This window comes from Monodon monoceros, unplaced genomic scaffold (genome assembly GCF_005190385.1).
Source record: "Monodon monoceros isolate NGI ecotype Baffin Bay Population unplaced genomic scaffold, NGI_Narwhal_1 Super_Scaffold_13, whole genome shotgun sequence".
Lineage (NCBI taxonomy): Eukaryota > Metazoa > Chordata > Mammalia > Artiodactyla > Monodontidae > Monodon > Monodon monoceros.
In genome coordinates, this window is record NW_021703769.1 from 14,487,758 (window position 1) to 14,617,922 (window position 130,165).

The window sequence follows — 130,165 nt, forward strand, 5'->3', positions numbered from 1 at the left end:
CTGCAGTCCCTGGACATCTCTTGTCTTTATAATCACAGCTCCTCTTCCCAGGCACCCAAGTTTAGCACTACTTGCTTCCAGGCCAGCCTCAGCACAGCTGTCAAAGTTGTGCTCTTAAGCTGTCAGCCTGAGCCTGGCCTCAGCTTTGGCTCCTGGGGCTTCCTGTAGGGCTGCAGGCCCAGATTCCATCCCTCTGCCCTCTGGGAGGCAGCTGGTACCATGGAAGGAACAGGAGTTTGGTGCCAGGTAGTCCAGGGTTCTAATCCAGCCGTGCCCCTTCATTTCTGCATGACCTTGGGTGAGTTTCATCACCTCCCTGCACTCCTATTTCATCACCTCTGAGATGGGGGTAATGATCAGTGCTTTGCAGGCTCCTGTGAGGATGAAATGCAATAAAGTGTGTACAGCATCTGGTACACAGTAGGTGCTCAATAAATGTTAGATTCCTTTGCTCCAGACCTATGTCCCCTGCTATTTATGTCCCTTCCTCACAGGCCCAGAAGTCCTAACCTTCCCTTCCAAGATGGTCCCTCAACCTGTGTAAGATGTCTCCGAGCCAGGCTTGGGCTGGTGTAGAAGCCACATCCTTTGTGTTTCCTGGGGCAGAGGGGACCGGCATACAGGCACTGGCTCACAGGCAGAATAACATTACCATATGCAACTCAGCCATTGTTCAGTGGCCCATCAGAGACTGATTGAGCACTTACTACGTGCCAGGAACTGTTCTTGGTAATGGGGCAACAGTGGTAAACAAAACAAGATCCCTGTTTGATGTATATCATTGAGAACTTACCTATTCAATGTTCAGCCCTGGGGCTAAGCACCATCCGTGATGCTACTAGGCCCACTTCCTGAGTACTCACACTGTTTCCCATTCATGGTTTCATTTATTCCTCACAGATTCCATCTGAAGTATTAATATCATCTCTAATTTATAGGTGAGGAAACAGACGTGGAGAGTTAAGTAACACAAAGAGGGGCTGGGGGCTGACTACAGACAGTCTGATCCCAGAGCCTGAGCTTCACTGCACTGCCATAGAGTCTCCCTCTTACCCTCAAAGTTTCTATTGTTCCCATTTTACAGATGAGGGAACTGAGACTCAGAGGGAATGAAGGCTGTCCAAGGCCACACAACATATAAATGTAGGTGCTGGGATATTTGGAGCCAAGGTTTGGCCTGACTCCAGACCCCACGTCACCCCTACCAAGAGCTGACTCATTCTACAACCATTTTCTTCCCAGCAGAGAAACAAATCAGACTCAGGTCTGGCCTTGAGAGGCTCAATCTATTGAGGAAGCCAGTGGGTAACTGGCAGCCTCGCACTGTGGTATATGTTATGACAGTGACACATATAGTATACTAGGGGAACTCACACTAGGGAGATAGTAACTACTGGGAAGGAGTCCTGGAAGGCTTCCTGGAGGAGGTGATGCTTAAGGTAGACGTGAAAAGGTGAAGAGCCTAGAAGAATCATATGGAGTTGTGGAGAGGGGGGTTGCCTGACAACACATACATGACATGGCCTCCTCCTAGGTATGGGACTATTGAGGCCAATTTTTCTGTTTAATCCCAAATCCATTCTCTGCCCTTCTCCTCCACTTCCTATGGCAAACCATGTTTCCTGGGCTCCCTTGCCAACTAACTTCTGGCTCCGTCCAGCCAGTGGGAAGCTTTGGTGAGAGATCAGAGAGTAAGAAGAAGGGAAAAGCTGAGGTATTTCTCCCCACCTCTCTCAGTCTTGGGGAGGGCAGGGGGAGGGAGCTGTGGTTTCAGTAGCTACAGTGTCTCCTCTGGGTGGCCCCAGTTCCTGGTCTAGGTAGTACCATCTCCCCTCTTTATAGTGCTAGCCCTCCAGGAGGACATGCCTTTCCTGAGTTGCTAATCTCAGGTTTGCTTGCCTCAATTTCCCTTAGTCACTCTTTCAGCTCTTCCAACAACTTTGTTTCTAATTCTCTAAATTAGATTTCCTCTTTAGAATCATCTGGCCTTCCTCTTGTTTTCCTGGCCAGACCGCTGATACTGTCTCTGTTTCCTTGTCTATAAAATGGAGGTTTAGGACTTCCCTGGTGGTCCAGGGGCTAAGATTCCGTGCTCCCCATGCAGGGGGCCTGGGTTTGATCCCTGGTCTGGGAACTAGATCCCATACACCGCAACTAAGAGCCCACATGCTGCAACTAAGACCTGGCACAGCCAAAAAACTAAATAAATAAGTATTTTTTTTAAAAAAGGAGATTCATCCAGTCATTCAACAAATAGGTATCTAGTAGGTTCCTTGTGACTGCAAAACTGTGCTAAGTGTTGGGAATATCACAGGAAAGAAAACAGATTAAAAGACATGAAAATCCAGGCTTTGCCTACCCCTCACGTCTCTGTAATGATCAGATGAGATGTTTGCATAAATGTCACCTGGGTCTCAGGAATTGCCAGCATTAGGCAAACACTATTTGGACTAGAGCCTGTTTTCTGAATCTAAGTGTTCTGGTCCTAGGGCCTTTACCCACTTCCCCTTTCTCCCTCCAATCCTGACAGAGAAAGATTTAGGACGAATAAAACAAAGACTTAATTTACACCATGGGGAGTCAACTTAAGGCACTCATTATCCCGAGTGGTGGTACAGTGTTAAGCTATAAATAGGTCTTTTAAGATCAGGTTTAGCTAAACCCATAGATGGCAGTGACATGGAAAGAGAAGGTAGAGACGCGCCCCAGAGCACCCACCTGCTGACTGCCTGCTCCGAGCCCTGCTGCCCTCCTGGGGCACCTAGCACAGTGGAGGGAGCACTGGACTGGGCCGGGAGTCAGGAAACGAGGGTTTCAATCCCAGCTCTACCGACCGTCAAGCGCATGACCTTGGACTAGTCATTTCACTGCTCCTGAGCCTCCGTTTCCTCATCTGTAACCTGGGACTATTGAGAGTACCCAGGATCTCTGGTTGTTGGGATGAATACAGTTTAAAAATGCATATGAAGCACCTGGTACTTGGTAAGTGCTCAGTAAACATTTGCTAGTATGATTATTATTTGCTGCAGGAGATCTGGCCTAGAATCCCAGCCCTTTCCGTTAGAACCAGAAAACTTGCTGTGTGCTTTTGAGCAAGTCATTTTCTCTCTCTGGGCTTCAGTTTCTTCATCTGTAAAACGGGAAAAAATAGTAACCAAACTGCCTGGCTCAGGAAAAGAGAGTTAAAGGATAAACTAAGAACCAGGTAGGGAATTCCCTGGTGGTCCAGTGGTTAGGACTCCATGCTTCCACTGCAGGGGGCATGGGTTCAATCCCTGGTCGGGGATCTAAGATCTTGCAGGCTATGTGGTGAGGCCAAAAAAACCCCAAAAAACAAACAAACGAAAAACCACAAAAAACCCCAAATATATGTATATATATATATAAACCAGGTAGTACTATTATTATAACTACGCAAGAAACAGTACAGAAATAGTACAGCAATCAAAAAGTGCGGAGGGGGCTTCCCTGGTGGCACAGTGGTTGAGAGTCCGCCTGCCGATGCAGGGGACACGGGTTCGTGCCCCGGTCCGGGAAGATCCCACATGCCGCGGAGCAGCTGGGCCTGTGAGCCATGGCCTCTGAGCCTGCGCATCCGGAGCCTGTGCTCTGCAACGGGAGAGGCCACAACAGCGAGGGGCCCGCGTACCGCAAAAAAAAAAAAAAAGGGCGGAGGTTATGGGAGTTCCCTGGTGGTCCAGTAGATAGGACTCAGCACTTTCACTCCTGGGCCCCAGGTTGGATCCCCTGACTGGGGAACTGAGATCCCAAAAGCTGCTCGGTGCTGCAAAAAAAAAAAAAAAGTGCAGAGGTTAGAGCCAGATTGCCTGATTTTCAATCCCAGCTCCACCCTTACTTAGATCCGGTTACTATCCTATGCCTGCTTCCTCATATTTAAAATGGAAATAACAATGGCAACTACCTCATAGAGTAGCTGTGAGGATAAAATAATGTAGGTAGAGTGCTTGGTACAGTCACAGGCACAGAATATCTTTTTTTTGAATTTTTGAATTTTACTTATTTTTTATACAGCAGGTTTTATTAGTTATCCATTTTATACATATTAGTGTATACATGTCAATCCCCATCTCCCAATTCATCCCACCACCACCCTCCCCGCCACTTTCCCCCCTTGGTGTCCATAGGTTTGTTCTCTACATCTGTGTCTCTATTTCTGGCACAGAATATCTTAAGTATTATGATTCCTAGGCATACTTCACATGGTACCTAAATTGCTTGAGGCTTTAGAATCAGAGAGACCTGCCTCCATATGCCAGCTCTATTCTTTAGGCTGTGTGACCTTGGACAAGTCACTTCCCCTCTCTGAGTTTCAGCTTCCTCCTCTCTACATTGGAACCCCTGATACTGTAACAACCCCTGATTCCTTAAGCAACCCCTTTGCTTTCCCTGATGCAGCAAAGCACATGTGCAGTGCCTGGCATGTGGTACATGTGGTAGGTGCTCATGGAAAATGCCTTCCCTCTTCTTTTCCTCTTGGCTCCTCTCCTCAGCATTTTTCTCAATGCTCTACTTGAATGTCCTTCTGACCCAGAGCCCCTTCACTGCTTCTAGAAATCTCCCCATCAAAGCTGAGGCCAGAACTACACACGGCATGTTCTGGTGGGAAGAACCCTTGATTGGCAGTCAGAAAACCAGGTTGGCTTCCTTCTCTTTGTAATGGAAGAATTCTGATATATTGTTTCAAGGAGTCATGACCTCGGGCCATGAGCTTTCCCTCTCTGGTCTTGAGCTCCATGACGAGGCTATTACCTTCTGTATCACGATATTTTGCAATCCTGTGATTTGGTGGCAAAGGCCAAGGTTCAGATTAAGCCTTATTTGGGCTGGGGATGGGATTGGGTGGTGTGCAGCTACTCCTGAGTACCCTGACATCCTTGAGGGAGGTGACTTGTTTGGAGGCAGGCTACATCCTACTCCCATGGAATGGGGGGGTTGGAGGTGGCTCTGTAGGGCTGAGGAATCAAGTTTACGCTGGAAAACTGCCTGGTGGGTACAAAACCAACCTGCTGTCATGCCCTTGTTTACCCAGCTTTCCAGGGCTGCTCGGCGGCCTGGTCCTGCTGAATGGGGGTGAGGGGGAACGAAGGGGCATAGCCAATCCAGAGACCTCATGCTCTATTCCCCCTAAAAACCTGCTCCTAGGAAAGGAGCAGGGAAACCCCCTCATACTCAGGTACAACAAATCATAACAGCTCAAAGCACCCTATCTTTTAAAATAAGTTTTCTTTGCAGGATTTTTTTTTGATTCTCCCCGCCCTCCCCACCCCACCCCGCCCCCCGCCAAATTTGTATTTTTCAATCGACGAAAACAACTTATGCAACACAGAGACTTCAGGACAAACCGGGGCGCCAGGTTCCTGCGCAAAATGCTAAAAAGGCTTAGGCTGAGGGTGTTGCCAAAAGTGGCATTTCGGGCATCAGAAGGACGGTCATACCTTTCTGAAAGACTGCAGACCTTTAAATACATCTGCACTGGGCAGAGGAAGGCTATGGAGAATGCCTTGACTTCCCAGCTCTATTTTGTAACAAATACGTGTACAGAGCTCAGTAAGGGCCCTGCACTGACTCTTCTCCATTTCCCTAACTCCAGCCATCGGGGCTTGCATTCCAAGTCCTTTTACTTGATGTGACGTTGGACCAGCCACTTCCCATCTCGGGGTCTCAGTTTCCCCATCAGTAAAACAAGGACTATATGCTCCCCTCTTCCCAGGACACGTCAAACCTAATCGGGAAGGATTTGATTGGGTTCGATGAGAGCGTAAAATAATCGGTTGAAAGCCAGGCGAAAAGACCGATAACATTTACTCCTCTCCCAACAAGCCAAAACATCCCAGTTTCACGCTTTTCTGAGCTGTTCCGGGAAGGGCGTGGTCAGGCCACTGGGAGCCACGCCCCCGGACGTGGGGCCAGCCTTAGCCGCGCCCAACCCTGCGGCCCAGGGAAGGGACCCAGCAGTGACGTCACGTAGCCACTCCTATGTATTCCTCCGCCGGAGAGAAAGTAGCTCCCAACCCATAGAGGACTCCGTCACCCATACTAGGAGACATGTAAAATCCTATATTCTCTGAGAACTCTATTATGGTTTTGAGACCTCGGGGCCACCTTCCAGCACACTGGAAGCCTGTCTTTCTCCGGGCCGGCGTAGGAAGTAGTCCCGGCCTACGGAAGGTCGATGGGTCCCTCCGCAGCGGGGGAAAGAGGATGGCGACTTCGTCGATGCCGGAGTCGGAGAGGAACGCAGCTACGAAAGCGTCAGGTGAGCGTCGGGTGGAGTCAGGTCGCCCCACTGCACCCTGCCGTGAAGTGGGGCCACACTGCGGGGATACCCAGTGGAGAGGTCCCGGGCCGGCGGGGCTGTCCGAACAGGGCCCCGGGGTCCCAGGCCCTTTAGTCGCTCTCGCACTTGCCTGAGCGGAAACCCGGAGCCGCCACAAGATGGCGTCGGGCCTGGAGCGCAGGCAGCGCCGGGGACAGCCCCGAGTCTCCAGGCCCCGGGACCGTCGCTGTCAGCCCCCTCCGCACGGGAACCAGGGGAGGGGGGAGCGAGCCGCTGACCCGGGGGGCTTGCGGGCTGTACCACCGACTCTGCACCCGGGGGGACTCGGGGGACCGAAGGGCTGAGCCACTGAGCCCGGCCGGGGCCTGTAGAGTGAACCACTCTGCGGGAATCATGGAGGGGAGGAGCAAAGGGTCAAGATTACCCGCCACTGACCACCCTCCGGGGATGGGGGAAGGACCCGAGACTGGGAGGCAAGGCTTCCTGGTCCTGTTTTCTCGAAGCTCCCCTCGCAATACACTAGAAAGCCCCGCCCCGTCGGCGACTCAGTGTTTGCATCTGCGAAATGGGCATATGGGCGCAGCTGCGTGCGCCGCGGGGACCCGAGATGAAGCCCACCTGTTCCAGCCCCCGTCACCTCTTCTCGCAGAGTAAAGGCCCCGGACCCTGGGCCCCCCTATCAGGCCGCCCCCCGAGCCGATGGAGGAGAACGAGGTGGAGAGCAGTAGCGACACGGCCCCTGGTCCTGGCCGGCCCGAGGAGCCCTCTGAGAGCGGCTTGGGTGTGGGCACCTCAGAAGCCGTGTCGGCTGACAGCAGCGACGCCGCGGCCGCTCCGGGGCCAGCCGAGGCCGACGACTCTGGCGTGGGGCAGAGTTCGGACCGCGGCACCAGCTCTCTGGTATGGACATTGCTTGCCGGCGTGGGTGGTGGCAGGGACCGCAGGCAGCAGTGCCTGGCGACCAAGGGGAAGAAGCCAGCAAGGCTTGCTTATAGCTAATATTTGATTATGGTTTACTGTGAGCCGGGCACCATGCCAGGCCCTTAGCGTGGATTTTCTCATTTAAGTCTCATACCTTGTAAGGCACATACCACTCTTTTCCATATCTCAGAGGAGCAAACTGAGACACAGCGCCAGGATTCAAATCTAGGCTGTGGGCTGACCCACTGCACTACCCACTGTCCTCACTCTTTGGGATGCAGGTGACCTGGTTCAAGTCTTGGCTGTACCACTGATTCACTGGGACACCTCTTTGAACCTCGGTCGTCAATCTAAAACGGAGCAGAAATACCTACTCCTGAGGGTGCTCTGTTGTGAGCAACCATCAGACATTTTCTTGGAAACGCTTTATAAAATAGTCTCCTGGCTCTGCCGCCTCCTGGCTCTGTGATCTTAGATAAGCTACCCAAACTTTTAGCCGTCAGTTATCTCATCTATAGAATGGGAATAATAAATATACTTGCCTCAATAGGTTTTTCTCTTTTTTTTTTTTGAGAACTAAATGAATTAATATATGCAAAGCAATTAACACAGGGCTCAGCACATGGTAAGCAGCCAATAAGTATCAGCCATTACCGTTGTCATTGTCTGCAAGATAGTGATCATTTTCAGGACATCACATTATAGAGGTGCACAACAGTAGCCCCCACTTTGGGGTCCAGGGGTTTTATTAATTCAGCAGAGGTGGACTTAGCATGTGCCCAGCTTGTGCTGGACCCAGGGGATACAGCAGGAGACGAGAGATGTGGTCCTGGCTCTTATGGAGTCTGACCTGGGAGACGTAACATTGCAGAGTGAACCATAATGTGATGGCGGGACACAGGCGACTATAGCACTGAGGATGGAGAGGTCCTAACTTGGCTTTGTGGGTCAGGGTCATCTTTCCAGGAGAGGTACCAGGTGAATGGCAGTGAGAAGGCTGAGTAGGAGTTAGCCACGGTGTGATGCTAGGAAGCGTTTCAGGCAGAGGGAACAGCTTATTTGAAAGCCTGACGAGAATAGCCTCACCTGGCTGTTGTGTGAGGTGTGGGAAACGTGGGGCCTTGTACCTGGCCAGAGCCAGGGACCCTGGCGCTTGTTCTTGGGGGAGCTCTGTGACTAGAGGGTTTCTCTCACTGGTCCTCAATGGGGGTGAGGGTGTGGGTGGCTCCACCTACCACATCCTTGGGCCAGGGTGGGGGCAGCCTGCCCTGCCCCATCCCTGGCTCCTAAACTCCCCCTTTGCCTGTTTCCCGTCCCCCAGGAGGAGGTATCCGAGAGCAGCTCCAGCACAGACCCCCTGCCCCATGGCTACCTCCCTGATTCATCTTCTGTTTCCCATGGGCCAGTGGCAGGGGTGACAGGCGGCCCCCCAGCCCTGGTGCACTCCAGCGCACTCCCAGACCCCAACATGCTGGTGTCCGACTGCACGGCTTCTTCCTCAGACCTGGGCTCAGCTATTGACAAGATCATCGAGTCCACCATCGGGCCCGACCTCATCCAGAGTGAGTCAGGTCACAGGGGGCAAGAGTTGCCCCATAAGGGTTTCCCTGCAGAAGCAGCTGTGCAGACTCAGGCAGATAACCTTACCACTCTGAGTTTGTAACATGGAAACAGTAACCCCGTCTCATAGTGGTAAACGATGTGGGGATTTTTTTTTTTTTCCGGTACGCGGGCCTCTCACTGCTGTGGCCTCTCCCCTTGCGGAGCACAGGCTCCGGACGTGCAGGCTCAGCGGCCATGGCTCACGGGCCGAGCCGCTCCGCGGCATGTGGGATCTTCCCGCACCGGGGCAGGAACCCGGATCCCCTGCATCGGCAGGCAGACTGTCAACCACTGCGCCACCAGGGAAGCCCCGATGTGGGGATTTAATGAGATAGTACAGTATAGTTCCTGCCATATGATAAGCACTCAATAAATATAGAAACAGTGATACCTAACTTTGTACTGGAGTCTCTTCTAAATACTTAACCTGCAGTAGTTCATCAATCCTCTTGGTAACCCCAAAAGGTAGATGCTGTTATTCTCACAGTCTGGATGAGAAAGCCAAGGCACAGAGGACGTAAACTAATGTACCCGCTGTCTTCAGCAAGTGTTGGGGCGTGAGCTCAGACAGTGACTCCAGAGCGGGTGCTCATGATTTACCAAACTACTTTCTATTATAATGATCTGTGTAAGGGTTGTAGCACCTGGAAAAGCCCTGGGATGGCCTGAAAAGCCAGTCCTCCTTTAATGGTTAAAGGTGGGCAGCTGTGGACTGGCTGCTGGGCCAGCGTGTCACACACAGCAGACCTCTCAACAGCCCTGCCCTGGGCGGGAAGTGGGCAATGGGGCAGCGGACTCAGTCTCACGGGTGAGTCAGAATGAGTGTGGGCAGTGACAATTGTCATTATCAGCTGTGCATCCCCTCCTCACACCTCTGCGCAGGCTGCATCACCGTGACCAGTGCTGAGGGGAGTGGGTCCGAGACCACACGGTACCTAATCCTGCAGGGACCAGACGATGGTAAGACTCCAGGCGCCAGACCCAGGGAACCCTGCCGTGGGCGGGGGAGTAGGACAGGGAGGCTCTGCCGTAGACTCACTGTGTGATCTTGGCAGCTTCTCCACTGCCTTGGGCCTCTCAGTTCCTCCACTGTTACTCTGGTGAGGAGTGGGGTTCTTGGATCCCTGGGCCTGCCTGGGAGGGGCAGCTGTAGCTCGTGGCCAGCCTCCCCCTCCACTTCCTCCCCTCTGATTCCCTCACCTTCCCAGGGGCCCCCATGGCATCACCGATGTCCAGTTCCACCCTGGCCCACAGCCTGGCAGCCATCGAAGCTCTAGCCGATGGCCCCACGTCCACATCCACGTGCCTGGAGCCACCTGAGGAGGTACAGGGTGGACCCAGCTCCCCAGCGCAGCCATGCCTGGGTTCTGGCGCCGAGGAGCCAGACCTGCAGAGCCTGGAGGCCATGATGGAGGTGGTGGTGGTGCAGCAGTTCAAGTGCAAGATGTGCCAGTACCGGAGCAGCGCCAAGGCCACACTGTTGCGCCACATGCGGGAGCGGCACTTCTGCCCAGGTGCGTTGACGGTGGCCTGCCTGGCCGCCTCCACAGGTGGGGCTGGGCTGCCAAGAGTCACATGCAGCAAGCTTGTTGTACCGCTAGCAGCCGCCGCCACCGGGAAAAAGGGACGTCTGCGGAAGTGGGGTGCCTCCGCCAGGACCCAGGAGGAAGAGGGCCCAGAGGAGGAAGACGATGATGACATCATAGACGCCGGCGCCATCGATGACCTGGAAGGTAGGCTACCGTGGCTCTCAGTCCTGTCACCCACACCCACATCTGCAAATACGGAGCTCCCCCTGGCCTGTAGGGAGGGCCAGGGAAGAGGAACTGGCGCACACGCAGCCACGAGCGCCTCCAGCATAAGATAGAGGAGTTGGAGCTCTGGGACCAGGAGCTTTGTGCGCAGCTGTACGGGCCATGCGCTGAAAAATAGTACTGTGTCCAAGAGGGTCACATTCACATTTGTCTAGCAGAAACAGAAGCCATGTGTGTTTTTTGTTGTCATATTAAAAGTAAAATGAAAAAGATGAATTTAAGTTCAGTCATATATTTTATTTACCCATTATGTCTAAAGTATTATTTCAATATGCAATGATTATAAAAAGTTATTAGTAAGCTTTACGTTCTTTTTCTCATACTAATTTTCGGAAATCTGTTGTGTGTTTTATACTTATGTCTCCAGTTAGTCTAGGCGTATTCCAAGTGCTCAGTATGGCTCAGCCACGTATGGCTATTGAGGGAGCTACTGGCTCCCTCAATGGATAGCATAGTCGTACTTTGTAGACTGGAGTGACTAGGCAGCTGTTTTCTAACAATGGCCGTAAAGTGTATTGAGGAAGGAGTGCTTTTTTCTGATTCACATAAAGGTGCCATCTGAGCTAGTGGTAGGTGTTAGGAAAGGTACAGAGAAAGGACTGCAGAGGCCAGAGAGTGGCACTCACAGTTAGCCAGGGGGACATCAGGAGGGCTTCCCGGAGGAGGCATCACTGGTGGGTTTGAAGGGAGGAACAGGCAGGGAGGGATAGGGAAGTGGGCCTCTTTCCAGGGAAGCTGGCAAGGGGTCAGGACTGAAAGGTCAAGGCTGATGCCCCCCTTCTTTTGCTGTCCCCACAGAGGACAGCGACTATAACCCTGCTGAGGATGAGCCCCGGGGCCGGCAGCTACGGCCCCAGCGCCCCACTCCCAGTATACCGAGACCCCGCAGGAGACCTGGCCGGCCCCGGAAGCTGCCTCGCCTGGAGACCTCGGATCTCCTGGATGGTGAGACTTACTTGTGGGCGGGGCTGTGCGGTGGGGCCCAGGGGTGGCCTCGTTCCCCGCTTGCTTCCATGGAGCCCTTGCAGACATGCTTGCAGAGCAGCATGTCTCAATCCCACCGGGGTGACCTGCAGGCCTCCTCGTAAAGGGGAAAGCTCTCCCATACCAAGCTTGAGAGTTAGGATATGGCAGCTTTCTGAAACGGCTTTTCGGTGGTAAGCTGTCACAGCACAGAAGTTTGAGTACTGAACTAATAAGTTAAGTTTTAAGAATTATTACTAAAATGAGAATAAGTCTGAGGTCTGAGACTATGTTGGAGGAGCACGGGCTTGGAGCATTACAAGCCGGGGACAGGAAAGACCCGCCGTGGGCATGAATGCCGGCTCTGCCACCTACCAGCTGTGTGACCTGGAGCATGTTACTTTGCCTCTTGAATCTCCCATTCTCTTATTATGAACGGAGGTGATAGCACCCGCCTCTTAGGGTTGTTTTTTAAGGCTTAAATAGGGAAAAAATACATCGTAGCTGTTTTTGTACATGCAGTTGTGGGTGTTGTATTTTTTAGTCTTATTTTTTCAAATAACTTTTTACTGAGGTATATGTGTTGAAAAGCACATGTATGCTAAGTGAATCAGCTTAGTGAATTCACAGCTCAGTGAATTTTCACAAGGTGAACACACCTGAATAACCTGGCACCCCATTAAGAAACAAAATGGCATATAATTTTGAATTTTTAAAACATTACATTGAAATGCTGTTAGTGTTTTTGAATAGGTAACGCATTCGGATGTTCAGACGTCAGAGGCTTTGCGAGTGTGTGCGGTGATGTCTCTTCCCTTCCTCCCGTCTGCCCTCCAACTACACAGCCTCTGTTGGGAAAACCAGTGTTTAAGTGTTGCTGTTGCTCCCCAGTCTTTAGAACGTTCCCATGAGGTCACTAGAGCAACAATTATATCCATTTGATAGATGGGGAAAATGAGACTCAGAGAGGGGAGTGGCTTTGCCTGAGAGCACACAGCAAGTCGATGACAGCTTAGCCTACCCGCAGGTCTCCTGGCCGCGAGGTCCCAGCTCTCCCAGTGCTGCTCCAGACTGTCCCATTTAAGTCGTGCTGTGCTAACAGCCCGTCAGCTGCAGGAGGAGCCATATGTCCACGCTGCCCTCTAACCACGGGCTGCCTGCGTCTGTCCCGTGACCTGACGGGCCTATCAGTGGTCTGTGACGGTGTGTGGCGGGGAGGATATTTTGGCTGGCCTCTGGCACAGCTGTCCACATCTGTCCTGGTGTGTCCATGGCAGGTGTGGAAGGAGAGCCTCTGGTCAGCTCCCAGACTGGACAGAGCCCTCTGGAGCCACAAGACCCCGAGGCACCCAGCTCCTCAGGCCCGGGACGCTTGGTGGCCCTGGGCAAGGCCAACCGGCCCCCTGTGGAACCCGGCATGAGCCAGTCAGATGTGGAGAACGCAGCACCGTCCTGCCAGGACGAGCCCGCCGCCCCGCCCCGCCGCCGTGGGCGACCCTCCAGGCGCTTCCTCGGCAAGAAATACCGCAAGTACGGCGGCGAGCAGAGATGAGGGCTGGGGGCAGGGGGAAGTGGCCAGACCCCTGGCCCAGCCAGACCTCTCCCCAACACCCTCCTGGCAGGTACTATTACAAGTCGCCCAAACCCCTCCTGCGGCCCTTCTTGTGCCGCATCTGCGGTTCCCGCTTCCTGTCCCACGAGGACCTGCGCTTCCACGTCAGCTCCCACGAGGCTGGCAACCCCCAGCTCTTCAAGTGCCTGCAGTGCAGCTACCGCTCCCGCCGCTGGTCCTCGCTCAAGGTGTGGCCGCGGGAGGGCAGGGGGAGAAGGGACGCTGGATGGGAGAAGGCCCCAGGGGGAGTGGAGATCACCTGCACCCGCGGTCACCCTCCTGCCCCGTGTCAGGGTGTGCGTCTGGGCCGAGGGCGCACTGTGGTAGGCCTTACGCTGCATGGTGGCGTCACATCGTCTTAGACTTGCCTCACTACCACCACACCGGGCAGATGGCAGTGCAACTGCTTTAATCGAATTCAGTGTGTTAGAAAGTCTCCCAGCTGGTGGCGGTAATGTGTCTCAAGAAAGGGGTTCCTTTTTCTCATCTCACGTAGCCCAACAAGGTCATAGGTGTTGAGAGCCCCATTTTACTGACGCAGGAAACTGCAGCTTGGCTTGGCCAAAGTGAGGCAGAGCTGCCCACGGGTGGAGGTCGGGGGTAGCTTGAGCACAGATGGCCAGAGCCCCTGTGCTTTGTGCGCACGGTGCTTCCTCCCTCAGACCCGGACCTAGAAGTTGTTCTCTGGACCCCTGCGGTAGGGGTGGGGAGTGGGGGTTGTTCCAGGGTGCAGTGGGGAGGGGGCGCCTCTACGGCTGTAGGCACAGGGCGGGTAGGCAGGAAGGAAGGCTACACCCCAGCCCCCTGTCCTGCCTCTCTCCCAGGAGCACATGTTCAACCACGTGGGCAGTAAGCCCTACAAGTGTGACGAATGCAGCTACACCAGTGTTTACCGGAAGGATGTCATCCGGCACGCGGCCGTGCATAGCCGGGACCGGTCAGTGGGGGTGGGGAAGTGAAGGCCCAGGGTAAGCACGGGTCCCCCTTGCTGAGCCCCTGCTCGGGGCCAGCCCCCTTTGCAGCACAGCGCAGATGGGGAAGGCAGGGCGACTCTTCCCAGATCACTTGGCTCAGAACAGGGCAGTGTCAGGGTCTAGAGGTCCCTTATTTGGTCTCTTTCCTGCTTCGAGCTTTGTAAATTGGGGACAGTCACTGCTGAGGTGATTAAAGGAAATCGTGTACCTAAAGGGTCTCAGAAAATGATCTGAAGGTCTTCCAGGCTCCACGTCCATACTCCATCTCTCACGGCACTGATAGGGCAGATGTAGGACAAGTGGGTGGAAAAGCAAAGATCCTCAAGGGCCTAGTGATTGTTCACTGAAGTATCACAGCGCGGCTTGCAGGATCTTAGTTCCCCGACCAGAAGTTGAACCCCGGGCCTCAGCAGTGGAAGCGCTGAGTGCTAACCACTGGACAGCCAGGGAATTCCCGCTTTTAGGTGTTTCTTTAAAAAAAAAATAAAAAGGGAGGGGGAGTTCTATGTCCACATAAGATTAGGGACACCAGGTCGAAAACCTGGTTCAACAGCTCTTTTCCCTGCAGAGCTTCTCAGAGCCTTTAAAATGCAAATGCATTTTGTGACAGAGAGAGAGAGAGAGAGAGAGAGACAGAGAGAGAAGAGACAGAGAGAGAGAGAGAGACAGAGAGTGAGAGAGAGAGACAGAGACAGAGACAGACAGAGAATGCACTGTTCCTAAAGTTAGTTGACTGCAAAACTTTTCCCCAGCGAACTCCCATTGGGGGAATATTGTTCGAAGAGAGAGGGGCTTGGGTTGGGGCTGAGGACAGGGCTGAGGATGGGTCTGGTCAGCGGGGGAGGGTCTGGGGTGGGCTTGGGGACAAGATGGTCTGACTCCTGTGCCTTTCTCCCCCAGGAAGAAGAGGCCAGACCCGGTGAGTCTGGGGCCTCAGGCCGGGAAGGGAGCCTGCTTGAGGGTGGCTGGGGGGTTGGTGAGGGAGGAGGCATGGTCTCACCCTCTCTCCTCCCCTTTTCTCTCCACCCGGCCCCTTCTGTCCCTTCCCAGACCCCGAAGCTGAGCTCCTTCCCCTGCCCTGTGTGTGGCCGTGTCTACCCCATGCAGAAGAGACTCACGCAGCACATGAAGACTCACAGCACCGAGAAGCCCCACATGTGTGACAAGGTGGGTGGGGCTGGGGGCAGGGGGCCTGCCTGGGGGCTCCCTGGTCTGACCTACCTCTCCACCCCCCACAGTGTGGAAAGTCTTTTAAGAAGCGCTACACCTTCAAGATGCACCTGCTCACGCATATCCAGGTCGTCGCCAACCGCAGGTACATCCCCGAGGAGGCCCCTGGGGCTGCGGTGCCCCACCGTGCCCTGTCGCTGAGCTCTCCCCTCTCCGACCACCTCCAGGTTCAAGTGCGAGTTCTGCGAGTTCGTTTGTGAGGACAAGAAGGCGCTGCTGAACCACCAGCTTTCCCATGTCAGCGACAAGCCCTTCAAGTGCAGCTTTTGCCCCTACCGCACCTTCCGAGAGGACTTCCTGCTGTCCCACGTGGCTGTCAAGCACACAGGTCAGGCCAGCCACCCCCCAACACGCCGTAGCACCCTGTCAGAGGCTCAGCTCTGTCCTCTTCATCCCCCTCGGCAGCCCCAGCCCTTCTACTGCAGGGAATCCCCCCTGGGTCTGTCACTCTAACCTCAGCTGAGTTTCCAACGCAGCCAGCTCTTCTCTGTGTGGCCCAGGGCCAGTTGCTGGCGCTCTCTGAACCTTTGTTAGTTGTGAAAGGAGAGAATCAGAAGTACCAACCATGGGGTTGTTATAAACGTGAGTTCCATTTGTTCCCTGAGCCCTGTCTGTTCTGGGCACTGGGGCTTGAGAGAGGTCTTACATAGGCCCTGCCCTCGACAGAAGAAACTGCTAAAGCACCATCACATCTTGGCCCACAGAAGATGGACAGCAAAAGTTGGTTCTTTCTCCTCCTTGGTTCCTAGCCCTCTGTCACACTAGGGAAGAAGAGAGAAAGAGAGCTGGGGGGACACTTCGGGAGATGAGTCATAAGAGAAGTATGTGGTCACCTGACCTTGAAAATAGGCACTCGGAGGAAGTCTGTGAGCGCAGAGGGAGACCTGGCTCGTTTCTGCCCTGGCACACCAAATTGCACAGAGCACGGGTTTCCCTGAGCTTGGGAACACATCGCAGGGAGTGAATCAGTTGGAGACGTTCTTGGGGTCACAGAAGGCTTCCTAGAGGGGGTGGGCAAGCCCAAGCATCCCTACACATGTGCCTGCAGGGGCCAAGCCCTTTGCCTGTGAGTACTGCCACTTCAGCACGCGACACAAGAAGAACCTCCGCTTGCACGTACGGTGCCGACATGCAAGCAGCTTTGAGGAGTGGGGGCGGCGCCACCCCGAGGAGCCCCCTTCCCGCCGTCGCCCCTTCTTCTCTCTGCAACAGATTGAGGAGCTGAAGCAGCAGCATAGCGCAGCCCCTGGACCTCCGCCCAGCTCCCCAGGACCTCCTGAGGTAATGAGCTCAGCAGACGGGGTTAGGAGCGTTGGCCGCAATGCCGGTGTGATGCTGCCTCTCCCAGCCCTGGCATCCTCACTGGCACACTGAGTACAGCGAAATGATCCCTGCCTCTCTGGATTGTGGTGAAGAGCAGCTGAGGTCACAGATAGGTCACCCTAATCTCAGAGTAGGGGTGGCTTTCCAGTGCTAGTAATAGAGCGTGGAAACATCAGTATCTTGACTATGGTGATAGTTTATTATTCTCTTCATGTAAAAGAAGGTCAGCAACCCAGGGCTCATGTGGCAGCTCCTTGATCAGTCATCAGGAACCAAGCTCTCTCGATACTTTTTCCCAGCCGTCCTAGGCATGTGACTCCCATTTCTGTGATTGACTTATGGTCCCATATAGCTGCAGGAGCTCCAGCCTTCCTAGCCACATCCCAGGCAAGGAGCAGGAGGAAGGGATAGGGGAAGAGCAAAAATGATGCCCGCCATCTATCCGTCTTACCTTCCTCGTGAACTTTTACCAGAAGCTCCTGCTTAACTACAGGGCCACACTTTACCCAGCCGCAAGGGAGGCTGAGAAATATAGTCTTGTAGCTGAGTATGTTGCCTGCCCCCTCCCCTCCCCTCCCCAAAAGATGGACCACCACAATGTGCTGGTAGAACACAGAGGCTCTGGAGTCAGATAGTCCTGTGTTCAAGTCCCAGTTCTGCTACTTACTAGCTGTGGGATCCTTAACCTTAGTCAGTTCATCTGTTGCATGGAGCTGGTAAATATCTTGAAAATATCTTGAAGAGGGTGAAGATGAAACAAGCCAATAGCTGTAAAGTGTCTGGCACATAGGAGGTGCTTGGTGAATGCATTTGAATCTGAGCTGCCCCCTGTCACACTTGGCCATATTCCCACCCCGCAGATCCCCCCAGAGGCAGCACCTCTCCAGTCACCCGAGACACCCCCGCTGCTCTGTTCTGACACCCTGGGTGGTGCCACCATCATCTACCAGCAAGGTGAGTTCTGAGGGATGGTGGGAGCAGGGGCAGGGCTCGTGCCAGTGGGGGCCGGAAGCTGGGGAAGAGGGCGTTGGGTGCCAGTTTTCCAGCCATTTCTAAGGCTCAGGTCCCACCCACCCAGGAGCTGAGGAGTCGACGGCCATGGCCACACAGACAGCCTTGGACCTGTTGCTGAACATGAGCACTCGGCGGGAGCTGGGCAGCGCCGCCCTGCAGGTGAGCTCCTCCCCGGCCCGGCTTTACCCGTGGTGCCAGGTCTGCGCTGGACGCTGGGAGCGGACGCTAGTGATGGAGCAGATGTGCCCTGCCCTCAGGGAGCTCCCAGTCAGTGGGAGACAGATCCACTGAAACCCAGTGGGCAGACGCAGAGGAGGGGGACCGCTGTGCCAGGGGGGCCCCGGGAGGGCAGAGGCTCTCCCACTCCTCTGTCCGGAGTCACCAGCGGTCTCCGCCATGCTGAGCGGTAAGCACCGCCCGTGCCCATGAGTCTGAACTAGCTTCCCATCTAGCCTAGCACCCTCATTCCATGCCACCTCTCACATGCTCCATGCACCTTAAGCCTAGCACATCTTCCCCCAGGTTCATCATCTTTACTTGTCCCTCCCCTTCCCCCGTGCCTCTCCAGGATTCTCTAAGGCGGAGAGAGGTTTGTTAGCACCTCCCATCTCCCAGCCTCTTGAAAAGATGGAGACTGTGTGTTTGAGATGATGAATTCCAACAGCTTGGAACAGTGACATGCTGCTGGGGGACAGAGCTCTGTGGAGGGGAGCCTGCTGTTGGACCTGGAATCTTCAGAGGGTTTAGTTTGTGGCATCTGGGGGTGTGTAGAAGTTTTACATTTTTAGATAGTTCAACGTATCAGGCTTTTATAGTTTTTGCCTGTGGTATCATCCTTAGGCCTCTTCACCTCAAGATTATATGAACATTCGTTTGTATTTTCTTCTTAGGGTTTCATTTTTTACACTTAAATTTTTACTCCACCTGGAATTCACTTTTGTTATGTGCAGAAAGGTAGGGGACTAAGTTTATTTTTTTCCCAGAAGTTGTCCAGTGCAATAAATCGAATCCTCTCGTTTTCCCCAGTGGTTCAAAGCATCCCCTTTATCGTGCACTGGATTTCCCCAGGTACAGGAGTCTGTTTCTAGACAAGTTCTGTTCTATTGCTCTGTTTGCCGTTCTCATGCCAGTATCATCCATTTTGGTTGGTTTGTTTTTCTGATTACAAAAACATACGCTTGTGAAACCCAAAATGAGCGTTAAGAATTGTTCTCTTCAGAAGGTGAAAGTCCTTAAGGTTCCTCCCCTCCCCTCCGATTCCACTGTTAACAGGTTAATAAGCGTTTCTGCAGTTTTGTCCACGTGCTCACTAACGCAGAGACCTCCTGATCCTTAAAAAATGAGATCACGCCGTCCGCGCTCACAGGCAGCCTAGCTTTTCTTCCCTCCGCGGCGTGTGAGGCACGGCCTGGCCACACACGCGTCCACTCCTTCCTGACGTCTCCACGTCATTCCATCCTAGGGATGTTCTGAAGCTTATTTCGTCAGTCCTTTACGCCTGGGTGGCTTCCTTGTCATTAACTCAAGGCAGTGCTTCAGTGCACATACATTTTTGGGTGCTCATAAACATGTTTTTTAGCTGGGGGAAAAAAAAGCCTCCTAGAAGTATATAGAATCAGTGGGTCCCAAGGCGTGACGCCTCACAAAAGCTATGTCAGTTACATGACCACCACTAGAGTGTGCTTCCTCACAGCCTCGCCAGCGCTGGGCGTCAGTCTTTATAAATCTCTTCCATGTGATGGAAGTATATGTCAGGGTCTTAGTTTATAATTTTGTGATCACAAAAGGGATCGAGTTTCTTTCCTTATGTTCATAGACCATTTTATTTCTTCTCTGATGTATGTTTGTGCCCTGTATCTATTTTTCCATTAAATTATTAGTCTCTTTTGTATAACTTTGCAAGGGCTGTTTGTATGTGTGGGAACTCCACTTTTTATCTCTTACGTGAATTATTAAATACCATCTCCCCCCCACGCCCCCAGCTTCTTTGTTTTCTGATCTCATTTTATGGTTTGTTTTTCTGTAGGTTTTAACATATTCTGTCATGATTAGGAAACTCTTCCCACCCCAAGGATTATAGGAATATCCATATTTTCTTTTAATATGTCTCGAGTTTTATTTGTTACATTTCAATCTTGAAAACATTTGAAGCAGGCTTTGGAGTAGGATGTGAGGTAGCCTCTGACTATTGCATTTTTTTCTTAAACGGTCTGCTACTTGTTCCTCTACCTCAGGATTTCTTATCCTTGGCACTTTGGGCCAGATAATTCCTTGCTGAGGGGGCTGTCCTGCTCGTCCGGGATGTTTGGCAGCATCTCTGGCTTCTGCCCCCTAGGTGCCAACCAACTGTGGCAACCAAAAATGTCTCCAGACGTTGCCCAGTGCCCTTGGGGGGTGGTAACGCTCTAGCCTGTTCTCGTTAAGTCTCTTTCCAGTTGCCAGGAACGCACAGTTGGGCTCGTGTGAATACGTGGTGGTGGCACTGGGTCCCGCCAGACCGTGGGTGAGCTTTGAGGCCCTGAGATAGAAAAGGGCCTTGAACGCCAGCTCCTTTGCCACAGACCCCGCTCGTAATGCCCACTTGTGCCGTTGCAGGTGGCCGTGGTGAAGTCAGAGGACGTGGAAGCAGGGTTCGCATCCTCTGGTGGGAAGCCCTCCCCAGCAGGTGCCACTCCCCAAGTGGTAGCCCTCCACATGGCAGAGCCAGGGGGCAGCGTGGCCGCCGAGAGCCAGCTAGGCACCCCGGACCTACAGCAGATCACCCTGGCGCCTGGGCCATTTGGCGGGGCTGGCTACAGCGTCATCACGGCACCCACCATGGAAGAGGGCACGTCGGCTCCTGGCACACCTTACAGGTGAGATCTGCTGCCTGCGAGACCTCCCCCCCAGCCGTTTATAGGTGTGCTGGGGGGAGTCAGATGAGGACCCCGCCCACCCAAGCCTAGTTGGCAGGAGGTAAAACTCCTAATACACGTAAAACAATTGGGCTGTAGGGGTGTCGTGTCCCTTCAGGAGGTCAAGAGCCGCTGAAGATGTGCCGGGCACGTGACATTCGTGAACTCACCTAAACCATTCCCACGAGATGCATGTTTCCCTCTCTTTACAAATGAGGAGGGAGGCGAAGTAACTCGCCTAAGGGCAGACAGGCTGTAGATCTGACCCTGGTCTCTGTGGTTCCAAAGCCCACGTCCTCCTTGTACGGGACGGTCCCTGAGGTCGTTTTAGGAACGAGCTCAGGCTCCTTAGCGACGTTGGAGGCCCTGCAGCTGCACTTGGCTTTCTCTACACTGAGCACGTTTGGGGCAGAAATGTTTATGTTTCGCATGTTCGCTGAACCCCTGGGCAGTCTGAGGAAGCCCTGAATTCAAGTACCGGCTTGTTCAGCTGGGATGGGAGCCAGAACCCCTGGGCCGGCACCTGGGCAGCCCAGTCTCTCAGCATCTGCCCATTACCCTTGGCCCGTGGGTCCTTGCGGCCCTGCCTCCCCACTCGCCCTCTCCTCCTGCCCCACCTGGTCAGACTTGGGCTTGACCCCTGGAGCCCTCCACCTCGCCACCCCCCAGCATGCCCATCGAGGGGGCAGGGATGACCGCTCCTGAGAAGGACGATCTCTGGACACTTGGTCGCCATTTACGCAGAGGCAGGGGAGGTTCGGCTGGTAAAGGGAGGAGCCAGGGGTCAACCTGCGGTGGCAGTCACTCCTCAGTTGATGCCTTTCTTGGGGAAGGGGACTCCTGTGGCCCTCCATCCTCTCCTGGAACACTGCCTTATCCCCCCTCCTCTGCCCGCAGCGAGGAGCCCCCCGGGGAGGCAGCCCAGGCCGTGGTTGTGAGTGACACCTTGAAAGAAGCTGGCACCCACTTCATCATGGCCGCCGACGGGACCCAGCTGCACCACATCGAGGTGAGGCTGGGGGTAGCCACCTCTACTCTTCCCATTTCTTCCTCCCTCCCGCCGAGCCTCACGCTCCCCTGCCTGTCCACAGCTGACTGCAGATGGCTCCATCTCCTTCCCAAGTCCAGACGCCCTGGCCTCTGGAGCCAAGTGGCCCTTGCTGCAGTGCGGGGGGCTGCCCAGAGACGGCCCTGAGCCCCCGTCTCCAGCCAGGACGCGCCGAGTCGGGGACCCCCAGGGCTCTGCCTCCCCACCTCCTGCTGCCAGCAAAGCCCTGGGCCTGGTAGTGCCCCCCTCGCCACCATCTGCAGCCACTGCGTCGTCAAAGAAGTTTTCCTGCAAGATCTGCGCTGAGGCCTTCCCCGGCCGAGCTGAGATGGAAAGTCACAAACGGGCCCACGCTGGGCCTAGTGCCTTCAAGTGCCCCGACTGCCCCTTCAGCGCTCGCCAGTGGCCCGAGGTCCGGGTAGGTGCCCCCGTCCCTCTGCTGGCACCCCCCCAGGCCAGGTCCTCCGCTCCCTGCTGGGGTCAGAGATGACTCAGCAAGGCCCCAGCTCTCAGGGGGCTCAGTCTGGCGGGGAGGCACACCAGGTGGTGACTAACACCCGACAGTGTCCCCGGTGTGAACTAATGCGCACAGCGGAGCACAGATGGGGAACGAGTCACGTGGACTTGGGGTGCTGGGGGGATGTCCCAGAGGTGATGGCTGAGCTGGGCCTGCAGGAGCAGAGGGGCGGTGGCGTGAGGCAGCTGGGGAGATTCGAGTCGTCCAGAACACTGAGGGCACAGTGTCCCAGGGAGGTGCGGGGGTCGGTGTGGAGCAGGCCAGGTTCCGGGGACTCCGTCTGTTCACCCGAAAATCATCTCAGATCCGAGCGCGTGCTGAATCCTCACAGTGGCTCAGTGAGGGGAGCGGGGCCCAGAACCCAGAGTGTCAGAGCTGGGGGCGACCTTCAGAGGCCCCTTTTTGAGCCTGTACGTTTCACAGGGGTGAACTGAGTGTCAACAGACACAGGGCTTTCCGAGCGGCCTCACGATGGAGCTCGTGGCTCTTCAACACCCAGCAGTGCCAGACCTTGGTCTGGCTTGTACTTCTCACCCAGCTCCTCCCACATCTACCGCGCCTGAGGTCAGGGTCCCCGGCTCCCCTGTCCGTGGGGAGCCATCTGTCCTCACCCAGCCGGTGCCCCGACTCCGCCCCATCTGCAGGCCCACATGACGCAGCACTCAAGCCTGCGGCCCCACCAGTGCAATCAGTGCAGCTTCGCTTCCAAGAACAAGAAGGATCTGCGGCGCCACATGCTGACCCACACCAACGAGAAGCCCTTCGAGTGCCACCTCTGCGGGCAGCGGTGAGGCTGGGCGCAGGCGGGCAGGGGCTGCCGGGCACGCGTGGTGGGGCCGCCCCTGAGCCGCCTTCCTTCGCCCTCAGCTTCAACCGGAACGGGCACCTCAAGTTCCACATCCAGCGGCTGCACAGTCCCGATGGGAGGAAAGCGGCAACCCCGACCACGCGGGCCCCGGCCCAGACCCCCAAGACCCCCACCCAGACCATCATCCTGAACAGTGATGACGAGACGCTGGCCACGCTGCACAGTGAGTGGCGCCTGGGGCCCCGGGGTGGACAAAGGACTTGAGCCGCTGCCCCAGAAGGCACCCTTGGGCCAGGGCGGGGCCAGGGCGTCTCAGGTTCCCCTGGAGCCCCTGAAAGAGCGTCCACCCCTCTCTGCCCAGCTGCACTCCAGTCCAGTCACGGGGTCCTGGGCCCGGAGCGGCTACAGCAGGCACTGGGCCAGGAACACATCATCGTGGCCCAGGAACAGACAGTGACCAATCAGGTGAGAGCCTGGGCTGGGGGCCCTGCTGGCAGGTCATGGGCAGGGGTGAGGGCACACAGAAATCTGAAGCTAGAGCTGACCTGGCCCTGACAGGAGGAAGCCACCTACATCCAAGAGATCACTACAGCAGATGGCCAGATGGTCCAGCACCTGGTGACATCTGATAACCAGGTGAGCTGCTGCTGCCACCTCAGCGCTGAGTGCCTGCCCTCCTCCCCCCAATCTCCAGGCCCCATTCCCAGGAAGAGGTTGGGGGAACAGTACTTTCCAAACTCCTCCTCCAGCTGCCATTGCTGACAGGGTGTCCCTGACCCCCCTGCTCTGCCTTCCTCGCTGAGCTCCCAAGGAGCGTGGCCCCAGCACCTGCCTCTTCTCCCCCCTTCCTCAGGTACAGTACATCATCTCCCAGGACGGAGTCCAGCACCTGCTCCCCCAGGAATATGTCGTGGTCCCGGAGGGCCATCACATCCAGGTAGGCCAGGCCTGGGACGCGGGTGAGGAGTGAGAAGAGGGGTGTACACCCTCCTTTGAGAGTAACTGGATTGGCTTCCTCTCTCCAGGTCCAGGAGGGCCAGATCACACACATCCAGTATGAACAAGGGGCGCCGTTCCTTCAGGAGTCCCAGGTAGGGCCCTTGGGGACCAGGTGGAGCCAGGGCCACGGGCAGGGGTCCTGGTGAGGCTACATCTCATTGCCTCTCTCCTCCAGATCCAGTATGTGCCGGTGTCCCCAGGCCAGCAGCTTGTCACACAGGCCCAGCTCGAGGCTGCAGCACGCTCAGCTGTCACAGGTACGGGGCTGGACCCTGAGGGTCTTGGGGGCCTGGGGCCCAGGCCTAGTTCCTGGGCCTCAGGCTCACCATCCTTTCCCCTCCCCTGGCAGCGGTGGCCGATGCTGCCATGGCCCAAGCCCAAGGCCTATTCGGCACGGAGGAGGCAGTGCCTGAACACATCCAACAGCTGCAACATCAGGGCATCGAGTACGACGTCATCACCCTGACCGATGACTGAGCCCCAGGGGCCCAACAAAGACCATGGATATTGGGGCCAGCCCTGCTCGGGGTGGGGGGCCCACTGGGACTCCCTCGCTGCTCCACCTAGGATCTCCAGATACTGAGCAGCCAGCATCCTGTCACTCCTGGGGAGCCAGACCTGTGCTGCTGGGGTTAGGGGACAGCCGTGGGCCCCAGCCAGGACATGCTGCGGGCCCCAGCCTGCAGGCAGGCTTTGGGAGAGAAATTTATTTTTGTTTGGATGGACCCACTGGCCCCTCAGTCTCAATAAAGGGACCAGAGTCCAGCCTTGGCCAGCTCACTTTGTCCATGTGCTGCTACAGCCAGAACAAGGCAAGGATTTAGGAAGGAGGAGGAGCCCACCACAGCCCACAAGGGTGGAAACGAGGTGGAAGCTGCCCAGCCCCGCAGTGCATCATCTTGGCCTGCCTCTGTAAGTACAGTGGCCCACTAGGGCAGACCCTCGGGGCAAAGGCCCGATACTGGGAGAGATGGCTAAGCTGGTGAAAGCCCCACTGAGCACCTTCAGACCCTGCCTCCTCCCCGGCCTCGGGGGAGCACTGGCTCCTTGCCTAGAGGTCCTCAGAGCACAGCCAGGTGCCTGCAGAGGCCACACGCCCCAACCAGGTGCCTCTGACCTGCTCTTCCTCCTGACCCTTGACTGGAAAACATAGCTGGCTGCCCACTCACTGGGCTGGCTCCAGGGCCAGCAGGCATCTAGGTTTCTGCCTCGACACAGCTACCTGCCCTCTGCTCCCCAGAGGGATCAGTGAAGCTGATACCAGCTGTGGGAGTTTGGGGCTTGCAGATTATTGATGCAGGGAGGGCTCTGGACCCTTCAGACCTCCTGGACATAGGTGGAGGCCACCAGGGACCCAGGTGTGGGGACCACAGGATGAGAAGTTAGTAAGATACCGGAGCCCTCGGTTGGGTGTGCAGGCCCAGGGCTCATGAGAAGGTGAGCCTGGATGTAGCGGGCTGTGGTCCCAGAAGTTGCTCCAGGTTCCTCAGCCTTCTCTGCCCTCAAGACCCTCACACATTCTTGAGGGAGGGAGGTGGTTCTGTATTTCCTTTTACAAATGAAACAAGGTGGCAACACGACGGGGGCCGGGAAGGAAGGGAAGGCATGGGGCCTATTTACAGGGGACTTGGAGTGAGTCTGAGGTGGGAGGTTGGGGGGATGCGGGCAGGGAGGGGAAGCCCTGGCAGAGCTGTAATCTTCCTATGTCATTGGCAGTCTGGGTCCTGCTGCCACCCCAGAAGGAGGGTCCTGGGATCCACTCAGCCCTAAGAGGCCTGAGCGCCAGCAGTCCAGACCAGCACCCTGGGGCTCCTCCTCCCCGCAGGATGTGTTAAGTGGAGTGAGGCTCCCGGCTGGGGCCCTGCTCGCGGCCTGAGTCCCTGTCCTTGGCCTCCGAGGAGGACGACGAGGAGCCGACAGAGCCATGGCTGCGGCCCAGCTGCCGGTAGGCGGCGCTCAACTCCTGCAGCCGCTCGGGCGTTGGCCCCCACTTGGCAAATCCCGGGTCGTTCTGTAGGAAGAGCACGGCCGTGCTGTGGACGGCCTTGTAGTGCATTTCCTCCCTGCGGGCAGAGGCAGCGGCTCAGGGAGGGGCCCGGCCCGGCCTGGTCAGCCCTGCCCGGCAGCCCAGCCCCCCTGCCCCACCCGCCCAGCACCCACTTCTTGCAGACATGCTGGGAGCCGCTGCGGTACTCGTGCTCGAAGGCGGGCAGGACCAGCTGGTGGCGCTTGAAGCGGCTCTGCTCCATGTGGGTGAGCGCTGGGGTCGGGGGTTCCCGCCACTCGGGGATGAACACGATGAAGGACAGGGGCTCTGGCGAGCTCTCGAGCAGTTTCTGTGGGAGGGGCCCACGGTGGCCATCAGGGCCTGGCCCTCCAGCAGCCGGCCATCTTGCTCGCCGCCCCCCACCCGTGGCGACACACCCACCTCAAAGTGAGAGACCATGGCGTCCATGAGCTCCTCGCAGAAGGGAGGGTTGGCCTCGAAGGAACCGCTCAGCGGGGAGAAGTCCAGGCAGGGCCTGGGGACAGAGGTGAGCATTTCAGGTCCCACCAGGACCCAGTCCCTCCACCAAAAACAGGCGCTGCCCCCATGTGTAGGCAGCCACGTTGGAGAGATGGCTCTGGGCAGGCCAGAGGCCAAGAGTCACCCTTAATTCTGGGACAAGGTGTGGCCATCTCTGTTGAATGGATGAGGACACAGAGGCTCAGGCTTGGTGGCCCAAGTTCACTGAACTGGTTAGTGGAGGAGCTGGAGCCCCAGTCCAGTTCTGATCCCAGTGCCACCACAGCACGAGCCACACCCAGGAATCCCCTGCTGCTGAGCTTGCCCTCTTGCCAGCCGGGCGGCAGCTGCCCCTCTCATCCATCCGCACCCCCAGGCCCCCGCCACACCTCTCGCTCCTCTCAGTGCCCGGAACCAGGCGCTGCTGCTCCACACCTGGGCTAATTCTCTTGAGAGCCACAGGCTGGGTGAGGGCGTGGCACAGGCTCCCCACACACTGAGCCACATGTCCAAGGTCACACAGATGGGGGGTGGGGGCAGGGCAGGGATTCCACCCCAGACTGCCCAGCTCCAAAGCCCTCAAGCCTCGGGGAGCGGCTGACCCAGGTGGGCTCTGTGCTCTGGAGGATGGCTGCCTGGGCAAGCGGGAACCCACCGGGCCCGGACCCTCACCCGCGGGAGCCGAAGTAGCCGTCCGTGTCGGGGAAGGCGGAGCAGTACTGGCGAAAGTAGCAGTTGAGGGGTGAGGCGAAGCACTCGAAGCTGACGCCGAAAAGCCGGTGGAGGGCCTCGAAGACGTGCACAGGCAGCGACCCCTGCAGGCCTGTCCCCTCGTAGAGGCCCACGCCGAACATCATCTGCAGGGCAGCGGCGCTCAGCCTCTGGGGCGCCGCCTCCCCCCGCTCCAGAGCGGCCCCGCTCCAGCTGCCCCAGGCCCGTACCTGGTACCGGCGGAGAAGACACCAGACTCGGGGCAGGAACCTCTCAAAGGCAGAATCGTCGATGCAGCTGTAGCGGTAAAGGAGCCACTGTAGGACAGAAAGCAGGGGGCTTCAGCAGCAGCCCTTCCCTCCCTCGTCACTGCCTCCCGCAGAGGACTCCAGGTCCAGAAAGACCAGCCCTTCGCATCCCCCTCCGGGGGCACCTGCCTCCCCCACCCCCCAGCTCTTACCAGCTTGCTGAAGTAGTTGCGGCTGACCTTGACCATCTCGCCCTTATACCGGATGCAGACCACGTTATTCTCCACGTGCATTTCCACGCTGGGCATGGGAGGTGCAGACACGGCCAGCCGTACTGGGTAGCAGTACACCAGGCGGGGCTCCACTTCGGGGGCCTCCACCTCCTCTGTGGGCAGGAGAAGAGTGAGGGGCCGCCAGCTCTCACCCTGGACAGCCTCAGTGCCTACCGAGGGCCAGGCGCTTCACACGCGCATCCCAGTAACCAAGGGCGGTAAGTCTCACCCTGTGGAGGAGCAAACTGCAGCTCAGACAGTTCGGTAACGAAGGAAACAGCTAGGCAACTGGCAGGCGCGAGAACCAGTGGCCCACGTCAACACGCTCCGTACTGGCTCGGGCCCCTGGGCCACCACGCCTCGGGGCCTGGTAGCCAAGCTGTGGGTTTGCTGCCAGGCAGAAGTATGAGACCTGCACTGCCTTCGTCATCATAGTCACAATACCTTATTTAGGAATCTTTTGGGGCCCAGCACTTTAGTTCCCACGGAATCCTCACACGTTCCTGTGGCCGGTGTCACACCTCAGCGAGGCTTGCAGAGAACGGATGTGAAAGCAGGTCCACCTAACTACTTATCCCTGGCCTGTCTCGCTCTCCCTCCTCCGGCTCTCCCTTTCTCATCCCTTCTCCTGCTTCCTAGAGGAGTGCTAAAACCCCAGAGCCGAAGGCCACAGCGGGTCTCGCCCCAAGCACTGCCGGGAGAAACAGGCTTCCCCAAACCAGTTGGCGGCCTTGAGGCTCAGCCTCACTTGTCCCTTTGTCAGGGCCCGGGATACTGAGTTGGTGGCGTCACAGCTGGCTCCTTGCCACCTGGCGCCTTACCTGGGATGTTGTTTTCCTTGAGAATGGCAAGGTGCTTCTCTCGGATCCGTTTGACGTACTCCAGAGAGATGTGGTAGATCTTACTGCAGATACCCTCCACGGAGTCCTTGGCTGCGGCCGAGACGTGGGGGCCACACTGCCTCCGTAGATGCTCCAGGCGATCCTGGAGGAGACACTCCTGATCAGGGCTCTGGTGGGCTGGCTGGGGAGGGCTGTTAGATTCCAACAGTCCTCGTTCTGAAACAGGCTCTGTTACTTACTAGCTGTGTCACTTGGACAAATCCCTCAGCATCTGTGAATCTTATTCCTCAGCTGCTAAGGGAACACAAAATACTTACCTGACAGGGCAGTTTGAATATTAAATGCGATCATTCCCATTAAGGGCTTGGCAAGCCCCCGACATAACAGTAAGTGTCCGATAAATGCCAGCACTTATTGTTGGGGTTACACTGGGCCAAATCCCTTGATACTTGCTGGGGAAACAGACAAACCAGGCACAATCCCTGCTTATAAGGCATTTGCAGTCTACAGGGAGAAAGACTATTGTAAAGCAGGGGCTCTGTGGTCACCGCAGATTTGCAATTTGAGCTTTTAGCAATCTGTAATTACGCTGAATTGCACGTGTCAGAGTGATGGGTGAAAGGGAGTCACTCTCTGCGTGTCAAGTACACAGTTATTATCGTGAAGTGCGAAACCTTGTCTCTTGTGAAAAATGGTCCTGAAAAGAAAGCCCATTGCTAGTGCTGGTGGAGAGTTAAAGAAGTGATGGGTTTGGGCCAGAAAACAGAATTGTTTTGGACACATTAAAGTGGGCGATTGAATCTGGTGGTAGCTCTTAACTGAAATAGGGCCACACACACCCAAGAAAAGGCCGTTTGTCGATCTGTTTCCAAAAATCTAAAGCGAGGCGTTGAACATTCATTAAGTTGAAAAGGCAGCTACTTATGGTGTGTGGCCGAGCACAGGATTCTATTAAGAACGCGAACGGAAATGTTCTTTGGGAGAAAGCCAGGAGCCTAGAGGAACATCTTCAGACGTGAGTTTGGGGACTGATGACTGTCAAAGGTCCACGGTACTACTGTACAGAAGGCTGCCGTGGGGCCCGCCCAGCCTCGGCAGGCAGAGTGGGCTTCTCGGAGACAGCGGCCACAGAGCCTTTCCACCACTGGCCTTCCGGCTGGGGCCACTCACCATATAGTCCTCCTTGGAGGCGGAGTGGTCCTTCCGCAGCCAGCTGAAGGTATCCTCCACGTTCCACTTGACCACCTTCCTGCTGTCGGGAGATGCACTCCTGCCAGTTGAGGGTACATAAAGGGGCCGGCTGTTAAGCGTCTGCTCCACCCTCCCTCCTCCTCCCATCCTACTTCCACTGGCATTTGGGCATCAACACCCAGGCTGACATCATGACCCTTGTTCTGCCTTTGGGAGCTGGCCCCACTCCTGCCCCCAAGCGCAAGGACAGGGCCCTGAGAGTGGGCCAAATGGCCTGTGCCCTCCTCCCCCACTCTGCTCAGAGCCCCCTTGTGCCAGGGTCACGAGACAGAGCCAAACCTGGACTCGATGAGCCGCCTGGCAGCCTCTGCGTATTTGAAGAGCAGACGCTTGGCTTCCTCCCGGAACTTGATTCGGGATAACCTGGGTTAGAGAGTAGGCAGAGTTAGAGTCCTTCTATACCGGCCTGGGCACACAAACCAAGTTGCCGGGGTCGGCCCCAGCTGCGGGGCTGTACCTGATGGGAATGTCATTCATGATTTCGCGAAACATGGAAGGTGACACGACCGGTTCACAGTTGCTCGGCAACAGAGGATCAGAACCTTTGTCCACGACCTTGCGCTCCAACATCCAGCGGTTGAAGGATTCCCGGGGGGGCTCGATGCCTGTGGGACGGGAGAGCTGATGAAGGTCTGGATTGAGTCAGCGGGCTCCACGCCAGCCGGCACAGGAGGCATGGCATGGGCACTGGAGGTACAGCAGTAAACAAGACAGCCCCCGTTCTGTCAGGAGCTTAGTCCTAGGCAACATTTCCCAGAGTATTCTGAGAATTGCTAGTTTTATAAAGGGTGTTACAAAGGGTAACAAAGAGGGGAGGGATGGATTCTATATTTCAGCCAAGTTAAGCAGGCTTACCTGCTACTTAATAAAAGCTACAGTTTATTACGCACTTACTCCTTGTAACGCTGTGAGGTATAGGTGCGCGGGTTTTTATGCCCTTTTACAGATACGTGACAAGGCTTCGAACAGTGCCTGGCAAACAGTGAGCACTGGAAGTGTTAATGATTGGTTTTGTTGTTTGGGCATTACTGATCCCAGCCACCCTTTAATAAAGTAGGCACTGTTACTGTCACTATCTTACAGATGAGGAAACTCAAGGGCAGAGAAGTTAATCGATAAACCCGAGGTCACAGAGCCAGTGGTTAGTGGAGCCGGGACCCCTCCACAGCACACGCTCAACCACTGGGCTCCACTGTGCCATTCCCCGAGCCCCACTGGCCAAGCCCTAGCTCTTGCTAACGGTGGATGGAAGCAAAGGAGGCTGGGGCCCAGGAAGCAGTTACCCTCTCGCTGCTGGCACAGCTCCCGGTAGTGCTGCCGAAGCTTCAGGATGAGCTGGGAACGGAGAAGCTCCACCTCGGGATGCGGAGGCAGCACCTCTGATGGCCCCCGGTGCTTGATGACAGCGTTGGTCTGAATGTCGAGATCCCAGTACACCCTTGGGGCACAGACGGGAGCAATGAGGAAAGGGATGCCCTGCCTGCCACCCCACAGTCCCAGGCAGGCCGACCATCAGTGATCGGCACTCCCAAGCCAATCAGCAGGGACTCACTCAGTGGGTCGGAGGAGAGCTGCCTGCTGTTTATCTTCAGGGGATGTCCCCCAAATCTTCAGGGTTGGGGTTCCTGGGACGCTGGGGGAGCTGGGCACTGACGGGCCCGTGGGTGTCATGGGGATGTCAATCTGGAGCAAGAGTCAAAGGCGTCAGCTCAGGAGAGCTGGCCCACGCGCCGACGCCGTGTGCACCTGGTGAGCTGCGCCCCGGGCCCCCTCCTGACCAGTCTGCTGACGCTCAGCGCTCAGAGGGGACCTGACTGGGCTGCCACAGCCCAGCCAGCTCCTGAGTCCACACACACTCACCTTGGGCTTCTTCACGCCATTGCCGCTGGGCTGCTCTTCCGAGAGCTGCCGCTTTCGAGGCTTGTTCTCAGCCGGGGGGGTTTCCACCAAGCTTGAGTCTTGGGGCAGGGGGGTCGCATTCAGCCCCAAAGGGTCCGACTGGTGGAGGGAGACCAGCAGAGTTGCAACCAGGGCCAGCGGCTTAGGAGTCCCAGTACTGCGGAGGCCTGACGCCTCCCGCGCCCCCGCTCCCACTCCTTGGAGAAGAGCAGAGGGGCTGGGATGCGGGAGGGACGCTCGGCTCCACTCCTGCCTACTCCTTGCGACTGTGCACCCCGGGGGAGTGCTTCCCCTTCCTAATTCCCTCACCTTCAGAACAGCCAAGCTGAGACCGACCTCGCCACTGAAAAGGTGATTAAAGGACCAGTTTAACATGACATCTGGCATGGAATCAGTGCCCAGTACATGTTAGCTGCTTTTCCTTAAGAACCAGAATGGGGGACTCCACTGGCAGTCCGGTGGTTAGGACTCCGAGCTTTCACTGCTGAGGGCGCAGGTTCAACAACTGGTGGGGGAACTAAAGATTCCGCAAGCCGCTCAGAGCGGCCAGAAAAAAGAAAAAAGAACTAGAATGAAAATTAGGAATAAAGGGAAAACTCAAAGAGACTCTGGGAAGTCTTTTGGAGACACCGAGGGTATGTGTGTGATGGTGGGCAGCAGGGCCTAAGCCTGAAGTCCCTCAGGTGCGAGTCCTGCTCTGCCTCTTACTGGCTTGAGGTCTTGGGCCAGTCACTTCCCCTCTCTGAGCCTGTGTCTTCATCTGCGACATGGGGGTGGATCGTGCCAAGAAAGGCTGCCCCAGCTGACGGCAATCCAAAAGCCCACAGTCCCGCCAGACAGCCCGTGCCCCCACTTCCCCATCACGTGGACATTCCAGTTCCCAGACAGTGCTCCTCCCCGCACCTGACTTCACTCAGCCTACCTTCTCACCTTAAACGCTGGTTCACAGAGAAGCCTTCCCCGTCCCCTTCCCTTCCCCAGACCCGCTAAGAATCCGCTAAGAATCCCGGCTGTATCTGACACAATTCTTCACGCAGGTGCTACACTGTAACCCTCCTGGCCCCTCCAGTAGACTGTGTCCCCGGAGCATGCAGAGGCAGGACCAGGTCTACCTTGTTAACAACCACATCACAGGCACAGTGCCCAACATGCAGTGCGAGTTCAGCATCGTGCACTACAATCATCTTTCTGGGTGTCAGACAGTCTCTCCTACTGAAGTATAGGTTCCAGACACAAGCAGGATTGTGTCTGTCTTGCTTGGCATTGTGTCCCCAGGTCCTGACACAGGGCTAGGTACGTAATAGCTGCTCTGGGTACATTTGGGGAAGGCCCAGATGCCAGAAGCCGCCAAGACCCATGCCCGAGGCCGGCACTCACAATCACGTCGTGCTGGCCCAGCACGGGCATCTCCCACAGGGACTGGTTGGTGAATCGGTTGAAGTAGTAGGGACGGTTCTCCCTTCTGCTCCAGCACTTCTCCCAGCCAGCGTGCACCAGCTCCTCTGCAAGCAAGCACGGAGCCCAGCCAGGGTCAAGACTGCTCCCAGGCACCCTTCCTACCCCACCACCCAACCACTGCCCCTCGCCAGTACCTGGGAGGTCCTGCACCAGGCGGACGGGCTTTGGAGAACAGGGCTGGCTCTGATTGGAGGTGCCTGGGGAGTGACTCAACAAGGATGCTTCCTCCCGGGGGCTGCCGTGATTCTCATTGGCCATCTCAGCACCCACACCGGACCTGCCACACAGAGGACCGAAGGGTGTCAAGGCCAGCAGGGCATGGAGGTCAGTTCCACCCCCCGCACTGCACCCCAATTACAATCCACAAGGGCCCCAGTGACCACCTGCACATGTGGAGAAACCAATCCAGTCCCTTCCTGGACGGCCAGCCTTGTGCCACAGGAGCCCTCAGCTCTAAGTTGCAGTTCCCTCAACTGTAAATGGGTGCACTCCCGTTGCTCTTTTGGCCTGGAATACTCTTTCCCCGCTTCTCTGCCTGGCTTGCCACTAGGTCCACATCCTCCAGGGACCCTTCCTCGATCCTCCCTTCCCCAGGCTAGGTGATCAGAGTCCTAGGATTGTAGGATTGTAGCACTCAAATAGTCTGGTCCATTAACTTGGTTTGTCTCCCCATTAGACTGTCAGAACTCCCAGGCCTCAGTACTGGGTACAGTTCAGCTCTCTCCAGTGCTCAGCATGGTACCTGGACCCAGCAGGAGCTGTATTCATTCTGCCAATGTTTACAAAGCACCAACAGTGGCAGACAAGACAGAACAGAGTCTGCCCTTGAGAAGCTGTTACCATAGGAAGAAATAGTAACTGCTCCTCTTTCCTTTTCCTATCCAGTAAAATCTAACTGGAACACAGCACAGCCCAGGAAGGGGCATGGCATCTAATTAGATGCTTGGTCTACACTACAGAGCAGGAAGAACCAGTGGGACTGAGAAGGAATACCGAGTTTAGTCCTTCATAATCCCCAGGTGAAAATATACTTAAACACCAGGAAGAAGGTCAGCTCCTTCTGATTTGTATTCCTAACTACCCCACCCAAAGCACACCCAGCACAAGCCTCAATGGCCAAAGTGGTTCCCAACCTGGCTGTCAGACTCCTAGGGGTCAACTGAGGTCAGCCTGGTGCTCCTAAAGTTGTTTTCAATGTCACAACACCCAAAAGAAATCAAACATTTACCCACAAAAAGACCACAAAGGCACATTTAAACACTGGTTATCTTTGCTACTGAAACTTTATCAACTGACTGTTGTCACATTGATTATCTCATGACAATCAGAAGCTCTGACGGTTGTTGGCGACATCATAGCGATCACTGGCTTGTTGATTTTATTGTACACCCAGTCACAGACATCTTTGTTAATTTGGAAAGGGGAAAATGAACGGTTACTTCGTCTGTACAGTTTGGCAGATAAAAATGCAGGGAACAAGAGAACACACATACAACAAAAGGGGGCCAGGATAAAAAGGTTTGGAACCACTGACCAAGGGGAGATGCCTTGGTCCTCTGGGGAAGAGGAATTCCCGGTGCCTCGGGGCGGACCCACAGGTCTCAAGGCTGAACAAGGTCCCTCTTTCTCTCACCCTCTGGGGTCTGCAACGCTAGCATGAGAGGGCTTTCTTCTCCAGCCAGATGGACCCCCTGGTCCCACAGAGGCAGTGGGGAGGCCTGCAGGAAAGCGTGCAGTGCAGGCGTGTGGGCTGGTCAGCAGTGGAGTGGACGGGAGCCCAGGGGATTCCTTGCATCAGCAACTGCAGAGCAAAGGGAAGAAAAGAGCGTCACAGACCTGTGAAATGCTGCAGAACAGGGACAACAACAAGAGGGGCAATGACACAGGGCACGGCGGAAGCCCCCAGGACAGGGCGGGACACTCTGTGGGAGATCTGGGGATTCAGGGGATGAAAACGGTACTTCTCAAGCTTCCCAACCAACAGGTTCACACTCACACACTTGCAGCCTGCACCGTCCCACGGGACCCTGAGTTGAAAAGGGCCCTGAGACTGGTTTAATGCTCTGCTGTCACGGTCTTCACATCTTTAATAAACTTTTAACAAGGGGCCTGTGTTCTCATTTGTACATTTGATGTCACAAATTATGTAGCTGGTCTGGCCAACCACAGTACCCCTAAGACGAAAGTGAACAACATACGTATCACAGGTTGGGAGTGGGCACGGTCCCAAGCCACCCACAGTGAGGGAAAAACACATTTCTTTGAATCAGGTCTTTAATTTTAAAAATAATAATAATCCATGCCAATGCATTATATAACACAGCGTGTTCACCTTCACTGAAATATTTTCCCCAAGAAATACTGTGTGATACTGATGCACCAGGAAGGTGAACTATGCAGAGGAGGGACAAGCAGTACAGCTTAGTGAGGCCAAATGGGGACTCCGCAGTGTTTCCAAAACCAGCTGTGCATCAGAACCACCAGGGAACTTGTTAAAAAAAACCCTCAGATTCCTGTCGCTCACTCCACATCGTAGAGATGGGGAGGGGAGATACACAAGAATCTGTATCTTTTAAACACAGCTCAAGAGTGGGATTGGGAGACTGGGTGACTAATCTCACTTTACACCACTTCAAATCTTTACCAACTTTTCCATGATTAAAAAGTTTTTTAATTTCCCAGGTGATGTGGATGCAGCAGGTCGGTGCTGCATCAACCCTGGCTTTGCACAGACCCCGGTTCCAGAAGCTTCTGCCACTTTCCGAATTAGAACCAGAATCACTCAACCTCTACGGTCTCGATGCGTAGAGCTTAGCACACTGTACTAAGTGCAAGTTATCTCTGCAAGTAAGAGAAAACTGCTATTACTAAGGAAAAGTTTTTATTTATCCTGTGGCTTCCCGGCCCCCACGCATACCGCAGCTCGACAAGGGCCCAACAGCTTAAGGATAAACAAGCGTATCTGCGGAACCAGAGGAACACACCAGAAGGAAGAGAGAGTCCGACTCCAGGATTGGAGGAAGACGGGGCGGGATCATTTCAGTAACGCACCAATCAGAATACTCCGGCCCAATAGGGAGCAGTCAAAGGGCTTCCAAAGTGCGCAGGCGCGGGGGGGCGCGCGATGGAGGGGAGGGCCCAACCTCCGCCGCGTGCGCACCTTCCCCCTACCCGCCAGCGGGGGCGGGCTGTTTGGCGCGCGCGCGCCAGCCCATCTCCCGGGCTCCGCCCCCCGCCCCGCCGCGCGCTCCCGCCCCCGGGCTGAGGCGACTCAGAGTCGGAGACCGACACAAAGGCGGTGGCGGCGGCAGCGGCGGAGGGGCTCTAAAGACCGGTCCGCCCGCGCTCCCCGGACCCAACTCCCTCATCCAGGTCACCGGCCCGGCCGCCCACCAGTGGGCCTAAGATGGCGGCGGCGGCAGAGACGGGGCAAGCGGTAGCCTCGAGCGGAAAGCGCCGGAGGGGCCACCGCCGCCTGGCTTCGGACCCCGGACCCTGGCGCGGCTCGCGGCGGGACTATGGCTTCCTGGGGCTCTTACCTGCCCGCAGCGGACTCGAGGGGACGCGGCTACACGTTCTGCTCGACCGCCCGTTTTGCCGCCTCCGCCTCGCCCTCCCCAACGCCGCTGCCGCCATCTTGTGTCCCGGGCCGGGACTCCGCGCTGCGCATGCGCTGGTACCGCCTCTGAGGGACCTCGCCGCTGCCGTGCCGCCATCTTGAGTGTGGCAGGACAGGCCGACTCTTTAGACTTCGCTTGCTGTGGGCCCCCTCCCCTTCCTGCCGTCCTTCCCTGCTGTTCATGCGGGTCTAAGGAGCGGGAGGCAGCTTTGCGGGCCCTGGGGTGTGGACTGAGGCAGGAATGAACCCACGAGCACGCTCCCTGCCTCAGTTTCCCCCGCAAGCACACCCGCTGGGGCCCCAGGACCTGGGTGGGCGGTGCGCTAGCAGTCGGGCTGAGTGTGCGCACCAGGGGGCGCGGAGCGGGCTTGAAACCTGCGGGGGCTAGGCTCAGACGCCCACCTGGGGGAGGAGTCCTGGTGACGTCATCTCTGGACGTACAGAGGACCTGGGTCTTGCCTGCGGCGCGGCTCCGCCACTTCCGGGCAGTCGCTTGTCGTCTTTGGACCATTGTCCCGAATGTTTTCCAGCCATTTCTTATATGCAGGCTGCATGCACATCGAACTTTCTCCCCTAATGAGGCTGCATAAGTTCTAAGAGCCCCTGAGTAGAAGAAACTCAAAATAGCCCTGAGAGACATATAATAAAGATGGCTTTTGGCAAAGTTGGGAAATTATAACTAAATGCATCAGAGGGCTTTCCAACACTGATATCAGTGGTTGCTAGTTGCAGTGCAAAACCTGAGACCTCAGGCCGGCCACAAAAGTTAACCCAGCAGGAGAATGGCAGTCGCCAGGTCCCTGGCTGCCTGCAGGATTCTTTGGTAGAGGTGAGCAGGCGACTCACTAGCTCCGCCTCCCTCTGGCCTCCCCAGTAAGCCGACCTCCCAGCGATAGCTTAGGAAGACAGGCTTGCCACCTGCTGTTCGACTTGCTCTTCCCACGTAGAGCCTGAGGCTGCAGATACCCCAGCTGGGCCTCCGCTCCTGTCCGTGGTGCCTGGTCCCAGCAGCTTGGTGGGGTTGGGGGAGTGCCAGCAAACCCGATGCAGTAGTGTGAACAGTAATTAAGAACTAGGGTTCCCATCAGTCTGACTGGGTTCAAACTCCTCCTCCACCCGAGATGTAGATGTGTGGCCTTGAAGGAGTTGCTTAACCTCTTTACGCTTTAGTTTCCTCTAATGGAGGATAAGGCTGCCTACCTCATCAAGGTTTGGTGAGAATTAACTGGGATGCTGCCTGTGGAAGTACACAGCATAGCAACTGACACTAACAGATGTTAGCTCTTATCACCTCACGGGGTTTGAGGCTTGCTCCATGTAGATCTGAGACCTCTGGAAATAAACCAGCTCCTTGTAGGCACAGCAGGTGCAGCGATCCTGCCCTCACAGTGCATACAGTTCACCTGAGAGGCTTGACAGGCAATCAGATGCAGGGTCCCCACCTCAGACAGGGGAACCACATGTCCTGCTTTGCCTGGGACAGTCTTGATTTATGTCTGTTGTCCTGGCATAATTATTAAAATGGCTTCCTTTCTCAAAAGGGCCCTGGTTTGGACAATAAATTATATGGTCACTCTAGACTTACAGAATGCCCAGTTTTACAAGCTCACTAGCTAGTTCTTATTAACACTGGAGTGTAAAAATCATATAGTGATGGTTACATGTTCGTGCCTTCATGTTTTCAAAGTATTTTTTCATTCCTTGTTCAGATTCTCTTATCAAAGCATCAAACTTCCCGAGTGCCTATCCTATCTGTCCTCTCTGAACCCTGAGAGTAGAAAAGATTAGATCAAATCTACACATGAGGAAACTGAAGCTGGGGGAGGGGGCAGGGGTGAAATGATTGTCCAGGTTCACAGCCATGAAGTAAGAGAACTGGGATTTTAAGCTCAGGGTTCTTAACGCCAAAACCTAAGGCTGATTCCTTAAAACCACACTGCTTCTCTCTCTTGTGGAGAAGGGAATCTGTACTCGGGGCAGGTGACTTGTCTGAGCTCACATAGTGGTCCTGGACATTTCCACTTCAACGTCTTGTAGGTTTCTCTACCTCAGAGCATTAAACACTGCTCTTCACTTTCTTTGCGTCCCCAAACTTGTTCTTCCCGTTATATCCTCATCCCTTCTCTCTATCATTTCTACTACTTAGACCAAGCTCTACTACGTAGAGCAAGCATTATTTTAAAAATCTTTTTCTTGTGAAGAATAGCACACATAGGGACTTCCCTGGTGGTCCAGTCGTTAAGACTCCACGCTTCTCTCAATGCAGGGGGCCTGGGGTTCAATCCCTGGTCAGGGAACTAGATCCCTCATGCCGCAACTAAGAGCTGGTACAGCCAAATAAATAAATAAATATTTTTAAAAAATAGTACACATGTAGGAAGGCACACAAAACAGAAAGGTAGGTGATTTGTCACAGAGTGAATGTGGTAAATGTCACTCAGGTCAAGATATTGCGAAGCACAGGGTAATCACTGTTCCCACTACTTTTGCGATAATCACTTCCATGCTTTTATAGTTTTACCGCCTAAGCATGCATCCCTAAAGACTATCCCTTCATTTCACCTGTTCCTCAAACTTTATATAAATGGAATTATATGTGTTTCCCTTCTTTTGCTCAACATTGCACTTGTAAGGCCCATCTAAGTTGTTGCATGTAGCCATAGTTAATTTTCATTGCTGTATCCTGTCTTCCAATGTATATTTCTCTACTCCACTGTTGGGGGATATTGGAAGCCCCCACCCTATACCTCTTTTCTGAATTACTACTGGTTTGGAGATCAGTCCCCAAACTGGTCTTCTGATCCTCCAGCCCTGCTTCTCTCGTGGTCCATAATCCACCATGCAGTCACGGGGATCTCTTTAAGTCTGGTCATACTGCAAATCTGACCAAGTCACCCTGGCCTTAAAACCCTTGAATGTCTCCCCACTGACTGCACAATAAAGTCCCAAACCCTTACCTTGGCTTCCAAGACTATAGTTATGAGAGCTACTATGGCAGGGCGTTTGCTAGGGGCTGCACCAAGCACTTTACATACATTCATGTTATTCACAGTCCGGACCTTCAAACCATCTCTCTTTCATTTGGTCCCAGTGATCCTTATAATTTCCCTAAATGTGCCGCATTCTCACTTGACCCTGGGCCTTTGCACATGCTGTTTGCTCTCACTTTTCCTCCCCCTTTGCCTAATTCAGCCTTCATCTTAACTGAGATGTTGCCTCCACCAGGCAGCCTTCCCTGAACTTGCCTGAACCCAGGCTAGGCTAGGTCAGGTCTCCTCTTCCGTATTCCCCTAATGGCCTGTGCTCAGTGTTTGTCCATTTTCTCCGTCCACGAGGCTGTGGACTGCTTAAGGGCGGGGACAGGGCTTGTCACCCCTGCAGTCCCCAGACCCAGCGCTGTGCCCAAGCCTCTGTAAATATTTGTTGACCACAGACAGACCACACTGGGTTGAAGTCTTAGTGACTTTTTCAGGTATCCCCATCTCTATTCCAGGCTCTGGTTTCTGTGGTGGGAACACCAAGGCAGCACCCTTTGGGACACCAAGAAAAACATGAGTTGCACAATGTGGCAGAGTCCCTGCCAGCAGCCTGGGGTCGTGTACTCCCAAGATGGGTTTGAGCAGGCTTTCAAGCAGTCCATCAACTTTTCTGTAGAAGCCTCACTAGACAGCAGATCTGGGTTAGGAGAGATGGTAAGCAGAGCTCCTCCAGACATAGCCAGTCCTGGACGTGAAACCGAGCAGGACCCTGTGGGGCTCCTGAGCATAGAAGCTTTTCAAACAGTTGCTAATTAGGAAAGAGAGGGGATACAGAGGCAAGGGAGGAGCAGTCAAGAAACAATAGTGATCAGACTTCCCTGGTGGTGCTGTGGTTAAGAATCTGCCTGCCAATGCAGGGGACACAAGTTCGAGCCCTGGTCTGGGAAGATCCCACATGCCGCAGAGCAACTAAGCCCGTGTGCCACAACTACTGAAGCCCGCACGCCTAGAGCCCGTGCACCACAACGAAGAGTAGCCCCCACTCGCCGCAACTAGAGAAAGCCCGCGCGCAGCAACAAAGACCCAACACAGCCAAAAATAAATAAATAAATAAATTTATAAAAACATAAAAGATTTTACATGTTTTTAAAAAAAAATTTTTTTTTAATTAAAAAAAGAAAGAAACAATAGTGCAGCCTTGGGGCAGGGTCCTTGTTCCACCTCAAGGGATACACATAATATTTTTGAGGTCTTTACAAAACTAAACCCCCAACAAATGGAACATGTTAGCATTCTTCATTCCAGTTTAAAGGAACCAGAGAAGTTCATTAGGAGGAGACCACCTGAGGCCGGATTAAAGGAGCGCAGGCCCTGCACGCACCCTGACCCTTATCAGCAACCTCGCCTTTGAACTATTGCTATAAAAAACTCCTCACCAAATCCTCCCAGGTTGGGACACACGCGGGCCTCTCACTGTTGTGGCCTCTCCCGTTGCGGAGCACAGGCTCTGGTCGCACAGGCTCAGTGGCCATGGCTCACAGGCCCAGCCGCTCCACGGCATGTGGGATCTTCCTGGACCAGGGCACAAACCCGCGTCCCCTGCATCGGCAGGCAGACTCTCAACCACTGTGCCACCAGGGAAGCCCGGGACACACAGTTTTGAGGGGCATGAGCCCACTGTTTCCCCATTTGCCTGGCAGAGCAATAAAGCTATTCTTTTCTACTTCACCCCAAACTCTGTCTCCGAGATTCAACTGGGCACTGGTGCACAGAGGCCGAGTTTCTGGCATCAGCGGGAGCCTGTTATCAGGGCCTCTGAGGACCCTGGCCTCAAATCAGGACAAAGCCATCTCCATGTTAAAACGGAAACATAAACATACAGGCTCGGGGTGCCACATACCTTCACCTCCCTGTTCTTTCCCACTACGGCAAGAAGCTGCTGAGAGAGAGCCATACATTTTAAGCCCTGAGGTCCTGGCAGTTGGGGAAGGGAGGCTCCAACATGACCCTGTTCCAGGTTGCTTTCCTCCCCACCAAGGCCAAGCCTGAGCTGCCCCGAGACCCTGTTCTGCAGTTGAAGTATCACTAAGGCAGTTTCCAAGGCGAATGGGCCTGGCCCTAGGAAAGCTTTGGAAGCAGGCTGCCACCCAAACTGTGGTTTCCACAGGGAGTGTCTCTCTGGCCATTCTGGGACCAGATGAGAGAAGCCAGTTAAGCCAAGAATAGATGAGGGCAATGGGGCGCCTCCTCTGGTCTCCACGGCCCAGAGAGTGTCTGATGTGGCGTGAGGCCCCCTTCCATTTCTTCACTGCCCGATATGTGTTGAGGCCTGCCCCAGAACCTTGAGACAGGCTCTTCATCTTCAGGGAGCCCGCGGAGGAGTGGGGAGGCAGACCCATAGATACACCGTCTGCTACAGGGAGATAAAGGCTCTACTGGGACGACCAGGGGAGTAGGTGTGCAAAGGAGAAGGCTTCAGAAGAGATAACAGTGAGGTGAATTTTGCTGGAAGAATAGGATTTTCCAGGTGGGCAAGGAAGGGGGAAGGGTATGGCCAAGGCCTGGAGGTGTGAAAACGTGTGTTATGTTTGCAGAACTAGTCGGTCTGAGCGCTGCCTGGGAACCCAAATCCAGTCCCTGTTCTGGGTTAGGGCCCAGCATCCCCAGGTGGTGTTTCAGTCATCTCAGGATGGGGTGGGGGCACCAGTGGTGATCTCCTCCACCCTCCCACCCACTCCCTCCGATGCCCATTTTTCTACTTCGGGCAGCCTGGCCAAGAGCCAGGATGTTTACACCCATACGAGCTGAGTCTGCAGGATTAAATCCCAGACTTCTCCAAAAAAGAAGCCAGGGTGTTAGCTGGCAACTTCCTGAAAGTCTGAGCTCAGAGGAAACAGTGACCTAGAGAGGGAGGAGGACACCAACGGATCCTGGGCCCCAGCTGAGGGGTTTCTAGAACACTTGGCTTCTAACCCAGAGATCTCAACCCTTTATTTGGGTATAATTTAAATACCATGAGATTTATTTGTTTCAAATAGCAATTCGGTGGTTTTTGGTAAATCTACACAGTTGTGCAACCATCACAACTCAGAACATCTCCTGCTAAAAGATCTCTTGTTCCTGTTTGCAGTCAACCCCTCTTTCCACGCCCCAGTCCCAGGTAACCACTAAACTGCTCTCTGCCTCCATAGATTTGACTTTTTCTGGACCTTTCATATCAATGGAATCATACAGGGACTTCCCTGGTGGTCCAGTGGTTGGGACTCCGCGCTTCCACTGCAGGCGACCCGGGTTCCCTGCTCAGGGAACTAAGATCCCGCATCCCGCATAGCTGTGCGGCATGGCAAAAAAAAAAAAAAATCATACAAACTGTAGCTTTTATGTCTTGGTTCTTTCACTTTGCAGAACATTTTTGAGATTCATCCAGGTTTTAGCATTTATCAGTAGCTCATTCTTTTTTGTTTCTGAACAGTATTCCCTTGTACAGATAGACCATATTTTGTTTATCTGTTCACCTGCTGATGGACATTTGGATTGTTGCCACTTTTTGGCTATTATGAATTGTGCTTCTGTGAACATTCATGTACAGGTGTTGTGTGAACATATGTTTTCCTTTCTGTTGAGTGAACGCCTAGAAGTGGAATTGTTGTATATATAGTACGTTTATGTTTAACTTTCTTTTAAATTTTTTTTTTTTTTTTTTTTTGTGGTATGCGGGCCTCTCACTGTCGTGGCCTCTCCCGTTGCGGAGCACAGGCTCTGGATGCGCAGGCTCAGCGGCCATGGCTCACGGGCCCAGCCGCTCTGCGGCATGTGGGATCCTCCCGGACCGGGGCACGAACCCGTGTCCCCTGCATCGGCAGGCGGACTCTCAACCACTGCGCCACCAGGGAAGCCCATTTATGTTTAACTTTCTAAGAAACTGCCAGATGTTTTCCAAAGCAGATGCACCATTTTATATCCCCAGCAGCAAAGTATGAGGGCTCTGATGTCTCCATGTCCTCGCCAATACTTATTATTGTCAGTCTTTTATATTATATCATGCTGAGGAACTATCTTTTAAAATTTATTATTACTATTATTTTTTCTTTTGGCCACGCCACGCGGCTTGCGGGATCTTAGTTCCCCGACCAGGGATCGAACCCATGTCCCCTGCAGTGAAAGCGAGGAGTCCTAACCACTCTCCGCCAGGGAAGTCCCTGCTGAGGAACTTCTTGAAAACACCCACGGGGACTTCCCTGGTGGCGCTGTGGTTAAGAATCCACCTGCCAATGCAGGGGACACGGGTTGGAGCCCTGCTCCGGGAAGATCCCACATGCCGTGGAGCAACTAAGCCCATGCGCCACAACCACCGAGCCCGTGTGCCACAACTACTGAAGCCTGGACGCCTAGAGCCCGTGCTCCGCAACAAGAGAAGCCATCACAATGAGAAGCCCGCGCACTGCAACGAAGGGTAGCCCCCGCTAGCCACAACTAGAGAAAGCCCGCCCAGCAACGAAGACCCAACGCAGCCATAAATAAATAATTTAAAACAAAATCCACCTCTTTAATAAAAAACAAAAAAACACCCATGGATGCCCTGGCTCCATCCCAGACCAGTTAAATCAGAATCTTGTGGGTTGCGGCCCAGGCATATGTATTCAAAACATAACAAAACGAAGCAGAAACCTCCCTACTTGAAAAGCTACTAATGTGCAGATGGGTTGAGAACCAGTGATCTAATTTTCGGCCTGAAGTTCTGTCCGACTTCACCGAGAGGGAGCTCAAGCTGGCCAGCGGCCTCTCCCACACCAAGAAATATAGGGGCTTGGGGATGAGAAACAAGAAACCTCTCAAGAAGGCACGTGCAGTCCCAGAGCAGATGGGTTGTTGGAATGTGAGGTGAAGGGGCCTGGGAGCGGGTTGGGTCCAGGGGTCCTGATTTCTGCGCAGCCAGATGAGATCCTAACGGGTCACCTCCCACGACTTTAGGGATTGTTCAGGCCTCTCAAGAGATTAGGAAAGTATGACATTTCTGGCTGCAGACCAGCTCCAGATAACCCCGGGGAAATACAAGGAGGTTGGTGGTGCCAGCAGGAAGCACAGGGAGCTTAGAGGCTCGGGGGGATTAGGCCAGGGCCACACAGTTGGTGATAAAATCTCCTCCTTTTGGAGGGTCTGCAGGTGATAATAACCACCCACCTTCCAGGTACCAGACCCTGGGCACTAGGGATGCAGCTATGGATAAGTGTCAGGCTCCCACCCCCATGCAGCTGACAGTCTCCTGGAAGAAACAGACGATAAAGAATTAAACAGAAGGACAGGTAATGATGCGGAGGGGGCCTCTCAGTGGGGGTGGCATTTGAGTAGCGATCTGAGTCAGTGAAGGAAGCTAGTCACGCAAAGGTCTGTGTGCAAAGATGTTTCTGGTAGAGGGAAGAGTCTGTGGAAAGCTTGAGACTGAGTGGATTCGGTGTGTTCCAGACGGTGGTAAAAGGTGGAGTTGGAGAGGAAGGTAGGCAAGAGCTAGATCACCTAGGGATTTTTGGGGGGTCATGGCCAGAGTCCGAGTTTTATTTTGCATGCGATGGGGAGAGAATGGAGGAGGGGTTTGAGCAGGGTAGTAACGCGCTACGGATTTCTACTTTTTTTAATTAATTAATTAATTATTTTTTGGCTGCACTGGTCTTCGTTGCTGCGCACGGCTTTATCTAGCTGCAGCGAGCGGGGGCTACTCTTCGCTGTGGTGCATGAGCTTCTCATTGCGGTGGCTTCTCTTGTTGCGGAGCACCGGCTCTAGGCACGCGGGCTTCAGTAGTTGTGGCACGCGGGCTCAGTAGTTGTGGCTCACGGGCTCTAGAGCGCAGGCTCAGTAGTTGTGGTGCACGGGCTTAGTTGCTCTGCGGCATGTGGGATCTTCCTGGACCAGGGCTCGAACCCGTGTCCCCTGCATTGGCAGGCGGACTCTTAACCACTAAGCCACCAGGGGAGCCCCGACTTCTACTTTTTAAAGATCACTTTGGTTGGTGCAGGGAAACTAGACCTATAGGAGCAATAGTGAGGTGGGGAGATGAGGCGAGTTGTCCAGAGAAAAGAGGAAAACAGCTTGGACTGGTGTTGGTGCAAATGGAGAGATGTGTTTAGATGTGGGACACCTTTTGAAGTTAGAGACACCAGCATTTGCTGACATGGGGTAGGAGGGGAAAAAAAGGAGGCAAGGATGACGCCTGTTTTTTTTTTGTTTTTTTGTTTTGGCTGCGCCCTGACCAGGGATAGAACCCAGGCTCCTGGCAGTGGAAGTGTGGAATCCTAACCACTGGACCATTGAATTCCCAATGCCTACATTTCTGACTTGAGCATCTTGGTGAAGGATGGTGTCATGCCCTGAGATGGAGAACGCTGGGAGAGGAGCAGAATTAGGACGAGAGGTGGGGAGGCTAAAATAGAGATCTAGCTCGGTGGAAGAGGAGGGAGGCTGGGGGGTGGGGGGACTGCAATGTCCTCATGATTCAAAGCTGGGGAGTTGGCCATCCTTGTTACATCAAAGCCTGTGTATGTTGGGCCCCTGAGACTGTAGTATTAGAGCATCTTGGAAAAATTCAAGGTGCTGTAATGTTCAAGATGCTTCTTGCAACCTTTAGGAAGTCCCTGCAAAAACAGAGACAAGCTTAGGCCAAAGAGGTGGCCCATCCTTATGATCAAAAGGACAAGTCACCACATCTTTTTGTCCCCTCCCTTCAGGTACTTCGAAATTTTATTACTGGCTTATGAACTCCAAACATCTAGATAGCACTGCTGTGGATCCTCCAGCATGTCCTCAAATCGCCGAGAGGGTGGGAAGCCCATGCCGAGTGACTAATGCGAGCCGGGGCACGAGGCTTAGAGGACCATGGAGAGAGAGGCCCCCATGACTCAGAGTCAGTTCACAGGCTGCAAGAAGCATAGAAACTGAAAGGAAGGTGCAGCATGAAGAAAACAAAGAAGAAATCAGAGAGAATAAGTGAGCTGCCCGAGGTCAACATCAGAGCTGAGCTGGAAAGGTACTGGGGATGGGGTGCAAAGGACCCAGGAGCTGGGGAAGCAGCACCCCACAAAAAGCGTTAGAATTCTTGAGTTTCAAACCTGGAAGGGCCTTCGAGGCCCAAATGGCCAGCTCCTTCCCCCGAAAAAGGAGGAAATGGGAAATAAAAGGAGAAACCAAAAGACCAGGTCTCCAAGTTTTAGAAGTCACAGAAAGGCAGTCAACAGCTCCACCCTGGCTGAACCCAGAAAGCCCTGGTCCATTATTTCTCTCTGTCCATTTGGTAAATGTCTGGTTTCCATGGGGGCAGTTCTGTCCAGCTGCGTTCTGGAAACAGGTGGCTTGCAGAGACGTAATCAGGGTCTCCTGATCTGACATCTGCTCCCCCCACAATGCACCCCTCCCCTCATTCCAACTGGGCCCCCATCACACGTTCCCAGGCACACCACGCTGAGCAGCGCGCGCACACAGGCTGCGGGGCTCGTGGGCTCAGGTAGAGTGAGAGGGAGGGGGATCATTTCCTGAGGGGTAGCTTGGGTGGGCCTTGGGGGTGGGGAAATGGTCAGGAGAGATGGGCTGACGCAGCTTCTCCAAGCCATGCAAGTGTCCAAAGAAAACACAGCTGGAGAAAGGGAGAGGGAGCGGGGAGCTGGGCTATCCGAGTGTTGACTTCTTGGGTAGAAATCCAACTTGGTAACCTGTGGTCAGTAGAGCCTGTGTTTATTTACTGGGACCAGTTATTTCCTCCTGCTGTACCTCAGTATCTCAATCTGCAAAACAGGGACAATACTAGCTACCTCAAGGGGTGGCTGTGAGGATTAAATGGGATCATTCAAAAAGAAAGACGATAGGGCTTCCCTGGTGGCGCAGTGGTTGAGAGTCCGCCTGCCGACGCAGGGGACACAGGTGGGTTCGTGCCCCGGTCCGGGAAGATCCCACATGCCGCGGAGCGGCTGGGCCCGTGAGCCATGGCCGCTGGGCCTGCGCGTCCGGAGCCTGTGCTCCGCAACGGGAGAGGCCACAACAGTGAGAGGCCCGCGTACCGCAAAAAAAAAAAGAAAGACGATAGACTGAAGTGGTGAAGAGCGTGGGCTCTGGAGCCAGACTGACTTGAGCTAATTACTTCACCTCTCTGGACTTCAGTTTCCACATCTGTAAAGTGGGGATGATGACATACCTATTTTGCAGGATGTTTTGAGGTTTCGGTGAGTTCTTATTTGCAAAGCACTTTTTGTTTGTCAAACAACTGCTTGATACTAATAACCAGAGACATTTATTGAGCCCTTTGGTGTGCCAAGTACTAGATTCAGCACTTTATACTTTGTGACATTAAAATCTCACTGCCACCCGGGGAGGGACGCAGGTATTAGATCATCCCATTACAGATGTGGAAACTGAGGCTCATAGAGAGACTTACTTTTTAATTTATTCTAGAACAGGGATAGGTAAACTATACTCTTCCTTATAGTATTGTTTATGGCTTCTTTCATGCTAGAGTAGTGGAGTGGAGCTGTGACAGAGATTAAAGGGCCTGCAAAGCCTAAAATATGTACTATCTCGCCCTTTACAGGAAAAGCTTGCTGACCTCTGCTTTAGAAAATGGCAGAAGCAGGATTTGAACCAGGTCTGCCTGGATCCAAAGTACTTAACAGCTTTGCTATTCTGGTTTTTTGCACTATCACTGTGCTGGGTGCAAAATAAAGGCTAGAAAATCATTTCTTTCCTGTCACTTTGAGGGCTGAGAAGGCTTCTCTTATCTTCTCATATCCAGGAGTGAAAGTGGAAAGGGATTTGGGGATTCTGATCACTCCATCTTTCAGGCCAAGCGGTGAGGACTCAGGGAAGGCTGCCAAAACTCCGCGTGGGGCTGCACGTCTGACAGCGTCACTCTGAAGTGTGAGGTCGGGGGCACAAATTGTGGGAGAGAGGGGAAATCCGTGTGACAGAGAGGGGCAGGCTGAGTAGGCAAGTCCCTGAAATCAAGATCAGAGACTGTACCTTCTCGTCTGCCAGCCCAGGTCAAGGCTATGTTTAGAGTCAGTCTGACTGAAACTCACAGAGGCAGGAGCTGGTAAAGAATCCCGGGGATGGTGTAGGTATCACCTGCTCCCCGGAGATACTCAAGGGCTCCAAAACCAGTTCAGCTACACAGCAAATATATACTCAGTACCTGATCTGTACCAGGCACTGTTTTAGCACTGAAATAAGTGGTGAACAAGATCCCAGCTCTCACGGAGACAGACAATAAACCAATATTAAATAGGAATAAGATCTATAAAGAAAATTAACCAGGCTGATGTGATTGAGAGTTAACTCCTAGGTAGGCAGGGAAGGCCTCTCTGAAGAAGGGCCATTTAAGCTGAGACCAAAATGACAAGGAGCCAAGCCATGAGAAGATCAGAGGGAAAAGCATTCTAGGCAGAGGGAACAGCAACTACAAAGGACCTGAGCAAAGAATTTCACTTGCATGTTCAAGGAACCAAAAAGTCAGTGTGGGGGCTCCCTGGTGGCACACTGGTTGAGAGTCCGCCTGCCGATGCAGGGGATGCGGGTTCGTGCCCCGGTCCGGGAGGATCCCACATGCCGCAGAGCGGCTGGGCCTGTGAGCCATGGCCGCTGAGCCTGCGCGTCCGGAGCCTGTGCTCCGCAGCCGCAACAGTGAGAGGCCTGCGTACCGGAAAAAAAAAAAAAAGTCAGTGTGGCTGGAGCAGAAGGAAAAAGCTGAGAGTGGTGGGAAAGGAGACAGGAAAAGGTCCTTTCATGTGTCTAGAAATCAGGGCATGGAGGCAGTTTATTTCAAGTGTGGTGGAAAGCCACTGAATGATGGCTAAATGATGCTAATAATTGTAGTGACTTTTTGAGCCCTTAATAAATGCCAGGTGCTTACTAAGCCCTTTACATGCATTAACTCATTTAATCCTCACAAGCCACCCTAAGAAGGAGGTACTTTGATTGTCCTCATTTTATAGATGAGGAAACAAAGGCCCATGGAGGTTAAACCACTGGCCCAGTGTCACACTGCTACATTTAAAGTTCACTGGGGCTGCTCTGGGGACAGTAAAGTACAGGGGCCAAGACCCTGTAAGAGATAACAATGATACAAAGACAGCTTGCATTCCAGTTAAGAAAACGAGAGGAAAGAAAAACTAACATTCGCCAGGTTTTCTGCTTCAGCCAGACTCCGGGAAGAGTGAGGGTTACTAGAGTTCAAAGGCGTATAGGCACTTCCTCTTCTGGATATCCTTAGCACTTTCTCTGTTCCCCTCCTACACCCTTTCTGCCTTGTTTGCTTGTGATCTGTGCCCCTAATCACAATAGCTAAGCTAGCATTTATTGGTTAATGGCGTTAATGGTGTGCCGTTATCATGCCCGGCACATGCACTATGCCTGTTTAATTTATTCTTGCAATAATCTAATTGTATCCATTTGAGGATGTGGAAATTGAGGCTTACAGCTGCTAAAGTAAGGGGTCCAAGGTCATACATCTAAAAACTGACAGTCTAGGATTTGAACCCTTCGAACACAGTCAAAGCACTTAACTACTGGGCTGTAAACACTCACTTCTGACCTCCCACCCTGCCATGAACAGTCTCTGAGCTCCCCAGTAGTAGCCAAGGATTGTCTTTACCTCTAGTTTCCTGCTAAAGAGGGTTCATAATAATGCCAACCTCACAGGTTGTTAAGAAGATTAAACAGGGCTTCCCTGGTGGCGCAGTGGTTAAGAATCCACCTGCCAGTGCAGGGGACAGGGGTTCGAGCCCTGGCCCGGGAAAATCCCACGCGCCGCAGAGCAACTAAGCCCAGGCACCACAACTACTGAGCCCGTGTGCCACAACTACTGAAGCCCGCGCACCTAGAGCCCGTGCTCTGCAACAAGAGAAGCCATGACAATGAGGACTCTGCGCACCACAACGAAGAGTAGCCCCCGCTCACCGCGACTAGAGAAAGCCCGTGCCCAGCAACAAAGACCCAACGCAGTCAAAAATAAATACAAACAAAAAAATAAATAAATAAAAGAAGATAAAACAAGTTAATCTAGATCTCGGGTGACCAACCATCCTGGTTTCCCTGGGACTGAGGGGGCTCCCTGGAAGGGAGACTTTCTGTTTCAAAATCTGGGTAAGTTCTGGGCAAATTAGGAGGAATTGGTCATCATGCCTGGATTCGTGCTTTGTGCTAAATATATGTTCAACAGACATTAATCATCGTTTCTCCTTTCCACTTTCATGCATTTGATAACAAAGAGGTAGCAAGCACCCACTCTGTGCCCATCCTAGGAGCTGGGAACACCGATAGGCAGTACATGTGCAGAGAACCTAGCTCCAAAGTCTCACCAAAAATCCACAGTCCCTGGGGAAATGCCAAACCTCTCTCCAGGTGATTCCCGCAGCTTGTGTGCTGTCTTCCTGGGCTGGCAGTATTTGGATGAACCCCAGTGGGAGAGGTCCCTGGGCCCTTAAGGTCCGCAGGCAGTGACACAGAGACAGTGGGCGTGGGGTGGCCATGGGGCTTCCCATAGTGAAACCTGGCAAAGAGAGGTACTGAGATGATTCTGGGTGGAAGGGAAGGAAAAAAACGTGCCTTGGGCATTGACTCTGTGGCTTGCCCTGGGCCCAAGAGGTAGTTCCTATTGTCACACACATTTTGCTGGATGAGGAAACTGAGGCTCAGGAACCCAAGTGAAATGACTTGTTCGAGATCATGCAGGAGAAGATGGGTAACCGGAATTTGAACCAAGGTCCCAGCAAAGCAGGGATTACTGGGGTTGGGCGGGCTGACTTCTGCACTTCCCTCCCTCCTGCCGGGCTTGGGTCCCCCACTTGTCTTGACAACGGCCAGGCTTGTCACGGGGCTCCGTACAGCCCTCTCCACCCTCCCGGCTGCCAGCGTCCCGCCCCATTCCCTCCCAACCCCTGAGGGAGGAGGGGAGAGTGGGAGAGAGGAGGGGGGTCGGGGAGGCCCGTCTTTATAAAGGCGGCTGGAACAGCGCTGCCCGCCAGACCCCGCCGCCTGGATCCCCTGCTTTACCCGCCGCCCCACGTGACCGCGCCGACCACCAGCTCCACCTTTGAGTGAGTTGGGGCGCGTCCCCATCCACCTCCAGACCCTCGCCCGGCCGCGTGGTCTACTGAGCCCGGGGTGGGGAAGAGAGCCCCTGAAGGAGGGCGCTGAAACGGGGGGCACCAGGCAGAAGCCCGACGACAGGTATTTAGGACCTGGAGGAGCCGGGAGACCCGGGAGCCGGAGGTCGGGCCGGCAGCTTTCTCCCTTGGCTCCTCCGGCTCGGGGCCTAGGAGACCGCAAGCCACCCCCGAGGAATGCGCGTGCAGCCGTTCCCATGGTAACGTGCAAGCCGCGCCCGCCCGCCGCAGAGGAAGAGGGAGGTTGTTGGGAGAGGGAGGGAGGTTGTTGGTCCCCGGGAGGTCCAAACTCGTCATGCGGTGGTTGCAAAAGCGAGCCGAGGAGGTCCCCTTCCTCTCCCCCGTGCCCCAAATCCTCTGGGAGCCAGAGCGCACGTCGCATGAGCCTCAGTTTCCGCGTCTGTCAAATGGAGGCAATGTAATTGGTTCCAAGTTCCCCGAAGAGCTATCTCAAGCTTAACGATCCCGGCCAGCCCCCTCTTTTGGTTGGCCATCCGAGGAGTGGGTTTTAGAGGCCCGGATGACTCCCGCGATCCCACCCCACCCCCAGGCTCGCTCGCCATGGCCCTCTTCGGGGCCCTGTTTCTAGCGCTGCTGGCTGGCGCTCAGGCTGAGCTCCCCGGCTGCAAGATCCGCATCACCTCCAAGGCGCTCGAGCTAGGTAAGAGTGGGGGCGGGCCGGGGCGGCTGTGGGTGGAGTCGCACCGGCAGGGCGTGCAGGAGCTAAGGGTCTCACTGCTGCTTCAGTGAAGCAGGAGGGTTTGCGCTTCCTGGAGCAAGAGCTGGAGACCATCACCATTCCGGACCTGCGGGGCCGAGAGGGCCACTTCTACTACAATATTTCTGAGTAAGTGGGGGCCGAGGGGGCGGGGTCTTGGTAGGGGGCGGGGCTTAGGAAATACCTACGGAGTCTCGAAGACGGGATGCCTGAGCGTAATGTGGGCGTGGCCAAATCGAGGAGGCTGGACTTAAGACACAGAATGAGGCCCGAAAAGATAAAGGCCTAGACTGCCTACAGAGGCGGGACCAAGGAGGTCGGGACCGAGAAAAGTGAAGCCTAACCTGTGGAACTGAGGCTGGCCAAAGAGCTCCAGAGAGGCGGAGTCAAGAAAATTGCCGGTGGATGAGAGTGGGATGTAGGCCACCCGGGTGGAGCTAATGGGAGAGGCCAGAGGAACCAGAGATAAAGGCCTGTGGTTTAGGATAATGGGGACAGGGTCTAGCAATCCCAGGGTGGGGAAGGGAAGGAAGGCTTCTGAAAGAGGGGGTGAAGCTCACATTTAACACCTGGGTCATGAGAAGTTAGTCTCTGACCCACCCAAGTCCAAGTTTTCGCCACCCAAGCACAGGTTGGGTACGTGAGGGGCAATGGAAGAATTCATTCTACCCACGCCAGCTTCCCCAGGCCTGGACTGGAAGAGGAGGGAATGAATTTGCTGTGGTTGGGTGGGGTCCCCTTTTCTTTGTCCTGAATTTGACCCTGAGGTCTCCTCCCACAGGGTGAAGGTCATGGAGCTGCAGCTGACGTCCTCTGAGCTCCATTTCCAGCCAGAGCAGGAGCTCATGCTACAGATCAACAATGGCTCCTTGGGGCTGCGCTTCCGGAGACAGCTCCTCTACTGGTTCTTGTGAGGACCTGGCACCCTCAGGGCAGTGGAGGGCGGATCAGGAGGACTGGGGGTGCTGTGGAGCTGTGGGCAATCCTTTAGCCTTTTTTTTTTTTTTTCCTTGCTGCGTTGGGTCTTCGTTGCTGCGCGCGGGCTTTCTCTAGTTGCGGCGAGCGGGGTTGACTCTGTTGCGGTGCGCGGGCTTCTCACTGCGGTGGCTTCTCTCGTTGTGGAGCACGGGCTCTAGAGCGCAGGCTCAGTAGTTGTGGCGCAAGGGCTTAGCTGCTCCGCAGCATGTGGGACCTTCCCAGACCAGGGATCAAACCCGTGTCCCCTGCATTGACAGGCGGATTCTTGACCACTGCGCCACCAGGGAAGTCCCCCTTAGCCTTTCTGAGCCTCAGTTTCCTCATCTGTACAATAGGGACAATCTTACCCAATTCATAGAATGTCCGGTATACTGTGCAGAAGTAAATAAAGTCTTATTAAGAGCAGTCATGATGTAGGGGGGTGGGGAGGAGGGCAGTGAAGACTTGGTTAAGCTCTAAGCCAGAGTGAACATTAACCCCCCCCACCCCACCCCCACCCCCACCCCCACCGCAGCTACGATGGGGGATATATCAACGCCTCTGCCGAGGGTGTGTCCATCCACACCACTTTGCAGCTCTCCCGGGATCCCACTGGCCGGATCAAAGTGTCCAACGTCTCCTGCCAGGCCTCTGTCTCCAGAATGCATGCAGCCTTTGGGGGAACCTTCAAGTAAGCCCCGTCCCCAACCCCAGTGCACGCCATTTGAGACCCACAGCCCATCTGCTTAGTGCAATGCACAATGTGCAGGCTTGGGAGTCAGACTAACTGGGTCTAAATCTCAGCGCCACCACTTCCTGGCTGTGTGACCTTGGGCAAGTCGCTGAAGCTCTGTAAGATGGGGATGGTAATAGGACCTACTTTATGAGATGTGAGGACTGTTTATCTTAATCTATATAAAAATATTTAAAACAGTACCTGACATATAGTATGGGCTAGCCACTTAGATAAGAACCATTGAGAGGACCAGCGTACACAGTGGTGTACTTGGGTGGGTGTGTACTTGCTTCTCAATAATTGGTAGCTCTTACTACTAATAACAAAAATAATAACATAGTTCCAGGTTTGGGGCTGAGAAGGGGAATTTGTGCTGGTTCTGGAAGAGGGTGGGGGAGAGAAAATGGTGGATTTATTATCTGGTGTTGGTCAATTTGGTCAATTTTTTATTTATTCAACGAAGTGTAGGCCAGGCCCTGAGGATTTAAAAAGGAGCACAGAGCCTGACTGGAGGGACAAAACATTTGTCGTTGGGGCCTTGAGAGAGGGACCAAGAAAGTACTCTGGAGAAGGGAGGTTCAGAGGAGGGTAATCCAGGAGGACTGCCTGGAAGAGGAAGCATCTGCACCCAGACGGGGAAATACAGGACAGGAGCATTGAGGGTGTAAGGGAGGACATGAGTAAGCATATGGAGCTGAGGATGCTCAGAGGAGATTTGAGGAACTCTGGGTAGATTCATTTGGCTGGTGGGGGACAGGGTGGGAGAGGAGGTCTTGAGAATCAGCCTGGAGAAGGGGATTTGAGCCCAAGTCATGGAAAACCTCCACTAAAGAGGTGGTAATTTAAGTCAAAGTAGGGGTATTTCCCCCACCCCTCACCATCTCTGGATGCTGTGATTTCTCCCAGACCTGGGTTGGGGGTGGGGCAGGGTCTGGATTCACCTGGCCTCTCCTCTCCTCACAGGAAGGTGTATGAATTCCTCTCCATGTTCATCACCTCAGGGATGCGCTTCCTCCTCAACCAGCAGGTGTGGGCAGTGGCGAGTGGGGGGCAGGTGGTGTTGGGGGACAGCGGGGGTGGGCGTGCCCTCTCTTTCGAAGACCCTGACTCTGGCCCCCACCTCCCAGATCTGCCCCGTGCTCTACCATGCAGGAACCGTGCTTCTCAACTCCCTGCTGGACACCGTGCCTGGTGAGTTGGTGCGGGTGGGACCGAGAGCTCTGGGCCTGGCCTTGGATCTGGAGTGGGGCTGGGGAGGAGGCTGAGTGCACAGCTATCAGGTAGCACCTGAGTAGGCCCCTTCCAAGCCCTGTGATGGAACAGCCCTGGGTTCAAATGTGGCCTCTGCCTTCCTGCGTGACCCAAGGTAAGTACTCACTTCTCTCACTTGGTTTCCTTGCCTGGCTGAGGACCACTCCCCTGGGTTGCTGAGGGTTGACTGAGGGCATGGCTGTCAAGATCCTTAATATGTGCTTGCTGTTGGGGCCTCATTTGTGTTCATCACCGGGCACTTAATAGGAGCTCAATTAACATGAATTCTCTTTTCCTAAGCTATGAGATCATCACGCCACATACAAGGGGCACAGGACAGGAAGGAGAAGGCAGGGGAAACCAATGAGAGAAGGGAATCCCTTGCCATCTTGTTTAGTGACTTGATGAAACCTATGTACTGATAGTAGTAGTAGTAGTAATAACAACAACAACAATAATAAGGACTTCCCTGGCGGTTGAGTGGTTAGGACTCGGCGGTTTCACGGCTGTGGCCCTGGGTTTAATCCCTGGTCGGGGAACTAAGATCCCGAAAGCCACCCAGTGTGGCCGCCCCCCCGCAAAAAAAAAAACCCGAAGAAACAAAACCACCACAAAATTCCCACAATAATAACAGCTAACATTGTTGAGCACTTCCTGCACACCAGGCACTAAATGCTTTCCACGTAAAACTAATTTGATCCTCATAACAACCCTATGAGGGGAGTATTAGGATCACCATTCTATGAACGAGCAACTGAGGCCCAGAGAGCTTAAGCACCCTGCCCAGCATCATACAGCTTTGCGGGACTCAAGCCCCTCCCCACAGTGCGCAGCGCTGTGGACGAGCTCGTTGGCATTGACTACTCCCTCGTGAAGGATCCCGTGGCCTCCGCCAGCAGTCTGGACATGGAATTCCGGGTGAGCTGTCTGGCTGGTGTGTGTAACCAGACCCCCTCCTTCTCCCCTACATTGCTGGTTTTAGTTCCCTAAAGCACAGCTCTGATGCGGCCCCTCCATTGCTGGGGATGCGGTGGCTTCCCACTGGCTACAGAATCAGGTTCAACTCCTGAGTCTGGCACTCAGCCTTGTTCATCTTGTCTGGCCCCGACTTTCTCACTTCATCCTGTTCCTCTGCAGCTACTAGTTCCAAAAAATGCCCTTCGCTTCCTACCTCAGGGCCTTTGCTCATGCTGTCTTCCCCCATCTTCCCTGAAGGAATTGAACATTCAGCTCTAACGCACACAATCTCATTTCATCCTCTCACAACCCTGTAAATCAGGTAGTGACGTTATACTCATTTTAGGGATGTGGAGACTTGCTCAGGGAGGCGATGGCACCTGTCCAAGGCCACTCAACTAGTATGTGGCCATTACCATTGCCCCTCCCAGTGGAGTGTAGTGGAGTTTCAGAGCACAGACTCTGGAGCCTAGAATGCCTGAAGGTCAGCTCCCAGCTCTGCCACTTACTAGCTGTGTGATCTTAAGCCAGTGGCTTAACCTTTCTATGCCTGTTTCCTAATACGTAAATGGAAATAATACAGTAGGAAAAGATAATCTCGGGACTTCCCTGGCAGTCCAGTGGTTAGGACTCCACGCTTCCACTGCAGGGGGCACAGGTTCGATCCCTGCTCAGGGAATTAAGATCCCACAGGCCGCGTGGCAAGGCCAAACAATTAAGAAAAAAAAAAGAGAAGATAATCTCATGGGATGTTATGTGGATTAAAGGAGTTGGTCTAGGTAAGGGGCACAGAAGAACTACTGTGTACGTGTAGGCAGCAGCTGCCATCATTACTACCATCTAGTCTCAAGGCCCACTCAAGCACTACCTCCTCCTTGAACCCTTTGCTGAGCCTCCCTTCTCCAGTCTGATGGGATTGCTCCCTTGAAGCACTCCTGCTACCCTCCTTTCCATGCTTTTTAAGAAAAGTACCTGTTGAGTCCCCCAAGGACAGCAACCGGGTCCAACCCCCCACCATCCCCACAGGGCCTGGAGACATCTGGGTGCTGGGCTAGTCTGCCTTGGCCCTGACCCTGATCCTCCAACCCCAGGGGGCCTTCTTTCCCCTGGCCGAGGGCAACTGGAGCCTGCGCAATCGGGCGGTGGAGCCCCAGCTGCCCGAGGAAGAGCGGATGGTATACGTGGCCTTCTCTGAGTTCTTCTTCGACTCTGCCATGGAGAGCTACTTCCAGGCAGGGGCCCTGAAGCTGTCGCTGGTGGGGGCCAAGGTATGCCAGGGTCTGTCTGTGGGATGGGCAAGAGGGGGCCTGTGATGGAACTTCTGCCTTATCCCCAATTCCCCGGTCCAGGTGCCCCATGATCTGGACATGCTGCTGAGAGCCACCTACTTTGGGAACATCGTCCTGCTGGTGAGTGTCAGCAGGAGGTAGGAACCTGGCCAGGAGGGTGGGCACGCCATCCGCACACCGTGATGGGACCAGTGAGGCAAGTAGAGCCCCCAGTGGCAGCTGTGGAGTAGACAGAAGGCCTGGCCTCCTGCCTGTGGGCACATCTGCTCACTTGGCCAAGCCTGTTTCCAGGTCTGTGAAGGGGGCTTGCTGCCCCCGCTCCGTCTCCTTCATGAAGCCATGATGAGGGTGGGCCGAGAGCCCAAGCTCGGCCAGTGTAGGGGCTTTCACAGCGACTGATGTATTATCCTTTTTGCTTATCTTCCCTTGTTTAATGGGGAGTTAAAATTTTTAAAGAAATAGTTCAGTGATCATTAAAGGACCTGTCCTTGGTTCTACCTTGTAAATGATGGAGCTGAGATTTGAACCCAGATAGGAATCTGTGTGATTCCAAGTCACCCTGCCTCTCTCCTCTATACTATGCAACCTCCCAGGGTTGTCATGAAGATTAAATGAATTAATACATTTGGAGCAATTACAACAACAGAGGAAGTGCTCAGTCAACACCATCTGCTCTGAATGCTATCCTTGTCATCATCATGATCGTGGCCCAGTGTTGTTAAGAGCATGGACTCTATTGCCAGACTGCCTGGGTCTGAGTCCCAGTTCTGCAACTAAATAACAACTTGGACAAGTTGCTTAACCTCTCTGTGCCTCAATTTCCCCATCTCAAAAATGGGTGTAATTTAATACCTGCTTCACACAGTTATTGTGAGGTTTAAATGAGCTAATACATGTGAAGTGTTTGGTGAAAAGTAAGCACTTGGTCACTACACTGCCTGTAGAAGAAATAGCTCAGCAGTTTCAAGAAAAGAGATATGGCATGGAGCTTGAGATTTTTTTTTTGGCCACGCTGTGCGGCTTGCGGGATCCTAGTTCCCCGACCAGGGATTGAACCTGGGGCCACGGCAGTGAAAGCGCCGAGTCCTAACCACTGGACTACCAGGGAATTCCCTGGGATATTTAACGCAAAGAGACTGTCCCGGAGGAGTCTGGATTGGAGATGGGTCCTGAATACTGAGAACTCAGGAAAGCAGAAAGAGAAGGAAGGAGGCATTCCTAGAATGAAACATTCCCTTGTCTGAGCAAAGGCAGAGGCTGGACACAGTTCTGGAGGGTTCCAGAAGCCAGACCAGTCTTCCCATTTGTGTCTCTGGGCTCCCAGACGGTACAGCCACCCCCTCCTCCCCGGGGACTCAACAGGGAGGAGGACTTGACCCATCTGGAACTTGACCTGTCCTCCCTGCTCTGTCCCCAGAGCCCGGCAGTGATCGACTCTCCACTGAAGCTGGAGCTGCGGGTCACGGCGCCACCACGCTGTACCATCAAGCCCTCGGGCACCACCATCTCTGTCACTGCCAGTGTCACAATCGCCCTGGTCCCACCCGACCAGCCCGAGGTCAAGCTGTCCAGCATGACCATGGTACGGACACCAGCGTTGGGGCTGTGAGGGATCGGGGAGGAGGACTGCGGACACCCTTTGGGGCCGTAACACCACCCTCCCTACCTTCCTACACAGGATGCCCGTCTCAGTGCCAAGATGGCACTCCAGGGGAAGGTGCTGCGCACACAGCTGGACCTGCGCAGGTGGGCGAGCCTGTAACCTCTCTGAGCCTCAGTGTCTTCAGGATAATCACACCTGCCCAAAAATACTGGGGAGCTAAAATGCAGTCATACCTATAAGCCACTGGAGAGCTGGGGTCTTGTTAACGCATAAAAACTGTTTCATTTTAGTGTCGTTTCTCTGCATTCTCACCACCCAGAGCAGGTATTATGAGAGATGACCAAGCTGGCCCAGCAAGGTTAAATGACACACCTACAGTCACACAGCAAAGTGCATGAAAACATGGATTTTGCACATCTTAGCTTTGTGATCTTAAAACAAGTCACTTTATCTTTCTGAGCTTCATTTTCTTCATGCATTAAATATAGAAAATAGTAGCACCTACTTTCCAAGGACGTGCCGTCTAATGTAGCAGACACTAGGCACATGTGGCTACTTACATTTAATTACAATTAAATAGTTCCTCGGTTGTTCATTTCTATAACCACATGTAGCTAATGGTTACTGTGTGGACAGTGCAGATACAGAACATTTTACAGAAAGTTCTATTGGACAGCGTTGTTCTGGGGAGTTAAATGAGATAACGCAGGGTAGAGGTTAAGAGTCTAGATTCTGGAGACAGGTTCTGCAGTTTGCCAGCTATGTGACCTTATGCAAATTACTTAATCTCTCTGGGCCTCATTTGCCTCCTCTATAAAGTGCAAATTGTAATAATGCCTGTTTCTTAGGGTTGTTATGAGGTGGCATTTTAAGATAGTTTAATAATATTTAACTTTTTAACATGCACAGTATCTGGCAGGGAGTAAGCACTGAAAGTTTTGCTAAATAAATGTAAACAACACATGTAAAGCCATCAGCATAAGTCTAGCTTATAGGAGGTACTCCACAAATAAAAGGTAGCAGACTTGAAATTAAACAAACAAACCAAAAAAACTGGAAAAAAAAGTAGCAGACTTGGAGAAAAGGCGACTCAAAGAGGGAGAAATGACTCACCCAAGGATACACACCTGGAAATTGGTAGAACCCCCTGGAAAGGTTTGTAGGTGTAACATGTAAGGCTGAAACTCAGGGGCTTTGGGTGGGTAGAGGCCTGAGTGGCCTGGAGAAGGTGGAGCTTCCAAGGGCTCGTGCCCACTGGACCCTTCTTTTTTCCCCACAGGTTCCGAATCTACTCAAACCAGTCTGCATTAGAGTCGCTGGCAGTGAGCTGGGAATTGAGGGGGGGGGGCAGGGCTGGGATTGAGGTGGGCAGCGAAGGCGAGCCCACCCTCTACAGGCTGCCCTAACTTCCTCCCTCCTCCCTCCCAGCTGATCCCACTGCAGGCCCCTCTGAAGACCATGTTGCAGATTGGGGTGATGCCCATGCTTAATGGTAGGGCTGGGGGAAGTGAGGAGGGAGGGGGAAAGGACAGGGGAGCCAGGTGGGCCCAGATTGAGCTGGCTGTTCCCATCCACAGAGCGGACCTGGCGTGGGGTGCAGATCCCACTCCCCGAGGGTATTGATTTTGTGCGCGAGGTGGTGACAAACCACGCGGTGAGTAGGGGTGCGATGGGGAAGGAGGGCAGAGCCTTCCCCTTCCTCTACAGCTCTCGTGTGCCCTCCGTGACCTGATCCTAGCTTCTCCCTTATCAACTGCCTCTTCTTATTTTAATCTTACATCAGATTTGTCCAGCCCTTTGCACTGGCTGTGTCCTCACCTTGGAACACTCTTCCCTGATTCTACCCTCAGTGCCTACTAATCTTTCAGGTCTTAGCTAAGAGCTCATCTCCTCCAGGAAGCCCTCCTTGACCTCCACAGGTTGTGCTCCTGCAGCCTGTTTCAGCACCCTTCATAGGGAGTTATAAGAACCGCTCTGCTCCTCCACCTCTCCCACTAGATTGAGGCCAGGGACTCTTGTCTCCGTCTCTAAACCCTGCTCTCGGTAATGGAATGAAGAGACTCCCTTCTCTGCCTCCCTGCACAGGGTTTCCTCACCATCGGGGCTGACCTCCACTTTGCCAAAGGGCTGCGAGAGGTGATTGAGAAGAACCGGCCTGCCAACACCGGGGACCCCCGAGCACCCAGTGCCCCGCCACCCTCCATGACAGCTGTCTGAGTCCTCAACCCCGACCCTGGCAGCTGCATTCAGGACTCCACCGTCTCTCATCCCCTCCCTCACCCCATCACAGCCTCTAGTGTCCTCTAACCCCCAGTGCCACAGAGAAGATGGGGTTTTAAGCTGTACCCAATTTAATTCCATAATCACAGTCAATCCATCAATTACAGTCCGTCCACCCTCCCCGTGGGCTGTCCTGAGCTCTGTTGTGTTCCTGGGATGCGATCAGTGCATTGAGGGCATTCTTTAAGCAGGGAGGGGACCAGGCCTCACCCCAGTGAGTTATAAAGTGCAAACTCCCCCCAGACTGTATATGTGAGGCGCTGGGGCCAGGTCTGGGATGCACAGGGCTGCGGAGGCGGGTGGGGTCAGTTCTGGAGGCAGGGATCTGCCCCACAGGGGCATTTTGTATAAAGGAGGACCTCCCTTCTGGCAGGAGAGGCTGGGAAGGGCTGGATCAGGCAGTGGGGGGCTGCTCCCATGGTCATCAGTATGGCTGCTTATTCAGGAAGCGGGAGAACATGGTGAGGGCAGCCTGGGGCTTGTCAGTGGGGACCATGTGTCCGGCACCCTGAAGGGCAAAGCTTCGTGAGATTCCTTCCTTGTACAACCCCTGCCCTTGGGTGCTTCCTTCATCCTACTGGACCCCTCTAGCTAGTGACCTTCCTGCTCCCCCAATCCATCTGTTTTTCCCATCTTCCCCCGAAAACTTGCCCTTCCATGGGCCAGATGGTAACCCAGCATAAAAGGAGGTCAGAAGGAAAGGACAGGTGGGTCCTGCCCCATCCCCCCAGCCACCCTAGTCCTCACCAGGCCCAGGCCCTACCTTGATGGTAAGAAAGGCGATGTGGGAGAACTCCTTCACGAAGCCAGCGATCTGCTCTCCACTGTCCCCGTAGTCCACCAACCAGGGCCGGCGCTGTACCTCCATCTGCCCCACCAGGAAAGACTTAGCAGCCTGTAGCTGCCCCGTCATCTCTGCTCACAGCCACCAGCAAGACCTCAGGGGCCGGGAACTCCTCCAGGTTTGCCCCCTCTGTCTGCCAGAGCCACGCTGCACTACCCCTGTACCGGCCCAACCCCAGGGCTGGGACCCCGGGCTCACCTTCTGGTTGAGGGAATCCACAAACCACTCATCTCCCATGAAATTGCAGGCCATGTCCACATCTCCGTTGTACAGCAGGATCCGGTATTTCTGAAGCAGGGCAGGGGAAAAATGGGGGGTTTGGAATAAGCCCAAACCCCAGCCCTTCCCCAGTTCAAGCCCTACCCCTCAAGGAATTCAAGAGGCCCAGCTAAACAGCATAAACCAGGAAACGCTTGTGTTTTCTGACCACTTCCTACCTGCCCGGTGCTCTGCTAAATGCTTTCCCTATGAAGGTAGTAGATACCATCAATAACCCCATTTTATGGATGGGGAAATCAAGTCTCAAGATATAGGAGAAACTTGCCCAGAGTCACCTGGCTAGTAGGCTAGTAAAGGGACTTGTGCTCAGGCAGTCTGCTCGAACCACTGTGCTATACAGAACCTGGTCCTACCCCCGCTCTGCCAGTATCTCCTGGGTGACCTTGGACAAGGCCCTCTCCCACCTCAGACCCCAGTCTGCCTCTCTGTAACACGATCTGACTAGCTCTTCTCACCCTAATGGCTCCTTGGCTGATGCGGACCTCTCTGCCCCCTCCAGCAGAGCAGCATAAGGTGGGGACAGAGCCAGGTTCAAATCCTGACCCTGCTGACCACAGGACCTAGGGCAAGTGACTTCACTTCCTGGAGTTTCAGCTTCCCCTGTCCCGAGTGGCACCCTGAAGGAGCCCCCGCCTCGCCACACTGCTCCAGGGTCCTGAGGCTGCTGGTGGACCCAGCTGTGCTGGCCCCACTCACCTGTGCGGCCAGCAGCTTCAGGTACTGGGAACACATGGTTTGGTAGAGACGGCGGTACTGGATATTCACCAGGAAGCTACAGGAGCACGCGGGCAGGAAGACCAGGTCCAGGTTGGGAGAGAAAAAGGGACAATAGATCAGACGCCCTCCCCTATCCCCTCCTATTCCCAAGCTCCAGCCTAAGAGGCAGATAGCTGAGATTCAGTCCCTCCTTGGGCATGTAACCTCTCTAGGACTTATCTAGATGGGGGGGAGGGGCTGGAATTCAGAGGTCCCCAACTCTCCTCCATTTAGAAATGTACAGGGACACTTTGTTACATGGCTGGGCTGCACTGGCATGAGTGCATAAGGGCTCGTGCTGACCAATCAGAATGGAACTGAGTGGCCCCTGCTGTGCCAGGCGTCACCCTCTTACTTGTAGGGGTCATAGGAGATGTGGGCAGCTAGGGTGGTACTGGAGTCAGGGAGGGGCTGGGGATGGGAATGTCTTTTTACTAAATACCATTTAAGTAATTGATACTTTAACAACCAATGTGGCTGCTTAAGAATGAAGTGGCTGGGACTTCCCTGGTGGTCCAGTGGTAAAGAATCCGCCTTCCAATGCAGGGGACATGGGTTGGATCCCTGGTCGGGGAACTAAGATCCCACATGCCTCGGGGCAACTAAGCCGGTGCCACAACTACTGAGCTCGCACGCCTCAACGAGGCAGCCTGCATGCCGCAAACTATAGAGCCCATGCGCCGCAACTAGAGAGAAGCCCGTGCGCTGCAACGAAGACCTGACACAGCCAAGGATTAAAAAAAAAAAAAAAAAAAAAAGAATGAAGTGGCTGGGGGAATTCCCTGGAGGCCCAGTGGTTAGGACTCCTGCGTTTTCACTGCCAAGGGCTCGGGTTCAATCCCTGGTTGGGAACTCAAAAAAACAAAAAAAAAGAATGAGGTGGCTGAATATCAATCAACTTCGGGGGGGTCAGAGACCTTGAACATCCTATTGTACAATTCAGTCACACCCCAAACACCCTCTGTGTCCCCACTGAGAAACCCTAGCCAAAGGATCCCTGGGAACAACAGCCCGCCACCCCCCAGGCCACAAGCGGTCACAGAAACCCACTTGCACACGTCCCAGCGGGGCAGCTGCTCGGGGATGTGGAGGGCCTTCCGCACGAGAGGGTTGTTGAGGTAGGTGGAGGCGGCTGTGGTGTTGGTGCAGGGGGGGTCCAGGCGCACCTCTCCCGCAGAACGCAGCAGTGCCTGGGGGGGCACAGAGGGTCAGGATCTTTGCTTCCCTGCCCTGTCCCTCCCCACCCTGCTGGGAGGTAAGCGTGGGCCCTTGCACACCTGATGCCACATCTGCTTGGATGGCAGGCGAGTGAAGATGTTGCCCAGATCCTGGACCACGACAGTGTCCTTCTCGTACCTGCAAGTGAGGTCGGGGGATGAGTGCCTGAGCCTCCAGATGGGACTGGGGTTGGCCCAAGGGGCACACGGCAGGGCCCACCTGAGATGGCTGGGCACCCCCCCAGCACATGGAGCGTAGAGGTTGTAGACGTTGAGGCCGGAGCTGCCCACAATGTGGGACACTTCCTGAAGCTGCAATGATACCCCAAAAGCCACCATGCTTTACAGAATCCTGGCCTCCCCATGACCTCCCCAACAGCGCCCTAAGATTTATTGCTCTCCTGCTTCGCTTGGTCACTACCCTTTCCCCCCTTTCTTCACAGGCAGGGAAACTGAGGCTCAGTGGAAGGAATCTGCTAGTCCCGGGTCCAAATCCTAAGGCCTCTACTTCCTAGCACTGTGACTTCAGGCAAGTGACTTCGACACGCTTGGCCTGTTTCCTTATCTGGAAAATGTGCCTAATACCATCTCCCTTGAAGGAGACTCTTGAAGATGGAACAATCCACACTGCCATAGCTGAGCACAGTCCTGGCACATCGAAGACGATGGATGAGTGAGAAGCCCTTTCCCCTCACAGGGAAGTCACAGGAAGTGGTGTGGGAACACATCCATACTCATGTGTCCCAGAGGACATCGAATTGCTGAAGGGTGCAGGATAGGAAACAACAGGGGGATGAGGGGGAGGAGTCCTCAAAGGGGATGTGGTCCCCTTCTCAGGATGGGGGCTGTCAGGGGTGACGGAGGGCAGGGGCAGAACCTCACATTGGTCACGCATTGTGGGTCTTTGTTGTCGTAGAAGTTACACTTGTTTTGAGAGCAGCAGTGGGTCTGGAGGGAAGACCAGAGCCTGTAGGAGATGAGTGAGATTTGCTGAGGCCCATGGTGGGCAGAGAAGGCGAACACCCCATCTTCTCAACCTCCCATCACGGCCTGGACCCAAGGGATCTAATCCCAGGGAACAATGACATTTATCACAGGGCGTGGTATGTAGCTCCCAAACCTGGCTGCCCTGGGCCATGCTGCAGCCCTCCTTCGTCCCTTTACACTCTGATGTCTATGCTTTGGCCTTTCAGCACCAAAACCTTTCTAGCAAACCCAGCCCCGCCTTCTGCTCATCAACCAGGGTAGGACCCAGGATATCATGTGCCTGGCGGACAGACCTGAGGTCCCATGACCTGCTGCGCCCCAGAGATTGCCCAACGGTCCCCTCCCATACCTGTTTCCCAGAAGGCCATGGTAGTAGGCGAAATAGACCAGGGAGTTGTCATTCTGCTCATAGCAGGAGAGTCCATTGCCCACAGCCAGCCCCTGTGAAACACCCAGGGCGTTAGCTCATCTGGACGGTGAGGAAGAAGAGCCTCCCTTGACCCGCACCCAGACCTTCAGCAGTCTGGAAACTGAAACCCAGGCTGGCTTGTGGGAGTGGGTGGGGGCGGGGGAGGCCACTCAACGTAAAGAATGGAGCTGGCAGCTTGAGGAGTAGGTTCCCTGTTGTGGAAGGCACACAGGCCGGGGAGAGGCCAGCTAGTGGCAGGAATGTTATGAAGGAAGACTGGGTTGGAATGGAGGCGCTGACCTGTGTGACCTTTGCTAACCACAAGGCTATGACCCCAATACGCCTCCCTTCCCTCCTGCAGCCTCCCTGCACCTGAAGGTTCATGCTGGGATCCTGCATGACCAACACTGCCAGGGTGGGGATGTAGATGCCGGCATAGCTCTCTCCCGTCAGGAAAAGCTCGTTGTCCTTGTATTCCGGGAAGAGGCGGAAGAAATCTTTAAGGGCTTCAAAATTGCTCTGGGCCACCTGGGGATGGCAGGATGGAGGGAATCGGGAAGTGTTGGTGTTTGAGCTAGAAAGAATCTCAGGGATAATGACACCAACGCATCCTGTTTGTGCAACAGGATGTGACTTGTCCAAACCACACCACCTAGCACGCAACAGAGCCACAGATGGACTCCAAGGGCATGCTCTTTCTCTCCCCGCATCATGCCACCCAGCAAGGCTGGGGCACGTGGGCAGGCAGCGGACTCACCTCGGTGTCATTGGTTGCATAAGACTTGTCATCGGAGTAGGAAAAGCCCACCCCAGCTGGGGACTCGAGGTATAACACATTGGCAATCTACAGGGGAAGTGGAAACGGGCTAAGGAGGGCTCCCCACCCCATCCCAGTGCCCAGACACCCCCACAGGACCCACAGAGGCGGCGATACCAGGTTCCAGGAATAGGGGTTGTACTCCAGAGTGGCACCATCTGGCTGGATCTGCGGAGGAAAGAGATGGCTAAGTCCCAAGAGCCAGCTGGGGGGAGGGAAAGGGCCACCGTGCTGAGTACTGTACAATCGGGCAAAATCCCTGAAAGGTACTAAGAGTCAAGCCAATGGTACAGATGAAGAAACTGAGGCTCAGGAAACGGACACATCTTCAGAAGATCACAAAGTCCTTTTCTCCTTCTTCCCCGCTTCTTTCCTTTGGGAACTGTCCCCTCCCTGCCCCTTACCAGGGGTTACTGAGCTGCTTTCCACTCACCAGGAAGGGGCCGTGCTCGGTGAGGAGGCCATCTAGGGAGCTACAGCCCGGCCCTCCATTGAGCCACAGCACCACAGGGCTGCTCTTGGGATCCTTCTGGGACTCCACAAACCTGGGAGGGAGTCAGGCTAGGATGGGTGCAGGTGGGGGGAGGGCTCCTTCCAGCCCTCCCTGCTCCCAGGCTCCTTCAGGGCTCTTAAGAACACCCCCAACCCCACCCCACCCCCACGCCCAGGCTTCCCTGGTGGCGCAGTGGTTGAGAATCCGTCTGCCAATGCAGGCGACAAGGGTTCGATCCCTGGTCCGGGAAGATCCCACATGCCGCGGGGCAACTAAGCCCGTGAGCCACAACCACAGAGCCTGCGCCCTAGAGCCCGCGAGCCACAACTACTGAGCCCACAAGCCACAACTACTGAAGCCCGCGCGCCTTGAGCCGGTGCTCCACAACAAGAGAAGCCACTGCAATGAGAAACCCGCGCACCGCAACGAAGAGTAGCCCCCACTCGCCACAACTAGAGAAAGCCAGCGCGCAGCAACGAAGACCCAACACAGCCAAAATAAGTAAATAAATAAAACAAATTTATATTAAAAAAAAAAGAACCCCCCCTCCCTATCATCTCCCCCGGTGGGCATCGCAGTGTCCCTCCCAACCCCGCCCTGGAAGGCAGGGCTGCAGACCAGTAGTGGAGGTGCTTGGAGCCGGAGCCTCTGAGGTAGCCAGAGTACTGGCGGAAAGACGGCTGCTTGGCCAGCCCTGGCAGGTACTGGATCTCGTCGTGGTCGGGGGCTGCCTCGCTTCGGGGCGCCCAGGAGAGCAGCAGCAGCAGGAGGAATGGCGGCGACAGCGCGGCTCGGACCATCTGCGGCAGGAAGCGGGTGCCGGCTGTTTACTCGCTCGCTCGCTGCTCAGCCGCCCCTGGGGAAGAGCTGGCGGCTCATCAGCGAGGGAAGCCCAGGCCCAGTCCCAGCTCCCACCCGCTGAGCTTCCTCCGCCGCGCCGCGCCGCGCTGCGCCCCGCCCCGGGGGCTCCTGGATCCCTTCCAGCCTCCGGGATCTCTTCCAGCCTCCGGATTCCCCTCACCTCTGCTCCCTCGCGTCCTTGCTCTCCCGGAGGTGGCCCGCGATGGGAAGTCATGTGTACTCCGAGTCACGTGTGCTCCAGCGTCATGTGACAGTCTTCTTCCTGCCCATCCCGCCCCCACGTCCCCGAGCACCCGGAAGACGGAGGGGGTTGGTGGCGGCGGCGGTCAAACCAGGTGAAGGTCCGTGGGCCTCGCAGGTCGTATCCCGGGCGCCGGCGGTCAGATGACCCAGGTGTGGATGGCCAGGATCCCCCAGCCTCCCGGGGACTCCGTTCTAAGCGGGATGGCTGAGCCAGCGGCGCTAGGACCCCTGGGCAGAGCCTCGGGGAAGGGAGTCAGGGGGGAAGTACTTTACATGGTGCCCCCGCGGTCACCATCTGAGCCCGCTGCCCAAAATAGCCCCCGGCGCCCGCTGGCCTGCCTCATGGCTGGGAGATGGCTGCTGCCTCCGACCCCGTGGAATTGGGTGCGCCCGGGGGCCCCGCGCGCCCCGAGCCCCCTCCCACCCGCTTCCACTCGGTACACGGTGCCAACATCCGCGTGGACCCCTCCGGGACGCGGGCCACACGCGTGGAGAGCTTCGCCCACGGCGTGTGCTTCAGTCGCGAGCCGCTGGCCCCCGGCCAGGTGTTCCTGGTGGAGATCGAGGAGAAAGAGCTGGGCTGGTGCGGGCACCTGCGCCTCGGCCTGACTGCGCTGGACCCCGCCAGTCTGGCCGCCGTGCCCGAGTTTTCGCTGCCCGACCTGGTCAGCCTCGGCCACACCTGGGTCTTCGCCATCACGCGCCATCACAACCGCGTGCCCCGGGAGGGCCGCCCGGAGGCGGAGGCGCTGGCCCCCAGCTGCCCCCCAGCCCTCCTGGTGGAACCGCATCTGTGCATTGAGCAGTTTCGCATTCCCCGCGACCGCCTGGTGGGCCGCAGCCGTCCCGGGCTGTACAGCCACCTCTTGGACCAGCTCTATGAGCTGAACATGCTGCCTCCGACTGCGCGTCGGAGCCGCCTGGGCGTTCTCTTCTGCCCGCGCCCCGACGGCACGGCTGACATGCATATCGTCATCAACGGCGAGGACATGGGCCCCAGCGCCCGGGGGCTGCCAGCCGCCCAGCCCCTCTACGCGGTGGTGGACGTCTTCGCCTCCACCAAGAGCGTGCGCCTGGTCCAGGTCGAGTATGGCTGTAGGTATCCCACACCCTGGGCAGCGACCCCTCCTGGCCTAGTGTTGGGACAGGAACCTGCTAGGACTCCTGAAACAGGTAGCAAGGCCTTGGTTTGTCCAGCATTATTTTAGAAGCTGGGGAATCTGACTTCAGATTCTGCCTCTACTTGTGACCTTGGACAAGTCACTTTCCCTGGCTCTGGGCCTCAATTTACCCACCTTGGCTGTGATTGGTTAGGATGCCCTCTAACTCCCTTTCCGGCTTTGCCAATATTTTCTGCATTAACCTAGGGCATGAATTCTACACCGATTTTAGATTTTGGTCCTCTTTGAGAATTATGTGCTCTTTTATTAGACAAATGCTCATCGATTTGGGCATACCAGTTTAAAGGCATCACTTTTAAACCCCATGTGAGAGCTTCTTAATCCTGAGGTCTGGTTCATGATAGCCCTGTTAAGCCTTTTATTTATCCATCTGATGACATTTTACGAATACAGTGAACGAGAACCCTCTCTGTGTCGGGCCTGTGCAGGAGGCTGGGGGTTGCACAGGTAAATCAGATGCCACCCCTGACCCCAGAAGCTGCTAAGCGAGGGGGAAGGGAGCAGGATGGGTGCTATAATGGAAATAGGGCTGCAGAACTGGGAAAGTGTTGCAAAAGAGGTGCTTATCTCAGTCCTGTGAATAGCCCCATGCCAGGCTGGGCCTGGAGAGTGAAGGGACTTGCCCAAGTTAACGACAAAGAGGGGACCAAGACCTAGATCTAGGTCTCAGCCTCGGCCCAACCCTCCCGTTCCTTTTGCCTTTGACAACCTTCTTTCCACAGTGCCGTCCCTGCAGACCCTGTGCCGCCTCGTGATCCAGAGGAGTGTGGTGCACCGGTTGGCCATTGATGGGCTCCACCTGCCCAAAGGACTTAAGGATTTCTGCAAGTATGAGTGAAGGCCTGCAGCCACCCTGGAGCAGGGCCACGTGAATGCATCCTGGCCCCAGAGGTGTGGCTGCCCTGAAGCTGGCCATACTGATACCAGCCAGGATGGAAATAAACACAGTCGTTGCTGATGCTGATCCTTGGAGGGTCTCCTTGCCCCTGAAGCCTGTGAGGGGCACTTCTTTGAGAATCACTGGGAGTCAGCAGGGTAGGCGAGAGAATGAGAGAGCATTTTGACATCACCTAGACCAGTGGTTCCTAGCCTGGCTACTTATTATCTGGGATACTTAGATTGCTGGTGCCCCAGACGCCATCTCTGGAGATTCTCATTTGATTTGTCAAAGGATGAGGGCTAGACATTGTTTTTGTAAAAGCTCCCCTAGAGATTCTAAGGTACAGCCAGGCTTGAGAAGCATTTCCCTAGAACAGAGGTCTCAAGTTTGGCACATGTTATAACCACTTGAGGAACTTTGAAAAAATACTGCTAACTGGGATTATGATTTAATTGACCCTGGGATAAGTCTGGGCATCAGGATTTCTAAAAGCTTCCAAAAGCATCTAATGTGCAGCTCGGGATGAGAACCAGTGCCCTAGACCAAGTACTTCATTTCACAGATGGGAACCTGAAGCCCAGAGATGGGAATGTATTTGTCCAAGGTCACACAGCAAATGAATGAATGCAGAGTATTCCTTCTCTCACCCTACAGGGCACAAAGCATCAGACTCCTTTAATTGTATCGCTGATCATTTGCTTCCACACAAATGATCTTATTTGACCCTCATAACTTCTGGTGAGGTAGTGGGCAGTCATTACCCCCTTCTTACAGCTGAGGATGTCAAGGAACAAAACTGTCCAGGTGACTTGCCCAAGGTAAAGGCAAGAACCTAGAATGCCCAGTTCCTGGTCCAGTGCACTTTAACCCCATCCATTGTCATGTACACATTCTAGAATGAACAGGTCAATGCCGTGAGCTGGGTTCCAGGTGTAAAAGGGAGGGACTATGAGGTGACATTCTAGAAGGGCGGAGAGGGTAGGACAGAAGGCAGATGACTGTTCCCTCACAAACAGGGGCTTCAGAGCAGCCATGTCCTATTTCATGTCTCCACAAACTCATCCAGGTCTTCCACCTTCCGGCCAAGGTGAGAGGGGGCTCCTGGAACTGGAGGGTGTACTACAACTTCCCGAGAACCTGCTTCCTGGCTCTGGGGGAGGTGGAGGTTCTGCTGGGCATTTTGGGGCTGGACCTGGAGTCACTTCTCTTGGAAGAAAGCTATTCCAGAAGTCCTTGCCAATAGCTACCCACTTGCTCATTCATTCATTCAGCAAACACTTCTCCATTACCTGTCTGCATTAGGGACTGACTGGGGCTGTGGCTATGAGTAAAACCTAATTCCCAACCACGGGACAGCCCTCTTGGGCTGGTCTTAATTGCCCCTGATCCCAGAGCTCCGCTCCTATGCCCTGCCCCTCAGGGCCTCCTCCGCAAAGAGACCAAGAATAACATTCCATCCCATTCCTGTCTCTGCAGGTGGGGCTGCTTCTCTGGGCTCATCCCTACAGGACTACATCCTCTATAGTCCTGTAGAGCCAGTGGTGGTGGCCTCTGGTGGACAAGGCCCACTGAGCCAGAAAGCTGAGCAGGCGACACCAGTGCCTGAAGTGCCAGAAGCCAGGGGCTGCCCTGGGGGGGCTAGCTGGGAGCCACTGCAGCGGAAGGAGTACAGCCGGTACTGCCACAAATTCCCCCACGCGAGGCAGCCGGAGCGCCTGGGCTGGGAGGATGGCTGCTCCAGAAGCAGAGCTCCCTACCTGGGCGGCCCCAGCAGGCCTGGGCCCCTGCTGCTGTGTGGGCTGCCCTCTGAGACAGGAGGGAAAGAGGTCGGCTCCCAGCCCGACATCTGCATCCTTACCTTGGCCATGATGATCGCTGGCATCCCCACCGTGCCTGTCCCAGGCCTACGGGAAGAGGACCTGATCCGGGCAGCTCAAGCTTTCATGATGGCCCATCTGGAGCCAGCGGGGGCTGTGGCGGGGGCACGGTGGCCCTAGTGAGATCCCGGAGGGGCCAGCCTCCTGGTTCCTTCTTGTAGTGGGATGAAATAGCACCAGACACATAGGGTGGCTTCTCCATATGGTTTTTGGGCAGGCAGGGTTGGTGGGTGTCTATGGCAGGGATGCGGATAGGGTGGTTTGAGCCATTCTGACAAACACCAGCCCATCAGGGTCCAGACCCCAGGAAGTTTCCAGAAACTGTTAAGCCATGCCATAGGTCTTGTCAGATTGCTTACAATGAAAATTACCAAGGTAGGAGGCCCTGCTTGGAGAGTGGAGGCTTCTTTTTGTACTGTTTTGGTACTTGATCAAAAGTTCTTGTACAAAGCCCTAGGCAAGGTGACTTTTCCTCTTGCCTTTTGTTTCTCACCCTGCTGAGGACAGGTGATAGGACCATAGGCAAGGAAGGAAAATTATCTCTTACTTGAGCACCCACTGGGCATCAGGCCCATTACATGCCCACTTAACCTTTAATCTTACCAGTGCTCTGGGGATCTCCATTTTTACAGATGAACAAATTGAGGCTTAGAGAGGTGACGTGACTTAAGTCACATAGCTAGTAAAAGGCAGCACCAGCCCTCAAAAATCAGACAGGGAAGATACCAGGATTTGCATGTAATGTCAGACTCCAAAGTCTATTCTTTCCATAGTATTTCCTAAACTGCTTTCTACAAGACAAAAAACTAGACAAATGCTGAAACAGACAACATTCAACTTTAATGACCTCAGGATGGGGCAGGGTGAGGGGCGGTGAGGCTGGGAGCCTGGCTGAGCCTCTGCCTCTGGGGGCCTTTTCCTCTGTGGGTGAGGTGTCATCTCATGACTGGGGAAGCTGTTACCAAGTCCCGACCCTTGATCTCCACTCAGTGTCTTATCCCTTATCTTAGAGCAGGGGTTACCTGTTTTTATAAAGCCCTTGAGCTAAGAACAGTTTTTACCTTTTGAAAAGGTTGTTAAAAAGGAAAAAAAAAAAAAAACCCCACACAACAAAAACAAAGAACCAGGAATATACAACAGAGGCTCTACGTGGCCAGCAAGTCTAGAATATTTGCTAGCGGGCCCTTTATGGGAAACGTTTGCCGCCTCCTGTCCTAGGGAACTAGACACATTGTAGGTAGCAGGCTGCAGTGGAAGAGAAAACCTTTGTCCTTCTTCCCTGGAAGGAGGGCCCGTGGAATGACGACTGTGTGAATGTGTGTGTGGGTGTGTGTAGGGGGGATGTGAGCAGATACTTTGCGGATGAGCACCTCTGGGCGTCGGGCGTAATCAGAGTTGGACCTGCTCATAATGGCCGATCCAGCTGTCGGCCAGCTCGCACAGGGTGCTGTACCGCCGTTCAAACTCCTCCTGACTGCAGTGCTGCAGGAGCTGACCCACCTCCTCCGTGAGGAGCGCCACGGCCAAGTGCTTATCCCGGGTCTCACTCCACCTGCTGCTCACAACGTCACCGAGGCTGGAAGCACAGCCTGCCGTCCACTCAGCTGGCAGCATGTCTGGCTGGAGCACCTGGCGGCGGGCACTGAGCATGGTGAGGATGTGGCGGCAGGGCAGACGGAAGGCCTGGTTAAAGTAGCAGCTGCAGCTGGCCGGGGTCTGGGGCTGCACCCTATGGGTGTCCTCCAGGATCTGTATGTTCACCTTTTCGGAACCAGAGCCGATGAGGTGCGTGGATTTCTGGACCACGGCAAGCTCGCCCAGGCAGAGCTGGGCGGCCAGCCCCGTGCAGATGGCATTAAGGGAGTATTGGATGCGGGCTTCTACCAACTGTTCCACTTTGGGGCTTTCGGGGCTGCCACCCATAGGGGGATGATTGTTCGGGGGACTCAGGCCCAGGCTGAAACTCGCCTTGTCTCCTGAGTTCTGCTGCAGGTATCGGAACAGGGCAGTCATGCCTTTTTCCACAGATGGGGTGGTGCCGAAGAGCTGGCTGAGGACGTGGGCGGTGACCTCCAGGCCCTGGAAGTAGTGGCTGCTCTCGGCTCGGCTTCTCCAGCGGTGGGCCAACCAGATGCGGTCGTTGAGCAGCCAGTGTGAGTGGAGCTCCGGCAGCTGGGCCGGCGGGATGCAGGTGCTCAGGAGTGTATACAATTTCCTCAGGTTTCCAGCTGTGGCCGAGCACATCGTGCTCTGCAGGGAGGTCAGGAGGACCCTCTCCACGGGCTGTTCGAGGGACAGTTGATAGAACTTGCCCTGGAAGAACTTACAGATGTGGAAGGCTGAGAGCAGGACCTCAGCCGTGGGGAACTCCATAGCGAGGGTGGGCAGCAGGAGGAAGTGGGGATCCACCAGGATGGTACAGACTCTCTCCCATGCTGGGTTAAACTTCTTGAATACCTGGAGCATCTGGGCCAAGCCTTCAGCATCCTCCTTGGCAGGAATGGCAAAGTAGACTGCCCGGGCAAGATGACCCTCCAGCTGCACCCGAGGTCCATCCACCAGGAAGGTATATAACACCTTGCCCCTTGGGTTATAGGTCCGGTGGATAAATAAGATTTCAGGAAAATGGGCGAAGACCCCCTGCATAAAGCAGCTTTGATAGTTGAGGGCATCTAACTGGGCAGTCTTGCTAAGTTGACAGAGCAGCAGAGGTGAGCTTGGGTCCTCAGTCAGGAGCTCATTCAGCATTGTCAGGGCCATGGGGGAGATGGGAGACGTCTAGATGCCAAGGTCAAAGTACCTGCTCTGTAAGGCTGCTGTATGGAAGGCTCTCACTCTCTCTCAAGCTCCAACTGAGTTGAGGCTTGAGGCCGGACTGTAGTTCCCAGATCTTGTTCCAAAGATGGGCCTATGGAGAGGAACAGAGGTTTAAGGAGACAGTAGGGGCTTGACTCTTCAATTATGCATCCAGACATTTTATTGCTGATACTATGTGTCAGCACTGTTCTGGGGAATATGCAATAAACATGTAAACAAACAAGGATATATCAGATAATGAAGTTTACAAAGACCACAAAACAGGGTAATAGTAAGCTGGAGGAGGGAAGGATACTTTAGCCAAAGTAACCAGTGAAGTCCTCTCTGGGGGGTGGTGGGAGGATGACTTGGAGCTGAGAGCTAATTGATAAGAAGCCAGCACGGAAAGATTTGGTTCCATAAGATTTAAATGAGTGTGAAGGCCGGGGCTGCCTTTTTTTTTTTTTCCCCTTAAAGAGCATTTTAAATATTTGTATTGCACTTTATATTTACAAATTACTTCTTGGCCTCCATTCTTTCATTCGTCCTGGTATATACAAGAGAACTGCAATTGCCCCAAACTTGCTGGGTGATCTTGGGCAAGTCAGTGACCTCTCTGAGCTTCAATCCCTTCAACCATAAAACAGGATTAACAAATGTTCATAGTCTCTTCTCCCTCTACGTAAATCCCTCTATTAACTGCAATACTATGTTCACGTTTCCTCTATTTAGCCCCCAAACCGGGTTACTGTCTCCATTTTACAGATGAGAAACTGAGGCTCAAAGAGGTTAAGTGACGTGCCCACCATTACTCTATAAGTAGCTGGAAGTTGAGTCTTTGGCTCGGGATTCTGGCTGCTTTCCAGGGTACCTGAGGTTCACAAACCAGAGACAGAGAGAGGATGTGGCCTCTGACCTCTCACCTCTAACCCGGGTGGGAGGATGTGGATGTCTGACATTCCCATTCGGAGTCTGGCCGGAGCCAGAAGAGAAGTCAACCTCCCACCCCTTTGGGAGCTGTGTCATGGTGACTGCGGTCACCAGCTGCCTCACACCTCCACCCCTTCAGAAATTACCCACAGCTTGGCTCCGTCGCCATTTCTCCCTATTTGACCCTGACTCTGACTCTGACTGACCTCTGGGCTCACCAACCGCGGCGCCAGCTTCGCCGTGACTCTGGCCAATGGCCTGAGGAATTTGCTTCCGGTCTTTGGTGCTCCGACCAACCGTAGCCCGACGACTCGTGGGCGGGTGCCGTTACCAGAGATACGAGGGGCCCGGCTGGCGGCAACCAATGAAAGCCTGAAGACACTAGCATCCTGGCGAGTCTGAGCACTGAGGCTGAAACTGGAGCCTCACGTGTGGGAAGAGCACAGGAAGTGTGCGTTACTATGGAAACTCCCTCCGAAGCCAAAAAAAGAAAAAATAAATAGCAGTGTTTCACGGATTTTTTTCTTTTCTGGTCAAATTACAAAACCCCAGGAGGGTAGGAAGGGGTGCCTATGTAATGAATGGTACAGGGTCTTCTGCCTTATGGGGAAACTGAGGGCCAGGTCTCAAATTCCGCCTCTCCAACAGGGGTCAAGGGGCCCAACTCTTGGAATTAAAGAGACCCAGATCTTGAGAGAGCTGAACTCCGGTGTTGCCCAGCCCAACCCCCTCCAGTATTTTGCAGGCGAGCTCCAGCACAGCGCTGTGACTGTTAAGGTCATCTTTTGACCTCGGTTCCCCTGAAGATGGCTCTTGGAAAGCTGGGTGGCTACCAGGCTTTAGGTGATTAAGACTGCAAACTACCAACAACAAAAGTCTGTGTTGGTGCTTAAAACTGCACTGAATCTAGAGGGTAAATTGGAATTAGAACAGGCCAACACACTAATTTTTACAGATGAGGAAACTGGGGTCAAAGAAATTAGGGACTTGCCCACAGTCTCCCAGCAAGTTGAGGGCAGTCAAGTCTCAGACCCAGGTTTCTTCCCTCCCAATCTATTTGGCTTCTTCCTGCTAGAATATGAGGCAGCCTGAAATCAATGTTGAAGGCTCGGTTGCAGGAAGAGGGTGAAGTAAGGGGCCGACTGCTACTCATTGAATCTGAGGCGTCAGGCTCCATTTGGTTCCACAACCCCCATCCGATTCCTTCCCTGTTCAGGCAGAACGCATTTCTCCTGCTTCTTTGATTTTATTTAAAAAGCAAAAACAAAACAAAAACTTTAATATGAATAAAATAGGTACAAATAACAAATTCTTTGTAAAGAGCAGCAACAGCCAAGGATCACCCTCCTTCCTTTCGTCCCTGAAACCAGGCTCTTCTATCAGGTCCGTTTTATCTCACCCTAACCTGGGGCAGGGTTTCATCTCTATGTAGTGAATAAGATCTAAATTCAGGGGTTGAGGGAGAACGAGGGACGACCCTTCAGCATGGAGATAACTTTGGCCTTGAACAATGAATGAGGCTCCCGAGGAAAATCAAAGGTAGGGCAGAAAAGGGGTAGACTCAAAGGACTGTCACAAAGTGGGGTTCTTCTTCTTCCTGTTGGAACAATTTTCCTCACCCTCCCTAGGAAGATATTGGTTAAAACGCTGACACCTAGCATGTCCTGCCTGCTTTGAGCTCTCAGACTTCCAGGGAGAGTGGTCTGTGGCCCATTGTGCCAGTGCAGGTGCTTCAATCGTGAATTGTGGCTCCAGGAGGAGCGAGTCCCTCCCCTTCCTCCTGCTTTCCCCAGAGGAAAGGGAGGCGGCCCACATCCTTGAAGTCCTCCGGCTGCTGACTGGGCTCAGGAGGCTGGCAGGAGGCCGCCCAGATGTCCACAATCTTGCACACGGTGGAACAGCGCTCCTGCAGCTCTGGAGCTCGCGAGCTCCCTGCTTAGGTCCTGAATCACGTCGTTCCGTCCTTTCTCCCCTGGCTGGCCTGCGTTCGGTATCAGGACAGGGTCCCGGAGCCCCCCGCTGGGCCCGAGGAGGTGCTGGTACCTCTTCTGCCACCGGCGGCACACCATGGCTTCGCCCACGGGCCTCTGGCTGGTGTGCAGCAGGGCCAAAATGTGCCGGCGTGGCAGGTGGTACCGCTGTTGAAAGGAGCAGCTGCAGCTGCAGCCGTCCTTGCTCGCCTGGTGGGAGTCCTCTAGCAGCTGCACGTCCACGGAGCAGCCAGCCACGTCCACCAGGTGCGTGGAGTTCTGCACCACCGCCCACTCATTGTGGCATAGCTTGTAGGCCAGATCGGAGCCACTCTGGAGTAAGGAGTCTAGCATGCCGCCCTGGGAGGGCTGCCCCTGGGGCTGCTGCTGCGGCGCCCGCGCCTGCTGCAGCTCTGGCTGTGCCTCTTGCATGGGCAGCCTGATGAAGCTCCCCCCGCAGATTCCAGAAGCCTTCTTGGACTTTGGTGCCTTGCTTGCTGACCGGGCTCTCTTTAACCTGGGGGGAGCAGTGGGAAAGTTCTTCAAGACTTTGGTGTTAAAGAAGTCTATGTAATCCACAAAGCGGAGGATGCAGTCCAGCAGGGACTGCTGTTCCCAGAAGAGGCTCGACACCTTGCTGGTGACGACGTCCAGGCTGTCCATGTAGGTGTTACAGGCGTGCAGGCCCTTCCTGACGTGCATGTACCACAGCAGTTCACACGAGAACCAGTGGGCCTGAAGGAAGCTGAAGAGCTGCTCGTTGAGCAGGGCTTGGGACATCTGGCAGAGATTTTGCAGGCTGGCCTCAGAAGTGACAAACACGGCCTCCCGCAGGGCTTCTTTCATGAGCCTTTTAAAGGATGGATCTGCTGAACTACGATGCAACTTCTTCTCCAAGAGTCGGGTCGTGTGATAGATGGAGAGGAGGATGCGGGCAGCAGGGAAGATCTCCTGCAGGATGGCTCGATGAGGGAAGGACGGGTCCACGAAGACCACCTTGACCTTGGGCCAATCTGAGTTGAACTCTGTAAAGATACTCAGCATCTTGGCCACGGAGGTGGCTGTCTCGGCCTTGAGCACCGCAAAGTGTACCACTCACCCCTCTCGTTCCTTGCTCTCCACCAAGAAAGCGTAGAGGATGTGGCCGTGGGCATTCTCCACCCGGTGCAGCAAGAGATTCTCAGGGAAGCGGATGAAGAGGTCGCTCATCTTGCTGCTCTGGAAGCTGAGCCTGTCCAGGTCTTGGCTGCTGCCCACACTGAAGGAGGCCATGGAACCCACATCCACCTTAAGAAAGTTCTTCATCACTTTGGCTATCTTGGCCAGGTCAGAAGGAGTGATGCCCTCCTGCTCTGGCTTTGAGGGTGTTTGGACCTTATCTAAGCAAAATGATGGCTCAAACAGGGACTTCTCAGCTGTGCCAAGGTCTTTGTTGATCGTGGGCTGTGCAGGCTGGAGTTTCTTCTGAGATTTGCCAGTGGCGTCTCCTCTAGGACCCGCGGTTTTGGAGTCAACGTGTATATGCTGTGTGTTGAGTTCACTGATAAACAGTCTATCCAGTTTCTCATTGTACCGCAGGAGCAAGTATGCTGGGCACGTAGCTGCCGCTACTGTTCTCTTCCTGTTTGACTGGGTCCGAATACAGACAAATTTCACCTGCACATATCTAGGGAAGGCAGAGGTGAAAATGAAAAAGGTGCTGACCACCCCCTTTCTCTTACAAGTCAACGCCCTGCAGGGACTTATAGCAGCTGATACATTTCCGGGAGACCACAGTGCACTACGGGAAGTAGGAAAGGTTTACGTTTTCTCTCCAGTCCCAAAGTATTCAGGTCTTTCTTCAAGACCCCATCCAACTAAAACACCCTTCATGTTCATCTACAGAAGTTCTAAGCCCCAACTCCTTTTTTTTACTCTCAGTTTCCCATCTGTCGTTGTCAACAATTCGATCTGAGGCAAAGATACAAGGGAAAATAGGTAAGAGGGAGCAGCAGAGCCGGTTACTCACTGTTTAAAGTGGCCCCTTCATTCCTGCCTTTAGGGAGCCATTGCCTCCTCTGCCTTCTCCTCTAGGCAGCAAAAATAAAAGAGGCCTCGGGGGTTAGGGTATATCTGGGATCTGGGGTCACCGTTGACTTAAAGAAAAATGTCCACATCCTAAGAGAGTGAGAACCCCTGGGCTAGATGATCTTTAGGATCCTGCTAGCTTTGCCATTCTAGGCTGAAAGTGCTGAGTCAAAGGAGAAGAGTAATTAAGTTGAACATCTGCTCTTTCCCCTCCTATCCTCATTCAACCCGTGCTTCAAGGCCCAAACCAGGCCCCACCTTCTCCAGGAAACCTTTATGGAGGCCCTCAAGCCACAGTAATTGCTCCTCACTTCAGATTCATAGCATTTATTTAAAGGAAAAGGCTTAGCAGATTTTCTGGGTAGCGGTAGTGGTTAAACAGTGGATATGCTGGAAGCTGACGCTCTGGATTTGAATCCAGGCTCTACCACTCAGAAGCTGTTTGACCTTGGGCAAGTTACTTCATCTCTCTGTGTGCAGAGTAACTGCACAACTCCTCATCATAAAATGAAACTAACTAGGGTTGTTATGAAAATTAAATAAGCCACAGACATAAGATTTAGCCCAGAGCCTGGTTCAGCCTTTCATTTATTCTAAATAAAAGTCATCTACTGTTACTACAGCTCCTAAGCCTTGTGACCTTTTCTTGGGCATTTATGCAGTGTCTTTCCAATTGGATGGGGTTGTTTTCAAGTGGCAAGGGCAAGTCAGTCCTCAGTGTATTCCAAGCACCTAACACCACTGCTGCTCCTTCAGCAGATGCTTGTCGAAGATGTGATGGATGAATGACGCAGGGACCACAGGTGGGCGGGACGGGTCACACACCTGCCTCCCAGAGAGTGTCCTAACCCAAAGATCGGGGAAGGGGGGGAAAAAATCTCAGCCCCTGGCATGACATGACACAGCCTGGGCATCTCACCAACCCCCCTCCAAACACTCTGGCCCAGCTGGTCCTGTTTGCTCATCCTGTGGGGCAAGCTTAGAAAAATAGGAAGTCACGCCTGAAATAACAGGGCGGAGGGGCCTGAGGCTGAAAATGCCTGCACTTGTGGTGTGCGCAGTGCCAGGGCGGCAACACCGTCCCCAGCTCAGGGAGCAGCCCAGTAGCACGGCAAGGCCAGCGAGGGGTGACCGCGGTGTAGCCTCTGCCTAACTCTTCCACCTGTTTTCCACTGTCCCAACTGTCTTGTTTTATTGTACCCTAGAAAGACAAACTGTCTACTACTTCCCATGTTCACTACACTGTGTCTCACCTCTATGCCTTTGCTCGGGTTGTCTTTCTGTCTGGAATGCCCTACCCATCTGTCTTCATCTCAGAGCTAACTCATCCTTCAGGACTACGTGCAACTACCATCTTTCCTAGGATGCCTCCCCCAAGCCCTCAGATTGGGCCCTACCCTTCTGCTGGCTCAACATCTTAGCAAAGATCTTAGCTCATCACTTTATATGGACTTTACGTGTTCATAGTATATGCTTGTTAACCTATCTTTTTTTTCCAAAAAAAAGATACTGGTGAGTGCCAACCATAAAGCTCTTTCCACCTTTCCTGGTTCTATTAATGATTGCACCTCCCAGGGTGGAGACATTGGCATTCTTTTTAATTCCTCCTTCTCCATGTCTATATCCAGTGTGGTAAGTCTTTTAAATTCTTTCTTCCCACTATTACATATATTAAGAATTATTATATGCCAGGCTACATGTAAGCCCCTTACATGCATCCTTTTACACTAAGAAAAGGGTTCTATCATCCACATTTTACAGATGAGGCAACAGGCTTAAAGAGCTTCTCAAGGATGAGAATCTGGGATTTAATCCTCCAGCTAAAACTGGACGACCTGGGATGTGAACTAAGCCTGCCTGGCTACAGTCTATGTAGTTAACCATTATGTTGCCTGTCTTCTTTCAAAATACTTCTCCCTCTCTGAATTCTCATTTTTACCCTCCTCAGCTTGACCCTCAACGCTTTGATTGTTCAGGTTCAATAACTTCCTTAAAGATCTCTAAACATACTGTCCTTGTTTGGTGCGTGACGTGCACCATGCACGTCAAACTTAAAGGGTACTAGGTTAAAGCCTCTGTTATTTTTTCCTGCTTCCCTTAATCTTTTTTAATTTTAATTTTTAAATTTTTTGGCTGCACCATGCGGCTTGCAGGATCTTAGTTCCCTGACCAGGGACTGAACCCGAGCCCTCAGCACTGAAAGTGCCAAGTCCTAACCACCGGACCACCAGGGAATTCCCCTGCTTCCCTTAATCTCTGGTATTGAGTATAATTTACACACAGTGAAATACACAAATCTTTTGTAAGAATTCTTTGAGCACTGTAGTAATCTTAATCTGTATTTATTTCTATCTCCCAGGTGAAAGCATAGACTCTCCTCAAGACAGGGATGGGGTTTTACACTTTTCTGAATCTCCCTTAGTGCTTACATCCAAGTGCGCTCAGCCAGGATCTGGAAGAAGGGAGTCAGCCAGTCTTGCTTCCTTTCAATGTTCTCTGTACATGTTTATTTCCTCTACCTGGACTGTGCCCCCAGTGTACTCCCAGTGCCTGGCACTGCACCTGGCACAGAATAGGTGCTCTGAACACACACCCTGAATGAACGTTAAATGAGTGATTGCATGACACAGAAAATTCTCCTTTTAACATGAGTAGCACATTAGGAAGACCACTGGGAGAGTTCTGTCAGGTGACTTGGCTTCTATCCCAGCACTATAACTAACTATAACTTTGGACAAGTCCTTTGTTTAATTTCAAACATTTACTAAGTCCTACTATGTACCAAACACTATACTAGTTGCTCAGAAGGCTACAGAGACAAATTAGATAGTCTCTACTCTCAAAGTCTAGTGAGCAGAGAGATTATTACACAGATGGCCAGTAAAGCCAAAACTAAGTGAATGGTTAAATAGAGGTACAAGCAATATACCTATAATTGAATAAAGAGTGATTTACCCTGACTATAGGGATTGGAACAGATCTAAAGCTTTTGATTAATTTCACATAAGATTTGTGTCCTTGTTGCATGTAAATTGCACCTTGAGCAATGAACAGAATTTTTACAGGTGGAGTCAAGCCATTTTAGACAACATAACCTGAGTTACGAACAAGATTCTGGAGCCAGAAGATCTGAGTTTAAATTCCAGCTTTACCACTTAGCTATGTGAACTTGGACAAGTCACTTCACTTGCTCTCAGCCTCCAATTCTTATCTATAAATATAGAAATAACAAGAGTACTGATCTACGAATAATCAGTACCTGATCCAAGAATCGTCAGTACCACTAAAAGTGAATTCATTTAAAAGGCTGTGGCAGACAGAGAAAGATAACTACTGTATGATATCACTTATATGTGGAATCTAAAAAATACAACAAACTAGTGAATATAACAGAAAAGAAGTAGACTCACAGACAAAGGGAACAGACTAGTGGTTAACAGTGGGGAGAGGGAAGCGGGGAGGGAAAATATAGGGGGTAGGGGATTAAGTGGTACAAGGATATATTGTACAACATGGGGAATATAGCCAATATTTTATAATAAGTATAAAAGGAGTAAAACCTTTGAAAATTGTAAATCACTATATTGTACACCTGTAACTTATATAATATTGTACATCAACTATTCTTCAATTAAAAACAAAAAAAGGCTGTAGCAGGATTGGTTGGTGGCCAACCCAACATCCCTTAGCCCCCTCCTTCCTTCCTTCCTAACTGAAGGCCAATTATATTCAGGTTGCCATTCCTCTCCCACATAGCTAAGTGCTTCGGGGCTACTCTAAGCGAATTAAGGTAATCTCCTTAGGAATGGCCATGGATACTGGCCCAATTCTGCACAAAGAAACATGACAGGAAATGTGCAGGAACCCAGGCAGGCTTTTGCCTCTGGATGTGACTCCTACATTTGTGCCATGTGGCGAGCCATCCTGAGGGCAACGCTGAGAACTGAGGATGGCAGAGTGGAAAGACGGGAAAAGCCTGGGCCGCTGAAACAATCACCTTCTCTGGGCTAAGAAATAATGCATTTTGAGTCAGGGTTTTCGGTTAATTACAGCCAAAAAAAACCTCTCCAGAAACCACATTTCACAGGAAATTAGTGGGAAAAAAAGATTTGAGCAATCTTTAAAAAAATGAGATGAAAATTATGAAAATATTATATTTAATGAAATTTAAGTTATAATGGCAGCTATCTGCCAATTCTTAGAATAATCAAAGAACCACTTAAAGCATCAACTTTTTTTTTTCTTGGTATATCTCCCCCAAACACTCCGATACTTTATTTCCTGTCTTACTTTTGCAATATGTAAGGGTCAATTTTACCAAAATATTCCTGGGCTTTATCACGTTTGCCAAGGGCCTAATTTAATTTTTTGCTATGCAAATCCTTTGCTTTTCACGTCTGTACATATCATTGTCCTGCTGATTTCCCTTTCCATTTGTCAACTGGCATAAGGCTGCAGGTGATATTACTTTCAGGGACTTCACCAAGTCCTACAGCTCTTGGAAGACGTGCAATTTCAGTTTGCAATCAGTTTTATTTGCATTTTATAATCCTTATGTTTACCACATCTATTCATTTGCCAGAAACTCACTACCAAAGATGTTGATGGAACCGGTAGGGTAAGCAGGAAGGAATGACTAAGTAGTGACTAATTTTTAAAGTGGCTAGTTTGTTAGCAAGATTTGTGCTTTCCTACAGAGCCTTGTGATTAGTGATACATGGAAAAATGAAAACTCAGATAACAATGGCTTAGTTCAAAGGGTGTGATGAGGATTAAACAAAACAATGTCTGTAAAGCTCTCAGCAGAATGTCTGGAACATGTTCCAAAAAAGTATTCAAAAAAGGTAGTTATTAAACTGAACAGCAATGGAGAGAGACATTGGAATACTTCACGGTTTGAAGACTAGCAATCCCCCAAAGACATAACAAAAAGAAAAACACAACAGCCATATGTAAAAATATGGGAAGGGAAACTGGGCATAAAATCACAGAATCTCCCAGTCGATTGGGACTTTGGGTCATTTAGTAGTACCTCCCACAACACATTTTTCTGACTCTTAAAAATACCGGGGCTTGAACTTCCCTGGTGGTACAGCTTAAAAATACCGGGGCTTGAACTTCCCTGGTGGTGCAGCGGTTAAGAATCCGCCTGCCAGGGACTTCCCTGGTAGCGCAGTGGTTAAGAATCCGCCTGCCAATGCAGGGGTCACGGGTTCAATCGCTGGTCCGGGAAGATCCCACATGCCACGGAGCAACTAAGCCCGTGCGCCACAACTACTGAGGCTGCACTCTACAGCCCGCGAGCCACAACTACTGAAGCCCATGCGCCTAGAGCCCGTGCTCCGCAACAAGAGAAGCCACGGCAACGAGAAGCCCATGCACCGCAAGGAAGAGTAGCCCCCGCTCACCGCAACTAGAGAAAGCCCGCAGGCAGCAACGAAGACCCAACGCAGCCAAAAATGATAAATAAAATAAAATAAAATAAAAGTTATTTTTTAGAAAAGAATCTGCCTGCCAATGCAGGGGAAACGGGTTCGAACCCTGCTCCGGGAAGATCTCACATGCTGCAGAGCAACTAAGCCTGTGCACCACAACTACTGAGCCCGTGAGCCACAACTACTGAAACCCACGTGCCTAGAGCCCGTGCTCCACAACAAGAGAAGCCAACGTAATGAGAAGTCCGTACACCGCAACGAAGAATAGCCCCCGCTCGCCACAACTAGAGAAAGCCCACGTGCAGCCACGAAGACCCAACGCAGCCTAATTAATTAATTAATTAAATTAAAAAAAAAATACTGGGGCTTCCCTGGTGATCCAGTGGGTAAGACTGCACGCCCCACGCAGGGGGCCCAGGTTCCATCCCTGGTCGGGGAACTAGATCCCGCATGCCGCACATAAGAAGCCCGCGTGCTACAACGAAGATCCTGCATGCCGCAACTAAGACGCGGGGCAGCCTAAATAAATAAATATTTATTTATTTAAGAAAAAAAACCTACTACTTTCCATCATGTACTACAGTTATGACTTTGGCAAATATTTACTGAGCGCTATGCTTCAGCAACTGCATGTATTTTATTTAATCTTCACCACATCCTTCTCATTTTACAGAGGATGAAACTGTGTCATGGAGATTAAAAGTCTTGCCCAAGGTCAGAGTTAAAGCCTGTCTTTTTTTTTGGTTCTTTTATATATATATATATATATATATATATATATATATATATTTTTTTTTTTAATTTTTGGCTGTGTTGGGTCTTTGTTGCTGTGCATGGGCTTTCTCTAGCTGCTGTGAGCAGGGGCTACTCTTCATTGAGGTCTAACCACTGGACCGCCAGGAATTCCCTTTTACTACTATTTTAAAGAAATCATTATTTCTGTGATTAGAGTTTAATATTTGTCTCCCTGACTGGAGGGGAAGCTCCATAAGGGCAGGGACTCAATTTATCTTTTCAACACTGTGTCTCAGGCACTAGCATGGAGAAAGTTTTCAGTTAACGATTGGTAAAATCAATGAATTAAAGGGCTCATACAATGTAATAAGTGATGTGGAGTAATCTCCAAAATACGCTGACAAGTGAGAAAAGCAAAGGTGCAGAATGATGTGTATAAATAGTATGCAGCCACCTGTGTTAAAAAAAAAAAAGGATGGGGCTCCCCTGGTGGCGCAGTGGTTGAGAGTCCGCCTGCCGATGCAGGGGACACGGGTTCGTGCCCCGGTCCGGGAAGATCTCACATGCCGCGGAGCGGCTGGGCCCGTGAGCCATGGCCGCTGAGCCTGTGCATCCGGAGCCTGTGCTCCGCAACAGGAGAGGCCACAACAGTGAGAGGCCTGCGTACCGCAAAAAAAAAGGATACATATGTACACACAAGATATGTTTGTTCAGCTCATGCAGCTCAATATTAAAAAAGCAAACAACCCAATCAAAAATGGGCAGAAGACCTAAATAGACATTTCTCCAAAGAAGACATACAGATGGCCAGGAAGCACATGAAAAGCTGCTCAGCATCACTAATTATTAGAGAAATGCAAATCAAAACTACAATGAGGTATCACCTCACACCAGTTAGAATGGGCATCATCAGAAAATCTACAAACAACAAATGCTGGAGAGGGTGTGGAGAAAAGGGAACCCTCTTGCACTGTTGGTGGGAATATAAGATGATACAGCCACTATGGAGAACAGTATGGAGGTTCCTTAAAAAACTAAAAATAGAATTACCATATGACCGAGCAATCCCACTACTAGGCATACTACTCTGAGAAAACCATAATTCAAAAAGACAGAGGCACCCCAATGTTCATTGCAGCACTATTTACAATAGCCAGGTCATGGAAGCAACCTAAATGCCCATCGAAAGACGAATGGATAAAGAAGATGTGGTACATATATACAATGGAATATTACTCAGCCATAAAAAGGAACGAAATTGGGTCATTTGTAGAGACGTGGAGGGATCTAGAGACTGTCATACGGAGTGAAGTAAGTCAGAAAAAGAAAAACAAATATCGTATATTAACGCATATATGTGGAACCTAGAAAAATGGTACAGATGAACTGGTTTGCAGGGCAGAAATTGAGACACAGATGTAGAGAACAAATGTATGGACACCAAGGGGGAAAAGTGGCAGGGGGTGGTGGTGGTGGTGGGATGAATTGGGAGATTGGGATTGACATATATACACTAATATGTATAAAATGGGTAACAAATAAGAACCTACTGTATAAAATAATAAATAAAATTAAATTTTAAAAAAAGAGATATGTTTGTTCAGGCTCACGGGTATCTCAGGAAGATAATAGCGGTTGTCTCTGGATAACACAGTGGAAGGGACACTGACTTTTAGACCCTTTGATGTAATGTGAAATTTTTAAAAAATTAAATGACTATATTGACCACTCAAAAACAAATTCATTTATTAAGTTGTTCAGCCTGCAAAAACAAAACCAATCCGAACCTCTAATCTGTTAGCTGAGTCCCTTCCATTCTCTTTCACACTGCTCCAGCATAAATCTTCCTTCCAGCCAAGCAGGTCTCCTCACTGCCTTCCAAGTACAGCAATGTTAATATCTGCACTAGCTCACACACCATTTCTCCATCCAGGATGTTAACCTTCCTGTGACAGGCAGAATGGTCCCCCAAAAGACGTCCACTTCCTAATCTCTAAAACCTGTGAATATGTTAGGTTACATGGCAAAGGGGAATTAAGATTGCAGATGGAATCAAGGTTGCTAATTAGCTGATTTTTTAAAGGTAAATTATCCTAGATTATCTGCACAGGGTCCTAAAAAAATGGAAGAGGGAGGCAGAAGGGGAGCCAGAGAGGGAGATGGGACGAAGCAGGGTCAGAGTGATGTGATGTGAGGACTCCGCCAACCACTGTTGGCTTTGAAGATGGAGGCAGGGGACCATGAGTCAAGGAGTGTGGGCAGCTTCTAGAAGCTGGAAAAGACTCGGAAACAGATTCTCCTCTAGGGACTACAGAAAGAAATGCAGCTCTGCTGACACCTTGGTTTTAGCCCAGTCAGATCTGTGCCTGACTTCTAACCTACAGAACAGTAAGATACTAAATTTGTGTTGTTAAAACCACTGTGTTTGTGATAATTTGTTAGAGCAGCAAATACACCTCCTGACACCTCCCCATCTATGGAGCCCAGCTCAAGCCTCCCTTTCTCACTTGCTTCCCTAGCCCACTGCGATTTTTCTCTGAGTCCCTGCAGCACCAGTTCCGCTGAATTACACATTTAACACTCATTCATTCAACAGTTACTTAAGGCCTGCTATAGGACAAGTCCTGTGCTAGACCCTGGAGACCATCCACCTGAAGGGTGTTTACGCGTGATTATGAGGTGTTTGGACTAGATTCTATGCAAGCAGCATGGTGTTAATCAGTGAGAATGCAAAAAATAGTAAAACCAGAGTCCCTCCCTGGAAGAGCTCAGCAAACCAGGGACACCTCTGTAAACTGTGTTCCTTAACGATGTGCAAATAACTGTAACAGGCGCTGTCAGAACATAGAGTAGGAGCATCTAACCTAATCTTCAGGGAGTTAAGAAAGGCTTCCTGGAAATTATGCTAATAACTGAAGGAAAAGTAACAATTAGCTAAGACAGAGTTTTCCACAAGTAGCCCAAAATGACCTCAGATTATACAAGAATATTTAATAGTTATTTAGAAATATATACTATCTTTTTGCCACTATACTGTTACTTCTTATATATTATTGCTTAGATTGGTTCTAAAGCTTCTTTGAATATTAGAAGAATTGCAAGAAAAATGTTAAGTAAATTGTAGTTCAGGATATATAGTACAGAGAGGATAGTATAGAAACAACTAATGTTTGAGGAAAAGGGAGCTAAGATAAGTGGATGTGCAAGGTTATTCTAACCAGCAGACGTGGTAAGTGCAAGGACCAGGAAGCTGTGGGCTTGGGACAGGAGCTGAATGTGGAGTAAGACCCGGTGTAGATGGAGCACATGGTGCAAGATGGGGAGGTCAGAAGGGTCAGATGGTCTGGCCAGCCAGCTTAGTAACAGTCCTGGACTTAATCATGAGGGCAGCGGGAGGCTACTGCCCTTTATCCGGACTGCAAGCAGTTTGAAAGCAGGGCATTTTTTGGTATTCTTTGGCTGCTTAGAACGATGCTACCGGCAGAGATCAAAGTCCAAACACCTCACAATGGTACTTACAGACCTTTTCCATAAACTGCAACTGACACAGCCTCCTGTCAAGCATGGCATCCCACACTGTTTCTCCAACATGCCACCTTCTTTGACGGATCTGTGCCCTCGCTCCACAGCTCCTTCTGGTCAAACCCCTCCGTGATACTTGATATTAACCATTGAACTTCTACACTAGCCCTGTGCCTTCATTCACAACCCAGCAGAAACCATTACTTCCAGTGCGAAGCCTTTCCCTTTCTTCCCAGGCATCTGTCACTTCTTCTGCACATCTCTTTTAAAGCATTTATCACATACTAGTTGGTTTACCTAAGTCCAACTCTATGCCACCTCAAGCTCTTTGAGGGCAGGTTTAGTTACTTATTCATCTTTATGTTAGCTGTACCCAGCACAGCACTGGACTTCAGAGTAGGGGAAAAAAACACAGCCTGCCTGCTTAGAGAGTGAGCTTTGGCCAAACGCCTCAACCCAGAGGTCTCAAACTCAGATACACTTTGACTCACTGAGCTGGCCTATAGAGTGTGTGATTACATTTGAATTGATTTTTTAAAAAAGTGGACATATTCGCAAAAAGCCTGGATTGCTGACTCCACTTGTCCCAAATCTGGGAACACTGGATCTTCATTTTCACATGGCAGCCATCAGCTGGAGTTAATTGGCCTGCTCGCCATTTTGCCCAGTTCACACTTCTGTTCTCCCTAGCACAAACACCTGGTGTTGGTTATTTCATCATTCCTTTTTGTATAGTTAAAGTTAAATTTTCTTACACTGGGATGTTTCACCTGAGTCCTTAAGGCAATTGAGTTTTCAACCCTTAGCTTAGCCTCCAAGCTTCTCTTCTCATCTGCCAAATGGAAGAAATAACATTTGCCTATAATTTTCAATACAGTCCTGTGGGGTAAAGCATACAGAATAGAGAACGCTGCCTGGGACATGGGAAGTGTTTGAAAAAAGGTGGTAAATCTCAGGAGCTCAAGAACCATGTACAGAACGAACAAATGAATGAATGAATGAACAAACTACCCAATAAATGACCAGTGTTACTGCTTTGTAAAGAGAAGGCTGATGAAGAAAATTCTCGCCAAGGCGTTTTTATCTATTTGTGAAGGCCATACTTTGTGTCTGGGATACGGCAGGTGCTCAAAAAATGGGACAAACTGCAGCTATTATGGATTCCATAAAAGCTGTGAATGAAGGCGTGAGTGAGGGAAGGTGAAGCGGGTGGTCAAAAAGCGATGCCTATGGAGCTTTTGCGCTTTTCACCAGGCACACGGCAGGTGCTCAGTAAGTGCCTGTGGAATCCTCAAAGAGACAGGGGCCCAGCTGCACTCCCTCCTCCTCCAGGCCGCCCTCCTGGGGACCATCCGGCCTCCTCCCCACCCTCCTGCCCCGCCCCCGCCCCCACCTTACAGGATGTCCTCGCGGATGGAGGTGCCATGGTTGAGGTTGTGGAAGCGGACGGAGACGCAGTCCCTGAGAATGAAGGAGCACCTGTTCTCCTTTTTGTAGGCGCTGAAGCACTCCTTGAAGTCCTCGTAGGTCTTGAAGCAGCTGCCTAGCTCCATGGCCGCCCCCTCTGCCCACACCAGGGGCTGCACCAAGATAAACACCAGGGGTCAGAGGTCACCTCTGAGGGTCTACCGGCTGGCGTGGGCCCAGGACGCCTTAAGGGTGGGCCCCTATTGGGTGGCCTGTTAACGGAGCTCAGGAGAAGCCCTCGGCCTGAGAGGGTTACCGTAGGTTGGGGGGCGTCTTCGCTCTCTGACAGAGGGGAAATGACACTCAGCCCTTATTAGCCAGTCCCGGGGCTCCGCCCCCTCACTGTCACATCCAATCACACACGGGTTCCCCGGACTGGCACTCATTTTCTCCAATCGCTAGAGAGCAGGTGGGCACACTCACCCGAAGACTGACAGGAGCACCGACCAATCATAACCTGCATCCCACTTTCTCAGGGCTTGAGGGGGACTTCCGGTTACTTAGCTTCTGCTGGAGGCTGCGCGTTCTGTCCAGGTCTCCGCGTGTTCCCCCGAGCGCAGGGTCCCGGGCCGGCAGCAAGTGGGCTACATGTCGTCCCCGCAGGCCCTAGAGGACGAACAGGGCGGCGGCGATCCACCCAGGGACCTCCGCAGCGTCCTGGTCACCAGCGTGCTCAACCTCGAGCTGCTGGACGAGGATCTCTTCAGGTAGCCGGCCGCATCGGGCCCGCACCCACGCATTGGGTCAGAGGCTCCTGATCTTGCCTGCTGCCACCCCATTGCCCCTGCTTGTACCCCCCTGGACGAGGATGGGCTCTGCGCGAGATGCCTGTGCTGCGATTGGGAGGGAACTTGTGCCTGACAAAGCTGCCCCGGCTTCCTCCTCGGCGCGGGGGTCTGTGCATTCCCACCCCTGGGAGATCCTGGCAATCTAGGCAAAAAGTGGTGACCCAAAGTATCCTTCTCAGCAGCCTCCCCTGAGGAATCATGTCCCAGGGAGAGCCAGTCCAGAAAGGGCAGTGATTTGTCCAAGGGCACAAACTTATCTGCAGCTCCTGCATATTCACTATAATTTCCTCTTACATTCCCCATCCCCACCACCACTAGCTGGGGTCTAGTAGCTCTTTATTCATTCTGAGGCCTGAGCCTGTTTCCTTCCTGATGCCGCTTAAATTCTTGACTGTAACTGGGGATTTAATAGTTTGGGCTTCCAAGGCTCCTCCTGGCTTATTGGAAGCTATCTTAGGTATTAACTTAGCCCCACTTAAACCAATTACAAATAACTCCCTGGAGGGCTATTTGCAATGCATTATATGAAAAAAGCTGGGCTGGGCAGTGGGAAGCTGGAGACCTAAATTCTTAATCCTCCACTGGGCTCATGCAATGGGCAAGACTTTTCAACTCTGGGGCCTGTTTCCTCATCTGTGCACTGAAGCGGTTAGACTTGAAGTCTGAGGGCCCTTCAAGCTCTAAATCTAGTTCTTTTAAGAACTGGGCTGTCAAGTTGAGGGGTGTAAGTGGCAGACCTTAATGCAGTCCCCCCCACAGTTTGTGGGGTTCATCTTGGTCTACTCAAGGGCTTGAGAGGCTTATGCCTTACCCTGGTATGGGCAATGGAAGAAACACTGGACTTGGGCTCAGAAGACCCGGGTACTGCTCAGGATGGCAATGGTTGAGCTGTGTGTGTGTGTAACGTTGCTCAAGTCAGTTTCCCTCTCTGATCCCTGTTCTCATAGTATAAAATATGGGGATTGGTTCATTATCCTTGACTGAAATCCACAGAAGTTTGGGGCATCCTTAAGGCCTTGAAGTTGTAGGTAGAGTGGTGTTAGGATATTTGCCTGGGGAAAGGCTTTCACAGATTCTCAAAGCATCCCAAACCCCAATCAGGTTAAGAGATCCTGCACTAGAGGCTCATTGAAGATTGTGGGATATGGCCCAGCACCCAAGTCTTTCCTGTTTTTCCCCTCTCCCCACAGAGGAAGGCATTACTGGGTACCCTCAAACCAGCGGCTGTTTGGGGGTCAGATCGTGGGCCAGGCTTTGGTGGCTGCAGCCAAGTCTGTGACTGAAGATGTCCATGTGCATTCCCTGCACTGTTACTTTGTTCGGAAAGGTAACCCAACCCCTCCCTTAACCCACCCCAGCACTGGTGGCCCAGCAGCCACTTCTTTCTGGCCTTGGGGAGCAGACTGAGGAGAAAGAGGGAGAGAGGTAGAGGGGGGAGGGGAGGGAAGGGAGGGGGGAGGGAGAAGGTTAATTGATCGCCCTTAGGGAAGCCTAAAGAGGAAGAAGGCCTGGGGCCAGGAAGAGCCTTAGACCCCATACCTGCTGAGATACTGGGTACTTGTTTTCTGGCCCACAGTGGCACAAGACTTTGGTGCTTAACTGTTCCCAGTGGGTCTTTTGTTCTTTATTCTTCATACACCTTCTGGTGCCAGTCCTGTGCTGGATCCTCAGAGGGGTGCTGAAACCTCTGCTGGGAGTTTGAGGCAGGCAGCTTAACTTGGAGAAGAGACCAGCCCGGGAAACAAGAGACCTCGGATCTAGTCGGAGCTTTGCCATTGATTCACCAGGCGACCTTGAGTGAGGTATAACCACCCTCCCCGACCCCTCCTTCATCCCACCTGGAAAATGCAGAAGCAGCGGGGCCAAGCAAGATCCCTGTAGCTGCTTACAGCTCTGGGATCAAATGAAGGAGAGAGTAATCTTTTAAAACCCATGCTCCCTTTTGAGAAACATAAAAATCTCACTCCTAGGCAGATGCTCCCAATTTTAAGAGTCTCTGTCTTCTGCATGGTCCCATCAGCTGAGAATAATTTATGAAACTTTATATGTGATCTGTATTAAAAAAGACAATGGGTTTCCGCCTTCATTTTACAAGTATAAAATAGTTAATAGTAAATACACCTTTTCGTACTACGTTCCCATGCCCCTCACTCCCCATCCTTTTACTTCCGTGACAGTCATTGCTATAAAGCATTTGAATACTGACCTTGGGGTGAGCCCCGTTCTCAACTTTGATGCTAGCTGGGTACAGATGCGCCCTTTGTTCCCTCAATTTGGTTGTAAACTCCAAAAGTGCTGGCCTTTTGATGTTGTAATCCTTCTAGCCCAGTGAGACAGTTTTGTTTCGTTTTTTGGGGGGCGGGGGCATTACCTGATCTCTCTGAATCAGTTTCATCATCTGGTTTCTGAAAAGAATTCTTAGTCTTTGCAGGTAAAGTATCTAGTGCAGGGCCTGGCATGATGTGGGTTTTCCATAAATGGTAATTATCATTACTTTTTGATGATGAACTTATGGGAATAATTAAAATTTGCATGTTACAGTGCGCAGCTATGTACATTATCTTGTTTAATCCTTTTAAGTAAACAGCATTCCTGCCACTATGCTATGTATAAGGAACTTTGGACCCAAAGAGGTTATGTAAGAAGCTCCCATAGGGCTTCCCTGGTGGCGCAGTGGTTGAGAGTCCGCCTGCCGATGCAGGGGACGCGGGTTCGTGCCCTGGTCCGGGAGGACTCCACATGCCGCGGAACGGCTGGGCCCGTGAGCCATGGCCGCTGAGCCTGCGCGCCCGGAGCTTGTGCTCCGGAAGTGCCAACACTAATAATCACCAATTATTTGTGTCCCTATCTGCTTCTTGAAAGGCTGCAAGACAGCTTAAAATAATTGGCAGCTATTATAGAACTATTAAAATAAAAGTCACAATTCCCTGGCGGTCCAATGGTTAGGACTCCGTGCTTTTACTGCTGAGGGCCTTGGGTTCGATCCCTGGTCGGGGAACTAAGATCCCGCAAGCCGTGTGGTGCGGCCAAAAAAAAATCAGTTAATTAATTTTTTTTTTTTTTTGCGGTACGCGGGCCTCTCACTGCTGTGGCCTCTCCCGTTGCGGAGCACAGGCTCCGGACGCGCAGGCTCAGCGGCCATGGCTCACGGGCCCAACCGCTGCGCGGCATGTGGGATCTTCCCGGACCAGGGCACGAACCCGTGTTCCCTGCATCGGCAGGCGGACTCTCAACCACTGCGCCACCAGGGAACCCCAGTTAATTAATTTTTAAAATAAAATAAAAGTCAAGGCAGATTAGGAGTATGGGATTAACAGATACAAACTACTATACATAAAATAGATAAGCAACAAGGATTTACTGTGTACCACAGAGAATTATATTCAGTATATTGTAATAACCTATAATGGAATATAGTCTGCAAAAAAATTAAGTATGGGAAAAAATAAAACATTTGGGGCAAAAAAATTATTTTAAGAAGGATATTAAGTTTTTAATTTTTTTATTTTTTGGTCGGGCCGCACAGCTTGTGGAAGTTTTTAATTTTTTTATTTTTTGGTCGGGCCGCACAGCTTGTGGGATCTTAGTTCCCAGACCAGGGATTGAACTCGTGCCCTCAGCAGTGAAAGCGTGGAGTCCTAACCACCGGACCGCCAGGGAATTCCCTGGGACAAAATTTTCAAAAGTAATAATAAATAAAAGTCAAGGGCCAGGAGGCTAGTAGTAACGGGATTTGGGGGAAATAATTGTGTCAAAATACTAGGCTAAGGCATGTCATTGCAGTTTTACACAAAAGTTAGTTCCGAGATTCCTGGCAGCAAGGCAAAAAGGGAAGCTCTCTTATTAGTTTGTGATGTGACCCTCTACCAGGTACATCAAGATTTATAAACAATGATGGTGCTCCAATGATATATAGATATATTTTAAAATTTTTTTTATTGGAGTATAGTTGCTTTACAATGTTGCTAATGATATTTTTAATTAAAAGATACTGGGAGGTGGAGGTGTTGGTCCTTGGCCATTTATCATATCAATTCTCTTTCTAAAAGCCCTGTATAGAATGTTAGTCAGTTTGGGTTTTTTGTTTGTTTGTTTTTTGATTAAAAAAAGTATTTCTCAGGGCTTCCCTGGTGGCGCAGTGGTTGAGAATCCGCCTGCCAATGCAGAGGACATGGGTTCGAGCCCTGGTCCGGGAAGATCCCACATGCCACGGAGCAACTAAGTCCATGTGCCACAACTACTGAGCCAGAACTCTAGAGCCCGCGAGCCACAACTACTGAAGCCTGCGCGCCTAGAGCCTGTGCTCGACAAGAGAAGCCACCGCAATGAGAAGCCTGTGCACCACAATGAAGAGTGGCCCCTGCTTGCCGCAACTAGAGAAAGCCCACGCGCAGCAACGAAGACCCAACTCAGCCAAAAATAAAATTAAGAAAAAATGTATTTCTCTAGATAGGTAGAAGAATGTAATACAGGTGTTTTCTGACTTGGTATAGGTTTAAAGCATGGAGAATCTTGAGCAGGAGTCAAAAAACATTATTCTGTAAAGGCAGAGTAAATATTTTAGGTTTTGTGGGCAAAAGCAATAGGAGATAGTATGTAAACAAATGGGCTTGGTCATATTCCAAAAAATGTTATTTACTACAGCATCAGTTTTCCTATCTATACAATGGTGATAAGACCCACTTTGCATAGTTAATGTGAGACCAACGTGAGAAACGATACCTTAGCAACAATAAAAAAATTCATTAACAGAAACCTCCATTAAGTAGAGTTGGGAGACCAGAGGGGGGAGCGCTCATGCCCTGAAAAAGACTCCTTTCTGGCAAGGACTCAACCAATGAAAAGCCATGGGCTCTTTGTTTACTAGGGCCCTCCCAATTGCACTATACTATAGCCCTCCCTTTTCCCCTCTATAAAAGCATTCTCCTCTTGCTGGACGGGGACTTGCATGTGGCTCACTGTGGTTGCAGACCCTGATATTGCATTTCTCTGCTGATCCTCAAGAAACCCATCTTTGCTGGAGAAGTATCTGGCTGTCTGTTTCAGGTCCACATAACTAATGCACTCACTCCATAACTGTTATCTCGCTTCCTTCAATATACTGCAGAGCCTACCAGCTCTGTTCCAATACAAATTTTAAAAAACAGGTCTGGAACTCATTCACACTGAAAGGTAAATCACTAGTAACTGAAAATACTGAATTTTAGCTGCAGCCCAAGGATTGGATGACAGCTTTTTTTTTTTATTTCGTTGATAGGGAAGGGAGGCCTCCTTCCCAGCCCCTGAAATCAGACTGCTTATGTAGCTGTCTCGTTTCTGGACTCTTGGGAAGCCCTTCTCAAAGGCCTTTGGCCTTGAGGAGCCCCCATTCTGATTAAAAATGCCCCTTTGGCATTGCTGGCTAACAGACCTGAGCAAACCCGCTGGGCTTCAGGGCTTCATAGGAGTGTTTATTGCTGTTGAATGAGCCCCCAGTGCCTGGCAGGCTCCCCATTTGGATGGGGTGGAGGAAGCAATGCTTCTCTAGACCTGCTTCTTTCATCTCAAAGTTGAAGATCATCCCCAAGACATCTTACCACCTACGTGTCAGGGTTCTCCAAGGTCGGTCTGACTCAGACTAAAGGACTTCAGGGACACCAGGAAAACTCTCTCTAAAAACCCTCCCTGACCTGTTCATTGAGGGTTAATAGTCCTCACGCTGGGGCCAGTGTCTCCCATCCTGTCTTGTGAGCACAGATAGCGAAGGAGAAGGGTCAGGTTGACTTCCATTTGCATTAGGGATGAAGGGACTGACAGCAGGCTTTTCCTGGGAGAATGAATATCAGACAGTGGCCAAACCATATATAAAAAGAGAACTCTGAGCCACAGCTGGTAGCAACTAGCACAGGAAGCCACCCTACTATCTACAAGTCAGGTTTGGAGGAAGTCAGACCACCATTTCTAGCAGCCAGTCCAGGAAGCCAAACCATAGTCCCTGTAATGATCAGCCCCTAATGGCCAGGACTTGATGAATAACTGAGAGCTTCCCTAATTTTTGCCCCTGCTTCCAACTTAGGACTAACTGGGGAAAGCCAAACATCACCAATTCCATAGGCTGCCTATCACCATGCCAGCAGCCTCCAAGCAGGGCATACCTGAAACCTTTTTTTTCCCTATAAAGCTTTCCCGCTCCTCCGTGTGCCTTTGAGTCTCTGCCAAGCGGAAGTGATTATGGCTGACTCCCTTGATGCACTAAACTCTGAATAAATAACCTTTGCTTGTTCTCAAAAAAAAAAAAAAAAGAAAGAAAGAAAGAAAAGAAAAACAAAAATAAAACAGGCAGCAGGCCAGATTTGCTGACCCCTGATCTAGAAGAATGGTACCGGGTTCATGACAAGATCCCAGTCACAGAAGGAACAAGACAAAAGCTGACAGTATTTTATTGAACAAACACAGAGCACTTACTACGTGCCAGATACTATTCTGAATACTTTACGACTCTGAACTAATTTAATCCTCATTAAAATCCTGAGAGGTATGAACACTATGATGATCCCCATTTCACAGATGCGTTAACTGCTCAAAGAGGTTAAGTGACTTTCCCAAGGTCACACAGCTGGTGAGTGTCAGAGCCGGACTTTGAATGCAGGGAATCTGGCAGTGTCCCTTCTGTCCTGTGCTATTGACGGAGTGGATCTCCACCTGCACAGGGAGCATCCCAATGACAGGGTCTAGGGTTCTCTCCCCAGTACCTGGGCTTCATCAGGCCTCAGTCAGTAGCTACCAAGCAGAAAAGGAATGGAGAACAAGCAACAGAGGGGCCTGTCCAGCCATGGTGATGGTGAGAGGGCCTACGGGGCTCAGTTGGGCTCACCGTGTGCTGTGTGCCCTTTGCCTGCTGCAGGGGACCCGAAGGTGCCGGTGCTGTACCAGGTGGAACGGACGCGAACAGGGGTGAGCTTCTCCGTGCGCTCCGTAAAGGCTGTGCAACACGGCAGGCCCATCTTCATCTGCCAGGCCTCCTTCCAGAAGGCCCAGCCCAGCCCTGTGCAGCACCAGTTCTCCATGCCTACCGTGCCCCCGCCGGAAGAGCTGCTTGGCCACGAGGCCCTCATTAACCAGTATTTAAGGTGAGAGACCTCAAGGTCCCAGGACAGTGTTCAAACTGCAGTCGCCACCTGTTAGCAGGCCATGGAGTCCTTTAGTTGATCTCGGCCAGCATTTTAAAAAGCTGGACTAGGGAATTCCCTGGCAGTCCAGTGGTTAGGGCTCTGTGCTTCTACTGCAGCGGGCACGGGTTCGATCCCTGGTTGGGGAACTAAGATCCCACGAGCCATGAGGCACGGCCGGGGTGGGGGCGGGGCACGGGGAAGCTGGACTAGAAAAGAAGATACTAGACTGTATTGCCTGTAGTAAGGGTCGGCATCCTTTTGTGAAACATTAGTTTCAGTTGTGTGTGAGAGCATGTGTGCCCATGGGTGGGTGTTGGATCATGGTGTGAAATGCAGGGCTTCCTATTCATCCAGTTCAGGTACTGTTACAGCTTTCCTACTGTTTAAATACTGAAATACTTCTATAACTGTTGGTAAATACCTCCCCAGTCCCTGAGTGGTCCCCCTTCTCTTCCAGGGTCACCCATGACCCAGCAGCCTAGGAGTTAATGCCTGCCAGGGGTGAGAGGGTCCTGCTGCAGAGCTGTGGCCCTGCTGCCTTTGCCTTAGTGCATGTTAAGTATTTTGAATGTCACCTGGTAAAATAGGTTTCTTACTTGAATCACAGCTAATAAAGTTGGAAAAATGGTGGGGCAGTGGAAAGAGCTCTGGGTCCTGACACAGGACAAGTCACGTGGATTTGTTACGGCAAGTCCATGTGCCCAACTTGCACAGTGAGGCCAAACCAACTGAAACATCGGAGTTTGGAGCAGAGAAAGGTTTATTCCAAGGCCATGCAAGGAGATGGGTGGCTTATGCTCTAAAAAACCCCGAGCTCCCTGAAGGGCTCTAGAGCACAGGCTCAGTAGTTGTGGCACACGGGCCTAGTTGCTCCGCAGCATGTGGGATCTTCCCAGACCAGGGATCAAACCCATGTCCCCTGCACTGGCAGATGGATTCTTAACCACTGTGCCACCAGGGAAGTTCCTCCTGAAGGGTTTTGGCAAAGCATTTTTAAAAGCCAGGTAAAGGAGGAGGGTCGCAGGGTGTGTGATCAGCTCGTGCACGATTCTCTGATTGGCTGACGGTGAGGTAAGAGGGCAGTTAACATTGTTAGTCCTTAAGCTCCAGGAGGCCTGGGGCTATGCGCTCACAGTCATCAAGTAGTTAACATCTTTCATTTGGCTGGGGGGGTGTGGTTAGCATCTGTAAAACAACTCAGGAAATGTGCATCATATACTGTTATCTAGGTACTTCAGAGAGCAAAGCAGAGGATATGGGGGAAGGGCCTGTCCCAGGAAGGCCCCATAGGGTCCTGCTCCGTTATAGTTCCCCTCCTCAATCTTGAGGAGAACAGGTTTTGAACAATAAAAGGAATAAAGGTTCAGATAAGGAGGTTAATCATAAACTTGACAGAGGTATCCACAGGGTCCTGCTCGGTTATAGATTGGGGCCAGGGCTCCACTTCCCACCTGCTGTGTTGCTTTGCTCGACTCCCCAGCCTCTCAGAGCCCTGCTTCTTCATCTAAAACATGGGAGTGGCTGCTTTTGCCCTGCAGACTTCACAGCTCTATCGTAAGGAGAGCCCCGCTGCCTTGTGCAGCAGTCAGGGCTGTCAGCCCGGTGTGATGGAACGGACGTGCATCTGCACCTGGGAAAAGCCTGGGTTCAAATCTAGACTCTGCCCCCACCAGCTGTGTGAGTTTGGCAAGTTGCTTTTCCACTCTGTGCCTGTGTCCTCAGTTGTAAAATGGTGCCAATCAGAATTTCTACCTTATAAGGCTGCTGTGAGGATTACACAAGATAACAAGGCCCTCAGCGAGTGCTCAGTAAATTGTAGTTACATCACTCTTGACAGAGAGGAATAAGCACGGAGCCCGGTATGCGGTCAGAGCTCCAAAATGTTTGAGAAATGAAAGGAGGACATTGTTCTTAAAGGTCCCTGAATCTAGAGCTGTGTGTCCCATAAGGAAGCCGCTAACCACAGGTGGCTGTATTAAGTTAATTAACATTAAATAGAAATAATTCAGCTCTGGTCCTCGGTCACACTGGCCACATTTCAAGCCCTCAACAGCTACATGTGGCTCGTGGCTACCACAGCGGACAGGGCAGCCACAGACCATACCATCATCACAGAAGGTTCTGTCAGACAGGGCTCGAAAGGATAGGGATTGAAACGGAAATACCGGGGAAGAGCCTAGGGGCACAAGGGGTGTCCTTACTGTGGCAAAGGGGCTTCCCTGGAAATGGGCTCCTCTCCCTGGAACACAGCGTCCCCAGTCGCTCAGGGTTAGGTAAGTCAGTCCAAGTAGGGCAGCCTATTTCCTGAGTGTTAGAATAGAGAAGTGGTTAAGAGTGTGAACCGAGGAGCCAGACTGGCTGGGCCCGAATCCCGCGCCCCTCCACTTCCTGAGCAGGCTCCCTGCACCCTCGGTGCTTGCTTCACTTATCAGATAGCAGTGAGAGCAGCATGGGTCTCACAGAGGTGTTGACGGGTGAGTTCATGTGTGTGAGATGCCTGGAGCAGGGCCTGCCACAGGGTACACCGCATGACTAGATGATGTGTTGGCTTCATACGCCTTATCTTGTCTCCTCCACAGTATTTACTATGAGGTAGGTGACTGTCATCCACATTTTGCAGATGGGAAAAAGGCTGAGCGATGACTAACTTGCACCAGGCCAGAGGACTCATAAGTGGCAAAGAAAGGATGCAAATCTATCCTGTCTTGCCTGCCAGAGGGGAGGGGAGCTTTGGGGATAAGTCAGGAGTCCCTGTGGAGGAATGAGAGGGGTCAGAAGAGGTGGCTCAGAGGACAGGCTCCTCATCTTCCTGGGTCTCCCCATCCCTCTCCCCTTTACTTTCAGGGACCCTAACCTCCAAGAGAAGTACCGAGTGGGGCTGAACCGAACTGCTGCCCGGGAGGTGCCCATTGAGATCAAGCTGGTAAACCTACCCACTCTGAGCCAGCTGCAGAGCATGGAGCCCAAACAGATGTTCTGGGTGCGAGCCCGGGGCTACATTGGTAAGAGGACCCCATGGCCTGAAAGGAAACGCTCTCCGGGGGCCTAGACCTGTACCTCATTTGCCCTTTGTGGCCTTGGGCATGTTACTTCCCCACTCTGGGCCTGTTTACTTACCTGCATGATGGGGAGGTTGGCTCAGCCCTTTGCATGGGGAGAACGGGCAGGTGACTGTAATCCTAATGTTGGTCCTTTCTGGGGAAGGCAAGGCACCTTGCCAAGGTTCTTCCCCAGGTCCCCTGCTGAGCATCAGATGTCTTTGTGCAAACTGGAAGAAGACACTCGGGGGCCCACGGTGGGAGACTTGGGGACTGAAGATTGGATTTCAGTCCTCACCTGCACCTGCCCCCCTCCCATCCCTGTCTCCCTTATCGCCCATCACACACACACACCTTGGGCCAGGTGCCCTTGGGCAGTGAACAGTCTGCACACCTATGCACGGCAGCCCCTTTCTCCCTACCTCCCTGCAGGTCCTGAGCTGTAAAGCCCAGGAGCCCGGGGCTGATGGGGCCGGAATCTGTTGCAGGGGAGGGCGACATGAAGATGCACTGCTGCGTGGCAGCCTATATCTCGGACTATGCCTTCCTGGGCACAGCACTGCTGCCCCACCAGTGGCGGCACGAGGTGCACTTCATGGTCTCCTTGGATCACTCCATGTGGTTCCACGCCCCTTTCCGAGCTGACCACTGGATGCTCTATGAGTGTGAGAGCCCCTGGGCCGGTGAGTGTGGGACCATGGGGGATGAGGGTGCTGACCCTGGGAGGGCAGGGAGCCTGCTTTCTTGGGTGATGCTGTCCCCCACCCACTTTCTATGGAGCACCACACAGATCACTCACTTCCTCTTCTGCTTCCGTAGGCTGTGGTATCCTTGTCTTCAAAACGACAGGGTGAGGCCTGAGGATGGGACACCTGCTCAGCTCTTAATTTCTGTAACATGCTGGGAATATGATTCAGTTTATCTCAGAGACTCAGTTCTAGTCCCAGAGCCACTTCAGATTACCTGTGTGATCTTGGGCAAGTCCCATCTCCTCTCTGAGCCTGTTTCCCCATCTCAACAAATAGGGTTGCATTAAAACAGAGGTATCCAAAGCTGGTGGCCCATCAGACCACCACTTGGGGGAGCTTTTTCAGAACGTTCTCAGATTCCATCCCTAAGATTCTGACTCTGCAGATCTTGGATGAGGTCCAGGAAACTATTTTTAAGAAGCTCCCAGGACTTCCCTGGCGGTCCAGTGGTTAAGACTCCGTGCTTTCACTGCAAGGGGCCCAGGTTTGATCCCTGGTCGGGGAACTAAGATCCCACATGCTGCACGGCGCAGTCAAAAAATTAAAAAAAGGAAAAAGCTCCCTAAGTGATTCTGACAATTAACCTGGTTGAGGGTCAGGGCACTCAGCATTCTCTAAGGGCCCCACTGCTTGGATACTCCTTATAGTGTTGAGAGAAACCCAGACTCGTTCATCAGTGCCTAGTCTCAGAGCCCTGGGTTCCTTTCCAAGGAAGTGCATTTCAAACAAAGAAAAGCCTTGCTTCGTGAACCAGGGACAAAACTTGAGGGACTTCTTATACTCAGGGAAGGGGGGCTCTTGAGCACCGACAGCATCACAGTAAAGGAGCCACCACTTGAAGTTAGGACTCTTGGGTTCATGTTTGGCCTGAGCCTTAAGGCCAAGTTCCTGAGCCTCTCTGGATTTGACTGGCATCATCTGGAACATGGGACAAGGCCTAAGTGAGCTGTTCTGCATATAAGAGAAACCAGCAGTTCCCTTCCTAAATAATCAGACTAAGGCCCTGGGCTAGCAAGGGAGAATCTCCACGTGGGGAGGGGGGTGGCCAGGCCTCACGGCTCCACGTCCTGTCCTCCGAGCCCCTTTGTCCCTGTGGGGATGGAGGTGGGGGTTTTTTTTGTTGGTTTGTTTGTTTGAACGAATTACCAGCCTGGAGGGCCTGGTTTGATTTATTATAAAGGGAACTGATGGGGACTTCCCTGGTGGCGCAGTGGTGGGAGTCCGCCTGCCGATGCAGGGGACACGGGTTCACGCCCCAGTCTGGGAAGATCCCACATGCCGCGCAGCGGCTGGGCCCGTGAGCGATGGCTGCTGAGCCTGCGCGTCCGGAGCCTGTGCTCCGCAACGGGAGAGGCCACAACAGTGAGAGGCCCGCCTACGGCAAAAAAAAAAAAAAGGGGGGAACTGATGGGTTTCCTCACACAGGTGGCCAGAAGTGGGGCAGATCTGGTTAGCTGAGCTACTGAACCAGACTGTTCTCAGAACGTATCCCCTTGGGATTTTTTTGAGGAAGCCAGCAGATATGTGAAAGTGCTTTTAAACCATCAAGTGGGATTCCCATGGGAGGAGTTACCCGATGACCAACCATAATAGGCTCCTAAAAGGGTGCTTGGAGATTGGGAGTGACCACAACACTGAGCGTACCCTGGCATGGGGTGGTCCAACCTGAGTTGTACGTTTTTCAAGGAGGCCATTTGGCTGGGTGGAAGGAAACAGTTCTCTCCCTTATCTTCGCAGGTGGCTCCCGGGGCCTAGTTCATGGGCGGCTGTGGCGTCGGGACGGGGTCCTGGCTATGTCCTGTGCCCAGGAGGGCGTGATCCGAGTGAAGCCCCGGGACTCAAAGCTGTAGCCAGAGGTACCAGCTTGGTCTGGGGCTTCAAGGATCTCCCTTCTCCCCCGACTCCTGAGGCAGGAGTTACCATCCAGGGTTGGGCCTTTGGTCCTGAACATGGAATAAAGAGACTTCTACCAGTGGAGCTGCTGGCTTTTAATCCCCCTTGGCCGGAACTGCAGCCCTCCCTCCAGCCATCAACCCCAGGACTCCTGGGCCAGAGTTCCTGGCCCTTAGCCAGGCTGGCTCGGAGGCCCAAGGAAAAGGGACCGTTGACCCTGACCTGGGGCACAGCCCCCAGAATTCATAAGCTTGAGAGGCTGCACCAGACTTTCTCCCTGCACCATCCTAGCCAAAGCTTGTCCTGAGCCCTGCTCAACAGAAGAAGCACATTTCTTCAGTCTGCTACAAATCCTTTGTGGAACTTCTAGGGGTTCCCAGCACCCCTGGTCACCTCCCAACTGCTGTCCGTGTCCTCATCCGCCCCTACCCCACTTCCCATCCTGGGGCAGTGCCTCTCCCCACAGTGGCCTTAAGTCTAGGTGTGGTTAGTCCAGCACCTCCTTGATGAGTAGTTCTTTGAGACTAGGGGGTGGCGTGGGCGTCAGGCCTGCCTCTTGCAGGGCCTGGAGCCGGGCCTCTGATTGGTGTTTGTCCAGGCCCAGGTGCCAGGAGAGCCGCACGTGGGCCTCCAGAAAGGGTGCCAGAAAAGGGTGAGGGCTCTTGTCCCCCAGCAGCTGTAGGGCCTTCTCACAGCATGCCCGGGCCTCCCCAGGGTCCTCCAGCTCCTGGTGGCACACAGCCAGCCCCGCCAGGGTCAGCAGAGGGCGGTCTGGGCCTGAGGGGACACCCAGCTGGGCCTGCAGCTGCCAGGCGTTGGCCCAGAGCGCCAGGGCCTCGCGGTAGAGGCCAGTGCAGGTGAGGCTCTGCGCCCGCCGCAGCTCCGGCAGCACAAAGAAGTCTTGCAGGTCCGGGGCCTGGCGCAGCTCAGGGACTGCCTGGAGGTGGCCCAAAAACTGCTCAAAGGCCCGGCTGCGGCGGGCGATGGTCTCTGCGGTAAAGTTCCGGCGCAGGCGCTTGCGGGGGAAGGAGATGGCAGCCATGGGGCCCCGGAACTGCCGCTGCAGGTTTCGGTGCAACCGCTCAAAGTCCGAGTATCGGCGGGAGATCTGGGCTGGCTGGCGACCCGGTGGCCCCGGGCCCATCACGGCGAGGGTGTAGAGCTGCGGGGGAGGGTGGGGGTCAGGGCAGGTGCAAGGTGTCCCCGGGACCCTTCCCTCTCACTTCCAGCTCTCTTCCCCCACCTCTTCCCTTCACCCCCAAGGCTGCTGGGGAGCCCAGTCTCATCTTACCTGAGGCTCATCTGAAATGACCCAGGCCCAAGGCAGCATGGGGAGAAAAAGACAGAGATGAGCTTCAGCGCCTGGTCCAGCCGCCCCCTCTGCCCCTCCTAGGGAGTACTCCCTTCGCATAGGGCAGTGAGCTCTTCTTACAGCCCCTCTGGAAAACCAGCCGAGGGCCGAAACCCAGGCCCATCTCTTGGGCCTCTAGAGCCATCCTTTAGGATCAGCTTGGAGCTTCATTCCACTCTGGATACATAGCCCCACATCCCTGGCCAGGTTATTCCAATCCAGACCCAGAACACAGGTCTTCAGACAGCCCCAGTAGCGACCAGTGTGAAAAGTGCACTGGGACCCAAGTTCTAACCTCAGGTCAGGTGCTCCCTCACTATGTGATGTCAGGCAGGGCAGTCCCCTTCTTGGGTCCGCTTCCGACTCTAGTGACTGGAGCGCTGGCCCAGCTCACTGTTTACTTAAGTGTGGGACGTGTGCAAACGTTGGTACCTGGGTGGTTTAGGGGTATGTACTGGAGTATATAACACTGAATCAGAGGCAGGAGGCGATGCCCCCACTAATGCTCTGTGAACCTTTCTGACTGCACATTGAGAAGCTCTCAGTTTGGTTTAAAAAAGCCCTTTTCATCTCCATTTTTAGAAAAGAGCCAGAAAGAGACTCTCAGGTCAGGGCCTTCTTCAGGCAGCAGCACCCAGGCAGGGCTTAATGACACTCTCACTGCTTTTATTTCTACGGTTATCTTCTCTTTATGGCAAGTGAGCCTTTCCATATACAGTTGTGCTATAAAGTTGTCTTTTAAACTTATTTTTCAAAAATAGGTTTATTTGAAGAGAAACGTGAAGCACAGAATGGTACAAGTAGCATTTAGATAGGACAAGAATTGTGAGGGTGCTGGAGGTTTGGGAAACACTGAACAAGATGACCACTAAGCTTCCCCCCAGGTCCGAGAACCCAAATATAGATTAATCTGTAATCATGCTGAGCTAACAGGTCTGAAGGCGGGATTAGCAAGCGTTCGATGTTGAAAGCATACTAACACCAAACCGAGATTCTTCTCTCGAATTTGTTCTGTGTAATTGCCAATATCCTAGCCCCCCCTGGTCAGTTCGGTTTGCCTGCTCTATCCTTCCCTTGAAGATTCAGTGTACATTAATATTCAGGATTGAAAAGTTTAACAGTAAAGAAACTTATTTTACTCTCGTTCAATTCTGCATTCCCCAAACATTGCATATTGACTGTAAAAACTTTTTTTTTTTTTAAGAACAGTCATTGATATTCCAGGGAGGGAACCAATTTTCTGCTGAACACGTTTCAGGAAGCACTGGTCTATAGTGACCCCTTATGCTCATCTAGCTTTTATTTTCATTTGTAATTTCTGGACAAAAACCCATTTTACATCCATTATCTGATCCTATACTGTCCCGCTGAGATAGGTAATGAGAGTCACTCCATTAACTGAGCGCCTACCCTGCACCACGTGCTGTGCCTAGCTCTTCACATCTACTATTTTATCATCACAACAGCACTGCCCGGAAGCCATCCTTACCTCCGTTTGACAGCTCAGGAAGCAGGCCCCAAGAGGGGGCAAAGGGCTCAAAGACCTCCCTTAAGCTGGTAAAGGGCCCAGCTGGGACTCAAACCCAGGCCGACCTAATTCCAAAGCCTGTGCTCTTAACCCCCAGGAGATGTTAAAGCAGGATTTAGGGTCCCCATCAAACAAAGAGAAGATTCGTTTCCCCAGACCTGGGCCAGGCCGCCAGGCCAAACTTGGCTCTATCTTGTCATTCTCTTCCCAGAGTTGCCCGCATACTTCCTTGTCTCCCAGCTGCTACTGATCCTTGGCGCCCCCTTCCTGTGCATGACCCCCAGCCAGGACTTTCGCCACTTAAGATCTGATCATTGGAGTCAATCCCTGCTCAAATGGGAGCAGTCGCCCCATGGGCGTGGCCCTTTTTTCACTAAGAGCTGCAGAGAGGGGTGGAGAAGCCCAGACGTGGGACAGGGCTTCAGGCCCCCTTCCTGCTGAGTCAGAAATGGAGGAGGGTGGTGAAGAGGAGGGAAGTGGGAGGCAGGGAGTTGCTGCTGCCATGACCAGCCAGGTCAGGCTGGGTTTCAGGACCGGGACCACCGAATTCGCCATGTGTGTCTCCTTTCCACAGCCAGGAAATCAGGGCCTCCCCACCGCACTGATCTTCACCCCAACCCTACCCATCCCATAAATCCAGTCCTTAGGACAAACATTCTGTACAGGTGTGGGTGCTGGAGAACTGACTTTCCTGGGTTGTAAAGAGGCTACAACAGGCCCTAGAGGCCAGGCATTTTCAACCCAAAGGTTGAATAATAATAGAACTACCATTTTATCGAGCACTTCACGATGCCAGGTGCAACGCTAAGGGCTTTCTATGCACTGTCTCATTTGATTTCTGCGACAATCCTGGGCATTATCCCCTCGTTCAGATGAGGAAACAGGGTCGTCAAAGTTTCACAATTCACCCAAAGTCAAACGACTGGTAGTAACTGGGATCCAAAACCCATTTTTCTAACCACTAACCAATGCAACTTGGATCTCAAGTCTGACTCAGATAATATTCTTCCTTGTGTATCTTGCATCTTGCGACGATTTGCAAAAACCAGGGAGCGGGGGACACGCACACTAGTTCTTAGTCTCAGAACCAGGACTGGATAGGTCCATAGTCCCTCAAAAAAGTTTTAAGTCATTTGCCTGAGGATTTGCTCAAGTTACATCCCCTTTCTGGCTTCAGTTTCCCCATCTGTAAAATGGGGCAGCCACTTATACACAGCCAGATCCCCCAGGAAGCTGGCGTTTTCTCTTAGCCAGACTTCTAGACTCACAGCCCAGGGATTCCTGGACCCTCACTCACCACGTACTTGGAGGGCGGGTCCTTGACCACGTTGGCGCTGGTCACCTCAAAGAGCAGCCGCTGGGGTACGAGGGTGTTCCGGGACTTCTTCCAGAAATCTTGCAACTGCCGTGTCAGGAGCTGACTGCCCCGCTGCCCATCAGGTGGGGGACTCCGTTCTGCATGAGCACAGGATGGGCCTGGGGCCAGGTTCCACATAAATTACATGCCCTGACCTCATTCATCCTCCCAACAAATGACAAAGGATTTATCCCCATTTGACATAAATGGAAACGGAGGGCCAGAGAGGGGGCCTGGTGCCAAACACCTGCCCGGCAGACAGTAGATGTTAAATAAATATCTCCACCCCCAAAACATTGCTAGCACATTACTACCATTTGTATCCCAGACCCTGTACATATCATGCCCTAAACAACCCGGGATGGGAGTGATTTCCCCTATTTGACACAAGGGAACTTGGCTGAGAGAGGTGTTGTGACTCTGTCAAGGTCACACAGCCAAGAGGTGGCTGGGGCACTTAAAGAAGTGTCTGCGTTTCGGCTGGATCAGCTCGGGAACGCGGCTGGGGTGGAGGCCTAATCGAGCCCCAGGGTTCCCGCCTCCATCCTCCCGCACTCGCCTGCGTCTTCTCCCGCCGCCCGGTCCCCATCGGGCAGCGGGTCGTGGTCAGCCTCCTCATCGTCCTCGTCGTCCTGGTCCTCGTCGTCCTCGGCACTGGTGAAGCTCAGGGTGCCGCTGAGGCGGGACGACAGGCCCTCGGCGTCGTCGTCCTCCAGTTCCGAGCTCTCCGGGAACTGCTCGGCCTCGGGGCCGGCCGCTGCCTCCCCGGGGCCGTCGCCGGTCAGGGCGTGCCGCAGCCGGTGCAGGAGCCGCGAGGCCATGGCACCCCGGGAGGAGCTCGCGACGCGGGGTCCCGGGCTGGGGAGGGAGGCGGACCCCAGCCCCGCGCGGGGAGGGGGCGGGGCGGGGCCGGGATTGGGGGAGGGAGGGGCGCCGCGGAGGCCCCGCCCTTGCCTGTGGAGGGTCCCGCGACTCTGCCGGCGCCTCTTTCACCCCCTGGCGCGGGTCTGCCTCCTGCGCCCCGAGGTGCACTCTGGGGCGCCCCGCTCCCCGGGGTTCTCGTGCGGCCCGCGGTGCCTGGACGAGGGCAACCGGGCTCCGCCGGGTTCCGCCGGGCCCAGGCCGCTCCGGCCCCTTCCTGCCGCCGCCCCGCCTCCGGCCCCGCCTGCTCCCTGAGCCGCCCGGGAGTCCCGGGCCCTTTGCTCCATGAGGGATTTGGGAATCCTGGGTAGGCCTGGGCAAGCCCGCGGCCCCCTAAGGGATCGTCCCCAATCCGGAGGGGCCTACACCCTCCTTGAATCCTCCCAACCCTGCGGAGACCCAGGCTGGCCCCCATCTATCCCCTAATTTATACCCAGCACTCTAACTTTCCAAAGTCATTACGCGGCAGTAGGAAGCCCATCTCTCCTGTGAGGAAACCGAGGCCAAGAGAAGCCGAGTGATCTGGGATGAAATCTGACCTCTGACCTCGAGTAGCCTAGGTTTTCTCATATGTAAAACAGGAACAATTAATACGAATTTAAGTACGAATTTTGCACAGAGGAGGGACTAAGAGGATAATAAGTTACACAATGATTATTGTTTCTACAGTGTTCACAAGCTTTTACAATCTCATTTGAGCCTGCCTCACACATAGGACATAGGCAAACGGGGAAAACTGAGACCCAGAGAGGCTGAGTTACTTTCCCCAAGTCATACAGCTTGCCAGAGTTTTCTGAGTGTAGGGCCCTGCAGCCCAGGTCTCCTGAGTTCCACATCCTGTTCTTTTCTCACGCTACAGGCCTGGTAATCTCAGCAACTCCCCTAGTGAGCTGTGTTTCTATTTTTTATCCAGAGGGCAGCAGTAGGTCAAAAATTTATTGTCCCTTCCCATCAAAAGACCTAGCTATCAGTCCCTAGCAGGGCAGATATCACTAGTTATACAATCAAACGAGTAAAATCTCTCTGATGGTAGCTTCTCCCCTTTTTAAATGGCACAGGAGAGAGGGGTATGGGAATAGCTTTGAATGGAACACATACTGCCTGCCCTCCCTCTGTACAGAAGGGGCAGGGCTCTCATTTCTTGAAGTTCCACTGTATCCTCCATCCTGTTCTAGGCACTTTACAAGGGGTCACATCTCAACCTCACAACATCCTGGGGAGGAGGCTCTTAGTGGACAAGAATGGTCCATTTTCAAGATGAAGATACTGAGGCAAATAGACTTTCCCAAAATCCACAGCTAGGAAATAGGGGAGCTGGGATTTAAGGCCAAGTCTGTGTAATCTCAAAGCTTTAATGACTCTTCATTCAGCTTCCCAGCAGGGTGCTGGGGCAACAAAGACACACCTCATTTGTTCATTCATTCAGCACTCACCCATTCACCAAACACTGGCTGAATCTTAACCTGTACTTTGGCAAATGCCTCACAAGTCTGGGTACAAAGCAGGTGTTCACAAAACCACGGGTTGTCAAGAGCCATGAGGGTCTGGAGGAGGGTTGCTCCGAAATCTGGTCTAGCACCTCCATTTTACAGATGGGTAGTCTGAAGCTCAGTGAAGGAAAGTTACCCTGGGCCATACACACAGGGCCAGAACTAGGAGATCTTTTGAGGTCTTGTATTCTCCACTACTCTTAGGCTCCGTGTGGATCTCTCCCCACAGCCTCCCTGAGAGGTGGTCATCAAACTCCTGTTTGCATACATTCAGTAACAGGAGGCTCATTACCTTCTGAGGCTGCCCAGTCCCATTATTATTCAACCACCACTGTTAGAAAGGTCCTCCTTATATTGAACCAGATGTCATTCTGTTCACTTATTCTTCCAAAGATCATATTATTTTTTGAACACTTGCTAAGTGCCAAGTGCTGGGTGCTGGGGAATGCACTGGCAGGCAGGTAACAGTCTCTGGTCCGTGGAACTTAGAACAGGTCGTGATCCCATGGCATGTTCAGTGCTATGACTGAGGAAAATACTGGAGACCACCTTGGACTCCTTTGGCCTGGGTACAGGGGAGGAAGGATCCTGGAGGAAGTATCGTTAAAGCCGAGAAAGAGGATAGGGAAGTAGGCAGGTGAACAAAGGGAAGATGGGAGTTTCTGGCAGAAAAAACCCAGAATGTGCAAGGGCCCGGGAACTTTAAAGGGTGGTGTTCGGAGCCTTATTTTAGTCTGAACAGAGAAGAGTGGCATGCAAGGTGGGAGAGGAAAGGGGATGAGAATGGAAGGGTGAGTGGGACCTTGCTTGGCCACACTGAGTTTGGACCTTATCTATTTCCCTGAATAAATGAAAGAACAAATTAATGAACAAAGGATTGCTGCAAGTTCCACACTCTCTGGTCCAAAGGGGTTAAGTGGTTCCAATGTTTGTGTCCAAATTGGCATCCCCTGGGGAGCATGGCCCCTCAGCCCTGTGCCTGGCTGGGGGAGGCCTTATTTAGCCTGGCCTGGCTCCACTGAGATTTCCTTGGGAATATCTATGTATAGGGCAAGAGGGCAGCCCAGCTGCCACTGTCCATCTGACTTCCTTGGTGTCCAGCCCCCTTTCACTAGCCCCAGACCCTGTGTTTAGTCATCTCCGTGCTCTTTTTGTTGACTCAGCTACCGTCCATAAATGTTGTCTATCCCCGTGTGGGATTGTGGGTTGCCAACACCCCGTGTGGACCCTGTACGTTCTCAGGGTGGGCTCGCCTCGGACTTGACTTGATCTGCCCACTCCTTCCCTCTCCAGATGGCCAGCTGAGCTCCTCCAGACTTCCTCCTCAAGCTCTAGCAAGGGGCCAGCTGCCCCTTCACCTACTTAGAGAAACTTCCCCTGGTCCCCCTTGCCCCCAAAAAAGTGAATCCCCCAAACCCTTTCCCTGGAGAAGGTAAGCTTGAGAGAAGAATCTTCTTTCAATGTTTCTTTCTCCTCCAAGTGCACACCCTGTTTCCTGGACCCCTCTATACGTTCCTCCTTCTAGACGGGTCCCCTGAGGACAGTCTGCCCCAACTTCCCCTCAGTCAGTATGAATAAGAATCTCCAACGTGACTATAGACCTTTATGATTTACAAAGCTCCCGGTGAAAAGGGAATAACCATAGTTGCTACCTCACAGGATGAGTGCTGGATGAGGTCATGTGGTTAAAATGCTTTAGCACAGTGTGTGGCAAGTCACAGAGGTTCAATAACTGTGGCAGTCACTTTCCCCTCCTCCTATCCCCCGCCCCTTAGCCCGATTCAAAGACAAAACATTCCACTTGCCAAGCACTGACCCTGTGTAGTTGGCACAATCTTGGTGACATATACCTGGGCTCCTGTTTACCATGGTTTCTCTGTGAGGGAGGTTATGACTCTCCCCATCTCACAGATAAGGAAACTGAAGCTCAGAGTGGCATCGCCACCTGCCCAAGCGTGCACAGCTTGTAGAGACAGGAATTGGATCCTGGGCTTTGGACGTCAAGGCTTGTGCTCTTGCATTCCGCCACGCTGCCTCACTTTTCTCTACCCTTATCATCCTCACCCGTCTTGGAGCAAGTGTGCCTCTTGAGGGGGCGCTCACTAAGGCGGTGGAGCGGGGCAGGCTCTCCTCACAAGAATCTAGGACGTCAAGGCCTGCCACCTGCTCGGAGGCTTAAATTTCTCTGCGAGGGCCCTTGGCTAAATTAGGTAATGGGCTAGGACTCTGGGAGGGGGGTGCTCGCTGACCCCAGGATCTGATTGGCCAGGGCATCCGGTCCTGGGGAGCAGGGAAGTGGGAGGAGGGGATGCCCCTACAAATCCTAGGGCTACAGAGGGCCAGGGCATCTTTGGGTGGTGGAGTGCAGAGGAGTCCTGGTGACACGCAACCATGGTAAGGATGAGAAGGGACTTCATCCTTTTACTTGCAGGAGCACTTCTGGGCATCTTTCAGGCCAGATCTGGGTGCTCTGTGGGGCAGTAACTTGGATGTTTGAAGCTGGAATATGAAAGTTCCTGGAACCCTGGCGTCTGGGAGGAAGGTTGGGAAGAAGGCCTCGGACTTGTCTTGAAAGGGGAGAGTTGCGACGTTCCAGGGGTTGAGCCTCCAGGCTTGCCGGTTCCCTGAGACCTTCTGAGGCTTCTAGCCATGTCGGTCAGAGAACTGTGAGTGGGTCTTAGCTTGTCACCCTGATGGTGGAGATGGGGACCCTCGTGGTGGAGAGGGAGTCACCCAGCAAGCCAGTGAGCAGTGGGGGTGGGCTGGAAGCCTTGCCAAACCCTCTTCCTGCCAGTGAGAGGAGGAAACCTCCTCTGGAAGATGGGAAGCCTGCAGGGCCTCAGACCAGTTCAGGGGCAGGACCCCAAGAGCTCCAAGGGGATGAGAAAGGGCTGAAGATGACAGAGCAGAGTTAGAGAGATGTCAGCCTCCCAGAGAGGGGTTATGATTTGAAGCTGTCCTTTTCCTCTGAGATCGCCCTCCCCACTTCACTTCAAGGAGTAACTAGACCCTGGAGGACAGCTGCTGTGGCCCGTTCCTGACTAAAAATAACCTGTCCTTTTGGCACAGGCAAGGAGGAGGGGAGGGGGGAGGGGAGGAGGAGGGAGACAAGGAGGACAGCCAGCAGCCAGCCAGCTGAAGGGCTCCTTGGACGCCTCAGCCCTTCTTCGTTGCCGGCCTCAGTCTCAAGTCCCCTAGCTAGCTGGCTGGGCTTGGACGTGATGGAAACTCCTTAGAGCCATCTTACCATCACCTGCACAAGGCCCACATCATGCTCCGCCCAGCAGGAGTGGCATTTACTCCAATGACTGAATCGTCGCAAGGAAGCTTACAATCTCTGTCTCTGCAAGTTCTCGGAGGGAGGGATGATGTGTCTGACTTCTTGGGGGTCAGTGCCCGGTCTATGGCCTGACACTTGGTCGGTGCTCAGTAACTTTGCCTTGCATTATCATTTATTTGACAACAAACATTTATCGAGCACCTGTTAAAGTACCAGGCATTGCGAGGAGGCAGGGAAAACTGGAAAACCATGTTGGAATCGTTCTGGTACTTTACAAAGCCTTCTCACACCCCTGATTTCAGCTCATCCCTGAAAAACTGCTAAGAAGAGATGAGGGGATGAGGGTACATTTAGTGACTTGCCCAAGATTACTGGGGGGTTCCTGAATTGACCTCTGATTGACAAGCAAGAAGGGCATAATCCCTAGTTCTTTCTTTCTTTTTGGCTGAGCTGCGCAGCTTGTGGGATCTTAGTTCCCCAATCAGGGACTGAACCCAGGCCTTCGGCAGTGAAAGCACAGAGTCCTAACCACTGGACCGCCAGGGAATTCCCCTCCCTAGTTCTTCAAAAGCGGGGTTGGGTGCTGTGGGAGCACGCGGTGGGGGGGGCAAGTTTGGAGCTGTTTCTCCGGAGGACTAAGGGGCACTTACAGAAACGGGGGTGCAGAAGAATGGGGTTAAGTCAGGAATGCGCTCCAGGGCTTCCCCTTCTGCTCTTTGATGGACTGTGTTTCCTGCAGACTGACCAGCAGGCTGAGGCCCGGTCCTACCTCAGCGAGGAGATGATCGCTGGTGAGTGGGGGTGGGCGGGCTGTCCGTTGGGTGGCTGTGTGCTGGGCAATGTTTGGTGTCTAGGCAGGCAGGGAGGGTGGACGTGAGGCTGACGGTCCAGCCAGGCTCACCTTAGCCCTAGGCTCTCCTTGCCCTGGCAGAGTTCAAGGCCGCCTTCGACATGTTTGATGCTGATGGTGGCGGGGACATCAGCGTCAAGGAGTTGGGCACGGTGATGAGGATGCTGGGCCAGACACCCACCAAAGAGGAGCTGGACGCCATCATCGAGGAGGTGGATGAGGACGGTGAGCGGGTGGCCCTTCGAGGGATGGGATGGTGGTGGTGGAGAGGAGCTGGCAGCCAGGGCTCGGGCTCCCTCACCATCTGCTTCCCTCAGGCAGCGGCACCATCGACTTCGAGGAGTTCTTGGTCATGATGGTGCGCCAGATGAAAGAGGACGCCAAGGGGAAGAGTGAGGAGGAGCTGGCTGAGTGTTTCCGCATCTTTGACAGGTGCATTGGGGGCCTGGGAGCCGAGCGAGGCGCAGAGCCGTCTGAGTCTGGCCAGCAGGGCACGAAGGTTCTCGGGGTGGGGATGTAGGAGGGGGCGTCCGGCGTGGCCCGGGCAGGTCGCCCCTGCCCGTCCTGAGCTCCGCCCTGGCCCTCCGCCTGAAGGAACGCAGACGGCTACATCGATGCTGAGGAACTGGCTGAGATTTTCCGGGCCTCCGGGGAGCACGTGACGGACGAGGAGCTCGAATCCCTGATGAAGGACGGGGACAAGAACAACGACGGCCGCATTGACTTCGACGGTGAGGGTCTGGGGAGCGCGAGGAGCGGAAGACCGAACCAGGCTGGAGAGTCTGAGCGTGGCGCCCACGCGGGAGTCCCTAGCCTTGAAGGCGGGGCGGGGCGGGGCGGGGCCAAGCTCCTCCCCACCCCCTGCGGGCGGGTAGGGGGGGCCTCCGGGAGGTTTTGTGCAATTTATCTACAAATGACAAGGCACCCCCTCTGCGAGGCCGGAGCCTGGCCAGACCTGCCTCGCCCCTAGGGGACCCCTGACCGCCTCTCCGTCTCCTTCCCCGCAGAGTTCCTGAAGATGATGGAGGGCGTGCAGTAAGAAGTCGGCCCTCCCCTCCGCGGAGACCGCGCGTCCTTAGGGCGTGGGGACGTCATCGCCGCCCGGTCCCACTCCCGGCCCCGGGAGGGAGGCGCGGCCCCTTCTGGGAATGTGTCTAGAAGGAATAAAAGGAAACATTGCAAAGCGCGTGTCCTGAGTGAGGGGAGGGCCGGGATGGATCGGGTGTCGGGAGCCGCCTGGTTGGGCCGCTGTCCAGGGCGCCACCCCGGTTGGAGCCACCCGAGAGTCCTCGGGTCCGAACGCAGCGGGAGGCGGAAGGCCGCCGGGTCGCGGGAGCCCGAGGTGGCGCTCGATGCCCTCGGAAGTTTAGCGACGGTCTATCTGCAGCTGGCGCTAAGCGTGGCAACTTGGCCGAGGGGCTGAGTGGCTCCTGGTGCTTCCAGGGTCCCCACTGCTTCTAGAATCAAATCCTAATTCCTTCCCCTCCTTCCCACTGTTACCCCTTCCCTCCTCGAGAGGTTCCAGTCTCACTGGGCAATCGATCCTTCTTGCTGTGGAAGTGGGGTGCACTTTTAAGCCCTCCAACCTTTGCACATGCTGTTCTCTCTCCTTGGAATGCCCTTCTTCCTCTTAAAGTCTTGGCAAATCCTTCAACACAGCTCAAATGCCATCTCCAAGACACCAAGACGCAGCTCAGATACCATCTTGTCCTCCCTTGATCCCTGCCCTGACTGGCTGCACTCTGGCGCCCACACCTCTTTTGTAAACAACTCAATTACAGCCGGCGTTGGGTCAAAGCTAATTAAGGGCAGTGGTAGTTTGGCTTTCCTCACGCTCAGTTTGAATCCTCACTGCTGGTGACAAACCACTCTCTGCTTCCTTTCCTAATCTGTAAAACGGGGACAGTGATAGTACTCACCTCACAGGGTTGTGAGAATAAATTAATGTGTGCAAAGTGCTTAGAACAGAGCCTGGCACGGAGTCAGCATATAATAAATGCTATTAGTAATATCATTATCATCTTGAAACATTGAACTCTTATTCATTGTTGCAGCCCTCCCTCTCCAGCTCCCTGTTCTCTTCTCCTCTTTCTGGCTCGTTCATGTTTCCTGGATTATTTCCAGCTAGGAGCAGTGCTCGCGTTTAGTAATCATCCCTATGGATGCCTACTGTGTGCCGTGCAGGTGTTGTCTCATTTATCCACACAGCCCCAGGGGCAGATGCCCTTATTTCCATTTTACGGTTGAGGAAACTCAGGCAGAGTGGGGTGAATTACCCAGACAAGTAGGTAACAACCTAGATGATACGGCTGTGTGGTGGAAACAGGAGCAAGACCACCTACCTGTTGACAATTCTACCAGGGCGTCCTGAGTGTTTCAAACTGGCCCTGCCTTAAACTAGTAAATCTCCCTCCTCCATCTCGTTCTCCTGTGTTGCCCACCTCAGGGTTGAGACCCAAGTCACAAATTCTGAAGCTCATTTTCCACCTCTAATTTACTTACTATGCCCTGCTACTTTGTCTCCTTACCTCTACATCCCTCCTCTCCAAGCCCGCTCAGCATCATAACTCAGGCCATTATCATTGCCATTCACTCTCTAGACAGATGGCAGCCAGCAGGATCTTTTCAAAACCAAATCTGACCACGTCACTGCCCTGCTCAAGACTTCATTAACTGCTGGTTACCTCCCTCGCAGCCCAATCTCCTTCTCCAGAGAGAGCCCTCCTTGACCCTCCTCATCTTCATTAGGTGCCCCACCTCTGAGCTTTCATAGCAACATGTGAGCCTAGCACCCAGCTCCCGCCCCACCCAACCCCGTGCCGCGCAGCTTGCGGGATCTCAGTTTCCCGACCAGGAATTGAACCCGGGCCATGGGCAGTGAAAGCCGAGAATCCTAACCACTAGATTGCCAGGGAACTCCCACACCCAGCTTTTATTGAGTGCTTACTATGTGCCAGACACTGTTCTACAGTTCTTCATCTATCCTATGAGGTAGCTACTAATATTTCCATTTTACAGAGAGGTTAAATATAAGTGCCCAAGTGTATACGAGTAACATAGGGGTGGATCATGAATTCTAACACAGTTCTTCTACCTTAAACACCACTTATTCTACACCACTGACATGCCTATCTACTCCCTAAACTTCACCCTCCCTGAGGACAGGACTGTGTCCTCTTCCTGCCTCATCCCCAGCCCCCAACATAGGGCCTTTACCTTGTGGGCACTCAACCACTGTACTGAATGTATGGGAATAATGATCATCACACCTTCTAATACTGACTGCACTAGTGTTAGAAACCCAAGTCAAACTGACTTACACCAAAAAGGGATTTGTTGGTTCATGACACCGGGATGCCAACACACAAACTGGAGGCCAGAGTTTCAATGTCATCTCTCAGCTATCTGTCTCTGCTTGGCTTTCTTTCATCTGCAGCCGTCTCCACCAGCAGCCCAGACTGACTCCCTCCTCTTTTAGCAATCCTAGTAGTAAAATAATTTTACTTTCTTGCAGGGATTAATTCCAGGAAACATCCTGATTGGTTCCGAACGACAGTGTAGAGAGTTGGGTCTCTGTGACTGACACAGGTAGGACATGTGACCATCTGGGGGAGTCAGACACCATGGTCCAGGAAACCACATAGAGAGGCTTCCTAAGGAAGGCAAAGATACATCCATTTTGGCCAGCATTTATTAAGAAGCAAGTGTCAGGTTCTGAGCTCTGCTCATCTCAGACATCCTCCAGCCTGGTGTTTGTCTTCTTTTTTTTTTTTTTTGGCCTTGTGGCACAGCATGGGGGATCTTAGTTCCCCGACCAGGAATCGAACACTCACCCCTTGCAGTGGAAGTGAGGAGCCATAACCACTGGACTGCCAGGGAAGTCCCAGCCTCGTGATTTTCAATTTGAGACAGCATCAGAATCACCTGAAGAGCTTATTGGGGCCGGGAATTTACATTTCTCACCAGTTCCAGGTGAAAAGTGGAAGGACCACACCTCAAGAACACTGCTCTGTACCTTTAACTAGAGCCCAACAATGACACCACCTGGGAGCTGATTAGAAATGCAGAGCCTCAGGCCCCACCCAGACCAACTGAATCAAAACTTGTATTTGAATAAGATCCCAGGCAGATTTATTTTATGTTTGGCTGCCTTGGGTCTTCCTTGCTGCGCACGGGCTTTCTCTAGTTGCAGCGAGCGGGGGCTACTCTCTGTTGCCGTGCGTGGGCTTCTCATTGCAGTGGCTTCTCCTGATGCGGAGCACGGGCTCTAGGCGCACAGGCTTCAGTAGTTGTGGCTCACGGGCTCAGTAGTTGTGGCTCTCAGGCTCTAGAGCGCAGGCTCAGTAGTTGTGGCACACGGGCTTAGTTGCTCCGCGACATGTGGGATCTTCCTGGACCAGGGATCCAACCCGTGTCCCCTGCATTGGTAGGCGGATTCTTAACCACTGCGCCACCAGGGAAAGTCCCCTCACCGGCAGATTTATATGCACAGTAGATTGAGCAACACTGGTCCAAGCCCCAAGGAGGGAGCCAACAGCACAGTCAGAGATGAAGGAACTGATTAGAGGACATCCAAGTTCTAGTCCCAGACCTGACAACTCCAATCCAATCCCACATGTGGCTGCTTGCTGGGGGCACAGGGGTCCGGGCTCGCTGGAGTAGGAGGAAAGTGTGGGTGAGAACCTTCCTGATGACCTCCTTGCTGTCTCCTCCCCCTCCCCCCAGGCCTGCACAACCAGCTGCGGGCAGAGCTGACCAGGTTGGGCGAGTAGCCAACACTCAGGCCTTGTTGGGGCACACCTGGGTGTGTCACCTAGATCTTCCTGCGGGACCTGGGCTGGGCCCAACACCCCAGCCTACCTGGACCCAGCTGGTCGGCACAGGGGTTTCCTCCCAGGGGCCCAAAGGCCTGTGGCAGGTCAGTGGAAAGATGGCCCAAGGGGCCGGGGCTGGCTGGGTCAGTGGTGCAGCAGACAGAGGAACTGCTGGTGGAGATGAAGCAGGAGGTGAACGTGTCCCTGTGGAGCATGGAGCCATCTATGGGGGACCTGGGGCAAGGGGTGAGTTGTGACCTCAGTCCAGAAGGCTTCCCCTGGCTGTCTCCGCAGTCCCTGGGCCTGCTGTAGGGTCACCTGAATGTCCTCTTGCTCCTTTTTCAGGGTTAAAACATCTACAGTCAGAAAGTAGGTGGCTGATCCCCACCTCCCACCCCCTCCAACACACACACACACACACACACACACACACACACACACACACACACACACACACTCTCTCTACAGCTCTAGCTATTTCAGCCTAATGTCTGGTTCAGCCTCGTCTGCAACACACCTGGGACAACTCCTACATTTGCTAACATTCTTGGTGCATGTCACCACACCATAGAAATTGGCATTTTGTTATTTTTTATTTTTTTAATTAATTTTCATCTATCTATCCATCTATCTATATTTTTGGCTGCACTGCATGGCTTATGGGATCTCAGTTCCCCGACCAGGGACTGAACGTGGGCCATGGAAGTGAAAGCGCTGAATCCTACCCACTAGATCGCCAGGGAACACCCAGAAATCGGCATTTTGTGACACCCATTCTATAGATGAGGAAACAGATGCAGAGCCATAAAATAACTAAGGTTGCAACGGAGCAAATCCTGTCACCCCACTGCACAGCCCTACAGCCCTACTCCCTGGGTGGAGGGGCAGGGCAGGAACCCAGATCCTACACCTGACCTCTGCCGATCCTGTGCACTTCCAACCCTAGGGGAACTACAAGACAGCTACTTGTTAAAAAACCCCAAAATGTATTTATTTAATATACTCATCACAAGGGCTTAACCAGACACTTAATTTAAAAAACAGAAACAAAACAAAAATGACACCACAGATGAGATACAGGGTCCTGTACAGAAATCGAGGAAAGGACAGACCATCTAAGGGAAAAAAAATAAAAAGACAACAGAAGGAGAGCTGCACATCCTGGGTCAGGGATCTTGGCTGGAGACGTGCTTTGAGTACGTTTCTTGCAGGTACTTCTTAAAGGCTGGAAGAGAACAGGCAGGTCTCAGTGAGTAATGAGGACAGGGGTTAAGGTGGATAAGAGGGCAGCAAGGATATAAATGTGGGAGGAGTTTGGGGAGGGGCTTCCCAGCACAACAGATGCTGCCCACCCAGCCAGGGCTCCTGGACAGGCTGTTTCCAGGGAGGCTGGGGAGGGGACTAGGGGCCCTTAGCAAGCAAGTCATCTGCACAAAGCTTTGCCTTCTACTTAAAAAGCCTCCCCAACCTACATTAATGTGGAAAGGGTTGGTTCTTCCTGATTTTATAGCAAACAGGCAAACCAGAAACACCAAGGCAGAGGTGGAACTGGGTTACCTGCCCCCCAAGGACATATTCCCAAGTCACTGGAATCCTTTTGTTGTTTGAGGGAGGCTTTGAAGGTTGGGGAGGGATGGCCTGGTGCCCTGAGAAGGACAAAGGACTCACCTGTGGGGTTTTTCCAGAGCTCGGCGGCATGTGTGTTCAAAGGGCTATCGATGTTGGGTTCTGCAGGTGGAGAGAAAGAGGACGGTCAGGTGCGGGTAGAAGAGGCTGCCCGGGGGAGTTTTGACAGGTTCCCAGGTTGCAGGGGAGGGGCCGGTCTCAGCAATCACCTCCGAGCAGGCTCTGGATGGAGAGCAGGATAGTCCTGACGTCGTACAGGGCGGACCACTTGTCTTTCAGGATGTCCAGGCAGATGTTACCCTGGGTGTCCACATTGGGGTGGTAGCAGGGCGTGAGGAACTTCACCGTGGGTGCATTGTAAGGGTAGCCACTGGGGAACTCCAGGGACAGTTTATACCTCAGGTCTTCATATACCTGGAGAAAGAAATTCGGGGAGTAACCCTTCCACCCTGAGCCTCAGGTCCCACCCCAAGCCCCACATAAGGGACTTGCCAGGACCCCTGAGTTTGTCTGGGACTTGACAGAAGAGAAAGCATTAAACTGGTCTGGTACTTTCTCTCATATCTGGTCACTGGGGTCATCAGTGATCCTTTGGTCTAAGGCCCATTGTCTATTCTTGTCCTTGCTGTCTGGCCCCCTGTCAGCATCTAAGATGGAGAGCCCTGCCTTAAACACAGCCTCTTACTAGAGAGAGGGAGATCAGGGCCACAGGCTCAGGGCACGAGAGCAGGCACAGCGGAGTGTCCCGTCAGCCAAAAGACTTGAAGCAGACCCGGCACTTGGATTTCACCTCCCACCTCTCCCCAGACTCAGCTAAGTCACACTCACCTACCCCAACCCTATACTTACTGTGCCAGCTGCTCCATGGATGGTCCCCACCCATTTGAAAAGGTTGTCTGATTCAGGGAAGGCAGAAATTCCTTTATCACCGGACATCTGGGGAGGAAACACAACACATGCTGGGCTGAAGCTTACGCTCCTGGGGGGCCAGTGGGTGAACCCTTTCTCCTTAACCTCATCACATTTTGATGCAAAATAAAGCAACCAGGCCAAATAGATAGGCTTTCCTGAGGAAATGGCTATATCCTCGGGGCTCAGCATGCCTCTCCGGGGAGTACTGAGATGATGGAGGTTCATCACCAGGCTAAGAAGGGAGGGGTTGTGCAGGGAAGCAGAAGGCAGCTCTGTAACCACAATGCTGGCTGCTGGGAATTCAACTCAACATGTTACTGAGTGCTGGTTACATACGAAGCCCAGAGACTACTCACGGACTGGGAACATAAACAATATGGTCATTGAAGGATTTGACTTGAATATCCAGGGTTAACGTAGAAGAGATCGTCCAGGAAGGAAGCATTCTGAGGTACGACAGGATTAGAAATATTAAGAAGGATGGAGAGTTGGGTGTGGATAAACCTTAGGGCAGGGAAGTAGGGCAGGGGGAGGGTCTCGTATGAGAGCCGTATTTCAGGGATAACTTTATTGTGGGAGGACGGGACTGGGAGTAGAGACTCTCTGGAGGAAAGGTGTGTAGGTGAGGTGGAGTACCTTCTTCCCAGAAGAGAACAAGCTGGACTCATCTTTCTACCCGCATGTCTATCACAGAGCCCGATGTAGGAGAGGAGGCTACTGATAAGTGACTGGGAGGTGGGAGGGGCTCTGGGCATCAGTCACTCACCATGAGCGTCATCAGCTCCTGCTGTAGCCTGCAAAAAGAGCACTCGGGGTCACTTGGGATCTGGATGGGTCAGGGCTCCAGGTGGTGCATCTCCTCCCACCCCAATCTCTGAAGCAGCTGTCACGGAGGCTCCCTCTACCCTGAAGTCGGACTCAGCTGGGGGCACAGTCACCCCCAGTTCCACAAGAGGGTCGTAGTGAGTCCTCCTCACTCTCCCTAATTCCAGGCTCCCACAGGATGGCTCTGGCTTATTCTTAACCTCGTCTGCTTCTCTGGCGTCTCTCTCGTGCCGGATCTCAATTTCTCCCCTCCTTCCTTCCCCCTCCCCCGCCGTCCTCCAGCCGAGACACCGAAGGTCCCCGGAGCATCCTCATCTTGGTTCACCGACGGAGGATCCTGGCAGCGGCCATACCCCTTCCGTCCTCCTTCGGGAGGGTCTCTAAGAGCAGTCGAGCTCCTGGCGTGTCCCTCTACCTCCCATATCTCACCCCTTCCAGGAGGAGGTGGGGGTCCCGGAAGTCTTCGCTCTCGGCCCCAAAGGCCCAGGCTGTGCCAGGCCTGGCGATTGTTACCTCCGCACCACTCACCTCTTGCCCACGGGGCCCCGGGCGGCGCCCCCGCTGGGCTCGGCTCCTTTACGGGCGGCAGCAACGCTGGCGGCAGCTGGGTCGCGGTTCTGGGAAGCCATCCGGGTGGCGCTGAGAAGGGAGACAGGAACTCAGACTACACTGAGACCGCGGCTGCAACTGCGGGTTCCCGGGCCCTTCCGCCCGCGTTTGAATTGTAACCCTCCGGCAGCGCTGGCCTATCAGCGGCTCGCTTGGGTTTGATCCAGCCAATGGGGCGCGCCAGAGCACTCTGTCACCGGGCAACTGCTAGAACCACCCACCAGTGTACCGCTATTGGGCGGCGGGACGCTGCTTCTGATGGGCGATTGGCAGGAGAGTGGCTGTCATTAATTAACGAAGCTGCAGCGGATTGGCCGCCTTTGGAAAACGCCGACCATTAAAGGGCTTAGAAAAAGTCCACGTGGGGTGAATCTTTTTAGGTCAAACGCCCGGCTACTGTCGTGGACACCCGGCACGACCGGCCAGGATCCCTTACTCCCAGGGGAAGGGAGGGTCTCCAGTCTTGGGGCCTTGGTACTCTTCCCTCAAACCGGAAACCCCAGCTCCGCCACCTGTTATTATGTCCTGGGCACTTTGGTTGGGGCTTTAAGAGCCTGCACATTCAGGCGAGGGGAAAAGCTAGAGGCTGATAGCCAGGGCCAGGGGCTCCTCATTGGAAAACAGGTTCATCGGCTGCCTCTCCAATGGTTTGCTGTGTTCCCTTGGGCACATAATTTAGTGTTTTAACCTGTAGAATGGGGGTAATAAAAGCCACCTTGTATTTTTCTTCTGGTTTGTCATCAACCTCCCATGGTGCCAGCCATCACCACATTCTGCTACTTCCATACCTTAGTTGGGTGACGAAGTAGAAATAAAGGGCCAGGGAAGACTGGCAAGGTACGTGGTGTCCCCAGCTTCGTCTCACAAAGCAGATACGCATGGGGCACTGGGCTTCCTGGGAATAATGTGGGGTGGGGGAAGCGAGCCTGGTCCTTTTTTCCTTCACCCACTTCCTCTAGAGCCCTTGATGTTTTGTCAGCGTGCACAGGCAGACCTCACAGCAGGCTCACCATCTGTGTTTATTACAAACCATTTAATTGCTTCTTATCCCAATAACTTTACAAATATAGAACCACATGCCAGTCTGGGGGTGTTCTGCAGTGAGTCACTACAAACTAGCCCAGGCATAGCTTTAATGCCTCTGAGATCCATCTAGGAGTAGTCCCAGCAGTGGCCTCAGCCATGTGGGTAAGAGGGCCTTGGAGGAGGGCTGCCAACTGTAGCCAGGGGACCTGGCTTCAGGTCTGCAGAGGCGCTTCGACAGCACGATGCTCATTCTCTGTCCGGAGTGTCTCCATGTACTTCCGCATCTTCTCAACCATCCAGGAGGGCAGGACAAAGGATTTCAGCTCCTCTAACTTCAGGTCCAAGCATCCTCTGGAAGAGACATTGAGGAGGAGAGTTGGAGCAAGGGAGGATGTAGGTCCAGGCTCATCCCAGGGGAGGGAGGGCAGGTTTTACCTGTAGTCATCGCTGGCAGCGAGGTCCCGGATGTCCTCCTCAATGAGGAGGTAGGCCTGGGGCAGGAGCAAAGGAGAGTCGTCATTGCCTCTGATTCATTTCAGTCCAACTCGATGAATACTTTATTAAACATCTCCTTAATGTAAGGGCTGGAAGGTGGGGGCGTGTAGTCATAGTTTATAATTTAGCAAAGGAGAGTAAGTAGGGAGAGGCTGTCTGGGGAATAGTTTCTTTTTTGGGGGAGGGAATAGTTTCTTGAGACAATCTTTCACACAAGTAGAAAATTTATGGGTGGGAGAGTGGGGAATGATGACTAATTTACTTATAGCCGTCGTCCCTTTTACAAAGGGACCCTGAGGTGGCTTAAAATGAAAGGGCCAGAGGTAGAAAAATATACATGGAAATAGGAAATTAGGAGGAAGCCATATGTGAACTCTGGAACTAAGATAATTTGGTTTTGAACTTCGTGGCAAAAGGGGAAACATGATAAACCGCACTGCTGTCCATTAACTGGGCTGTGTCGTCCGGGGGCCTGCAGAACTGCTGTAGCACAATGCCATGGTCTGCAGCAAGAGAGCCCTCTTGTGAGCCTACCATGTGGTGGATGCTGTCCATCACATGAGACAGTCTTCTGTGGGAGACATTTCTTTCCAGTCTTAGGGTCAGGAATAACTGTGTGTCCCTTGAGACATTTGACTGTCTTCATCTTAGGGGCACTGTGAACTATGTGACAGATCAGTTGTCCTTGAGTGGGGCCTGCAGCCGAAAACCTATGCACTTGCGCTGGTCTCCCGGGCTGGCAATTTTAAAAATCCCTTTTTAAAAACTAGTCTTTCTTGTGGCTTTAGATCCTGCCTTGCCTTTTTATCCTCTTTATTTCTTATTTATGTATGTGTCAATGGTAAGTTTCCTGAAATATTTTTTGAAAGAGTGTAGCATATAGTAGAAAATAAAAAAGATAGCTTTCATTGCCAGAAAGAAGATGGCATACTTGTTTGTGAGGCCGTTGAATTCTTTCTTAAAAAATAAATTTAATTATTTATTTATTTTTTGCTGCGTTGGATCTTCATTGCTGCTCACTGGCTCTCTCTAGTTGTGGAAAGCAGGGGCTACTCTTCATTGTGGTACGTGGGCTTCTCGTTGCAGTGGCTTCTCTTGTTGCGGAGCACAGGCTCTAGGTGCGTGGGCTCAGTAGTTGTGGCTTGTGGGCTTAGCTGCTCTGCGGCATGTGGGATCTTTCCAGACCAGAGCTGGAAGTTGTGTCCCCTGCATTGGCAGGTGGATTCTTAACCACTAGCCACCAGGGAAGTCCCGAGGCCATTGAATTCTAATAGGAGCAGTCCCAGCGGTGGGACTAAGTGAGTCTTCAGGTGGGGGACAGGGCATGTGATGGACAAATCCCTCCATGATAGTTTTAGAACACATGCAACGATGATTTTCCTAAGGTTGTTGCTTGATTTGAGCTAAGAACTCTTTTAAGTAGAAGTGATTCTGGAAAGGGCTGCCACGTGTGGCAAACAAGTTTCACTGCATGTGCTAATTCCTTCTGACAAGGGGTGCAGCCTGGAGCACAGTGTTGAGAAGAGATTCCATAGCTGATTCTGGTGGAAGAGTCGTGATGCAGGAGTGAAATCTGTCAATGGGCAGCACATGACGGGAAAGCAGTGTTCAGGACGTCTTGTACCTGCCATTCTTACATACAGCTAGTATGATCTACATATGAGGGTGCTGTGGAAGGGAAGGGGGAGGTGTGTGGGAGACCTGGGGTCAGGCGAGGGAAGCCAGGGATTACAGTTTGGTCTTCAGCATGAAGGAATGGGCCCTCTCTACACTTACAAGTCTCCTTTCTCACACTTGTTGGGCATGGAGTCTCTCAGATTTGTGGGTAAGCTGCCACCAATAGCCCTGGTCCCTGGGCAGGGTGGGTCTCCAGCAGTGGCACGTGTGGCAATACTTACCATCTTCCCCCCTGTTGCCCGCATGTGATGCTGCTCGGCCAGCCAGTGCTTGTCCTGGGGGTCAGCTGCATACTGTGAGGGATGAAGGCACGGGGAAGGGGGGGGATGTTAGCCTGGTGTGATGGGCTTTTCTCTTTGGTCCAGAGCATACTCTTGGCCCTTGAGCAGTTCTTAGCAACAAGATCTTGTCCTAACCTCGTGGATGCAGAGGGTTTACCAACCTCTTCAGAGCAAGCAGGGCTGAGCCCAGGAGGAGGCCAGGGTAGGGGACCCAATTCCCCAAGGTTTAGTACACTTCTCATTCCTGCCCCTTTCCTTTTTTTCAAAATTTAAACTTTTTTTTTTTGACTGTGCCACACAGCATGGAGGATCTTAGTTCCCTGACTGGGGATTGAACCCGCACCCTCTGATTGGAAGTGCGGAGTCTTAACCATTAGACCACCACGGAAATCCGAAAAAAATTTAAAATTTTAAAATTTTGACCATGCCACGCGCCTTGCAGGATCTCAGTTCCCCAACCAGGGATTGAACCCAGGCCATTGCAGTGAAAGTGCTGAGTCCTAACCACCAGGCCAGCAAGGAACTCCCCCCTTTCCTTTCTCAAAACACAGCACTTCCGGCAACTGGTCAGATCGTGACTATTATTTTAGAGCTGTACTCCTCTTTGAAGAAATGATCTGAGGTGGCTTACAACACATGTGACTATTATGGTGACCAAATTTTCTAAAACAAAAATCAGGACACTTCATGACCTGGAGGAGGCAGAATAGCATCGTGGTTAAGAACTTAGCTGTGGGGTTCAGAGCTCAGCCCACAGGGAATGCGTGTGGTAGGGAAGGTTGCAGGTGAGCATGTGAAGGTGGCCAATCTGGCCTGGTGGGCTTTTAGGGGGTGGCACTTTAAAAAAAAAAAAGTAAGAAAGAAAAAGAAAGAAAAGAATTTGGTTCAGAAATTCTGGCTTCTGCTAATTATCAGGTGGTGTAAATGTAGGTGATGATTTCCTTGAGACTCAGTTTCTTTTTTTTTTTTTAAGTTTTAAAAAAATTATTTATTTTTGTCTGTGTTGTGTCTTTGTTGCTGCATACGGGCTTTCTCTAGTTGTGGCAAGCAGGGGCTACTCTTCATTGTGGTGCATGGGCTTCTCACTGTGGAGCACGGGCTCTAGGCGTGCGGGCTTCAATAGTTGTGGCATGTGGGCTCAGTAGTTGTGGCGCATGGGCTTACGGGATGCTCCGTGGCATGCGGGATCTTCCCAGGCCGCATTGGCAGGTGGATTCTTAATCACTGCGCCACCAGGGAAGTCCCAAGACTCAGTTTCTTCATTTGTAAAACAAAGAGTATTAACACTTATCTTATAGGGTTGTTGTTAAGAATAAAGGAGATAGTGCATAAAAGGTGGTAATTATAGTATATGACACATAAGTGCCCAATAAAAGTAGGTTTTATAAAATAGGCAGATCATTTGAAATGGAGACCAAGCTGGGAAATCTGTATGGTTACTACAGATTTAATTATTTAAATCTGTAGTTTAATTAGTTCACTTCCCAAGTAATATAAATATTAATCAAAAATTTGAAAGTGTGTACTTCCTGACCCAGCAACCCCATTTCCAGGGATTTATCCTTCACAGTCATCCACCCGTGCACGCAGGGATGTCTGGTGCAGCACTGTTTACAACAGCAAAACTGTTGGAAAACACTTCAACATCTATAAGTAAGGGAGCAATGAAATGAATGACAGACAAAATAGACAAAATCTATTCTGTGAATTCTGCACAGCTGTTAGAAGTAAAATGAGGGAGACTTAATAACATGGACAAATTGCTAAGATATTATTCCCTAGATCTGTAGTGGCCAGCACACTTTTCCTGTAAATATTGGGTTGGCCAGGGACTTTCCTGGTGGTCCAGCGGTTAAGAATCTGCCTTCCAATGCAGGGGTCGCGGGTTCGATCCCTGGTCAGGGAACTAAGATCCCATATGCTGTGGGGCAACTAAGCCCGCGTGCCACAACTACAGAGCCCATGCACTCTGGACCCCGCATGCCACAACTAGAGAGAAGCTCGC

The 130,165-nt window shown here is 52.9% G+C and overlaps 13 protein-coding genes and 1 non-coding gene across 29 annotated transcripts in view; 6 read left to right on the forward strand and 8 right to left on the reverse strand.

Moving 5' to 3' along the window:
- Positions 1-6,146: 6,146 nt before the first annotated feature.
- On the forward strand, positions 6,147-24,788 carry ZNF335 (zinc finger protein 335). 3 transcript variants are annotated; one of them, XM_029220411.1, is made up of 28 exons: positions 6,147-6,277; positions 6,948-7,198; positions 8,541-8,781; positions 9,704-9,781; positions 10,030-10,335; positions 10,423-10,554; positions 11,434-11,580; positions 12,876-13,128; positions 13,221-13,398; positions 14,035-14,147; positions 15,085-15,103; positions 15,235-15,351; positions 15,423-15,499; positions 15,582-15,742; positions 16,463-16,695; positions 17,598-17,691; positions 17,816-17,910; positions 20,347-20,606; positions 21,543-21,654; positions 21,737-22,111; positions 22,855-22,997; positions 23,078-23,241; positions 23,380-23,483; positions 23,577-23,654; positions 23,872-23,955; positions 24,044-24,109; positions 24,193-24,274; positions 24,367-24,788. In XM_029220411.1, exons 2-28 carry the CDS (start codon positions 6,998-7,000, stop codon positions 24,492-24,494), a joined length of 4,041 nt encoding a protein of 1,346 aa, XP_029076244.1. In that variant the 5' UTR covers positions 6,147-6,277; positions 6,948-6,997; the 3' UTR covers positions 24,495-24,788. The 3 variants fall into 3 exon arrangements, with proteins under 3 accessions (XP_029076244.1, XP_029076245.1, XP_029076243.1); XM_029220412.1 differs by having other exon boundaries at positions 10,426-10,554; XM_029220410.1 differs by having other exon boundaries at positions 10,030-10,554.
- A 168-nt stretch (positions 24,789-24,956) lies between these two features.
- PCIF1 (PDX1 C-terminal inhibiting factor 1) lies at positions 24,957-37,460 on the reverse strand. 5 transcript variants are annotated; one of them, XM_029220418.1, is made up of 17 exons: positions 36,744-37,460; positions 34,838-35,005; positions 33,339-33,481; positions 33,124-33,248; positions 31,708-31,845; positions 31,400-31,530; positions 31,131-31,285; positions 30,305-30,452; positions 30,127-30,210; positions 29,767-29,866; positions 28,576-28,738; positions 27,695-27,867; positions 27,465-27,551; positions 27,196-27,380; positions 26,446-26,539; positions 26,178-26,353; positions 24,957-26,080 (listed from the first exon to the last, which is right to left on the reverse strand). In XM_029220418.1, the coding sequence occupies exons 3-17, from the start codon at positions 33,460-33,462 to the stop codon at positions 25,849-25,851; spliced, it is 2,115 nt and encodes a 704-aa protein (XP_029076251.1). In that variant the 5' UTR covers positions 33,463-33,481; positions 34,838-35,005; positions 36,744-37,460; the 3' UTR covers positions 24,957-25,848. The 5 variants fall into 5 exon arrangements, with proteins under 5 accessions (XP_029076251.1, XP_029076247.1, XP_029076249.1 ...); XM_029220414.1 differs by having other exon boundaries at positions 27,196-27,551; XM_029220416.1 differs by having other exon boundaries at positions 27,196-27,551; positions 34,739-35,005.
- A 14,300-nt stretch (positions 37,461-51,760) lies between these two features.
- On the forward strand, positions 51,761-61,870 carry PLTP (phospholipid transfer protein). 4 transcript variants are annotated; one of them, XM_029219749.1, is made up of 16 exons: positions 51,761-51,873; positions 52,493-52,603; positions 52,690-52,789; positions 53,442-53,570; positions 54,153-54,308; positions 55,317-55,380; positions 55,481-55,544; positions 56,431-56,522; positions 57,653-57,829; positions 57,911-57,970; positions 59,268-59,432; positions 59,529-59,596; positions 60,733-60,775; positions 60,882-60,945; positions 61,031-61,107; positions 61,539-61,870. In XM_029219749.1, the coding sequence occupies exons 2-16, from the start codon at positions 52,504-52,506 to the stop codon at positions 61,668-61,670; spliced, it is 1,491 nt and encodes a 496-aa protein (XP_029075582.1). In that variant the 5' UTR covers positions 51,761-51,873; positions 52,493-52,503; the 3' UTR covers positions 61,671-61,870. The 4 variants fall into 4 exon arrangements, with proteins under 4 accessions (XP_029075582.1, XP_029075583.1, XP_029075584.1 ...); XM_029219750.1 differs by lacking the exon at positions 51,761-51,873 and having other exon boundaries at positions 51,916-52,603; XM_029219751.1 differs by lacking the exons at positions 51,761-51,873; positions 52,493-52,603; positions 52,690-52,789 and adding an exon at positions 52,879-53,078 and having other exon boundaries at positions 61,539-61,850.
- On the reverse strand, positions 58,886-58,958 carry TRNAE-UUC. Its single transcript has one exon. It is a non-coding gene; the product is annotated as a tRNA-Glu (tRNA).
- CTSA (cathepsin A) lies at positions 61,787-69,846 on the reverse strand. Of its 2 annotated transcripts, none has more exons than XM_029219754.1 (15): positions 68,557-69,846; positions 68,154-68,335; positions 67,476-67,587; positions 67,160-67,210; positions 66,983-67,069; positions 66,598-66,753; positions 66,166-66,257; positions 65,712-65,796; positions 65,050-65,141; positions 64,890-64,968; positions 64,663-64,802; positions 63,553-63,628; positions 62,776-62,865; positions 62,497-62,601; positions 61,787-62,241 (listed from the first exon to the last, which is right to left on the reverse strand). In XM_029219754.1, exons 1-15 carry the CDS (start codon positions 68,608-68,610, stop codon positions 62,158-62,160), a joined length of 1,485 nt encoding a protein of 494 aa, XP_029075587.1. In that variant the 5' UTR covers positions 68,611-69,846; the 3' UTR covers positions 61,787-62,157. The 2 variants fall into 2 exon arrangements, with proteins under 2 accessions (XP_029075587.1, XP_029075588.1); XM_029219755.1 differs by lacking the exon at positions 68,557-69,846 and adding an exon at positions 68,451-68,537 and having other exon boundaries at positions 61,791-62,241.
- On the forward strand, positions 68,712-72,276 carry NEURL2 (neuralized E3 ubiquitin protein ligase 2). 2 transcript variants are annotated; one of them, XM_029219757.1, is made up of 2 exons: positions 68,712-69,734; positions 70,543-72,276. In XM_029219757.1, exons 1-2 carry the CDS (start codon positions 68,993-68,995, stop codon positions 70,656-70,658), a joined length of 858 nt encoding a protein of 285 aa, XP_029075590.1. In that variant the 5' UTR covers positions 68,712-68,992; the 3' UTR covers positions 70,659-72,276. The 2 variants fall into 2 exon arrangements, with proteins under 2 accessions (XP_029075590.1, XP_029075591.1); XM_029219758.1 differs by having other exon boundaries at positions 68,973-69,721.
- Positions 71,733-72,731, forward strand: SPATA25 (spermatogenesis associated 25). The gene is made up of 2 exons (XM_029219759.1): positions 71,733-71,787; positions 72,177-72,731. The coding sequence occupies exons 1-2, from the start codon at positions 71,733-71,735 to the stop codon at positions 72,695-72,697; spliced, it is 576 nt and encodes a 191-aa protein (XP_029075592.1). The 3' UTR covers positions 72,698-72,731.
- A 1,199-nt stretch (positions 72,732-73,930) lies between these two features.
- ZSWIM1 (zinc finger SWIM-type containing 1) lies at positions 73,931-91,473 on the reverse strand. Its single transcript, XM_029219756.1, has 2 exons — positions 91,426-91,473; positions 73,931-75,485 (listed from the first exon to the last, which is right to left on the reverse strand). The coding sequence occupies exon 2, from the start codon at positions 75,335-75,337 to the stop codon at positions 73,967-73,969; it is 1,371 nt and encodes a 456-aa protein (XP_029075589.1). The 5' UTR covers positions 75,338-75,485; positions 91,426-91,473; the 3' UTR covers positions 73,931-73,966.
- ZSWIM3 (zinc finger SWIM-type containing 3) lies at positions 77,540-91,607 on the reverse strand. The gene is given in 3 exon segments (XM_029219748.1): positions 77,540-78,222; positions 78,224-79,939; positions 91,431-91,607. Coding segments are annotated over 3 exon segments (2,058 nt in total). The 5' UTR covers positions 91,586-91,607; the 3' UTR covers positions 77,540-78,035.
- A 354-nt stretch (positions 91,608-91,961) lies between these two features.
- On the forward strand, positions 91,962-105,202 carry ACOT8 (acyl-CoA thioesterase 8). Its single transcript, XM_029219762.1, has 6 exons — positions 91,962-92,206; positions 93,478-93,614; positions 99,171-99,396; positions 102,283-102,440; positions 102,965-103,159; positions 104,963-105,202. Exons 1-6 carry the CDS (start codon positions 92,088-92,090, stop codon positions 105,073-105,075), a joined length of 948 nt encoding a protein of 315 aa, XP_029075595.1. The 5' UTR covers positions 91,962-92,087; the 3' UTR covers positions 105,076-105,202.
- Positions 105,203-105,400: 198 nt separating this feature from the next.
- Positions 105,401-110,219, reverse strand: SNX21 (sorting nexin family member 21). The gene is made up of 3 exons (XM_029219760.1): positions 109,914-110,219; positions 109,295-109,473; positions 105,401-106,280 (listed from the first exon to the last, which is right to left on the reverse strand). Exons 1-3 carry the CDS (start codon positions 110,173-110,175, stop codon positions 105,606-105,608), a joined length of 1,116 nt encoding a protein of 371 aa, XP_029075593.1. The 5' UTR covers positions 110,176-110,219; the 3' UTR covers positions 105,401-105,605.
- Positions 110,220-113,945: 3,726 nt separating this feature from the next.
- On the forward strand, positions 113,946-117,078 carry TNNC2 (troponin C2, fast skeletal type). 4 transcript variants are annotated; one of them, XM_029221157.1, is made up of 6 exons: positions 113,946-113,975; positions 115,785-115,836; positions 115,977-116,120; positions 116,213-116,327; positions 116,490-116,626; positions 116,903-117,078. In XM_029221157.1, the coding sequence occupies exons 2-6, from the start codon at positions 115,827-115,829 to the stop codon at positions 116,932-116,934; spliced, it is 438 nt and encodes a 145-aa protein (XP_029076990.1). In that variant the 5' UTR covers positions 113,946-113,975; positions 115,785-115,826; the 3' UTR covers positions 116,935-117,078. The 4 variants fall into 4 exon arrangements, with proteins under 4 accessions (XP_029076990.1, XP_029076989.1, XP_029076987.1 ...); XM_029221156.1 differs by lacking the exon at positions 113,946-113,975 and adding an exon at positions 114,130-114,159; XM_029221154.1 differs by lacking the exon at positions 113,946-113,975 and adding an exon at positions 115,037-115,153.
- A 4,047-nt stretch (positions 117,079-121,125) lies between these two features.
- UBE2C (ubiquitin conjugating enzyme E2 C) lies at positions 121,126-124,798 on the reverse strand. Of its 2 annotated transcripts, XM_029221087.1 has the most exons (6): positions 124,601-124,798; positions 124,014-124,041; positions 123,185-123,271; positions 122,545-122,749; positions 122,378-122,437; positions 121,681-121,934 (listed from the first exon to the last, which is right to left on the reverse strand). In XM_029221087.1, the coding sequence occupies exons 1-6, from the start codon at positions 124,699-124,701 to the stop codon at positions 121,876-121,878; spliced, it is 540 nt and encodes a 179-aa protein (XP_029076920.1). In that variant the 5' UTR covers positions 124,702-124,798; the 3' UTR covers positions 121,681-121,875. The 2 variants fall into 2 exon arrangements, with proteins under 2 accessions (XP_029076919.1, XP_029076920.1); XM_029221086.1 differs by lacking the exons at positions 124,014-124,041; positions 124,601-124,798 and having other exon boundaries at positions 121,126-121,934; positions 123,185-123,673.
- Positions 124,799-125,704: 906 nt separating this feature from the next.
- The window catches only part of DNTTIP1 (deoxynucleotidyltransferase terminal interacting protein 1), a 26,241-nt gene continuing 21,780 nt past the window's right edge, over positions 125,705-130,165 (reverse strand). Inside the window, exons 4-6 of the mRNA XM_029219922.1 lie at positions 128,101-128,178; positions 126,143-126,198; positions 125,705-126,058 (exon numbers count right to left, since the gene is read on the reverse strand). Of these exons, the coding sequence (XP_029075755.1) occupies positions 125,920-126,058; positions 126,143-126,198; positions 128,101-128,178 (273 nt within the window). The 3' untranslated portion in view covers positions 125,705-125,919. The remainder of the gene's footprint in view (positions 126,059-126,142; positions 126,199-128,100; positions 128,179-130,165) is intronic.

What these genes read in the sequence shown, in the direction of transcription:
- TNNC2 (XM_029221154.1), top strand. Translation starts at nt 115,037, where the DNA reads ATGCTCCGCCCAGCAGGAGTGGCATTTACTCCAATGACTGAATCGTCG. An exon ending in CGAGGAGGTGGATGAGGACG is followed by an intron (nt 116,121 to 116,212) that starts GTGAGCGGGTGG and finishes TGCTTCCCTCAG; the next exon opens with GCAGCGGCACCATCGACTTC. An exon ending in TGTTTCCGCATCTTTGACAG is followed by an intron (nt 116,328 to 116,489) that starts GTGCATTGGGGG and finishes CTCCGCCTGAAG; the next exon opens with GAACGCAGACGGCTACATCG.
- ZSWIM1 (XM_029219756.1), bottom strand. Translation starts at nt 75,337, where the DNA reads ATGGCCCTGACAATGCTGAATGAGCTCCTGACTGAGGACCCAAGCTCA.
- PCIF1 (XM_029220413.1), bottom strand. Translation starts at nt 32,133, where the DNA reads ATGCCAGATGTCATGTTAAACTGGTCCTTTAATCACCTTTTCAGTGGC. An exon ending in ATGAATGACATTCCCATCAG is followed by an intron (nt 30,211 to 30,304) that starts GTACAGCCCCGC and finishes TCTCTAACCCAG; the next exon opens with GTTATCCCGAATCAAGTTCC. An exon ending in TCCCAGCATGTCTGCAAGAA is followed by an intron (nt 26,081 to 26,177) that starts GTGGGTGCTGGG and finishes CTCTGCCCGCAG; the next exon opens with GGAGGAAATGCACTACAAGG.
- SPATA25 (XM_029219759.1), top strand. Translation starts at nt 71,733, where the DNA reads ATGTCCTATTTCATGTCTCCACAAACTCATCCAGGTCTTCCACCTTCC. An exon ending in TCTTCCACCTTCCGGCCAAG is followed by an intron (nt 71,788 to 72,176) that starts GTGAGAGGGGGC and finishes CTGTCTCTGCAG; the next exon opens with GTGGGGCTGCTTCTCTGGGC.
- ZNF335 (XM_029220410.1), top strand. Translation starts at nt 6,998, where the DNA reads ATGGAGGAGAACGAGGTGGAGAGCAGTAGCGACACGGCCCCTGGTCCT. An exon ending in CTCGGCAAGAAATACCGCAA is followed by an intron (nt 13,129 to 13,220) that starts GTACGGCGGCGA and finishes CCCTCCTGGCAG; the next exon opens with GTACTATTACAAGTCGCCCA. An exon ending in CGTTCCTTCAGGAGTCCCAG is followed by an intron (nt 24,110 to 24,192) that starts GTAGGGCCCTTG and finishes TCTCTCCTCCAG; the next exon opens with ATCCAGTATGTGCCGGTGTC.
- ACOT8 (XM_029219762.1), top strand. Translation starts at nt 92,088, where the DNA reads ATGTCGTCCCCGCAGGCCCTAGAGGACGAACAGGGCGGCGGCGATCCA. An exon ending in CTGGACGAGGATCTCTTCAG is followed by an intron (nt 92,207 to 93,477) that starts GTAGCCGGCCGC and finishes CTCTCCCCACAG; the next exon opens with AGGAAGGCATTACTGGGTAC. An exon ending in CTCATTAACCAGTATTTAAG is followed by an intron (nt 99,397 to 102,282) that starts GTGAGAGACCTC and finishes CTTTACTTTCAG; the next exon opens with GGACCCTAACCTCCAAGAGA.
- PLTP (XM_029219749.1), top strand. Translation starts at nt 52,504, where the DNA reads ATGGCCCTCTTCGGGGCCCTGTTTCTAGCGCTGCTGGCTGGCGCTCAG. An exon ending in ACACAGCTGGACCTGCGCAG is followed by an intron (nt 59,597 to 60,732) that starts GTGGGCGAGCCT and finishes TTTTCCCCACAG; the next exon opens with GTTCCGAATCTACTCAAACC. An exon ending in AGGTGGTGACAAACCACGCG is followed by an intron (nt 61,108 to 61,538) that starts GTGAGTAGGGGT and finishes CTCCCTGCACAG; the next exon opens with GGTTTCCTCACCATCGGGGC.
- NEURL2 (XM_029219757.1), top strand. Translation starts at nt 68,993, where the DNA reads ATGGCTGCTGCCTCCGACCCCGTGGAATTGGGTGCGCCCGGGGGCCCC. An exon ending in GGTCCAGGTCGAGTATGGCT is followed by an intron (nt 69,735 to 70,542) that starts GTAGGTATCCCA and finishes TTCTTTCCACAG; the next exon opens with TGCCGTCCCTGCAGACCCTG.
- SNX21 (XM_029219760.1), bottom strand. Translation starts at nt 110,175, where the DNA reads ATGGCCTCGCGGCTCCTGCACCGGCTGCGGCACGCCCTGACCGGCGAC. An exon ending in GGCGGCGGGAGAAGACGCAG is followed by an intron (nt 109,474 to 109,913) that starts GCGAGTGCGGGA and finishes ACCTGGCCCCAG; the next exon opens with GCCCATCCTGTGCTCATGCA. An exon ending in ACCCGCCCTCCAAGTACGTG is followed by an intron (nt 106,281 to 109,294) that starts GTGAGTGAGGGT and finishes CCTCCCCCGCAG; the next exon opens with CTCTACACCCTCGCCGTGAT.
- CTSA (XM_029219754.1), bottom strand. Translation starts at nt 68,610, where the DNA reads ATGACTTCCCATCGCGGGCCACCTCCGGGAGAGCAAGGACGCGAGGGA. An exon ending in CCAAGCAGATGTGGCATCAG is followed by an intron (nt 64,803 to 64,889) that starts GTGTGCAAGGGC and finishes GTGCCCCCCCAG; the next exon opens with GCACTGCTGCGTTCTGCGGG. An exon ending in TGGATTCCCTCAACCAGAAG is followed by an intron (nt 62,602 to 62,775) that starts GTGAGCCCGGGG and finishes CTGGTGGGGCAG; the next exon opens with ATGGAGGTACAGCGCCGGCC.
- UBE2C (XM_029221086.1), bottom strand. Translation starts at nt 123,472, where the DNA reads ATGAACCTCCATCATCTCAGTACTCCCCGGAGAGGCATGCTGAGCCCC. An exon ending in TCCATGGAGCAGCTGGCACA is followed by an intron (nt 122,750 to 123,184) that starts GTAAGTATAGGG and finishes TTCTTTCTCCAG; the next exon opens with GTATATGAAGACCTGAGGTA. An exon ending in GCTCTGGAAAAACCCCACAG is followed by an intron (nt 121,935 to 122,377) that starts GTGAGTCCTTTG and finishes GTTCTCTTCCAG; the next exon opens with CCTTTAAGAAGTACCTGCAA.